Below are 122,434 nucleotides of genomic sequence, written 5' to 3' on the forward strand. Positions count from 1 at the left end.
TGCCAAGCCTGGATATTTCAAAATCCGACAAAAGAACCTTTGTTTAGCTGTGAGAGCCCGATCTTACATCAGCTAAGTTTATGTGATTGTAGTAGAGCTAAAAATGCAGGAAAATGATGACCCGGACTGCAAGATAGTTGTGTGTTGTGTAGTGATGTCCGATTTTTTCAGTTAATCGATTAGTTAACAATCGATTACTTTTTAGGCGGCCAATAATCGACATCGATTAATCGGCGCTGCATAATCGATTAATCGAAATAATCGATTGGTTATAACCTTTATGTCCTGTAACGGGGCGGGATGGGTTTTGGGGCAGGGAGCAGTGACAACCTTCACTTAAGCGCCAGGCAAGGATTAACTTGCCGTAAAGGAGCGTGTTTAGCGATACAATCCCGGTCCGGCTAGAATTCCTCAGGGCAGGTCCATCAAACGCTCAACTATAAACTTACGAACGAAATACCGACTAACCTAACATCGGTTGAATCCGTTCGGCCGACTCAACAGGGGGACATGAGCAACCATCTGCTAGTACAGTGTCCCCTAGGCATCCTACACTAACCTACCGGAGGCTAACTCGCGAACCGATCTGGGGTTGGGGGCACATTCGGGGACTCACACTTTCCGAGGACACATATCGTAGCAAACACCATTTCGAGGGTTAACAGATCTTCATTTACACGTTTCGCTTAATCTAGTGGTTAGTTTTCTTCAGTTTTTCTTATGGCCTGCTGCTTCTTGTCGACGAAGGGTCTCTGATGTTCCGATGAACAGGTGACTGTGCTAGACTAGCGGTTTCGTAGACCGCTTATAGATAGCCCGTACCAAATACGTGGTGGGTGGCAAATGGTGAATCGAATGTTTTAGTTCGACCGGGTCCGACATCCGGTAGCCGGTACGAACGGTGATGAATCCACGGACAGTAACAATTGGTTATGTGGTGGGTATAACATACGGTTGGCTCTTCGGCGATCGGTTCCTACGATCGATGGTGTATAGGGCCACGGATGGTAGCAACTGCCTGCTCGCTCGGTGTGTTGCTCGGAGAATCGGATCACGCACTCATGGTCGACACGTGTTGAGGCCGACTGACGACGGTCGCGCTCTCAAGATCTAAGGGAAGACCTCCGTTTGAAGGAGGGTGCTGGTGGTCTTTTGCCTCGTTCGACTAGGTAATCTAACCTCGCTTTAGCGCCTATATTTTCTACCCGTGTTTTTTCCACTTTACTTCTACTTATTGTATCTTTTCCGAATACTAGTTTACTTCGCTTTTCGTCTTCTCATGTATCACTTTGCGTCTTCTAACTTCTAGCCCTTTCCAATCTTGCGTGTCGTCTCTTAGGTGGTTATCTTTAAAATCGCTCATTCCCCAGACTGATTTGCCTGTCCCGTCAAGCACAGGACTTTACGACGGGACCGACGATTCAGCTTCGGCTAGTTTCGCCAGGTTCCATCCGGTGGGCATTAGCAGAGTTTGTTTACTGTCGCGGTACCCTAACCTTTTTTCGGGGATAACGGCAGGTAACGCGAACAGGCTTTTAGTGATGGTTGTGTGTGGGATTGAACAATAGGGTTTGTTACCTTATTTATTTTGTAACCTTGTTACAATCCCCGACACCAAAAAATAGTTTTGCGTAGTACTGTCCACGAGTGTTTTGGAATGTGCAGTCAGACTTAGGTTAGTTTCATAGAAATCGAGAAGACCGCATTTTTTGGTTTTTGTATAGAAAAAGACGAAGGGTATTACCCAGTTTTCTAAAAATTTCTTACAAAATTCCGTGTCTGACAGACTGACAAATTTTCGAATTATCTTTTTGCACAGTTAGTATCTAGATAAAGTTTAGTTTGGTTTTTAGGCTTCAGCGTGGTATTTATTTAAACCGGCTTACTGCGTGCAAACTGGATGATTAAAAGCAAAGCCTTGGGGTTAAACATCCTTTCTAAGATTCGACCCATCTTTATCGACAGACTTCACAGCCAGATATTAGAGTACAAGACAGTTACGGGGCTATTGCAACAATCCTACTGACTGTATCTAGGAGCACTGCCTGGCTGAGATTTGAACATACGACTACTGGTTTCTTAGATCAGCATCGTATCTCGAAACCAACGAACTGGCTGATTGCGTGTGGTTAATCTAGAAGGTAAGCGCCTGCCACTGTAATAATTAGATTTGTTAGAAATTGTCAAAGAATAAAATTTTAAATAATCTGGCATAATCGATCGGCCAGTTAATCGATCATCTAATAATCGGAACATAAAGCAATCGATTAAAAATTAATCGATTATTTTAGCGGATAATCGATTAGTTCGATTAATCGAGAAGTAATCGGACATCACTAACTTGCTTCAGTGTACCGACTTTCGTCAAGTGAATGATGGGAATCCCTCCACGAAGTGCCTGTAGCTCGTGATTCATACGCCTCCGCCACTCTACACTTTCAGTTTGTACTTCGCCAAATATCGTCCACAGCACCTTCCGCTCGAACACGGCAAGAACGCGAATGTCCTCCTCCTCCATGAGCAGCACCACAGCTTCTAGTCCAGCCAGAAAGAAAAACCAGTCTAATAATGTGGTTTTTGTCAGCTTTGTACGGTGGCGTATGGTTCTCGATCGTAGCGTTTTGCGAAGGGCAAAGTAGGCCCGATAACTCGCTCGAATGCACCGAATTCGACGCATTAATTTTGTTCCCAATCCTCGTAGACTCCGTAAATATTCAGTCAAGCGTAGATTGTTTCTGCCGGCCCTAAGTTCCTTGTTATGATATTAAAGTTATCTCCGAAGCCTAGGAGTTGGTAACTTTTGCTGAAAATCGTGCCTCACGTTTTGATGCCCGCTTGTCGGATCACCCTACAGAGACTGTAGATTACAGAGGTGCCGAGACACTCAAAAACCGCTCAATTTTGAACGAAAGCGGAGAGTTACCTTTATTTATGATGGTTCTCTCCGTTTTGTTTCAAAATTTAGCGGATTTTGAGTGTCTCGGCGCCTCTGTAAACTACAGTCTTTGTAGATCACCCTACAAAGACTATAGATTGAGGCAAGGCACTCAAAATCCGCTAAATTTTGAATCATAATGGAGAGTTACCTTTGTTTATGAATGATGGTACTCTCGGTTTTGATTCAAAATTTAGCGGTTCGTGAGTGCCTTGTCGCCTCTGTAACCTATAGTCTCTGCAGATCACCCCCACAGAAGCGACGCAGGATAAATTATCACCTTGTCTCATTTCCTGCAGCGTCCGAAGAGCCTCGAGTGTTCACGAGATACATATAGGAAACAAGGGACTGACAACCCTATCCCTACTCAATGTGTTTGACAGTAGCCAACATCTACTGCCGGCGTGGGTATTATTTGCAAAAATCTTGCTAAGATTTGAAAATACTACCCATCTGCCAGCATACCGGCTTTGCAGAGTGAAACGAACAGAACGTATAGCGGTGTCATGCTGTTTCATTTACGCAAATGGTTAGAAGTTGACTGCAAAAACATGCCTGCCTAGCAGGGTCGTGGTAGGAAACCACCCCCAGGGGTGAGAAACGAACGTCAAATGCATATGATTGCTGTGTAACCGTTTTTTCTGACGTTTCGGTCCGAGTGACGGCTAACGCTTTATTCAATGGAAATTCTAATTGCCGGCGAACTAGTTGAAGGATGCTCTCTTCACTCCTACATGAGAAAGAGATAGCATGATTACATACCCTGGACAACCCCATCGGCAGGCAACCATGTTTTCGCTGCCAACATCTCGTGTGTGCGAAAATGAGATAGCATGTCAGCACTGCGTTTCACTCAACTGCCAGCAGTCTGATTTGGGCCCGCTGTCAAATTTTGAGCCCATCAGGACATGCTGTCGCTGACGTTCACTGCAGCTCGTTATAGAGATGTCGATGGGGTGAAGGAAACGTAAGAAATACCAAGGGCATGGTGTATTGCTATCTCTTTCTCATGTAGGAGTGAAGAGAGCAACTTTCAAATGGTCCTAGGTAAAGGGGAATTCCACCCCGGTGGCAACTTTGACGTTTGCGAACAAAATGGAACACATGGAAAATGGCTTGCAAGCAGACACTATTTATACTGACTTGAAAGCTGCGTTTGAACGTGTCGATCACTCGATCCTTCTGGCTAAAATTGAACGTCTTGGTGCATCAAAACATTTTACTGACTGGCTGAAATCTTACCTTATTGGCCGCTTGCTCTGTGTCAAACTAGGCAACATAGAATCAAACAGCTACGTCAGCGTGTCTGGTGTTCCTCAAGGCAGTAACCTAGGACCGCTGCTGTTCTCACTATTCTTTAATGACGTCTGTTTCATTATTCCGTCTTGCTTTAAACTAATTTATGCTGATGTAGAAACTATTTCTTGCTGTACAAACTATGACGGACTGTATTGAGCTGCAACGGATGCTGGATTTTTTTTCTAACTGGTGCTGGCACAATTTCCTGACTATTGGTGTGTCGAAATGCTTTGTGATTTCTTTTACACGTAAGAAAAATCCAATATTATGCGACTACACCATATCTGGAGCAACGCTTAAAAAAGTCTCAGTTGTCAAAGACTTAGGAGTATTTTTAGACTCAGAACTCTCCTTTAAGCACCATTATTCGCATATCATAGCACACGCTAATAAAAACCTCGGCTTTATCATGAGAATTTCCAGAAAATTCACTGACCCGTTCTGCTTGCGTTCTTTATACGTTTCTCTTGTTCGCTCCATTTTGGAGACCTCAGCTGTAATATGGAGTCCATATACTGAAATTTGGACTAATCGAATTGAAGCAGTACAAGCTAGATTCATACGTTACGCCCTCAGGTCTCTGCCTTGGCGTAATCCAAACCAGTTGCCAGCCTATATTGACCGTTGTCAATTGCTAGGCATCGACACGCTGGTAAAGAGACGAAGTATTTCTAAAGCTATTTTTGTTGGAAAAGTGTTGACTGGATAGATGCTCCAAATATCCTGTCCAAAATCAATTTAAATGTGCCTTCCAGAAATCTGAGAGAACGGGATTTTTTGCGCCTTGCATTCCACCGCACCGAGTACGGTCAAAACGAACCCGATGTGTGACGTATTTAATACCACGTATGAATTATTTGACCTCAATATTTCAAGTGATACTTTTAAAAATATACTTAAGCAATGTAATATGTTACTATCAAATTAAGATGTTTAAAGTTAATGTTCAGTTTAATTTGCTTCATACTAATACTGTAGTTGTTTGTAGTTTGTAGGCATGAATCATGAAATTGTAAAATTGTTAATTGTAAACAGTGTCAAAAGATGGTGGGCGAGATGGACCAACCATGGTCTTAGCCAACAAAACCCCAAAACAAAAAAAAAGATGGTGGGGTTTTTACGCGCACTTGAGGATCAACCTCGAGTGGGCTTTTCCCCACCCACAAATTTCATTGAGACCTATAAAGGTTAGATGAAAAATTTAAATAAACAAATTAAACAAATGAACAAATTAAACAAATAAACAAATTAAACAAATTAAACAAAATAGGTGAAGCCAACATAGCTGGATCACTGGATCACTTTTATACGTATCGGATCACTAGTGTGCGTGTAAAAGAACGATTCACACGATATTTCTGCAGCGCTACACGTGATTTTCGCTGCATTATCATTTATTTCTTGTCCTAAAGGTGGCGTTTTCTGTTAGCTGAAAGTAAATTATTTTTATCGATGAATTGTTATTGAGATTCATGTAAAATTCTTCACTTCTACGTGATTATATTTTGTTGGCTTGATCGCATCACTTCACTGCCGTGTGAATGCTGCGTATTAAAAGCAAAACGCCTGTAGCGCCACCTCATTTTGTGGCGGTTTCAGGAAACAGTAGATGCCCGGGGGTTGGGGAATTCCCAGCTATTTTTTTGGTTCCTGTCAAAATTAACAGTTTGATACCTATGCGTGGGACATCGAAAATGTATATGAATTTGACAGCCACTTCACCCCGTAGAGAAATACGTCACTCGATCCAATGTCGAAAAATATTGTCAATTTTGTCCTAAAATTTGTGATAAAAAGATGATTTTTTTAGAAGAAACGATAAAGCTTCCCATTATGACTACCAGAGTATAGTTTTTTCTTTTTTAAAAAGATGCAGAGCATTAAAAAATTAAAAAACAAAAATATTGTAATTTATTCTCCGTTGACATTAGAGATCTTCCTTGACATAACGAAAATAACACGTTTCTGTCAACAATGATAACTTTTTCTCACTGGCAACTCTGGTTGCGCAGCTGATCGTTTTGACAGTTACAGCTTCGCAGTTGCCTCTTGTGCTTGTCTACGTTTTGCTGGTCATGAGGAAGTGGAACATCAAACTTGTAGTAGTTATCGGATAAAAGTTTTGATTCGGGCAATGTATTCCAGGGGGCTGATATGACGTCACATTTTCGTTGCTCACATGAAAAAGGCGGCAAACGCAAAGCGATTTCACAAAACGAATTTAACTAACCATTTTCACAGTTTCATGTATTTCGCATCAATTGCCTGCCTGGCATTGGCTATGTGATGCTAAAACCTTGGCTAAAATCAAACTTAAACTAACAAAATTTAACAATTTACACATCCAACTCGGTTGTCAGCTTGAGCCCATCTATGAAGCTGTCAGCTTGGGCCCGCTCTATGTTGGCTACGTTTTTTTGTAGAGGTTGGTATTGGAAGTGTCATTCCCGTGATGTATTCCAATCCATCGATTCACGGTGCTAGACTTTGTCCAAATCTAGTTTGCGCTAAGAATGACTAAACGATGTCAAACTGATGGCCAACAGTACACAGTAATTTTTTTTCGCCGGTTATCAGCAAAATTTTGCTGATTTTTGACAAGCTGAATTTTCAGCTATAAATTCAGTAAAAAATTTATGCTGAAATATTCAGCAATTTGAAACGTCAAAATTTTGCTGGAATTTCAGTTCATATAACCAAATTGCTGATCACTCAGTAAATTTAGTTTGACAGCAGTTTGCTGATAAATTCAGCAAAATGATTAAAATTTTAGGTTTTTCTTCATTTATTTACAAAAAAAATCTATGTACAATTAATACGCTTAATAATCGAATGATTAATTATTTATGTGCATTACCACATGCTGTCGAATTCCATCGGTAAAAACTTTCTACCAAATGACGTCGGGAAAAATATTTTAAATTGCCTGTCGCCGTTTGCTTCTTACTTCTGAAAAATTAAAATATATTGGTTGCGAACAAATAAACATAGCGAATATTACCTCTACGTTGTGATTGTTATCCGTAGAACTTCCGCAAGTCCATGATTCATATTTACGTTAAGTTTGAATTTCATTTTACTTGAAAAGGTGCTTTCAATCGTGAAACTTAAAACATTGCGAAATGCAGCTTAAAGCAAGAATATTTAATATGGCGGTTCTTTTGACTGTTCGGCTACGCTAATTGCTGAACGCTCAGAAATCGCCAACAGATTGCTGATTTTCAGTAAATAGAAATCAAATTGCTGATAGGACAGCAAGAAATTCATTTACTGACTTTATGTCAGCAAACCAAATTGCTGAAAAGCGATTTCAAATTTTGGTGTGTAATCTTCACTCAAAAAAATATAAACGTATATGCTATTGGGATACACTAATAAAACGGTGCAATAGATTATACCCGTTACAATTTATTATGCTACACATCATACAAAGTATTATTTTCTATGCATCAAATAGACATGACGTTTAACCATGATCCTTATGTGTGCCACACATAACGCAAATATGCTTTACTTTTATTTCGAATTACTTAACATCTCATATCACCTATCACATAAATATTTACCTTTTAATGGGTATCAAAATTAATATTACGTTTCCGTGCATATAAATACAAACAGAATTTAATATTATAAATTATGAATTGCAACGTAATACTCAATGATTAAAATGATAAAATGTAAGTTGATAATTCATTTGCTGTATGTAATATTACATTGGATGTGATATTAAATTATATTAAAGAATGAAAATATAATTTAATAAAATATAATTATTAACTATTTTTTTCTGTATTTTTGAGATATCAATTAATATAAAATTTAATAAAATATAATAAAAATAATTAATTAAATTTATTACAAGGCCACTCCAATGGTCCATATTGGTGGGCTGCAATCTTTTAATCAAAGCACTGCGATCAAACTGGCCACTTTAGCTTTGATGTTCTGTTATCGCAGGGACATGCTGAAGATTATGCGTAGCGGGCAACTTTATACGAGATGTGCAGGACGTCTTTGGCGGCAATGATACCATTGCCTTCGATTTTTCCGGAGTATCACCACATAGTTGTGGAGCTGTAGCATACATTCCACCATTAAAGTTGTATTATAAGACTGTGTGAGAAAAAAGAGATAAAAATCATATATTTTCCTTCAGGAGATAAAATTACTTACACAGTCTGCCCTGCGAATGGCTGGACTTGGTGCCCAAGCCGGCTGATGATGAAACTTGTGATAGGATTTGCTGCTAAAGTCATTAAACGACGGTTGATTCTTAATCTGCGATGCTACAGTGTTAGATTGGTATACATTCTCCCATTTTCATCATGTACGTGTACTTTTTGGTCCTCTAGGATGTTTTTCTGTACGTTCGTCAACGTGAAGTGCATTTTTGGTGCGCACACAATCAATTTTGCTGACAAATGTTAAATTTGTTTGGTTGGCACCTGTTAGCACAACGAATTGGTAATTCTATTATCTGCGGTAACGTTCCGGGAGTCCTTCAAATTTCCATGCCTGGATTACATTACTTATCCAGAGCACTAGCACTGAAGAATTGCCTCCAAGAAACATCACTTGAATCCAGAAAATGACAAAAGAATCAACAGCCATTATACTGAAAACAGCAAGAATAACAAACCGGAAAGTCACAGAGCACCACGAACCAAAAATGAATTTTGATTAGTTATTTTTTTTTAAATAATAATTACCTAAATCAACCTACCAGCCCGAATGAGGTTGCTGATTGTTACAAGAGATGTTTTACGGACAATCCGAAACCGAAATATTGACCAGGATGTATTTTATTTACAACGCGGGGAAAAACGGAAAAGCACTGACTGCACTCGCGCTGCGCGGTCTGACTTGACAATGACGTTTTCGGTAACCCTTTAAAAAATGTGGCGACCAGATTCAGTAGAAATGGTACGAAATCAATTGGATTGGATTGGCGATAATACATTCCATAGATGCCACACATAAGATCAATGTGTTTTAAACTATTGCACAGATTTGTAATGATTTGCTAATAATAGCTATAAGTTTAGTCAATTAAACTATATGCCTTCATGTAACATGCTATTTAATACCATAGGCATTTAACTAATATGTTTTATGGCAATTGATTATTACTTCAACAAAAGAAATAACGATAATTTGTTTACCAAATGCATTCTATAAAATGAACTATTAACATGTGTTTTATAGTGAAAGTTATAGCGTTGTACTAATAGGATGCATGTTTGTTTTGTTTACGTTTAATATTCATTATTACATATAATGTAAAAACCCATGTAAATAAGTCGTAATATTTTTCCGGTATGCTTTGAATGTTTCGTGCATTATTGATTTAAAGAAAAATAATAATAATTGATGTGTTATGGGAATCATGATTCAAAAGCATAAGGGGGATGCTTTAAATTTATATGTAGTAGGATTACGGATTAAGTAATTTGTCGGTATAAAACATCCCAAATCTTTCACATGAAACAGATTACACGTTGTAACATGAATAAAACGTTTCGAATTTTTTGAGTGTTGGTACAATCGACCCCGCAGAACAGTATGAAAAAAAAACGCCAACCGAAACTGGCACTACTCCGATGTGAATCAGCAGAGGGCGAACGGCAGACCAAAAATTTCTGTGCCTTTCTAACCAAACACGAACCGGAAAATGAGCTGTAAACTCAGAAAATGTTTTAGGTCGCGATTGCCAAGCCATTTCCTGACTTTGCAACTTTTGATACACGCTTAAATGATTCTACCTGTAAATTGGTCGGATTTAGTTAAAGTTAGGTTGAAACTACTCAAAATGCCCTTAAAGTGTACAAACTCAGATTTTGAGTAGTTTTTCAACCAAAAAATTGGTAGAAGGAACTTAAAATTGCGTTATTTGTCATAGAGAATAATTCAATTATCGGTAGCAAGTAGCCAAAATTGGTTGAAATTTTTACCCAAAGTTTGAGTTTGTACACTTTAAGGGCATTTTGAGTAGTTTCAACCTAGCTTTAACTAAATCCGACCTATTTACAGGTAGAATCATTTAAGAGTGTACACTATCACATGAACGTGAAGGTAAACAAAAAGTTTTCCGTGACATTTCAAGACATACTATGGTTTCTTTTTATAATCCGTGTTGTCTAGACATCGCTTGACACAACCATGCACAACTATAGTTTGTCTATATAAGGTTGCCCAAATGTTTATTTTTTGTTCAAAATTTCACAAAATTAAAAATAAAGGTTTTTAACGGCAATAGCCTAAAAATATAAAATTGAATATCAAAATATGTGTTCCTAACCCTAACCTCATCGATTCAAGCTAAAAACGACATAGGGCTTTAGGACCCAATTCGGACAAACACAAAATCGAAATAAAATGGCAACTCTGAAAAAAATTGTCAGCCAGACATGCCAATATGCAGGGATACCAGATTTGCAGATTTATCTGCAAATTGCAGATTTTTGGAACGGTCTTGCAGATCATTATAAATTTGCAGATATTTGCAGTTTTTATGACTTTTATTGTTTTGTTGCAGATTTTTGTTCGAAGCTCTTTAAACTTTCACAGACTTCCTAAAAAAGTGTGCAGATTTTCGCAGATTATTTGCAAACCAGAAAATTCGAGTAGCCGGAAAACTGCTCGATTTTTCCGGTTTTCGAGCAGTTGCAGACATTTTTTTAGAAAATATGGCATCCCTGCCAATATGACTGATATTACTGATTTCCAGATTTTTTGTTAAGTTTCCTGTTATATTCATTGGCAAATCCCTTTTTTACTCTGATTTTGAGGAAAAAAACTGTTTATTTCTGATTTTTATGCATCTAAATTAAAGAAATTGACTTTGTGCTCTTGACTTGCATGATTGTCGAAATTGAACAACGCAAAACTGGTGGTCTTGCTTGAGGACATAAGAAATAAGTCGTGATTGATTCTGTAAATTTGAAAAGCAGCTTTTTTGTTTGAAACAAAAATATTTATATTTCTGTGTTTAGATTGACAAGACGAATGTAGTGAATGCCTTCTTAAAAGCAAGATTCCTGTTTTGGTCTGAAAAACTGCTTTGGAAATTGGGCTTTCCGAAGAAAAGTCAATAATCGCTTATTTCCTTTTAAGGAGTTTTTGAACCGACTTATAAATATTTCTAGATAGAATTAACGGAATTAACAAAAGAGTGAATGTTGCAAATGTAAACAAAACGGGTGAGAGTTATTTCCCGTTAGACCAGCTTTGGAAAATCAACCCTCATCCGGTTTGTTTACGCTTGCGACATTCACTCTTTTATTTAATAATTCTATTCATTTGTCCTGAATTTTATTCCTGCATCTTGAAATTTAATCAAATACATGGCAACTCTGATGCTAACACGTAACACGCGCATTGCACAAGCACATTCATCAATTTTGCCTTTTTTCCCTCCACATCCACACCACATTACTAAAGTGTCAGTCGGCCGGTCAACACGCGATTCGTCTTTTGTTAGAGCGCTCGTTTCGCTGGTAATCGCTTCCCTCGTCAGCTTTTGGTCAGATAGAAGAGAAAAAGTTGTGCCTTCAATTTTTATTCCGTGACTTTTTGTGCTCGATTCCGAAGTCTACTACTTGCCACAATGGTGTACGTCGTAAAGGATGCTGTAAGTAGCACGAAACTTCCAGAGCTATTGTGTAATTAACGCCTTGTAAAATCATGCATATCCGTGGATGACTAACACACGGCGTGTACTGATTGTCTTCCGATCAATACGGAATTTTTTTAGTGTTGTTTTTTCTACAAGAAGAATTGTAGCGATCAATAAGAGTTCGTGGCTTATAATTTAAAATAAAAAGTTATAAATTGCTTAATATAAACTTAGTAAAAGTCGTTATGCAAATGAGAAACCAAACGATGCATAATGATTTACTGATAGCTATGTTAGGTATAACGTATGTATAATATTGGTAACTTTCAAATCTACTACCTACAAAAGTTATTTAAAAAATTTGTTCAACTATTTTGAACGAATCCGGCGGAAACACTTACGTGTGAATAAGTTGTTTGTTGGATGATGCTCCTACATTCACTTCATGGCTTTCATTTCTTTGTATTGTATATGTTTAACCATGTTAGTGGAGCGCATTGGCAGTAAGACGTTGCGTTAGTCACGTATAAAATAGTGTTTGAGCTTTGAGATTTGTATAGTGTACGGGAATTGGGTGGTAGTATTAGATGGGTAGATGCCTAGTGCAATAGCTATTAAATATGATAATCAAATCATGAGATTGGTTTCTTCTGCCACTTGTTTTCGGAAATGTGATTTACCTACAATCGCATACCATAAAATATTCCTTATTCTCGTGGCTCTATTTTGCTATTGTAGCTGGGTTTGATTCTTCACCGGGTATTTTTCCTTCTAGTGAAGCCACTCACACGCTACACCTAGAGAATAATTGGTAAAATCTTGCAAGCAAAAGGAATTTTAAAAATACGGCTAATCTGAGAAAGGGATTTGTCTTTCAGTTTCGCCGAAGGGAAAATACCCTAAACTGGAAAGTCAAGCCAATTTCGTTCGCTTAGAGCATCTAAAAGCTGATTTACTAAAGCGTCGCTTCGAATATAATTAATAGGTATTTGTAGTTTGTGGCTTTTCATCAAACTTAATATACATTATTTATTAGTCACCAGAATGATAAATTTGCTGATCGCGATTGAATGTAGTGATCTCAGAACCCTTTCCTATCAGTTGCGAACAATTTACCATAACTCTGGAAACTCAAACCCTAACACACAACCGCAGAGAGGAAAATCCAAACAATAAATTGATTATATGAATTCCTTGCATCAACAAGTAGAAATGGCTTCGATGTTGTGTGCAATAACACGTTCTGGTCGCCAATGCGTTTCTACTTGGTAGTAGTGCACACAGAAAACGAGTCTAATATTCGTTCCTGATATCGCACGGCTTGTTACTATCCCAAAGTAATACTATAAATCGTTCATTTTTGGAATGTCACAATGACTAACGATAAATACAAATACAATGAGTTACCAGATTAAAGAGTACACTTTAGTTCCCGCTTGAGACACATTTGTCTGCGTTCGAGAATTGTACTTTGAATGCAGTGTAAAATGTAAACTTTACAGCATGATCTCGTCTGTTAGCAGCATAAACATTGCCCGCTCATAGCAAATTTGCAACAGATTCATTGCCTGATGGAAAACTTCCGATGGCAAACAAGCATAATGCCTATGTGCTTTAAAGTGTATTTATTTTGCAATTTTGCATTGTTTGATATCCAATGCCGTACTGACGCGAGCAAGTTTTTCCATATGGGCAGCAATAATAATGCAGAATGTCACTTGAGTTCTTGTTTATTGACTTTGAAACTTTGATTTTTTCCTGTTTATTCTACATATCTTTTTTTAAGAGCGGAGCTCTGCATGGTTGTGTGCTAGCCACTTGATATCTCATCCTAGCAGGAAAACCTGAAGTTTAAGAGCACTTACAAATACGTTAATCCAACGATGATGTCATCGTTGTTTTCATTCACATGAAAAAATGCTTTGTCATCGCGTGACCTCGGCTAGAAAGCGACAAGCACGTGTGTATATGCGTTAAGGTTAATTGTGCAAGAAAGGATACAAAAGGTAGGACAATTGCGGGTGGGCTGTAGTAAATCAGTCAATAATCAAGGTGTGCCTTCTACTCACACCGAGAAACAGGGTGCAAAATGATTTGGATATTAGTTTTTGACGCTCATTCCTAATTGGAAGTGTGAACAGGAACGAAGATGCTAATGACGAATTTTTAATTTCAGAATCCTGAAAATAGTTTTAACCAAATCAGAAGTTTTATTAGCAAACCGGTTGCAAATTACGTATAAGTTGTTCCCAAAGATACAATAATTTTCAGTTAAAATGACAATATTTCTATGCGTTAATTTTTAGTGATTGCATTGCCTTTAATTGCGATCAAACCGCTTTTAAATGATTTTTTTTAAACTGAGTTGGACAAAAACCATAACGACAAACTAGCTAACAGGTTTCCACAATTTTTCATTGCTTTTTTTGTCATTCTTGTTTGTTAGGCTGACTTCGACAGCCGGCTGGAGGCCGCAGGCGACAAGCTGGTCGTGGTGGACTTTTTCGCAACCTGGTGCGGCCCTTGCAAGGTGATCGCCCCAAAGCTGGAAGAGTTCCAGAACAAGTATGCTGACAAGATCGTCGTCATCAAGGTGGACGTGGACGAGTGTGAAGATTTGGCGGCCAAGTACAGCATCTCTAGCATGCCGACATTCTTGTTCATCAAGGATAAATCCGTGCTCGAATCGTTTTCCGGCGCCAACGCCGAAAAGCTGGAGTCCAACATTAAGAGACTCACTCAATAAACGTTAGATTGTATCCTTATTCTTAAATAGAAAGACAGTGAGTATGAGATAAATGTTGAAGCTTGTCCATCTGATTGGGCCTGTTCGTTGCTGTCTGCATAATCATAAACCATTTTCGTCGATAACCAACATTTTAAAATAATGTGCTATAATTGTTCCGGTGTTTGAAACGCTTGACACAAGATAATTATCAGCTGCTATCAACTTAGTCACAATTGTCATACCCATGCGGGAAGCAGGCTCGAAAAGCAACAGAAACGAAACTCAGCACAACCGGTTGGAAATATGAAGCAGAGAAAGTGAAAGAAGAATACACTCTAATTGTCCACGTTATAAAGTGTAAATGATTAGATATCACAGTCCTTATTTTATTTATTCCCAACCAAATCGATTTGATTAGTCATCGTAACGAAAAAAGGCGAAATAGACATTCTTTAGCGCTTTAGCGATACAGGCACCGTCGACGTTTAGACTACAAAATCGTGTGGGGTAGGGGATAATTGCCGCTTAAAATCTTTCACAAAAGGTAGTGACTGCAAATCACCTTTCATGATTGACGTAACTGTAGAAAAATAAATTTTGTGCCGATTGTGAGGCAGCGCAGTGTTTATAAAAATAACAGCAAGTACATAGCTGTATACTGTATGTTAGAAGAACAGGTTAAGAAGAACATTAAATATATTCAGTGGGTTAAAAATGTCTAAAACTGCAGTTCATTCAATAAACTAACTGTCTTTAAGAGTCGCTACGTAATAAACTATTGAATAAAAAACTGGTTTTAATGTTTCATGGATTCAAAATTTGATTTCTTTTTTCTATTGCGGATGAAACGATTGTGCCTCCCAGTTGGCCTCGTGGTATGATGCTGGCCTAACAAGCCAGTCGTCGTATGTTCTAATCTCGCCTGGGAGAGGCTATTAGAGTCAAAAGGATCGTAGCAACTGACCCTCCAATTGTCCTGTACTCTAACAGCTGGCTGCGAAGTCTGTCGTATAAAAACAGAAGGTCATCAAGTTTCGATAACGGAATGTAGCACCTAGGCTTTGCTTTGGATGAAACGTGAACAGTGAAGGGGTAAATATTTTTAAAAATTTTGGCGGATGGAAGTAGGAAGAGAAGAATGCGGCAAGCGCGAAAATGCTTCATCATCGGACGGGAGGTAACGATGAACGGTACAGTCGGGAGCGGGACAGGTAAAATGCGATCATCCGCAAAAAAAAGCGTCAACACAAAGAATTGTACCACGCAAGCGGAAATTCTATGACAAAAGAGCTCACGCAATAGGTTCTGTAAGAACAGGCGTCATTCGAAGAGTAGGGGAGTGTCGTCGTGGTTGGGCCACGTTTTGGAATTCGTCCTTAATTTTCGTTTCAAAAGGAATTTTGGAAATCTAAATACATCGTTGCAAAGGTCTAAGAATAAGGTATATTTCCGGAAAGTTGAACTGATTGCTTGAAAAATAAAAAAGTTATAGGCATTTACGTGAAGACAAGAAATGTTATCATAGTCGGGCCATATTGTACAGGTTATGCCACCGCAGAAAAACTAAGACATACGTATTGAAATTCTATATAAATACATGAAAAGAATGAATTCCGTGAACAACGGCTCATATAGGCACAAATACGCTATTTTTAATCGCATTTTTGCGAAATTTTGGCGATCTTGTAAAATCAATATTGCTATAATCGCCTTTTCCGAAGTGTACAACTACCATGAAAAAAAAACAACAAAAATTCAGGTTTTTATCGTATTAATTTTGCTTTATTACGATTATTGCGCTTCTGCGCTTAAAATTATGGTGGCCCAACCATGACTACTCAAGTGGCCCGACCTATACAAATGGCACTAGTATTTCACCTTAGCCTTCTCAAACATCTTACTGGGAGGGATTGTTCTATAGTCTTCGTGTGCAGCACAACACACTTCAAACATTTTCAAAATTTATCTCGATAATTGCATTTCATGAATCATTTCTTGAAGAAAAGTTCATTGCGCCTAGAAAACTTTTTTTGTAAGACTTAGTCACTGAATTCAGTACGGGTGTTTTGAATACACGATTGAAACTTACAATATTGTGAAAAGTTAGCTATCACAGTACCTAAGAAGTTTTACAATGGTTGTATCATATATATCATGAGTTATTAAAACTATAAAATCGTGGTGGCCCGACGATAACGACCATACCCTAATCACCTTACGAACGAGTGTGAGGTGGTGTAAGGGTGGAATTAAGACTCAATATTTACAACGAGCATCATAATGGCGATATACCAGCAGAAGGAGACGGTACGATTATTCCAGGAAAACGCGCGCATCTCCAATTAACGTTTTTGTTTAAGAGTAGTTTCTTGAACTACTGTATAGCTAATATCCGTTGAACACTATGTTGTTAGTGGTCTAGTGGTCTTCAGCAAGTTTTGGAGGAAGAGGAAAGCGGTCGGAGTTACTAAAATATGGTGTTTCCAGGAGCTATACAGCGATGCGGACTCAAATCCCTGGAGCGGTTTACCTACCAGGTGGTATTGAAAAAGATAAATGGTGCTCGACTTCGCAGGAAACCTGCCCACAGACGCTTATTCACAGTCGTCATGGAATACAAGAGATATAAGGGCAGCACGATCCAGTGACATGGCCTTCGACCCCATACCGTCAAACAAGTGACAGGCTCACTCCAGGCACGAATGCGGACCTCATTGAGGTTGCCAAGGGTCTAAACCGACCCTGACGAAATACCGAACGCGGCCATACAAGCATATCCTGCCTAATATGGTTAGTGAGAAGCTTCAGAACTGCCTAGAAGTATGCAAATTTCCGGACAAAAACCCGGGAAACTACCAGGAGATCCCTCACCATACAGGCCAATTACTAGGTACTAGAGCGAGTAATCCTATACAAGCTGACACCCGTAATGGAATTGACACCGGTTCCGGACTGGCAAAGACGCAGTTTGAATTCCGCAAATCGAAGTCTACGGTCGCTGCCATCAAGAACAGAAGACCGAGAAATCAATGGAACATAAGAGGCGGGGAACAGATATTGTGCAATAGTCATAATTGATATCTAAAACGCTTCAGCAATATTTGGGGAGCGATCGCCCTAGAGCATGGGAAGTTAAATTTTTACCTGATACAATTTTCGTCAGGTCAATAGGGGTGTTTTAAGAAGTCACACTTCTGTCCCATCTGTACTGAGCCGAGGAAACTCCGGAGCATGTGATGTTTCACATCGAGATGGAGTAGACACCAACGTTGACATCGTGTAGAGAATGTATACAGAGGAACGCGCTTGGAGCGCCGTCGATAAGGCGGTGACGGACTTGATGACTGAGTTTTAATAGCTAGAATGGGTGCAATGATAAGGGTTTGACATAAATTTACCTATGGTCAGCTATAAGGTCATATAGGCAGCTTAGGACTGGGTAACGGGTACCGTAGCCAGCGTAGGTGGCTTGCTTAGACACATACTTCTTCCCGGAGTTATACCAAACGGTGGTTCAGGCAGGGGTAGATGAAAGGTAGATTGTGTTTATACTGGGAAATCTCGATAAAAATTTGAAGACAATTTGTCCCACTGGAAAAATGGACGCATATTTGTCTCACTACATATATCATTTCACTGGGTCCACTGTTTCGGAGTATTAAAAGTGTAATTTTTTAACTAATTAATCAAGTACAAATGTTCTAATATTTAAAGACGTCGTGTCAGTAGTGGCACCGTTACAACGAAAATTACTCATTCACTTGAGCATAGCTGGTAACAAATCGGATAACGAAATCAAGGAATTCTAACCTCTTACGACACATGGGACATTTATTGGACTTCTACAATATCCGTTTAATATTGTTTATTTACACACGGACTTACCTACCTTTGATAAGTAGCAACTAGTCGTATTTTTGTCAGGTGATCTAAGGCTACCATTATCTGTTCAGCATTATCTGTGTTCAATTGGCGTAGCGTCAATTTCAGCGCAGGTGACGTATCATCTTCTCCGTCATCGGCACGTTCCACGAAAGCGAGATAATCAGTTTCCGCGTACCGATAGGCGATGATATCGTTTTCACTGGGAATAGCAATCAAAGGAAAATTCTCTAAAGCATCTACCAGGTTGTTCCAAAATTCAAAACCACTGTAGTTTGCAAGAAATGTTTCCTTCTCCTTGTCAACTTTATCGGTACACGTAGGCGAAATTGAGGCCTGACCATTGGACACGTTTGCACTAATTAGCTCCTGTTTAATTGCGAGTGATTTGCGTGGCTGGCGGTTTTTACCTTTTTTACGGATCACATCCTCCAGTTCGATAATCGGTGTGTCTTCGTATTCTGGCACGCTGGGAGCATCATCGTTACAAATAGCATCGGCTGCTTGCAAAGAAGCTCTCACAATCCGGGGAGTAGTACTTTTATTCAGATTTCTATAAGGTTCTTCAATGCATTCGTCTTCCTTATGCAAATCATCTTCGGTAAAACGAATATGCTTTTTCTCCGCTTCATTGTCTGTAACGATTGACGGCATCTTATTCTTTCCATATGTTTTTACAATTACCTTCGGGGGTGGCGGATCTTCATTTTTCTTAGATTTTCGCTTACGAATTCGCTTTCGTTTTGGTTTTGGTAGCTCTTGTAGAGCTTCATCAGATTTGTTTAATTTTTCAAGGCCTACGAATATTTTGGGCAAGCAATCTACATCCGATTCAGAGCTAGAACTATCCGACTCTTGCTGCACGTAGCTACCGTTTTGCTGACCAACACGTGGTTCAGCGGCGAATGTTTTTACAGGCGGCGAGCGACCATTATGAGTGCCATTGTAACTGTTCGAAATCCTCCGTACTCTAAAAAATACAAATTGAGTTCCTAAAACATTTGCCGGTTCGTGTCATACAAATTCGTCTTACTTTACTTGATCAGATGCCAGGATCACATCCAGGTCTTCTGTTTCCGGAAATAATACGTTATCCTGGTTAGTTAAACACACATCCGCCAGCTGGAAGGTGTTACGAACATACTCCAGCAAGCAGTCTACGCGTTTCCACGCGACACGTCTGCCGACAAAAATTTTTTGCCGGTGGTCAGAGTAAAATTCACTGAGATCTAAAGTATATCGTTGCATTATGAAGATGTAACGGAGGAAGCGAATGCAGTATTTGTGACCGTATATAATTATCACTGCCGCGTTATCACCGCATAGATTATCAATATAGTACCTATTTTATGCTCAGCATCAGCACTGTCCAGCACTACATCTACATTAGCTATAGCTTATTTTTGTTTATGATTTAACTGTTATACGAATAAGCAAAGATGCCAGATTTTTCTAAAAATTTTCAGCAACTACTCGGAAACTGAAAAAAAAATGCTCGAAATCAGAGCGCGAATTTGCACAAATCTGGAGTAATATTGTGATCCTCGTTTCGAGTGATTTTGGTTCGTTTCGACCACGTTAAACGAATGGGCGGATTTGTGAATCCACCTACAGAGACTCACAGAACAGAAGTGGAAGTCCGAACGATTCGGCGATCAAAACTGGTAACAGAATCTTTTTTGTTTTTATTTTTACGTTTTTTCGTGCGACGAAGGAGACAATGTCGACTAATCGTTTTAATTTCCGTCATTCATAAATGAAAATAACACGCAAGGCATTGTCGTTATTCTACAGCCAGGAAAACTTGCCTGACCTGCAGAAATTTTGTAGAATAACATTTGTCATGCAGTCCTACACAAATACATGCGCGTTAGCTTCGTAAACATTGTTGTTATTATTAGTTCGGACGATGAAAAATTTTGTTGGACGGATTTGAAAACGGTACGACGAATTTTAGAAATAAAATCAGTTGCGTAATTTCAATAATATGCTTTAATAGTCGCTTTTCAGTGATTTCAAAGTTCACGGATCGGAAGGTACGTGTGTTTTACTCAAATCAGCACAAGAACTTTTGGAGTATTCATTAAATCCATCCAACAAATGATGAAAACTAGAATGGCTTTACTTATTACGATGGAAGTTAGAAAAAATCTCTACCATCACAAATAAAGGTAACTCTCCGTTTTGATTCAAAGTTTTGCGGTTTTTGAGCGCCTTGTCGCCTCTGTAATCTATCGACCTTTTCGCATGTGTAATGGCGGCTGGTGGGTACAACTTTCGGAGAACGTTAGCATGCTTTTGGCAACTTTATTCGCGCCAAGTTTTTATTTTCAGCCTTAATTGTTGTTTTAGAGCTTTCAAGCATACGTGAGCGTAGTTTCCAAAAGCAAATAAACATTGAAAACTGTACCCACTAGCCGCCATTAAGCGCACGAAAAGGTGGATAGTCTGTAAATCCACCTTTTCGCGTGCGTAATGGCTGCTAGTGGGTACAACTTTTGGGAAACGTTAGCATGCCTTTGGCAACTTTATTCCCGTCAAGTTGATATACATCGCACTTCCCACCAAACTGGACTTTGCAGTTTGAAACTGCGACTGCACCAAACTGCGACAAACTGAAATTACTGTAATAAGAAAGAGAAAGAGCAACAACGACAATGTTCCGTCATATTCATTAGTATTAGGAAAAATAGTCCAGATTTAGCTGCAAGGCACAATATTTCCACCCTTGATTGTTGTTGTAGATCTTTCAAGCGTACGTGAGGCGCGAGCAGAGTTCTCAAAAGCAAATAAACATTGTTGAAAAGTGTACCCACTAGCCGCCATTAAGAACGCGAAAAGGTGGATATCACGATGAAGCAAATAGCCACCTTTTCGCGTGCTTAATGGCGGCTAGTGGGCACAACTTTTGGAAAATATTTAAATGCTTTTGGCAACTTTGCTCACGTACGCTTGACAGGTTTACAACAACAATCAAGGGGGAAAATGTCAACTTGACGTGAGCAGAGTTGCCAAAAGCATGTTATTTTTACCGAAAGTTGCTCTGAAGTGCGGCAAACGGAGAAACACAACTACACACTTAAACAGTTCGGTAAATTTTACCGAAATCTAAACAGCTGAACGTTCGGTAAAAATTTCGATCGTGCATATCGACGTTTACTGATCTTTAGTAACGTTTGGTAACATAAAAAATTTTACCGAACGTTCAGCTGTTTAGATTTCGGTAAAATTTTACCGAATTCGGTGCTTTTTTCTAAGTGTGTAGTAATCGCTATTTTTCGGTTTGTTCCTCCAGCATCAGCTGTTCCCCAAAATGAGGTAAACATCATGTATATACACGCGTATTTCGTGTACGCTAGTGTGTGTGTTCTTGAGCTGTCAGAAAGCTCTATATTAGCTAATCGTTAAGCAAAATTGCATTGAAATGCTTTCATGCAGCCATAATAGACGCAAGAGAGGAGAAATAAAGAGAATCTCTCATTTGCAGCTGTGAGCTATTCAAAAATCCGACGAGAAATAATCTGAAATGGCCAAAAGCTGCATACACTTTCAAAACGTCTGTGAAAACCACCCCATCGACATCTCTATATCGTGCTGCAGTGAACGTCAGCGACACCATGTCCTGGGCTCAAAATTTGACAACGGGCTCAATTCAAGCTGCTGGCGGTCGAGTGAAACGAAAGTGATGAAATGCTATCTCATTTTCGCACACACGAGATGTTGGCGGCGAAAACATTGTTGCCTGCCGATGGGGTTGTGAAAACCGTGAAAACTTGAAAACATCCTGAACAATATCGACAATATCAGCAACGCTGGCATCACGAATTTGATTTTCGGTTTCGTGCAGTTTAGCAGTTTTGGAGTTTAGGAGGATATCTTTAATAATATCTGGCCTCACTAGGAACCGCACATGACATTTTCAAAAATATGTAAACAAATAAACGCGCATTGGATTCGTTCCTGCGATCCTTGATTGACTCATCTCGTCTTATATTGTCGTGTTTTTCCGGTAAGGTGGATTGGACATTGTAAAGCAGGCTTAGTTTTTAAAAACATATTTAGGTTCCTAAAAATATAAATTTACCCAGCTAAAATGGATCACCCACGGCCTTGTGGTTGCAAGGGACGTCGCACCTGTCTCAGCTGTGAAAAAGATTTCGAAATCCATCGTGTCGATTACAACGAGATCTTTCAGGTATTTATTTAAATGTAAAACTAATTTGTTGAAGGCAAACTATTTTTTTTTTGTTTTCTAGAAATGTAAAGCGTACTCGTTTTGTCCGTACTGTAGCAGAATCTACCCAGGGTGGGATACAGATGAGGTGATGGCAGATCACAGCCACAATCACAATGGAGAGACGGGCGAAGAATATTCAGGAATCTACGTAGAACTCGATTTTTTAAGCATCGAAGAAGAAAATCGTTTGATGAAGGGCATCGATGAAATGCATTGGGACATTTCTCAGAGTGGTCGTCGAAAGCAAAATTTTGGCCCAAAAACTAACTTTAAAAAAACTAAGATTAAAGTAGGCAATTTTACGGGTTTTCCGAAATTTTCTGAATTTGTTCAGTTGAAATTCGACGAGGTTCCGCTAATGAAAGGATTTCAGACAATCGAACAGTGTTCGTTAGAATACACGCCGGAACGAGGAGCTTCTATCGACCCTCACATCGATGATTGCTGGATTTGGGGAGAGCGGGTCGTTACTGTTAATTTACTGAGCGATTCGGTGCTAACGTTGTCTCGATTTCATCGGAGCGAAGAGAGTACACGGTACAATTTACATCTCGTTGATAAGTATCGAGACAAACTGATTATGAATCTGGCAAACCAGGAGGAATTGGATCAACTTGACGAACGAATAGTTCGGATTCCCATGCCAAGGTCTGTTTGTAAAAATTATTTTTGATTTCTTTAACGTTAATATTATTTTCAGACGTTCTTTGCTTGTCATGTACGGATCGCCGAGGTACCAGTGGGAGCACGCTGTTCTGCGGGAAGACATAAGGGAAAGACGCGTATGCCTGGCCTACCGGGAGTTTACTCCTATGTATCTTAGTGGTGGAAGTGAATACAGCAAAAGTCAGCAAGTGTTTCAAATTGCTCAAAACTTTTGGGACCATTTGGAGCCTCAGTCTCAAAATGTAAATTAGCTACGGATTTTCAAAATTTCTAGCGAGCAGTTTTGTTTATAGCGTTTATTTATTAATATTCCACACAATCAATGATTTCAAATGCTTTATCTTCGAGCACAGGTCCATGGGAAACAGTTTATTCAAATTTAACGTAACATAAATCATACAAACTATAATGTTGACTTCCGAAAAAACATTACATTGCAATACGGCGTAGTTGCGTTTTTATTTAGATGTTGAGGAACAACGTAATTGGACAATGGTCACTGCCATAAACACCCGAGCGAATGACGTTATCGACAACCTTTCTCTGAAGCCGTTCCGATGCGATGAAGTAATCCAGCCGCCATCCTACGTTCTTTGCGCGAGAATTTCCCATGTACGTCCAAAAAGTGTAGGCGCGTTTCTGTTCCGGATAAAGTTGCCGAAAAGTATCGACAAATCCTAGCGATAGAAGTTTGCTCATTCCGTCTCGTTCTTCCTGGGTAAAACCGGCATTCTTCTTGTTAGTTTTGGGATTTGCCAAATCAATTTCTTCATGAGCGACGTTCATGTCTCCGCATAGAATAACTGGTTTTTTAGAATCCAATTCATGCAAATACTTATGGAATTTTTCGTCCCATCGCATGCGTTTCGGAAGTGTAACCAACTTCCGTCCTGCGTTAGGAACGTATACGCAGACCAAATAGAACTTTTCGTACTCCGCCGTCAATAACCGACCATCAGCATCTTGTTCATCGTCGCCCAAGCCGTAAGCGACATTGATTGGCATTTTCTTCGAGTAAATGGCGACTCCTGCATAGCCCCCCGGTTTGCACAGCCAGTAGGGATGGTAACCTTTGATGTGACGAGCTTCCTCCGGTAATTGATCCTCTGAGCACTTGGTTTCCTGAATACACAGAATATCAGGCTTCTCATGCTCGAAATATTCCAGGCCGCCCTTGCCGATCCATCCTCGCAGACCGGCCACGTTCCAGCTGGAGATTTTAAAATTGTACTCCTTTTCTTCTTCCAATTCGAAATTAAGTTTCGAATAATCGGTATTTGATTTGTTGATTTTAGGCGCCCCTGAAGCTGGTTTCTTCACGGATTTAGTTTTCTTCGTCTTCGGTTCAGCCGAACCGTCGTCGGATTCCTCAGCATTTTCCAGTGGCACGTCTTTTTTCTTCTTGCGTTGGGTAACTGTAAAACAACCAAATGAACACGCTTTAGTTTCCGGTTCCGATGAGTGGCTGTAAAGTTTCTTACACTCACGCAGCTTCTGCAACAAGGTTCTTGTTCGTTTAGACATATTTAAATACTATTCACTGATGTGTTTTTGTACTGGGATTATTTTTAACTGGTTCAAATTACGGTCTAGTTGTATTATTTATATGGAATGGTGCAGGTAGTTACAGTTCATTACCTGTAGTTACCTACAGCGTTTGTTGAATCTGTGTGAAGAAAACTACCGTTGTGGTTTACGTTTGAGAGTTTACCTATGTAGGCCATCAATTTTAGGCCCTCATGATGGAATACCTAGTTTATGGAGAGTCATGCATGAGAGCTTCAAATGCGCCTACTACGCCAGAAAATAAGTCCAATTTCAATTAGAATAACATTTCTGGCTTTAGTTTTCAGATCGCAGATTATGCGACCAAAAAAAACCAAAGCCAGAAATTTGAAAGCCAAAAAATTCTAGGTAAATTCTCACAACTTGGAAGATATAGGTATCATGCCTGGGCAATCTCCCCAGTTAATTTCCATTTGCGAAAGATTGTGAGTTAGAAAAAAGGTAATAGAGCAATAGAAGACATGCAAACGAAAAATAAAATAAACTACAATAGAAAAGAAAGGGTGAAAATAAAGAAGCAAGCAAAAATTTGCTTGAGTGAGAAGCGTCACAAAATGTCGTTTGTGACATCTTGGCGTTGGGAATCGTATCCCAGGCCACCAGCACAGTTGGCGGAAATATTACCAACAATGCTAGGCCAACGCCTGTTGCAGAAGGAAAGAGCTAGTAGAATAAGTGCGATATAGAAATAAATTGGAAGTTAATAATAAGAAAAATATGATAACAGCAGCAAAAAATAAAATAAAATAAAAATAAAACGAGAAAGTAGAGAGTAAAAAAGTGAAATGATATGTGGGAGAAAGTATAGTAAAGAGAAGCGGCAAAATAAAAAGAAGAAACAACTAATAAGAGAAACTATAGGTGAAAGCAGGAAAAAAGTATATGTTGATAGGATCCTAATTTTTTTGAATAACTGAATTCATGGATAACTAAACTCTTTCCCTCAACCATGAAGTCTCATAACTCCCAGTAACCATCTTACTTCTTGTAGTTTTGGGTTGGGTCCAGTTTTTGTCAAAACATATGCAGCGTTCAACGTGGTGTTGCACGATGGCTTTCCACTCAACTTGTTTCTTAACGAAATGATAACGCAACTCTTTCCGCTTCGTTCATGCAGAGTAACCAACGTCCTTTTCCGCTAGGCAAATAAAAAAAAGTTTCGAAACCTCAATCCTATCCCTCCTTGTCTTCTCAGCTTTGGAATATAAGTAATTTAACCATACTAACCGTTGTAAATCGAGTGTAACGATCATACCCTTGAACATATTATATTGCAGATTGCAAGAAAAATCCTCACATTGCGATTATCTTGACAGATGAACCAATCCACCAAAAGATAACCGCATGATTTATTATAGTAATTAAGTATTTGAAAATTTACCAAATCAATTATTTTCCACTACAAACACGTTACAAAACTGATATTTTGTCGAACCACAAACCAGAAAACCTAAATTTTAATTTTGCGGTTGTCTCGCGGTTATCTCCTGAGCGCGTTCATCGCCGCAGCAGGAGGATTTATTATAAACACCGCAATATAAGCAGGTCGGGCTTTGTCTCTCTCCAGCGATCCGTCTGCCTTCGTTTTGATCTTGTAGTGTGGATCCACTTTGATTTGAGCGCTTTTCCTCCCGAGGTGCGTACCGCGGCTCTGTGAGCTGGGAGTTGTCATCCAAGAATTTAATTTTCGACAGCATGGCCTCTCGTCGCTATAAAGGGCCAATCAGAATACTGCGTCAATGCATCGGCTTTAAGTTGGTATCCTGGTTGTGAAGGGAACGCAAATGATTCTGGTTCACATAAGTTGTACCTTGTCCGCTTTGCTGCTCACTCAGGAACACTAAATCTCAGCTTACGAAAACTTTCTTCGTTTGTGGGTTGTAGACACGGTATCCCTGCTGCATATGCAAAAAAAACTCCAGCCTCGAACTTGGAATCTCATTTCTTCCTTCGCACTTTTGGGACATGGGGAATAACTTTTATCCCGCACACACGCAACTGTGATAGATCTGGTCTCTTCACTTTTCAGTACTTCTGTTTTCGTGCACAGAAAGAACACAAAGCATTTTCTACTGCAATCATCAATGAACGTAAGAAAAAACTTGCTTCCGGAAGTCATTTCCATCTAATGGATCAGGTCCAGTACTAAAGCCGTTCAAAACCCCTTGTATCGGAGAGGTTGACTTTGATGCTTCCCACGCAAGCACGGAACACATGGCGAAAGTGCGCCTCGCTGAATTGCACTCCCAACATCATGCCACAAATTTGCTGTAGACTCTGCACGTTCAGGTGTAGGGGTGACAGGGGCATAATGAGCACAGGGGGCAAAAAGGGCCACCGTGCGTTTGGGCATATTGGACAATCAATTTTGCTAATTTGTTTAATGAACTTGTTAATAATGTTCTTAATAAGCATCTCAACAAAAACCGCATCCAAACTCGTTGACATGTCCGAGATATTGAGATAAAACTCGGGCCGACTCAGGATTGTAAAAATACTACCTATAAGAATTGCAACCAACAAAATAAGCTCTATAGGCCATTTGTTGCGTGCTATGGACTTATCCACTCCATATATGGTTACTATTACCATATATGAACAATCACTTTGTATAATTGAGGTAATCTTTTGTTTTATCGCATTACTATAATTATTTTTGATTAGCATAGCTGCAAGGGGCATAATGTATTTGTATTTGTAAATAACCAATAAAGGCTTGAAAGTAATATAAACATTAAAATGACACAGTCGAGAATATTTCGTAATTGTAAACAACAATCAACCCGAAAATAGCGGTTGTAGAGCAAAAGTTGTGTTTTTCATCTACCTGGCCCTTGAACCGCCATGTTGCCTATGTTGTTCAACTGAAAAAATATCAGTAAATAGAAAAAATCATAAAATAATCGCTAAATGAAATAAAAATAGTCACCATTTCTCTTTTCTTCTATATTATATAATCTTTTATGTTATTTTATAGTAAAAACTGGCCGAAATGGTAACTTTAACTGTGCCTATTGTACCCCGTATGGTTTTTGATCGAAGCAAAAAGTATCATTTTTTAAACATTTCAAATTGATGGCTGTTCATAGTCAATCCATATTCTAACATTGTTAATTTATCAAAGACATGAAAAATCGTAATTATGGCAATTTTTAGAATTTTGATTACGCGCTACTTGTTTTACGACGCGTTTTGCTTGGGCGGCCCAAATTCCCCCATCCACCCCTCATTTGCTTTTGTCGCAGCTCCGGATCATCCGATCGCTCCGTCATCGACCATTTTCACCTTTCTGACGCGACTTGTACCGACAACCTAGTTACTCTCCAATCGCAACACGTCGCCAACCGAATTGATCACTTAGTCCTTCATGAAGATAACTCGATGACCAAAACCGCAAGTCAGATTCATAGAAAGCTCCGAAATACAAAGCACATCCGCAAGCATGATCATAATAGATATCACCTCCTACATCAGCTTTTATTTCCAGGTAACGTTTAGCCACCATGGACATCCTTATGTTGTTGAAAACCATCACACTTTCAGTCACGTTCCGAGCAATCTCCAGCTCTTGAAGATTACGACACATAATGGCCGAAGATCCACAGTCGAAAATCTTATTTGAAACTTCTGATTCATTCTAGCAATACGTAGTGTACGACCTGCATGTACCGGTAACATTTTACATTGGCAGGGCTAGCCTACTCTTAGTGCCCCGGTTTTACTTATTTGGCCATACCACCTCAGTTAAACCAAATTGGAAAAATTTTTGTTTGGGGCATTTTAGTTCTTATATGTAATTATATACAAAATTATTACATTAAGTAGTGCTCTATCTTTTGTATTTACAATGCACTCCAGGTTTATACTGAGTGCTACGCAAAGAGCGCTCTTTGTGCACCAAGCGGTGTGAACCAAGAGTGCGCCGTGGATACTTACCCTTGGGCAATACTTAGTTTAGCAATTTTATGGATATTTATTAGCTCTATAAATGCTCCATACATAACATTTTGGAATTCTGGTTGACTAATGTTGTACAGCTAAATCAGCAAAATCGGTGTCTAAGACCAGGGCGCCCTGCACCTGGAGCTCGTCCGGTTTCACGTCCAAGGCCTTCTTTTTGTTCTGGCCATATAGAACGCCCTTTCAGCATCGCATTCTGCCGGCTCATCTGGCCACTTATCCTGGAGAATCTTTGCTTTGACAGTATCCGCTGTCAGCTTGATCATGGACGCTTCAATGCCTATGATCATGGGATTGTACGTCTTCGATAGTACCATCAACAGGATACTGAACATACTTACTTACTTAGGTGGCTTGCCGTCCTAAGACAAAGCCTGTTGAACAAAGTTTCTCCATGTAACTCGGTTGAGGGCTACCGCTCTCCAATTCCTCGGACACCGAGTACTCTCCGCCAGATCTCGCTCCACCTGGTCTAACCATCTTGCTCGCTGCGCTCCTGGTGGTCTTGTTCCTACCGGATTTGAGGTGAACACCATCTTTGCAGGATAGTTGTCCGGCATTCTTGCAACATGCCCTGCCCATCGTATCCGTCCAGCTTTAGCTACCTTCTGGATACTGGGTTCACCATAGAGCTGTGCGAGTTCATGGTTCATCCTCCGCCTCCATACTCCGTTCTCCTGTACGCCACCGAAGATCGTTCTTAGCACTCGTCGTTCGAAAACTCCGAGCACTCGCAGGTCCTCCTCGAGCATTGTCCATGTTTCATGCCTGTAGAGAACAACCGGTCTAATAAGCGTCCTGAACAGGGTGCACTTTGTACGGGGACTTAATCTGCTCGACCGCAATTGCTTGTGAAGCCCATAGTAAGCACGACTTCCGCTGATAATACGCCTCCGAATCTCACGGCTGGTATCATTGTCTGCCGTTACCAGTGAGCCAAGGTAGACAAATTCATCGACTACCTCAAACTCATCGCCGTCGATTAATATACTACTGCCCAAGCGGTGTTATTCGGCCTCGGTTCCGCTGGCCAGCATGTACTTTGTTTTAGACGTATTTACGTTTAACCCAATCTTTTCTGCTTCGCGCTTTAGCCTGGTGTACTGTTCAGCCACCGCCACAGATGTTCTGCCGATAATATCCATGTCATCGGCAAAGCAGACGAATTGACTAGATTTGTTGAATATTGTGCCCCGCGTGTTAATATCCGCTCGGTTCATAACACCTTGTAGCGCTATGTTGAACAGCAGGCATGAAAGACCATCACGTTGACGAAGCCCTCTGTGTGATTCGAATGAACTTGACAATCCACCCGAAATCCGAACACAGCACTGTGTACCATCCATCGTAGATTTAATCAGTTTGATGAGCTTCCTGGAGAAGCTGTTCTCGTCCATGATTTTCCATAGGTCTTTCCGGTCAATGGTATCATATGCGGCTTTGAAGTCAACGAATAAATGATGCGTGGGAACTCTGTATTCACGGCTCTTTTGGAGGATTTGCCGCAGTGTAAATATTTGATCCGCTGTAGACCGAACTTCGACGAAGCCGGCTTGATAAGTTCCCACGAATCTATTCGCAATTGGTGATAGACATACAAGGGTCATCAACTTAGAATCCGAATTCACCACAATTCACTTGTGCCGAGTGGTTATCAAAAGATTAGCGTAAGTTTCGACCGATTTACACTCTACAAGCTTGCCTCGGTCAACTGCTGAAGCAGCCCGCTATTCCATGGCCCCTTCGCGATCATCGCATCTTGCACCAGGCTATTTCATCATACTCAACCATATCATCGCAAGAACCCGTTCCGATAGTTCCTCCAATGAATTGTCTGCGGTGATGCCTTTCTAGCTCCCTTCACGAATAAGCACCATCTTGATACCGTAATTGCGTAACCACCTCCACTTGTTGGTGACACATTCGGGAACATTACTCTCGACGTTTGACCTGATTCTATTTGATTTGATATGCCTTTTGATCGTTTTCTACGATGCTAGATGCTTCCACCTCAACTTTAGGATTTAAATTCGATCTAATTCCGTTTATAGGAGAATGCTGTAACTGCCCAATAGGCTTCGAAGTACGATGCTGATTCCACTATAAGCCAGTCGCCGTCCTATGTTCGAATCTCGGCTGACCAGTGCTGCAAGAGTCAGTAGGATCGTGGCACTAGCCCTATAATTGTCCTGTAGTCTAATAACCGGCTGGAAAGTCTGTCGATAAAAAGGGTCAAATCTTAAAGACGTTTATAACCCAAGACTTTGCAGGAGAATGCTTTAACATTCGAAAAAAAAAACTCTTTAAGCTCATTACAATGGGATCTACTGATTGCCCATAATTTCATATTATCTAGACCTTCGAACCAATCAAGGTGCTGCTAAAATAACAAAAAATCGGAATTTTGCCAAAAATAGGAATACCTTCCTTTTGGTGATGGAAATACTAGAAGCTTGAACTTAACATTGGTAGACGCTACAGCAAACAATTCAAAAAGAAAGAAATGTTGCGGCAAGGAACCTCACCGATTAAACCCTAACCACTGGAACAATCTGTGTTCTTGCTAACTTACCTCCATTGGTTGGCGCAAGGGGATCCGCTTCTGCTTGATTGGCTTCCTGGGATCTTTTCTTGGCAGTTTTTTTCACGGGTGCATCTGTACCTTAAAACGAAATATAGTATTAATGATCGTCTTTTTTAATGACAAACAGTACACCAAAAATTAGTAAAGCATGCATCAAACACGGAAAGGATAGAAAACAAAGGAAAAAAGTAGGTTGTTAAATAAGAGCAGTGGGAAAGAAGCAGATTAGTGAAATTGCAAACACCCCCGAATGAGCACCGGTTTTCATCACAGCTGCTCTACGAGTACACATTTTTTGAGAGTGTTCGAAACACGAAAAGTGGGACATGAATTCAACAAATCACACACGTTCTATTTTAGTGCTATTGAAACAAACAAATTTCACTAACCTGATGATCTTTCACGTGCGTTATGTTACAGGAAATGGTCGTTCTCGAGCTAGATTTGAACAGTCCGACTTACGATTTCTACTAGATTTGGTTAGGGTTCGGCAGTAGTATTAAGAATTAAACTATTCCGAGCTTGTGACTCTTCACAGAATTATGTTTACCTTTATTGATTAAAATTTGCAACGTAACGTTAGTTCAAATAATAGCCTTAAAACATTTAAAAGTGCGGGTATGTTGGGTCACATCTGGTTAGTAAATTTTCTCGTCTCGCTACTGTGTTGTGCTAAAAGGGCATTATTTTAAGGAGTTTCACTTAAAATTATGTATCGTTTGTATGTTTTGGTAAAAGTGACAAGAAAAACCTAAGCTATACTCAATCTTTTAAAGAAAGGGTAACTGGAACTGTTTGCATTTGGGTAGCTCAGCAGCATTTCGCTGTTTTTTGGCACTTGGGGAAAGACAAATATTGTTTCGACACGAGAAAAATACTGTTTACCGCGGAACTTATCATATCGTTTTTTATCGTTAGAACCGACCATTCCTTCGGTTGTTTTCAAACTAAATGTCAGAATCGATGGGAAAGAGCAAAACGTAGCAAAAGTAGTTAGATATATCATTCCCCACACGTGTAACGTGACACAGTGGAAAAAGTCCAGATGTCGTCTAGAATCTAGTTACCGTCGGCTTCGGCTGTCGCTTTTTTACCACGTCCTCGTTTTGCTGGCGCCGATGGTGACTTGACAGGCGATGCAGGTTCTATAAGCGATTTACAATTAGTCAACAATCATAACAACGTATTCCATAAACCTACTTTCTTCATTTGTAGCTGCCCGCTTGCGTCCTCGACCAGGTGGTTTAGCAGCTGTAGATTCTTTCAATTCGTTGCTCTCAATTTCTGCTGTCTTTTTTGGGCTGGATTTCTTCGACGGTAATTTTTTTTCTTCTAGCTTGGATTTTTTCGATGGGGATTGTACCGATTCTTCTTCTTGGTCTATAAAAATTATGAACAAATAACCTTTTTCGTCAATAAAAATCCAAGGCTATATTACCTTTGGTTTCCGCTTTTCCTTTACCACGTCCACGTTTAGCTGGCACCACTACTTCCGGCTCAGCTACAGTTTCTTTGACGGCCTTACCTCTGCCCTTAACCTTAACCGGTGATGTATTTCCATTCTCTACAAGTGCTTTTCCTTTCTTCGCTGGGGATGACGATTCATTAGCCTTTTCCAGATTCTTTTCTCCAGCTTTTTTACCGCGTCCTTTCTTGGCTGCTGGCTCACTTTCAATAAGCGGTTCTTCCTTAGTGGCTGCTGGTTTACGTCCTTTTCGTCCCTTAGCAGGTTCTTCCGGTGCTTCTGTGGATTCCACTTCATCTTGAACTGCCTTGGGTTTGCGCCCTGGTTTCTTTTTTTCTTCAACAGGTTGTTCCGTTACTTCCACTGATTCCGCAACTTCCTTCGTGGCTTTGGTACTTTTAGTCGCTACCTTCTTTTTACCATTTTTCACGGATTCCGCCACATTGTTTACTTCCTCCGTAACTGCCTCAGCGTCAGCAGCTTTTTTTGGCTGGCGTCCACGTTTGGCTTTTGCTTCCATTGTAGAATTAAATCAAACGAATACTGAAAGTTTTGTTTTTTCCAAATTTAACAACTATTAACATTAAATACGGGCAAAAGTAAATCATGTTTAGTTTAAAAAAAATGGGACTCCGCCGCGGGGTACAGAGTATCCATCTTTGCATACCTTTTTTACTCGAAACAAGCACGCTAAAATTATGTTTGAAACAAATGCCAAATCACTAGTGTTTCACTATTTAATAAGCTATTTCGACGCTACAAACTTTTTTTTTCAGTAAAAAGTTTATAATGAAAATAGCACTTCGCACCAAAACCACAAAATAGGCGGTAACTTTGAGAACTTGCTTCGCAGGCTACTGGTCAAGATTTTTTTTTTGATTTTGCTTGTTCTTTCTTCCAGATGCCGGGTGGAAAGAAAAGGCGCGTTCAAAAAAGCAAAAACTGACAAGCAGGGTTGCCAATAGGGTTTTGAGAAAATCAAGCTTACAAAAAATCTTGCAAAAAATAAAAAAAGTATGGCAAAAATCTTGGTTAACATTTGAGAAGGGCCAATAGAGCATTTTACGAAGAAAGGAGACTCACGGTAATTTGCTGATTGCTGAATTTGTTGCGTTTTTCTGCGTTTCCATACAAATGCCATGCGTTATCATCAGCGACGTTTCTTTTCGCGAAGATGGTAAAATTTTGCATGTTAGTAAGCTCTCTAAAAATTAGTAAACAAGCACAACTACACACTTAAAAAATAGCACCGAGTTCGGCAAATGATAGCCGAACGTTCGGTAAAAATGTCGATGATGTATTTAAACCATTTAAACGAAAAGATTTCCCGCCCAGTATTTTTGACGTTTCAGATTTAGTCACAGAAAAATGGCGACGTGCCGGGGTGTCGTGCGACAACTGGAGAAGATGTGTTAGCCCCAAATTATTTCTTAGTTGCATGGAGGTTGATGAGAGAAAAGTATTGCCAAACTATTTCACATTTTAAAAATCTAATGAACAGCATTACGCAAATCAGTTATTTAAAAGCGCTGAAAACATAACAAATCTTTTTTTTTTGTTTAACAGCTTATTAAGCGCTTGTTATCAGGTAATTGGTTGGATAATGCGTAAAACAGACCCCAAAGTGGTCCTTAGCCTCTTATCCAGCAACTCCTATCCCTACCTCCACGTGGTGCCAGCTGGAATAACCAACCCCGGTGGCAACTAAGGTCGTATACCAACAGGGAAGGAAGCACAGTGTGTCTCGACACTGTAAGATGGCAGCCCCATCACGAGACTCAGTAGCGTAGGTCTTGGTACGGCTACCTACCTAAACCCTAAAAGCTAAAAAGAGTCAAGAAAATCTTACTCGGAACATTCGGCATGGACAAAGGCGATGAAATAAGGATATGGAATGGAAACTTGGTACCTGGAAATGCAGATCGCAAAATTTCGTTGGTGGCGACAGGGTGCTGCTCGATTAGTTAGAACCCCGAAAGTTTGGCACTGCAGGAGATTTGTCGCAAAGGCGAGAAGGTGTGGACGATACGTGGCCGCAAAACCCAATTTTCCCAGAACGGTGGAGCGACCACCGAGTTGGGAACGGGCTTCGTAGTGTTAAGCAAAATGCAGGATCGCGTTATGGACTGGAAAACGATCAATGAAAGGATGTGCGTGTTGAGGATAAAATGCCGTTTCTTCAACTACACCATCATAAACGTGCATTGTCCACATGAAGGTAGACCCGACGACGAGAAGGAAGCGTTCTATGCGCAGCTGGAGGCAACGTACGACAGCTGCTCACAACGGGACATCAAGATCGTCATCGGCGATTTGAACGCCCAGGTCGGCAGGGAAGCAATAGGCCGTATGAATAAAACAGTTTGCTTTGCTTTTCCCCACAGAGAACAGATTACCAGGTAATTGACAAAAAGTGTGTAAAAGGTTTTCATGTAATCTACGAGTAATCCTTCAATAGAGCACCCCTCGAGCAGTAAGTGGCAAACTAAATCTTGATGTCGCTGCCGTCGCTGCTATGTAACTCCAGCACAAAGAAATATTGATAAAGGTACATGAATATTTTTTGATGCGTTTGGCAAACTATTTCTGGAGGGCGCTACCGACAGATTTTACACACAAAAAATCGATTACTTCCTTCGAGCCTGTTAATCTGTTCTCTGTGTTTTCCCGTTTAAATCATATGGGAGCATTTGCTCTAACACTTTTATTCATACGGTTTAATGTATCGACTGGTGATCGGGACCCAAAGCCTGCGCACCGACACAGCTTCCCGAGGCATGGTGGTCAGAAACAATTTCTTTCCCCACAAAGATATCCACTAAGCCACCTGGAGATGACCTGACCAACGATCTTCGAACCAAATCTACCATATTCTCATCGGTTTTTCTCGAACAACACCAACGTACGCTCCCTACGGGGTGTGGATATCAGCTCGGACCATTACCTAGTAGCAGTACACGCGCGCTAAAAACTATCGACGGTTCTTATCTCGCAATAAAGCCACCCTCCTCGGTTAAACATTCGGCAGCTAAACAATCCGCCAGTTGCCGAAAACTACGCGCGCGTAGTGGAAGATGCTCGGCCTTCCTCTGTGGAGCTAGATGCTTCGGGCCTCGAAAATGGATGGAGTATGATACACTCGGCTGTCAACCAGAACGCAACCGCGGTGCTAGGAGTGGAAACCTCGAGTGCTCGAAAAGATTGGTTTGACGAGGAATGCCAACAAGCGATAGAGAGGAAAAAATGAGCTTTAAAAAACTATCTAAGCATATCCACGAGTGAGAATTTGGCCAAGTATCGACGAGCGCGGAATGAGTTGGTCACGATCCTTAGGAGGAAAAGGCGCAAGAAGGAGGACGGAAATCGTGAGGAGCTGGAACAACTATTTCGGGCTAATGACACGCGCAAGTTCTACGAGAAAGTGAACCAAACTCGTAAGGGCTACACAATTAAACCTGGCATGTGTAGGGACCAGGGAGGGGATATAATCATAAAGGAGCACAAGGTAGTCGACAGGTGGAAGCAGTATTCCGATGAGCATCTCAACGGCGATATAGCAGCAGGAGACGCAATGGAAGTTAACCTCGGAGTGTCTACAAACGACGACAGCGTGCCGCCGGAAAGGACCGGCTTCCGGCAGAGATCTACAAAAATGATCAAGAACCGCTACCAACGGCACTTCATTAAATAATTTCTAGGATTTGGGAGGAGGAGAAACTACCGGAGGAGTGGATGGAAGGTGTAGTCTGTCCCATCTATAAAAAGTGCGACCGGCTAGACTGCTGTAATTACCGCGGCATCACGTTGATCAACGCCGCCTACAAGGTGCTCTTCCAGATTTTGTTGCGTCGTCTATCCCCAATAGCAAGAGAAAGGACAGTATCAGGCGGGCTTTATGGGGGCCCGTGCTACTACGGATCAAATTTTTACTCTCTGACAAATTCTCCAGAAATGTCGAGAGTATAACGTGCCTACGCATTATATTTTCGAGGATTTCAGAGAGTTGCAGCAAGGGGATGGACTGTCCTGTATGTTATTCAATATCGCTACTAAAGATGTGATCCGGCGAGCAAGAAACAAGAGGAACGATCTTCAGCAAGAGTAGCCAACTCCTAGCCTTCACAGACGACCTCGACATCATTACTAAAAACCTTGGGACGGCGGAGGCAATCTACGCCAGACTAAAAACGGAGGCTAGGAGGATAGGGTTACAAATCAATACGTCGAAAACCAAATATGTGATAGGAAGAGACGTTTGCCACCCACGGACATCGGACAGTGACTATTGATGGTGATGAACTGGAAGTGGTTGATGAGTTCGTATATCTGGGATCTCTGGTCACCGCCGACAATAATACGTGTAAGGAGTTCCAACGACGTATTCAAGCTGGAAATCGAGCCTAGTTTTTTCTCCACAAGATGCTTCGATCTGGGAACATACGCCGCCGCACAAAGCTGTCGATGTACAAAACTCCAATCAGACCGGCAGTCCTCTACGGACTTGAGACAGTAACTTGCTTACGGAGGACATAGGTGCACTAGCCGTATTTGAACTAAAGGTGTTGTGGATTATTTTTGGCGGAGTACAAACGGAAAGCGGAGAGTGACGGAGGCGTATGAATCACGAGCTAGAGGCACTGCTTGAAGAGATTCCCATCGTACACCTGGCGAAAGTCGAGAGAAGTGTTGAAAAGTTCATAGTAGCAAAAAACCAATGAGATTTCAAGCACATGAAATTTCAACCTTTATCACAAGCGAGAAACTCACATATGATTTTCTCTTGCTGTTATACGCGATGTTTCTGTTGCTATGCGATGTGAACCAAATTCAACTGTGAGCATTATGTTTAATTCTTCCACAGCTGGCATTTCATGCAACGAACCAATAGAGAATCTACCGTCAGAAAAAAACATAAGCAACGAGAACTGCAGCACACATTCATGAATTAAGATGGCAAACATATTGGAGGAATTTACGTTTTTCCTTCGCGGGAAACGACGTTTTCTTAACTAGAAAGTAACAAGCCTAATAAGAATTAGATAAACATGTAATTTAAATGTGCGTTTTAGTTTAAGTTTGCGATTTATTTAGAGATTCATTCCCTCATGCTCATTCACAGCTACGTATCGCACAAGAGAATGCCTATGCTGTTCAACAAGGAATTTGTATGTACATGTGCATAGCTCCAGGTAGCAGTTGAAGCAAAGCAGAATTTGATCAAGCAGGAAGAAATACGTGTGAGTTTTGTGCTTCTTGCTATGAAAACAGAAAAACTCACGCGTGATTTTTTTATGCACAGGATCAAGCTGACATGATTCACAGTTGATTTTGATCTTGATGAGTATGAGAGTTTGAGTTTTTAACATCACTTGTTGGAAGATTACGGTGGGCCAGCCACGTCGCAAGGATGTCGGACTGTGCAGCGAAATCCGTTCTCTTCAAGAACCCCATCGGCACCAGGAATAGAGGGGCCCAACGAGCTAGATGGCTCGATCAGGTTAAAGCCGACTTGCGTGTGTCGAGACGCGCAACGATTTGACGACGAGTAGCCCAGGACCGAGTAAAATGGAAAGGGCCCAGCAAACACCAATTCGTAGGGTATGTTGCTACATCGTCGTAATTGCCTATTCCCGTCCTATCCAACACAAATTATTAAAAATATCAGCATTTTTATGACACACAATGCAAAACTAGTTATTCCCTAATATTTTACTTAGTTGTCTATCATACGCGATGAATCAAAGTGAGCTGAGATCTATTTAAATGCTTTTGATCATTAAAGAAGTCCTACCAGCCAAATTTCCTACGTTTTTTCGTGCGACGAAGAAGACAAGGTCGACTAATCGTTTTAATTTCCGTCATTCATAAATGAAAATAACTCACGCAAAGCATTGTCGTTATTCTACAGCCAGGAAAACTTGCCTGACCTGCAGAAATTTTGTAGAATAACATTTGTCATGCCGTCCTACACAAATACACGCGCGTTAGCTTCGTAAACATTGTTGTAATTTGTTAGTTCGGACGATGAAAAATTTTGATGGACGGATTTTAAAACGGTACGACGAATTTTAGAATAAAGTCAGTTGCGTAATTTCAATAATATGCATTAATCGTCGCTTTTCAGTGATTTCAAAGTTCACGGATCGGAAGGTAAATGTGTTTTAGTCAAATCAGCACAAGAACTTTTGGAGTATTCATTAAATCTATCCAACAAATGATGAAAATTAGAATGGCTTTACTTATTACGACGGGAATTAGAAAAAAAAATCCTATATCAATGTACGAAAATTATCGTTATTGACTTTTAATAAATTCAGGATCGTAAATATAGCCTAATAAAATGCACACAAGTTTATATTCTGTCGTATTTGACGATAGCAAGTGATTGACCTGCGATTTCCAGTACAGAATTGTATAGCATAAGAAAACTAATCGCCTTGAGTCGGATCTTATCGCATACAAAGACTTATAAAGTTGAATATCGTATATTTTGTAGTACGTTTGTAGTAGTTTTGTAGTATATGGCCTCCAAATTAGTACGCATATGCTAGTTTTGTGCATCAGATACGATTTTTCAGGGTATTTTTTTTTTGTTGTTATTTAATGTGGTTTTAACCAAGGTTTGTCAAGAGAGGTTTTCTGATGTTCAAATTTGTTTTTCACCCCCGCTGGTTACCCTTGACGATCACCGAAATTTTCAATGCGAAAACTGTTGAATGTATAAACAACGTCGATGGTTGCTAACCAATCGTTCCGCGCACTTCTGCTCTACAAACTGTGAAAACTAGATCACCTATTTTAACTCACCTTGGTTTTAACCAGTTGGTCATTCACCACGCTCTTTTTTCAGGGAATATATAAGTACATATAACTCATTTGTTACTCTGATATGCATATGAAAATGTTTGCTGGGGAATTCTTGATATGGCAAGAGCCACCCCGGCTTTCGGCTGCTGAATTAAGTAGTATCCGGTAACTGGTTAAAGCGGTTGATAAGCCTGAAATTGTTACTTGGGCAAAATTTCCCTCGAGCTCGCGTTAGTACGAAGCGAGGTTAATTAAATAACGAATGGTGATATTTGCACTGGCGCCATGAAAGGAAAATTCCATACAAAATGTTTAGTTTTTCACCAGCGTTTCGCTACGCTTTTAGGTATACGTAAGGTACTATCGATACGAATCGATACGATTTGTGCTTACTAAACAGTTTAAAAATGAACCTCAATATAGAAAAAAAATCCATTTTCTTTCCACAAATATTTGCTTCTTTGTGGTTAAAAATCGCACACCATGCGTCTCCATTGAGTCAACACTTCATTTCTTAAAATACTTATATCTCAAGAAAACTATAGTTCTGAGTTTTTGATAAGCCATGTAAAAAATCTCAGCTAAAAACGAAAAAAACTATGGCCCCGCTGGACCATGAAAACACGAAGAAAATGAATAGTTTATTATTGCAACTGTAAAAAAAATTGTGCCACTGAAATAGAGAAATATGATCAAACGAGTGGCATTTTTTATCTCATAGAATCTCATAATGGTTCGAACCCATATAAGGTTCGAAGTAGAAATTCACTGTCAACTTTTCTCAAATTTTGCTATTGATTTTAGAACCATCGGTTTAGTGCTAAAATTTTATTCCGTTATCCTAAGATATTTGTGGTTGGAAATTAATTTCATACTTATGTTTAGAGTAAGATGGAACAAAAAATCTAATATTTCTAATAGTGTGTGGCGCAATGGTAGAATGTGGATCTACATATTTTTTATAATAACAATTAGACGGAAAAAAGGCATCCAAGTTTAATATCACGAAATACAGTTCAACTGCAAACTAACAAAAGCGCATGCGATGTCATCAATCAATATTTGCCTGCAAACCTAAATAAATAGTCATACCCTTTCGAATGGGCACTATCATAGGGATTGAATATGCTGTTGGAAAACGCATGTTTAGTAGTAATAAAATATCACTTCAATATTTTTGTGCTAACGATTCGAAAATGGAAGATAAATTGCTTTGATGTCTTCTCTCAAATAAAAAAATTGCTGCGTTTTGAACGTCCACCGTAGCACCGAGGAAAATTTAACGTCCTTCAAAAGCACAGTGAAAACTGCAATTAGTGTTCACTCGTACAGGAAAAGGGCTCTGCTGTTTGCAAACCGCATTCACTACACTTTTTGGCTCAAAGGCGTTGGTGTCGACTACCGGAATACGATAGAATCCTTTTGATGTTCTTCCAAATGGTTTCTACAAACTTTGTTGAGATGCAACAAACCACGCTCAATATCTTAACAATTGTACTTATTGTAATGGTTTGCTAAACAGTCGTTGATGAACTTGCAAACGCTGTAGATGTATTCTTGTGGATGTCTGATATAATGCTTGACATGTTCCGATCGATCGAAACATACCATCCGGACATCGGCTCCGCATTTCTGGCGGTAGGCAGCAAATTTTTCGATATCCTGAAAGTAGAGCTTTATGAATATATCGAATTGGCTAATAAAAATCATTACAGCTTACTGTGTATGGTATAAGTCGATCTGCTTTAGAGTACAAAAACAGCTGTGGCCATTCGTTACTTTCGTATTTCAAATTGTGCGAAGGATTCGTTTGTACTTCGTATCCATCTGAACGAATAAAACTTTTTAGGTAGTTGAAGGAATCCTGAAAAATAAAACAATAAGCAAATTGAACTTGTTGTTTATTCTAATTATCTCAAAGCGTGGCATACCTCAAAGGCCCATAAAAAGATAATAGAGACTGCCATAAAAGCGGATATAAACGCATTGCATCGTTTTTCTTTACCCAATATGGCTGATATGGCACGAAACAGTCCCAAAATCCGTCGATCCCCAGGAGCAGAATCAAAGATCATTCCACAGATTCGAACGGGTCTTTTTGACCGTCGATTCGCCAAAGCAATATGCTGATACAGAAAAGCTCCCCCATTGGAGAACACATGAAATATCAGCGGATGGCTGTCAAAGTTCATGTCGTAAATTAACTTCAAAATTTTCTCTCCTATTTGTACCATAGCCGTACGCTTCCAGAATAGATTATTCACCGGAGCTGTGTACCGGATGGTTATCAAACTGGAAAAAAGATTTGTAAGTATTGTGTGATTCGAAACGTATTGCTAGCATTTGCCAAACCCTCGATCTTCGTATATTTTCGAATACTTCATAAGATATTTGTCCTGGCAACCGGCCCAACCAAGCAGTAGCACAATCGGCACATTAGTTTCATTGCAAACAAACACATAGTCTGATTCGGCTCCTGGAGCTTCCGTTTTGAAATTTGGCGATGGAAACTTAATGAAGTACTCCAGTGTATCATCCAATGGAAACTCATCAACCCGGCTGTAGGTCGCTGACATCCTTTGCTTAAGAGATTTCTTCTTCAAAAATTTGAGCACTAAATTCACTGGAATCTTTGTATAGATACAAACTATTTAAATAACCCTTATTGGCAACAAATTTGAAAACTTTTTCTTCAGGAAAGGTAGGGTTTATTGCTGGAAAATTTTTGCCACGACTTTTCTTTGGAAAAATTTTCTCCAGCAGAGAAAAAACTGTGTGTGTCAGTCAAAATTTGACATTCCGCTCACTCAATACCATACCAATACATGGTGCTGGTAGCTGACTGATACCAGCTGTTCCAGCGGTAGTTTTCCCGGAAAAACAAATGCAGAACAGTGGAAAACGGGAAGCCGGTGGTGTTCATATGCTCTAGGCATGCGCACTTCCTATACCGGTTTTTAGCGCGAGACTCATAGACAAGTACCTATGTACATGATACTGTTACAGAATGAATCATGGCAACTGGAAATTGGTTGAACGCATTCGTATACATATTATTTCATATTTCATATTTGATTTTTAATGTTGTATTCTTTTAGTTTCTGGTCCAAAATTTTCAATCAATACTATGTACGTTTTCTCAATTAGTTATATTGATGGTATACAAAGCGCTATTTCTAATTTTCATGATTCATAATCAAAATTAAAGATGACATTTAAAATATGTTTAAAAGAATATTTGAAACTTTGGTTGTTAGTTTGCTTGCAAAATAAATCTAACAGATTCTATTCCTATGCAGCACACTGAAATGTTTTTAAATTAATATAATAATAATCTTTTTGACTTCTATAAACCTAAAATAAAAGCATCACAAATTGATTGTTTTCACCATATAGTGATTTTTACGACTTTACCTGTTTTATAGTCAAAACAATGTAATTTTTTTAGATGAAAAATTGAAGACATTAACTTTTTATTTCAGAACTCGATTTCATACACTATTCCATTTATTTTATTACTAACTTTATATTGCTGACTGCATTTAAAATTGAATTCTTCAAAAGTGGGGAACGCTCATAAAAGTGCTAAAGCAGGATTCAAGTAGATTCTCCACATACCCTGCTTTAAAGTCGGATGATTAATTAAAATGATAAATTTGCCCAGGCTTGCAAGTTTTCAGAACTCCAGCAACTGCACTTTCCAACCTCCCAATTTTAAAGTTTCAAATTCTTTCCACGGCTGATTTTTTCAATCAATTCAATAAAAACAATAATTAACTTTGCCTCCTGATGATGATGATTTAGCAGCCAAGAGCCGAGATCTTTGCCTCCTGCCCTTTCTATTTACAATCATTCCAAGAAGACAAAGTGATTTGTTGTCAAAAATTATATGTTTCAGCAATCATTTTTCCCTGAAAATGAATATTATTTTATTTAATTGAGAATTTTCATCCTAAGACCCTGATAACCTGATGTACAAAATTGCTCCATTTAACTCAGATAGAGTAAGGAGGGGTAAAAGTACGATGCGGGTAAAAGTCGATTCAATGATTTATCGGTCCAGATTCCGAGTAAATTTTCTACATTGGCATGGATGGGTGACTACTTTGACAGCTTGAATCTAACGTGGACTTTGGTTGCTTACGAAGCATAGTTGCTGAGTTATGTGCGAATGTTATTTTAGGGCGGTTTTGGCGGTAATTTTTCGTTATACGGCAAATACGATTTCAACAGGAGGATATTAGGATCTGTTTTGAAAATACGGTGAAAATAATTTACAAAATATATTTCGCTTTTCCGTAATTTAATCTAACCCAGTCAAGCCCCTAGCGGGGTAAAAGTTCGATTCACGGACGGGGCAAAAGTGCGATTCATGGACGAGACAAAAATGTATAGCTAATTATATACAGCTTTAGGCACTTTATTACAGATACTAGAAGTGAAAGATCTGCAGAAAACTGTGTGCTTGACAGATGTTGGCCGAAGAAAAACAATGTGTTTCCGCTGATGAAACAAAAAAACAAACGTTTGGAAAAGTTCCGATCTAACGGAGGCTGCAATACATCAGCGCAAAATAGAAAAGGTGCAAATTGAGGATATTTCTTGCCGAAGCATAACTCAGATTGAAGATAATATGGTTTTGTTAGCTACTGCTGGGCTGATTTCATGGATTCTAGCTTCGAACTTTTGCCCCGCGGTATTCGCACTTTTGCCCTGCTAGTGGGGTAAAATTGCGAATCTGTACTTGATCAGAAGAAAGAAGAATTTATTTTGCAAAACATTATTACCGCAGATGATTTATAGTTGAATGTGAAGACATTGAGTTACTGCATCACTATAAAATATATTGTGTTGTTGTCCTTCTTTATATCTCACGAAAATTGATGACAACTTCAAACATCGCACTTATGCCCCGTCCTACTCTATAGGCTGCCGCAATGCAATTCCTTGGACACCATGTAGTCGGCGCCAGATCTCGTTCCGTCTGATCTATAATCATCTTGCTTGAAGCGCTGCGGTGGTCTTCTTCTTACCGGATGTGAAGCAAACACCATCTTCGCAGTCTGTTCGGCCACAGCTGCTTGTGAAGGACGACTTCCGCTGATAATAAGTCTCTGAATCTCCCGGTGCTCTGCCTGTTGATATACGCCCGGCCCATCTCACTTTGTGAGCGCTATGTTGTACAGCAGACCCGAGAGATTTAATCAGTCCGATCAGCTTACGGGGGAGGCCGTTTTTGTTCATGATTTACCGCCGCTTTTTTCGGTCGATGGTATCATATACAGCTTTGAAGTTAGCGAACTAATGGTGCGTGTGAACTCTGTATTCATGGCCTTTTTTTGGAGAATTTCCCGCAGCGTGTATATTTGGTCTATGCTTGAACGTTCGGGTATGAAATGAAGAGAGTTACCTGGAAGGAGCGTCAAACATAGCTCTGGCTCGCTCAAGCTCCCACCTAACACCTCCACGCAGTTCTAAGTCAAATGATGACGGTCGATGGCTTTATTCGGAAATGCTTCATGTACTTACTGAAGCAGCTAAACTAGGAGGTGCGAACTAGAGAGCCTGTTCTCCAGGTGAGGGGCGGCTCACACAGCGTCTGTCTCGAAACAGGCAGCTGAATATGAAATGCTGTATCCCGCAAGCTATTCCTAAGATAGCAGACCCATTAGCAAAATGTAGGTATCGCGACGAGGTGAGGTGAGGTAGTATACCGAAAACTCAATTACCACAAATAACGAGAAAGAAATTCAGGACGGAACAATCGGTATAGGACACGGCAAGGGACAAGAAAACGATTAAGGGATAATGATTGGAAACTTGGTACCTGGAATGTCCGTGCTGTATCAACTCGGAGTGGAGATCGCTGATATTCAGGAAGTTCGGTGGTCAAATTCCGGAGAAAGGGAGTTCCGTGCAGTAGACCCTATTGCAGGTACTTCTTTCAAGTACCACATCTACTACAGTGACGGTAAAAAAGCAGAACATGGAGTCGGTTTCATAGTCATTGGAAGACATAGCCTTCATCTGTCGACCAATGATAACGGTCTGAGGCTCATAAATTTTGCCGCGGCTAGAGGAATGTCCATCTTTAGCACCTACTTTCCACGTTTGAATATTCGGAAACACACCTGGAGGCATCCAAATGGAGACTCTAGCTGTCAAATCCATCCAGGATCACGTGTTCGCCGGCGCAGAGGAGCGATACGCCAGCAACGACACACGGAGGTTCTATAAAACGGTGAGATGCAGGAACTATGCCATGCCTGTGATGTGCAATGATAGTGCTGGCAACCTGCCTACCGACAAACCGGCGGTGGCAGCCAGGTGGATGGAGCACTTCCAGACACTGTTGAATGGAGAGGTAAATGCGGAGATCAGCAGGGAAAGGCTAGGAATTGTAAGCGATAGTCAAGCTGTGGAGCCACTAACACAGGAGGAGGTTAAAAAGGTAATCAGTGAGCTGAAAAACGGTAAGGCTGCTGGGAAGGACGGTATCCCGGCTGAACTTCTAAGAGCGGGGAGCGAGCGGCTGTACGAAGCAATCCACCGGATCATTGTCAGGATCTGGGAGGAAGAACAAATGCCAAAGGAGCTGCTGGATGGCCTCATTTACCCAATTTTCAAAAAGGGACATCGACTAGAGTGTAAAAACTATCGAGGAATTACATTGCTCAATTCTGCCTAAAAGGTGTTTTCCCGTATCCTGTTCTGCAGACAGAGACCGTTAGCGGAGTCCTCCGTCGGCGAGTACCAAGCTGGTTTTCGTGAGGGTCACTCCAAGACGGATCAGATGTTTACCCTGCGTCAGTTACTAGACAAGTTCCGGGAGTACAACTTGCAGAAACACCATCTGTTTGTGGACTTTAAAGCGGCGTACGATTCAGTTAAACAAAATGAGCTGTGGCAGATAATGCTAGATCATGGTTTTCCGACGAAACTAGTTACGCTGATTCGTACGACGCTGGACGGATTCAAATCAGGCGTTAAAATAACGGGTGAGACCTCAGCTGCTTTCGTGCCGTCAGATGGACTGAAGCAAGGGGATGCACTCTCTAACCTGCTATTCAACATTGCCTTGGAAGGTGCATTACAAAGGGCAAACGTGGAAAGGAATGGAACTATCATCACGAAATCTCACATGCTTCTTGGTTTTGCGGATGACGTTGATATCATCGAAATCAACCGTAGAGCAGAGGAAGAGGCCTCCAGGCCTTTTAAAAGGGAAGCGGCGAGATTGCGACTTACCATTAACACCGCCAAAACGAAGTACATGGTTGCTGGTACACTGAAACAAGAATCATGGTAATTGTTACCATATTAGAGGGTAAAATTAAGAGGAAACACCAGTGAATTTTTGCAGAAAAGATTTCTGTTTAGCTTAAGCAGTGTTCTGATCAAAACTACTATGCGTTACTTTCGGCGTTACCCTGATACATAACAAAAATAACAGAATCGTAGTCAAAATTACTAGATATGACCATGAAAGATGGTAAAATTATCTGAGAACATATTACTTGTACAAGAATCATGGTACAAGGTCATGGTACTGACAAAAAGCATGCGTTTTCTGCAAAATTGCGCGAGATACCATGGTTTTTGTTTCAGAGTAGGGAACGTGGGAGCTTAAGTGGTGTTGGTGCCGAGGTGAAGTTGGATGGGGAACGATATGAAGTAGTGGAGGAATTTATAAATCTTGGTACACTCGTGACATGTGACAACGATGTAAGCCGCGAAGTGAAACTTTGAAACGGGCTTTTTACGGATTACGTAGCCAGCTGAAGTTCCATAGTTTGCAAATTCGCACAAAACTGGCGCTCTACAGAACACTAATCCTACCGGTGGCCCTTTACGGACACGAATCATGGACGCTAAAGGAAGCTGATCGGCGATTGCTTGGGGTTTATGAGCGTAAAATTCTGTAATCTTTACTTGGTGGCAAAATGGAAAATGGAGTGCGGCGCAGGCGCATGAATCACGATCTGTACCAAGTATACAAATATGCTGATATAGTGAAGGTAGCGCAATGTGGCAGGCTGCGGATGGCTGGACACGTGGCCAGAATGCCCGATGAAAGAGTAGCCAAAACTATTTTCAGTAGAGAACCAGGAAGAGGCCGTAGACTCCGAGGCAGACCCCGTACCCGGTGGGTGTGTGCCGTTGAAGACGATGCACATTCAGCTGGTGTTCGTGGGGATTGAAGAACGGAAGCCCACGACCAACGGTACTGGAGGACCATAATTTGTTCGGCGTAGGATCGGTAACGGACCGTTGTCACTAAAGTAAAGTAAAGGAAGTAAGCTTGGCCGTTCTTTAACGAAATGGGCTTGATAAATTCCAATTCTCAACTTCTCGACGGTCGACCGCCGTCTAAGTGTGTTAGAACCACCTTGAAGTTTCACAGAAGCAAGATTCAGACTCTGACGAAACGTCAGAAGCGTACTAGTGAACAATATTTATATCACTGAACATAAAGAGCTAGAAGTGCTCGTGTCAATAACGTGCGAAAGTTATACAAGAAGGCGCTGCCTCCGAGCTCTACGATAGAGATAAGTGGGCGAGGACGCACTGCCAGGCATGCTCTAGAAGCACTGTAGAGAGACACTTACTAGAGTACAGTATTAGGATATTTCAAAATATGCAAAATGTTCTAAGTGCGACATTGTTTGGAAAATGATGGAGAACAACGTGTCCACACATCTTATTTTTAACGACTTCAAAGCAGCGCACGATACAGTCGATCGAGAACAGGTATGGTAAATCACGCACAAGAACGAGGGTATCTTTTCGTGTAAGCTAACTCGACTGATATAGTAACTTATCAAGGTACCCTGCGTCGTGTGATGTGTTACTTTCGTGCGTGCAATAATGGGGAACCGAAACGAAACGAAAGGTAGATGCGTTGACCTGCGGATTAATGCGTCAAAAACAAAATATTTGAGGAAAAAAGACTGAAAGGAGACCAATATTAGCCTCCCACAACAAGTCCTCGTAACAGGTGATGAGTTTGACTTGGTCGACGAGTTCGACGTGGTGAGGGTTGAGACAGGATGCCTATCCTGCATGCTATTCAACATCGATCTTGAGGGATCCGATGAGTTGGCATCGAAACAAGAGGCACAGTTTTCGCGAGCCTATGGAACCAACGCCTAGATGACTTTGATATCATAGCACAACCAGGAATTTCTTGATGGTAGAAGTATTCTACGCTAGATGGAAAGCGGAGTTTAGGAGGATTGAGCTAAAAATAAATGCGTTAAAGGTCAAATACATGAACGGAAGAGGGTCAAAGAAGACAAATGCTCACCTCCCACGGACGGCGACAAACTAGAAGTGGTAGATGAGCTCGTGTATTTGGGACCGCTGATGACTGCGGACAACAACACTAGTAAGGAGATCCAGCAGCATTTTCAAGGTGGGAATCGGGCTTACTTTGCTCTTCGCAAAACGCTGTGATCAAGAAGCCGCCGAAGCTGACAAAATGTACAAAGCCCTCATTAGACCAGTAATTCTTCATGGACTTGAAGGTGTGCCGCTTCCCACGGAGCTGCCGTCAGGCACACTTTTGCCGTGTTCGAGCGGAAGATGCAGCAAATGGAGTACACACGGAAAGCAGTAGGTGGCGGAAGCGAATGAGTCACATGCGACAGGCACTGCTTGGATCTTCATTCCCTTCGTACAGTTGGCGAAACCGGTAGGTAACGGTGCACTGGGCGACATTGCGATAAAAACGGTTCTCTTCAACAACTCCACCGGCAATAAAAACAGAGGAACCCAACCTGCAAAATGGCTCGCCCAGGTCGAAGGCGACTTGCGAGTTCTGAAGGGCAAGGAAAATTGCTTAAAACAGCACAAACACAAACAGCTGACGATGACGACGACGGCGAGCCTCTCCGGCTTCAGTTTGCTAGGAAAAGTAAGTATATTGGCATTTCATAAAATCTTAAAAATCGGAAAAAAATAAACACCAAACTGATAGCAGTAATCATAATTTTATTGATTGTTTGTTGATCATTGTATAAATATGTTGTACTAGTACTATTTCTGTAACAAAGATAATATTTATTTGAACGTAATGATTGTACCCTAATATTAAAATATATGACAAAGTTTTAAGGTTTATGAAAATATTTTTTAACGATTTTGTTTTTTTTTTGAGGAGTTCGAACATACATTTCTCAGATATTTTCCAATATGGAAAATTGATCAGCGTTCAAGTTAAATGTGATTTCATATGGGTCTTTTTTAAGTAATTTGTCTTTAAGTATAGCAGGAATAAGCATTTTTTGACTTTTTAAATCTTAAACTATCTACATGCTATAAACAAAAAAAAAATCAATTGGCTTTAGCTTCTAATAAATGATATTGGGCCTTTGGATATCGACCAACTATTCAGTCTTGATAATCTTGTATCTCCAACCTAAATGATTAATTCGCTTTATTTTGCGTCCTGCTTTGTGAGAGATTGACTAGCTCTTCGGTTTCTGTATTATCATAATCAACTGAGTCTATCGTCGATAGAACCTTCGGCTTTCAGAAACCGCTGGAGGGCAGGCTTTGTAAATTTCTTCAAGAGTTTGGATCAACTCATCGAAGCCATACAGCAGACCTTCTTCGCAATTGCCCAAACCCCAGCGGCTTCTGTGATCAACTCTTACGCCCTCGGGCAGTGGCAGTGCTTTGGCGAAATCAATCAACCATGCGCCCACTTTGTGGTTGTCGTACACTATGAAGATGCTGCTACCGACGACCTGATGCTGTCGGAAGAATTCTGACTTTTCGATAAGTGTACGCATTTGCTTCAGTCTCTTCAACAGATCTTTGAGAACCACTTTTCGACCGTCAATGAAATGCGTAATGGTATCTTTAATTGCGTGACTGGATTTAACTGTTTTGAGGTCAGTAATAGGCGAACAACCGCGCATTTTCAGAGCCTCTATCCGAAATCCTTTTTCCTGGGAGGAGGACATATTTTCTCGAAACAGCATGTAGCGTAGTTTTGTAATCGCCTTTCGCTGGTGTTCTTCCGCCGTAGGTGCATTCGGATCGACGGCAATCATCTTTTTGTACAGGTCCTCCCGAAGTTTGGTGTTGGACACTTCATTCTCGGAGAACGTCCGGAAGCCCATCTTGATGTCCATCACGTTCGGATCCTGGAAGCCGTGCAGCAGATCTTGCAGCTCGATAAAATGCTCTCCCTGCAGGTGTCGTACGCCGAGAAACTTCGGTGCCACTTTGGCACCGTACGAGTCGGCCGACAGGTACCGGTAGGCTAGCACCTCCGCGTCGTCGGCACCGGATACGCGCTTGCGAACGATGCCATTGGCCATGGAGGCGATGCTGCAAGTAAAAAGTAGAAATTTGAAAGAAATGATTAGAATTTGCCAATAAAAAATAAAATAATTTGTCCGAAGAATGGATCACAGAGAAAGAACAGTATTTAATTACATATCCGTCCGTTCGTCTGAGTAGAATGCATTTCATTCTTAAAATTTGGCCAAATAATGGGGCAGTTAATAATCATTCAACGATTCAATTTTTCGTCCATTTGCCAAACCGATCGGCAGGAATTGGCTAGCTGGCATATGTTATATGCAAATTCTAGGCACTATAAAAGCAACCAAACTGGTTAACACACGTCATTCCGTCAGTCTCCAGCAATAATTGGAATTCAGAAGGTGTCGCCTTTCTTGCCTCCCAAGCCAAGGAAAGGTTCTAATTTCGCAGAAAAAATAGTTTCTTAATTAGAATTTACAGATTAACATGACGTATGATTATCAACTATTGTCCATGTTAATTACTATTAATTTTTATAAATAGATGACAAGTTCGTAAGTTGGGTAAGGGGACGATTAGATTTTATCACATGAAATTTTAAATAGAGCGTACGGTAAAGCTTTTATAAAATAATTTTTAGGTACAGTTGTTGCTATACTCTAAGACACATCCGGATTCAACACGATGTCGTGTGTTGTGAGAAAGGTATTCCGTCACCATTGGGATGGTTTTCCTGTTTGATTGATTTGGTATTTTAAACATCCCAAAAATGTTAAATTCTTAGATTTTTCTAATTTAAATATCGTAAATTGGCATCGAAAGCATATAGCGCTACGCCATGGTTTCGCTTAAAGGTCCGTCAAAACTGGTTCAATCGCGAGCGATCGTATATTTTACGTAAATTCTGCCTCGGGATCCTTTCGATATCGTCTTCGCCGAGTGCCGAGAACAAGTTTTGAAATAGTTGAGGCATTTAGTTATGTTGTGTGGTTCCGGGGGTTTTCAATTGTATTTTATTTACGTCACTCGTCGAAATTGGTTCATTGAAAAGCTTTTGATCTATCTGATGATTATTAAGACGATGGTAAATTTTTTTGCCACCAAGCAATAAACTTCATAGGCGTGGGAATAAGTACCACGGTATCAGGTATATTGCGATGGAGCGCCATATTACGTAAACATATTAAATATAAAACATCATTTTCGTTAGCATCGGAAACAATAAGGGTTATCACTTAAATAGAAAAGGCGAATGCCTCTGATTAAAGAATTGTGAAGAGCATAAATTTGCTTTCAGCTGTTACAATCTGCTTTTTGTTATTTTTCTACTAAGACTGAGAATAAATTTTTTCGTTAATCTAGAAAAGGTAAAAAATCATCTCTTTATGGAAGAACCAGCAGACCATCGAAGTTCGCTAACAATATGGCTTGAAAAGCGTCATTCTCTTTGCAACCGAGTCTGTCAGCATACGTCAGTATACGTGATCGACAGTCTGGTAAAACGTTTGCTGTCTTTTCTGAAATTACATGATTGTTCCGTGCTGTTTTAGCCGAATTTGACATACTGCCCTTGAGCCCAAGGCCTTGCAAGAACCAGAATCGTCCAGTCACACTAAAACTCGGGCCAATCGAGAAATATTAGCCCATTATCAGGCAGAACCTGAAGAAGACCGAAAAGAATTCCAAAGAGCTTTTTTAAGTCGGGCGATCCCGAATAATGAAAAGTCTTATTTTTCGCACAAAGTACCATCCTAGTGACATTGAAAAATAATAAAAACTGCCCGGTATTCTGCGTTCAGCAGTTGTCTATTTCAAATAGACTTTGCCGATTTACAGTGAAGGGAACGATTGCTAAATTAATGTTATGTTACTTTACCCAATAAAGTTTAAAGCAACGGAAGAGGATTTATATTAATTTTTTCCTCAATTTTGTAAATTAAAAGGGACGTAACTTGGGCGTAAGTCAGGCCAAAGCACAAAATAAATCTTCAATCTAAACTTCTTAAACAAAGGCAAGCTTTGAAGGGTTGACTTCAAACCTTTTCGTATAATTTTGTATGCGTCAGATAAATTCAACGGATTCGATTGTTTTGTTCTGCTCAGAGCTGGCTATGAATGGCTTACATTCTAGACAGATGAATCATCTCGGCTTACCTCTTGGGATGTCCGGACAGCTGCAGCCAACCGGATGGAATTGCCGGAGCATTCTGTTGAAGCAAAACGGGACTGGCGGGAGCGCTTAGTTCGAGGGCGTTCTGAAAGCAAACAAAAAACACAAACCAGTTAGTGTCAATGATTTTTAAAATTGACGTGTGCGATGGAATGTGAAGGTACCCTTCTTCGAAACATTGCTGACTTGTGACCTGTGAACGGATGAAAGGTTGACTTCTTACTGATACCGAGGCTGGCTTACGGTGAGTCTGTTTTGGTTGCTCTTTTTGAAATTCTGGCATATCTTGAAGGTGTAATTCGTTTGTTTGGCGTTGATTAGATAATTTTTCTACCTGCGCGCTAAGATGAAGTTATGACGTTTTATGACGGAGATATGGCTCGTAGTTTTATTGTTATACGGTGTTTAGGTAAGGCAAATGTCCGCAATGTTTTACTTCGAGCCAAACTAAGCGCAAATTTGCGTTTATCACCTTGCGAGTAGGTGAAATTCCGGTTCAAGCATGAATAATTTGGCTTCATCACGTCTTCACGTGAAACAGTGACAGGTTAATATATGTACGAAAACTTGCCCATAAATCAAATTTTTCACGGAATGTACCACTTTTACTAAGTTTTCTTCAAAAACATCTTAAAGAACCTTTTCAATTAAGTCGCTGTGTATTCAGCCACGAGGAAAATTATATAACTTCTGATAACGATATTCAAATACCAATGAAAATATATTGTTATTGCTCCCATAACAGTATGATAAACATATTTTGGGTACATAGAAGATTTTACAATCTCTCTAATTTTAGGTTACGTATAAAAAGCACACCAGCAATTTAAAATTTCAATAATATTCTAGTATTATTTTTTAATTTTTAAGCAGAAATGGTCGTGCAATTGCACGCTAAAGTTTTTTTTTTGTGTGCAACCAGCACAAAAAGCAGTTTATTAGCTCTAGCGGGCAAGTGCTAATGCTTTTTTCCTCCAAGAAACTTGCGTTGCACGTTGATCTTGTCTTGAAACGAGGGCATCTTTGACGTACATTGACGTGCTTACCAAATACCCCCCATCAGCATCATCATCATCATCAGCCGTTGTCGGGCTTGCATATGTAGAGCCAAAGTCATTCGCCGCGCGAAAGCGTAGTTTCCCTGTGTATGAGCGAATCGATCGAATTTCATGGACTGTGTAACTACTGATAACGGACCTGTTGAAGTAAACGAAGAACTCGACAGTAAGTCAGTCTGGCTGCTATAAATAGTCGCACGACCTCTGGAAGTTGGTCTCCAATCGCACAGTAACGGCCTTACACAACCGGAGGTTGGAAAACGGAAAAAAGCCAGAGGGCGTGACTGTCCAGCGGTAGCCATTTGGTTCTCAGCCAATCAGTGAAGGTTCGCTGCGAGTCGCTGGATTGACGTCAATCGGCGCAGTGTGTACTTTATTGTCAGCAGCAGCGTTGCAGTAGAAACATTTAGTTTTGTTTCATATTCCAGTTTTAATTAATTTGTAGGTATCTTTTTTACTTGATCAACCGAGTAGGTTTTTTTTCGCCACTACCAGTCATTAAGTAAAGGTACACAGGAAATTACATAAAAGGTTGATAGGTAGTCAGCACGAGCGCCTCCTAGCGTATGGGACTACTATTTCACGCAGTGTCAGATGCATCCAGAGCACATAGTCTTTTCTCTCGGTGTAGATTGCATTCGGTTCACACCCTGTCAATTATGATCGTATCGGATCGCACAGCCTGCCCGTGACGACTAGCTGCCTGTGTGTCCACATAGCGACATGTTAATTAAACGTTTACTCGGTTAGATAAGAACCGACTTTATTAAATCAGCACAGCGCGGTTGGCGTGACCCTTCGAGCTATAGCTGCGCTAGGGCAGCGCATGAAAATCTCCTATTTAACTATTTATCGCATGTTATTAGAGAAATGTTATCAGTTAGAGGCTTTGAAGCCAAAGAATGGTTAGGATAGGTTGTTTATCCCTGTAATCCTTTATCCTGTATCCCTTTAATTCAATATTTTTTCCTACAAATTACGTTTGTGAGATAGTGGATTTCATTTAGGAGTTTAATTCCACATACCCATGAAAATATAGTTAAAGTCTTATACTCCAGCAAAGTTCACTACCTCTAATAGTCAATAACCCGTACTCTAATTGTTCTGCTAAGTGCATTAAGTACTACATGCTAATGGTAATAATCACCTCCAACAACAACTGTTCACCTTAGTGTTATCATTTCTACGCTCTGCTATTGCTGCACGCTTCGTCCTCCTCCGCCGAGAATGGACTAAGGCGCCGTTCCTTGATTATCTGACACGTGTTGTAGTGTGGCACTGCACTAGCGTAGCGGTCGGTGATCAGCGCTAGTAGTAGTAGTAGTCACAACAAAAATGTTACGTCTAATTAACTGCTAATTAAAAACTAATAGTTTAGTAGAACCGTATATAGTGAGTGTAGAGATCACGTTAATTGTCGACCTTGTCGACCCGATCATCGATAATTATCAAAACATAAATTGCTTATTTTTCGGTTGTTTCATGAGTTTATGTTTTGTGAAATTATGATTTGTATTACTGGCCCGTGCTCCGGTCTATTGTTGATACATGAAAATTAACTGATAACGTTGAATCATTGGTGTGCCACACTAATCAAATGTAGCGTCCAATTTAGTTTAGCTGGACAAACTCTGGCTTGTTTCGAGGGGGAATGCCGTACTAATTTGAATGTGCTCTGCTCTAATATAAATAAATTGACCTCTCAGCAACGGTCAGCAACTAACCGACTACCTCTGCCTTTAGGCAGTTGGTAATTATTTGACTAGTGTACGGAAAGGAAACGGTAAAACAGTTGTTAAAAATTTATGAACATTAACCTCTACTGGGACTGAACGTGTGTGCAATATATTTTGGACGGAATGGTGGAATACACCGGGGTTACTTGGAACCAGGCTTCATTCTCGGTTTTTTGCTCAGTAGATGCTCATTTGACTACCGCGCCCCAACTAAACGGAATTCAAAAAGTAGTGTAAAGAGCAATTGTAGAGCTAATTATTATCTACATTATTGTTGAAGAAAGTATAGTTCTATCTTTCGTATTTACGGCACTATAAGGCAGCTACACTGTTGGTAGCAAAAAGAGCGCTCTTGTTGCTACCAACGGCATTGCAACCCTATAGCATCGTAAATACAAAAGATAAAACATTGCTTTCTCCAGCAATATTGTAGACAATTACTTATTATACAAATCCTCCATACACTACTTTTTCATATTTTCCTTGGCTGAGGCGCAGTAATCAAAAGAGCAAAATAGAAGCGAAAAGTGCATGCCAAGCCTGCTAGCACTATAAGAAAGTTGGAAGTAAAGTAGCCGTATATTTTGCCAAACTAGTTTTCAAGTGGCATTTAAGATAACTTAAATGCTTTTTGGCTTGCATTTAAATTGCACTGGTAATGGTTATTGGTTACCTGTGAAAGCTGACCACAGTTTTAATAAGAAAAAATAAATTTTGATTATAGCTGTCAATACTGTTAAGAAAAACTTTATTAAATATTGTATAATAGCCTTCATGTTAGAGCAAAGTATCTTAACAATCAAGAAAAAGTAATTTTGCTCTTGGTTTCACATGAGAAATTGTTGGTTGTTTGCTGTATCTCGGGATCGGAATGGAATACCTCGTGATAATAAGTTATTCTTATGTAAAAAAAATCTGGAAAACATGATGGAGTTGAAATTTTTTAGATTAAATTGTACTCATTAATAGAAAAATGCAAATTTAATTTTCATATCGAAGTATTTGGCGGCACTGCTGCTACAAAATGATGTTTTTGTTTGGATTCCTTGGGCAATTTTCTTTGAAAAAGTGAAAATAGTTTCTTTCTAAACCTAATATTTTCGGAGATGTACACAAAAGAAAATTATAGGGTTTGATAAAAAGTTCTTTTCTTTAAAAAAAGGAGGTCCTACCATTAATCAAGGGGAGGATCAATCGGCACTAAATTTGGGATTTGTATATTCTTACCTGAAATGAACAATGTGACAAAATTTGTTTCAAATCCGTGAAGATCGATTGCATGAGTCTTCTCGAATACTCTCGCGTAGAACCAGTACTTAGAAATCTACTATTCAATTAATGTAATACGCCTGAATTGAGGAAATATACTGCTCATGTTTTACTATTTTTAGTACACATGAAATAAACTCAGCATTGCCAACCTGAAGCCAACGATTCAAGCGAATCACTGGCGTTCATGGTCGTGTTGTTATTCACAATAATTCATTCTCGAAAATAGTGAATAAAATCAAATGTGAATCATTTGTTCATTTTGAACTGCCGACTACGGCAAACGAAATTACAATAAACGTAAACATAATTTTAATAAGTTTTAATTAATTTCTTTCGGCCAGGTTGTGGTTGATTTTAAAAAGCAGTCAGTTTAAAAAAACAGAACTTTGACATCTAAAATATCACTCAAGAGCAAGAAAATTGACTGACAGATTAGTCGAGCAATTGTTCGGCCTTGCAGTTCATGAATGAATTGAATTGTTTTAAAGGATAGAAAACTGGGAAAGATTAACGCTGTCAGCAGTTTAGTAGGCAAGTCCATGGGCTGACAGATAAAAGAATACTACCAGGGGTTAAACTGTAGGCGCTGAAGATGTTTCATATTTCCCTTCAAGCAGGGCTATCAATTTTTTCGGACACTGCGTAGAGTAATTTAGAATGATACTTAATTACTAGATCTTAAATTTGCAATAACTTGAAAACGGCTAGGAATAAGAAAAAAACTTATTTGAGAATTTTTTTTAATATGGTCGTAGAGTTCGATTTTGTTTCAGTTTTCCAAAAAAATGTAACATTTGAAAAATTAATATTTTTTGAAAAAAGCTGTCAAACTTCAGTATAAAAGAGTGTCCATAAATAGCTCTCCACCAGCTTTTAGGGCATTTAAGCTATGTTAAAAAAATTGAAGCAAATTGGGCCGGTTAGTTTTGAAAAATTTTACACTTTACATAATTTTTATCATGATTTTGCAAAGTTTTTTCTTTCGGTGTATTTTTTTTTCTAAAAATACACTGAATTTCTTACAACTTTTCCTTTGACGTCTTTTTGATCAAACAAGTAGTTTTTAAGATATGATTTTCTGGAAAATACTCTTTTATATACTCCTTTTTGGACAATTAGTCTGATAATGATGTTTAGTGGGAAATGAATCCTTACATGCAATCGAACACATTAGCAAAACTTAATGGGAAATTGGCAGTCAGTAACTTTTCGTCAGAAAGCTCGATATCGGAAGCAGTTTCTGGGCCCAAAACAAGGGCTTCTTACCAATTTGAACACAGCGAATATATTTTCATGAACAGAATATTTATTTCCAACAAAACAACTGCTTTTGAAACAAAAACAACTTTTAACAAAAATAGCTTTTTAAGCGGTTGGAACTGGATATGCTCCTTTTAAAAAATGACTGTTTTTTCGGAAAAATCAGATAAATTAGAGGAATAAACATTTTCTTTGTTTGCTGAGTACGTCGAAAGCGCCACTTGTTTTTTACCAAAACATGCGTGGACTACGCATTTAAATTGATTGAATTTTCATGGCTGTGGCGGGATCATCGTTCTCACTGAAACGCAGTTACTTAGCGACTCGTTCACGGTGTTCTTTTACGCTCGGAGTTTGCATAATCATTGTAATAAATCACATGGGGCGGGCACATATGCTTATTTGCGGTCACCTGAACGAATATGGACAAGCTCGAAATTGTCTAATCAAACAGAAACTGTTGATGTTATAAGCTGGAGTCACGCTGACCGTCAACATTCATCGACGGAAGCGTACCGGAACGGAACGTCAGTAATGGTCGCGTGCATTTTCAATGTCCGTATTGATACGAGTACGTGTGACATTCTGTTCCATGATGTGATGTGACATTATAAACGTATATGACCATTACCGACATTCCGTTCCGTTACGTTGCCTGTTGACGATTCTGACCGTAAATGTGATTTCGGCTTACTGATAAAGGAACAAAGTTACGGTAAAAAGCGGCTTAAAGTTTGAGGCATTTAATATCTGGGCGCATTGTTTAATTTACTGCAGCGCTTCTACTGATCATATGTGGAATATTTTGAGAGCATTTTGTTTTGAAATATTTCCCTTTTCAGTGTTAAAAAGTTCGTCACGTTTAACTTTGTTTCAAATAAATATTATTGATGAAATTTTGGGCAGCCACTTCGAAATCCGAGCCGGTTCGGGATGCCCATAATCCCCGGACAAACGTTTTATAAAGCTACTGGTCGAGGCGATGTCCACAGTAAGTTCAAATTTATTTCTACCGGTAAATTCGCAAGAAAGCTTATGTTCTGGCAATGTATCTGCAGCTGCGGATAACTAAGGTTTTCATGACAAATAAGTTTTGGCTTGATTTGGCAAGCTGCCACTATAGCGGAGAAGTACTACAGTGCAATGGTATCGAGACTACGGGGTGGATTTCTTTGAAAAGGACATCAGTCTACCCAATTGCCCTTAATTCCGTTGAATTGAGAAAAGCAAATTCTTGGCTATAATATCCCTGCACATTAGGTGCACCGAAAAGGGTGCAACATACAGCAGTTCCCCGAATAATGCGGTGTGTGGTGGTGTATGCCTACGGCAATTTCTTAGTTGTCCATTAATCAATAAAGTTGATTTTTGGTAAATTGTTAGTATCTGGTATAACCTTATTAACTATCAAAAATCAACTTTATTGATCTATGGAGAGCTGAGCTATCGCGTTGGGCGTACAGCACCACCCATCGCCTTATTCGGGGAATTCCTGTACATTCAAAGTGGAAATTCGGAAAGTGTAAGCGCATTAAATATTGGATGGTTTGGTAATGGGTGTTCCCTGAAGGATTTACGAAGAAGTAGACTAAAGCTTGGTGTTCACAATCCCGAATTCGATCAGCAAAATAATTATCGTTTGCAGTTGATTATTCAATAAGTGTTCCGCATCGGAGCAAAACATAGAGCCACGTTTTTACCAGTTCATACAGGTAGCGTTCCATGTGAGCTTCGAAAGCCTCGAAATTGGAGGGCAGAGCCAATTTCAATGGACAACCTGTGCACAACTAGGCGCAATATATGCACGCGGTGCTGCACAGCCACTAAGGCATTCATCGGAGCAGCAGCGGTTGACGTCATTGCAGACCGTGAAACCCGATTGCATACCGTGAGGCCTTGCCAAAACAATGGTTCACAAAATGGCAAATATATGAAAACGACGTGGCGGATCGAATCTGCGCAAAATAGACCGCATTATTGTTAGAAATAGCGGAGTTTTGTGGTGTGAACGTAAACAAAAAATAAGCTAAATTTAGCCATCACAATTATAATAACATGGATTCAAATAGAATTGATGATTCATGATTTATAATGTGTTTGTCATGTTTGAATTGAAAAGAAATAACTCATAACAAAAATACATTTTTTTGCAAAAAATTAGAGGCAACAATTCGGAAAACGATCTAGTTTTTGAAATTGGTTATCATTGATTTCAACGAAAGGAAAATGGTAAAAACTATAGTCTATAAATACCCTCCATCGATTTTTATTAATATGGAGACTCATGGTTATTTATTATTTACAGATATTGAATTTTGAAAAACTCTTTTAGAAAAGCTCTACCATTCACAGACTACAAGTCTGTAGAAACCAAAAAAGTTATAAGAAATTCTACATTGAACCAAATTCGGTTCCCAGGGGCAAAACTGTTGTTCATCAGTGTAATCAGTTACGTACCACGCCGTCCGTGACGGAATGCTCTCCATAAATTAAGCCTACTTTCTAACTTTAATCGCTTCCTTTCGCTTCCCCTCAGCTTTGCCAGCTTAGTTTCTACTATTGCGTACGGCGCACCACACGGCCGGCAATGACGTCAATCTGAGGTCGTTTTCATTGTACATTTTTACTTGTGTTTCCTTTGCGCAACTGTTAACTGCTCAGCACGCAATGTTCATTTTAGGCTTACTTATGCCGGTAGTTTTGCGTGCTAGAAAGTACCGCGCATGGATGGTGCAACTAAATTTCCATCCGTTAAATCATTCAACCAATTCGTTTCCACGAAAAGCTCTCATCGTTGTGGCTAGGTTAAATAATTGAAAACTTTTAGTTGAACCCTTGGCTGATGATAGAAAAACGTCAATTACTAGGGTATCGGTTAAAAAGGTGGAGGCCACACCCGTTCAAGGTTCTTCGAGCATTTTTTTTCTTTTCAAATAGACTAGCAGCACCTTGATGTCCACCAGCCGACCGTTGCAGGTGAACCGACTTGCTTGACTGGTTCACTGTCCGTCCAGCTAAAACCAAGTTCTCAACGGTTCTCCAGGCGTGTTTATAATAAAAATTGAGTTCTATTGACGTCAAACCCGTGCGAAACTGTCGAGTCGTTAATGCGATTCGTCGTTTCGAGGTCTGCACGACGAGCAGCTGCGGACACCGGGCTTGGCTTGGTATGTTCAAAATAATAGTATTTTCCAATCACAGGTGTTTGACGAAGTTTTTTTTATTGATCCAATTTTGTTCTGTTTCTTTTTTTCAATTTGCTCAAAGTTAATTAGCGTTCGGAATCAAACATCAAATTACTGCGAAGTTGCACCTGCTAATAGAATAAAAATGTGTGCACTCATTACAAATCAAGGGGTTCGTTCGAATACAGCTTTAGCGATAATGTTTAATTAACACATATTTTATTTCTATTAGTAAAGTACCTACTCGTTACAGTAGTGAACGAACTTTAAAACTGTTTTCATTAGAATAACCGCCATCACCAGGCAGACAGGCAGGCAGGCAGGCAGGCGAGGCCTGGTAGGTTGGAAACTCATGGAAGTAGGCTGGTGAATGAACCATAAATTGGATCACTGACGTCAATGCGTTTCCTCTGCTGTGCTGAGATCGCGTCGTCCCAAATGGGAGGAGTTTGCACCGCATCGGTAGGCTGTATGCCACCAATCAGGAGCCACACAAGATCCGATTGCTTTACTGATACAGGAAGCTTACTGAAAGGTTGGGAATAGCGCGTTGCTTTGCTGCTCAACTTGTAATACCGATTCATCTGTCAGATATACATACGTTAAGTGCATTGAAATTGTTGTGCTTTGTTGCGAATCGAGAGCCTAGTCTCGCGATAGGTTGAAAGGGTTTAATTTGCATAGCTTTTTATTTGAATATGGATCATGACGCAGGACCGCAGGGGGAACTAAAAATAGATTTGCAAGTGCGATTACTCCTGCCATTAACATCGTGGCTATCATCTAGGAATGTTCTGGACGCAGGGTGAACTCGTCGTGACTTGTTGTTTGCAGCGGCGCGCCGCAGTATTGATTTCAAATTGAAAGCTTGTTGTCACCTAATATTAGAAGTGTAATATAATTTATTGAAAAACCACAAACCGACGCTAATTTCGTTCACTATGACGTATGTTAATATTATTTGACGTGATTTGAAACTAAGAATAGAGCAATAATTTCTTAGTTTGATACTGAGAAGTCAGAGCACGAGTACCACATCACTCGAGTATTTTGAAATGATTGTCATAACAGCTGTAATCTCAAAACCTAAATAATTCACGAGTAGAAAACGTAGGTAAGATGACTTTGAATTTGCCAGCCTATGGGCGCCGTTGTTTTAAAACACTACCATAAAGTGTTTGAATTTAAAGGTTTTCTCGGCATCTTTTGATGTTATTTAAACGAAAAAATAGTTAATGCCCTTTAAAGTGATTTTTTTAAACAAATTTAACTGTGGAATTTGATTCGTCACACGCCCTGGGTGTGCTTATATTTACCTGCCCGATGTTCGGGAATTTGACAAAAAAACGCAACCACATGCCTTTTACCTAAGCAGAAATCATCGAAAGTGCGGGCTGGAATGTGACGCAAACTTTCACTGAAAATTACGTCAAACAACAGTTTTGTCCGGTATGCAAATGGCGTAGTCAACCGGCAGAGGACGTCGAACATTCATACTATTGACCTCAAAAGAAGCTTTCGTGTTTCGATGCCGCTGCTGTACAGCATCACACCGACGAGCATGACGTCTTGTGGCGAAGCTCTGATCAGATCATTGAATATAAGTATCTTCCACACGGAGTGAGGTTAACGTCACTGCCGCAAACAAACCAGCGGAATTTGGATTATGAATACGAAATTTAACTTTTCGGTTTTGTGTGTTGTGCTTGTTAGCCAGTAGGATCGCGCAGGTAAGGAAGGTTGTTCAACCTGTTTTGTGAAGCTAACCGCTCGTCCATATTGGTGAAGGTGTTTTGAAGCTGAATACGATTTCACTTGCGCTAAAGTTTTCTGCTATTTCAGCAAGCAATGCAGCAATGTCAGGTAGCAAACCAAAGATCCGTATCGCCGGTTTTGTCATTGTTGCTGAAGTCGCAGTTTAATGTTGCCGCCAACTGAGATGGCTTTGTAACCACGGTGAGCACAATGAAATGAACACATCATTATACGACGACAATCGACAATATCTAATGGGATCTCGTTGGCCATACTTGCTGTACAATCACTGGCCATTAAGCTCTACATAATGGGCGTCTCATGTGCGTCACTGTTATTTTCTGAACGAGGGTTGGCGTGCCTTCAGCGGTAATGCTGATGAAAAGGACGTATACTTACTGTGACAAACGCGGGAGATTGAAAACGCTTCCGAAATGGTCGGTTGATTATAGTTTTTAGTACGAGCACAATTATTGAATGGTACGAGTTGGATCTATCTCGTCCCATTTAGCAGTATACAACGCAAATGTTATACATTTTGCAGGTATGGTACTTACGTAAAAATATGTTTTGAGTCCGAAAAAATTCCTCGACAAGATCGGAAATTAAATCAGATGTCATTACTGTGAGAGCTAGTCGGCCGACGTCGCTTACCACAGACCACGGGTACCTCTGCTCTAATACAAATTTGTTGATAATTGGAAAAAATTAAAATTAAAATGATCTTCATTCGAATCAACTCTCATACATATGTTTTTATTGTTTTCACAGACCCATTAAAGTGGAAGAAAACTAAAAATTTCAAACAAATCAAGCGAGTAATAAAAGTACGATTTTTCTTTTGGCACATCAATGTTATCGATATGTAACCATTATCGATATTACGACAAATATCATTAACCTTCATTTATGTAATACCAAACAGTTTTGTTTACAAAGAAATCATGTGGACGTTTTTCAAAAGAAAACTTTGGAAACGAAAATTGTTAGCAAAACAATGTGACTAGCTAGGTATTTCTAATTAGTTTTAACGAATGGTTTCAAACTTCTAGAGATGCGCTCCCTCCTCAAAGCTCTCATGCTTTTTAAGGGACACAAGTTAGACGTCCTAGCGCTACAGGAGACGTGCTCAATCTCAATCAATTGCTCAATTACAGACAAACAGACGTAATACTTACTCTCCCATTCGTTGCATGCTGTAACAATCAGTTCAAATTTATTTTTGGTTGGGAATGTCTCCGTATTCGTCAAAGTGGCGCTTTTTAGCGAAAGGAGGGAAATGCCTTGTAAAAATATTTGCTTGATCGAAGGATACTCCTGTTGTAAGTTAATATTCGGGAATGTTGATCATAGATGGTGCTAGTGTTTAGGCAAAATGTGCGTGACGATAATTTTTGTGTATTTTTCTTCCAAGAATTATGTCTGTTTGTCTGTAGCTCAATGGTACATACGTTTAGAGATATACAAACCATCTACCAGAGCTGCAACAACACACACGAGCTGGGTACAGTTTTCATAGCGATGGGCAGGATGCGGAAACGGGTGTTTGGGTGGTGGCCAATCAAGCCTTGAATGTGCAGATGGAGAATTAAGCTCTAGTTTCTTAACATATTTAAGCAACATTAACGCGCGCAGCCCTCGCCTCACAAGTACCGAGGTGTCGTCGTCCTCGTCATCCTCGCCGTCGAGAATACACCGCTGTGCAAAATATGACGTCAAGATCGTTATCGGAGATTTCATTGCTCAGGTATCGAGGAGGAATACAAACCGGTGATTGAAGGTTTCAGCATACACCCGCTGACCAACGAAATGGACCTAAGATTTATCGACTTTGCTACCTCCAAGAGCATGGTCGTACGTAGTATTGACGTCAGATGCTATCGAATCACTAACGTTGACTCGGACCACAACTTAGCAATGGTTAGGATGCGCCGAAAACTCTCCGTTGTGTACAACATTCGGTACCGACGCCAGCCTCGGTTAAATCTCGCACAATTGGAACAGCCAGACGTCATCGTAGACTACGCGTATAACCTCGAAGCTGCGCTGCCGGAAGAAGATGAGCAGAAAGAAACTGCCCTCGTAGAATGGTGGAACACCATCAAAACATCCATCAGTAGGGTAGCGGAGAGCACCATCGAGTACGTGGTACGGATTTAGCGGAATAACTGGTTTGAAGACGAATGTAGGAGGGTGATGGATGAGCAGAATACTGCGCGGGCAGCCGAGATGTGCAGTGCCACTCCTCAGAACGTGGAAAAAACACAAACAGAAGAAGATACAGCGCATCCAAATCTTCTGGGAGAATAACCACTGCATGCAAGAGCAGAAGTTCCTCGGAGCCGGTGCAACTACATCGTTCTTAGGAAACGTGAAAGTTCTACCAGAAACTGAAAGCATCTTGCAAAAACTTTGTAACACGAGGCAAAATATGTTGGGAATAAGAATAGCAGTATTTTGACGGACCATCGTGAGGTGACCGCTGCTTGCACTTCGATGAACATCGGAATGGCGCCCAGGCAAAGAACCATGGTGGCGGGAACTGTAATTTGGGACGGAAATGTGGTGTCAGTCCCAATGATTGACGAAGTTATCTTGTAGCTAAAGATGACATCGAGGCGAAGCTCATTAAAATGGGACCACTTGTCTGCAAAAGCTAATTGTTAAAATTTGGGATATAGAACAGTCGAATCGAGTGGTAAGATGAGGTTATCTACCCGATCTCAAGAAGGATGACAAGTTGGATTGCGAGAACTATCGAGCGATCATCGATCACCTTTCTCAATGGCGCCTTCAAAATGCTGTCTCAAATCATTTTCCGCTGACTCACTGACTGCGAAGAGATTCAACAACAACGGTCAACAACAGATCAAATATTTACACCGCGACAGATTCTCCACAAAAACCGTGAATACAGAATTTCCATGCACCATTTGTTCATTGGTTTCAAAGCTGCATATGATACCATCGCACAGTGGGGCGACTCCATACAAATGCTGGCCAAGCAAAAAAATCTCTTTAAATCAAGGATAATATGTGGTTCTTAAGTAATTTTGGGGTGCTGAGCCCGAATTTCAGGTTTATTTTGCATTAGAACGTATATTTTTTGTGTTGGGGAGAATTTTCAACTATTTTTCAAGTATTTTTTCAATATAATGACGTATAAGAAATGAGGGTCATTTGGAAAACTACTCCAGATGGATTTTTACAGGATAAAACATTATATAAAACAATACAAAGCAAGTATGAGCTTTAATAATCAACACAAAAATCCATATAAGTTAATATTAAAATTAAATCAAAAATCAAAACTTTTCCCCTTATTCGTTTTCTTAATCTTCTTAATCTTCTTTATCTCCATCTTCTTTTTCTTCTTCTTCTTCTTCTTCTTCTTCTGCAGAATAACTCGTTTCACGTTTCGTCTTCAATAGCAATATAGCGTACTCAGAAAGATTTTTCTAATTACATTTTTCCGTTTCGAAGAAGCTATAAGCTTTATCCAGAGAAATAACAAGACGAATACTTCTATCACGATTTGTATTTTCACACTCATTTTTGCATGTAAAATATTGTCTTGCATTTTTATCACTATTTTTAGCATAAGGTAACCTTATTTTCGTGAGGGTCAATACCGGTGTAGTGGCTAGCATTCACGCCTCTCCCACCGAGGACCGTGGTTCAATTCCCAACCCCGCAGAAGTCACGAATGACCCGAGTTGTTAAAGTGACTGTAATTAAACAAAAAAAAACTTATTTTTGTGCTTCTTCTGTCATTCGTCCTATCAGCAATATAGTTGTCTAGATTCATTTATGACCGCGTATTCAAATTCTTTGCATTGCAGTGGACGTATTATATGACGACTATACCCTGACATAAAGGTTTTTGGTATACAAACAATAAGTTTCGATTTTTTCTGAAATAATGTGTTCAAGAACTTGCTATAAGAAAATTTCTCAACCTTTTAGTTAATTTCATATCTATACCCGTGATTTCAGAACTAATACCAGGATTGGCATAAGATCTTCGAGCTGTATTTCCGTCATTACTAACGCTGTATCCTCCAGATTTCCTCCAACCTCTAAAATCTAGTCAATATGCAATATGGATCATACATTCGAAGCAGCTTATCCAACCAGGTATAGGAGATATCCCATAATTAAGATATCCTACGTTTACTTTGGGTGTTTGCATTTTGTCTATATTGTTGAATTCTGATATAGTAGCCTTACAAGCGTAATATCTGTGCTCTGCGCTACTCTGCGCTAAATGAGACTATATCCATTTGAAAGCTCATATTTTACGCTAACTTTTACCGGTAGTGTCAATAGTGGCGAACCTTGGCTTCAAAACTTTTATGCGTGTTTTACGCGAAAATATGGCACTTTTTTAATGAAAATTAAAATTGTGGCATACTATAATAAAAATAATGCATACTCAATTAATGGGCTTTATTCAGCACTATTTTTTAAAGAACTTTTCCTTAGACGCCGTTGAAATCCGAGCTACCATTAGACCTCTAGCATGTTTTGAAGGATTGGGCTATTTTTCAAAAAAACGCTAAAACATGCTGAGATAGCATACTTTCAAGTTTCATAGAAAATTCAAATTTTGTCATATTGATCTAAAATTTTGGATTTGAACACTTCAATAGTATAGAATCACAGGAAAAATACAACGGAGAGTCGAAATGAACTTTCATTTTTTGGCTCCTGGCCAGCGATTCCCCACTGTGCATCGACCGAAACGAGATATGAAAAATCATGGACGAGAACGGCTTCTCTAGAAAGCTGATCAAATTGATTCAATCTACGATGAATGGTTACAATGCTGTGCTCGGATTACGGGTGGATTGTCAAGTTCATTGGAATCACACAGGAAGCTTTGCCAAGGTGATGGTCTCTCATGCCTGCTGTGCTTCATAGCACTACAAAGTGTTATGAACCGAGTGGATATCAACACGCGGGCACGATCTGCAAAAAATCTAGTCAATTCGTCTACTTTGCGGATGACATAGATATTATTATCAGAATATCTGTTACGGTGATTGAACAGTACGCCAGACTAAAGCGAGAAGCAGAATTTGTAGACGAATTTGTCTATCTTAGTTAACAATGGGGGTAACGGTGAAAAATGACACCAGCCGTGAGACTAAGCCCCTCTACAAAGTGTGCCTTGTATAAGATGCTTATTAGACCGGTTGTTCGCTAGCTATGAGCATGAAATATGAACAATGCTCGAGGAGGTCCTGCGAGTACTCGGAGTTTTCGCAAGACAAGTGCCAAGAACGATCTTCGGTGACGTACAGGAGAACGCTATGGAGCCGAAAGTTAAGTATAGAAAAGAGGGCTAAAGCTGGACGGATGGGCAGGGCATGTTGTTAGAATGAAGAAATGGTCTAGAATGGTTCAAATTCGGTTTGCTTTAAGTTCGGTGGGAACAAGACGACCAGGGGCGCAGCAAGCAAGATGGTTTGACCAGGTGGAGCGAGATCTGGCGGAGAGTACACGGTGTCCAAGGGGTTGGAGTCCGGTAGCCCACAGCCGAGTGAATTGGAAAAGTTTTGTTCATTAGTCTATGTCTTAGGACGGCAAGCCAGTTAAGTATGTATTTTCGTAAAGTTTCCTTGAGCGTTTCTCTACTTCGCGGTGCGACCAGTGCATAGAAACTTCTCAAAACATGCCGCCTTTTTTGGTTTCTGGACATAAGAATCCAAAACCCCTGTTACTTTTTCTGTGTCTCTTGATTACAGCATTGGGTTGGCACAGCCACTACTTTAGAATGAGTTTTGGGATTAACTGCCTTTGCAACTTCCGAGTTCCTTGTAGATGGTCAGACGTACTCCAAATTGTTTCAGGATATCACACAAAACAATAGTTGAGCAATAGTTCAGCCAACTTTTTCCGGAGATCCCAGCTATGATGTAAACAAATAAACTTATCTTGACGACTAATGTCTGCTGTGATTCTATACTCTTTACGCAATTCAGTGGCCATATTTCTAATCAAAGATGTTACATAACATATTAATTATTAATTAACTATGTGTAAAAGAATTTAATTGATAAACTTTAAGCGTTGCTTAAGAAAATAGAACAAATACAACTCTTCCTTCAAGTAAAACAAAAATTGTAGATAACTGAAGTTAAAAACGTGAGAATTAAGTAAAATTTGTCTTATTCTTATTCTTATTCTTATTAATACTATCACAGCCACTATAAAGGATTCCTGGAAATAGTTAAAATATTTCTTATCTTAGAAATATTTCAAACTATTTTCTTGTCAGTTTTGACATTTGTAAAATAGCCTAGATATATCACAAAAGTCAAATCGGCCAGGCCAACTGTGAAGCATTGCCGCAAAGACGATTCTGTGAAATGAATTTTGTGTGAATAATTTATTCATACATAAATACATTTCTGAATCAACAGGGGAGGAAGAAACGGGGACGTCTCGTACCAACCGTTTCTGTTCAATTGTTAATGATTAGTTTTCATGTTCGTTGGGAGTATTCTGCTAGTAAAGGTTAAATAATACTCCGGACCCTCGGGGATGAACTTATGGCACTTCGACCATAAGCCAGGCTGCAATAGGCCAAGGTTATAGCGCCTTATTTCGCTCTCTGAAAATAGATAAGACGCACCAGCTACCGAAGTGTAGAGAGAAGAGAATAAGAAATAAAAATAGCAAAATAATTTTTCAACTAACCAGCGTAAACGAAGAAATGAAAAGAGAGCATTCATAGTCAAGCTTAATCAATAAATTATACATATAACTGATTATTAATACGCCTACGTTATAATTTAATAATTATTCCAAATAGGTTCAAAACCAAATTAGCGAAAGAAAAAAAAATAAAATAAATAAATTTAACACCATTGAAAATTGGTAAGTCAGATTAAAAAATTGTAAAGTTCGCTATTCTGCATTCAGCATAGAGAAAATCATAGTAATGATAAATAATTAAAATACGAAACGACCTCACCGGCATGTATTTGCAAAATGTCCTCTTGCCCGTTCCATCAGCACAGTGAGGTACGTGAATGTGCTGCCATCCCGCTGTCAGGTTGGAAGGAACACGAGGTATATAACAGGGAAAAATCTTCGACTTCGTGGTTGTCGGCGTTCGTCGTTGCCAGGAGCTCGGGTTCGGCAGAGTTTGATTTTCCTTCAAGGTCAACCCCAAAACTAACTGAACAGCAAGCACCGAATCAGCACGACCATTACAAAGATCTTCTCTTCATTCACTAAACTTAGAACCAAACACAACTTAGAACAGCACATAATTTTGTACGCGAAAAATGCACAAATTATCACTTGCATATTAGTTTGAATAAAAAAACGAAATTCTAAGACTTCAACTCGTGAGAATTAGGTAAAATTTGTCCGAAAAAAAACTAGAAGTGATGCATATAGAAAAATTTTAGGTAGGGTATGCTGCTGCTTCGTCGTGATTGCCTATTCCCGTCCTATCCAATACAAATTATTAAAAATATCAGCATTTTTATGACACACAATGTAAAACTAGTTATTCCCTAATATTTTAGTTTGTTGTCTATCATACGCAATCAATCAAAGTGAGCTGAGATCTATTTAAATGCTTTTTATCATTGAAAAAGTCCTGCCAGCCAAATTTCTTACGTTTTCGTGCGACGAAGAAGAAAATGTCGACTAATCGTTTTAATTTCATTATCGTTATTCTACAGCCAGGAAAACTTGTCTGACCTGCAGAAATTTTGCAGAATAACATTTGTCATGCCGTCCTACACAAATACATGCATGTTAGCTTCGTAAACATTGTTGTGATTTTTAGTTCGGACGATGAAAAATTTTGATGGACGGATTTTAAAACGGTACGACGAATTCAAGAAATAAAGTCAGTTGCGTAATTTCAATAATATGCTTTAATAATCGCTTTTCAGTGATTTCAAAGTTCACGGATCGGAAGGTAAGTGTATTTTAGTCAAATCAGCACAAGAACTTTTGGAGTATTCATTAAATCCATCCAACAAATGATGAAAATTAGAATGGCTTTACTTACTACGACGGGAATTAGAAATAAACCCTAATAGGTAACAAAGAAACCTAATTGATGAAAGACTAAACGCTTTTAAACGCTTAACGCTTTAAAACGTTGGCAACATAATAATTCATCAACCACTTTTTGACATATACTGAACAATAAATTTTTTAAAACGAAAAATACAATAGTCAACTAAATTAATTTAATTACCGGTGTTGTATGAGCGCAAATTCATTTTAATATCCCGTAGAACGTATTCCTTTTCCGCTATGGCAAAATTTTAGATTTCTATCCACGTTCTATGCAGATTAAAGTGCAGTAAATCGGCGAAAAAAAAGTTTATGACCGGACTGAAATTGATTGATTCGTTCGTGATCGACAAGTATGGCTTAGCTAAAATAGCGATTGGAACCATGCTGCCATTGCACAGAAACTTATACATAAGCCAATGTCCGCGGATGCTTTATGATTCCTATCTAATGCTATATATTTCATCGGGTAAGAAACCCGTAAGATATATTCAAGTGTGATTGAGCACTTTCAGTGATTGATAAATTGAGTTGCGGTTTTTCCTAGATACGAAGTTTTCGTCATCACTCGAGAGTATACATATGACATAGTTCATTGTACCGATACCATCGTGGTAGTCCCTATGCATGCACGCGAGCAACCAGCAATGGTAATCGATCTTGCTCGTTGCGAATAATTCTCGGAAGTTCCGGCAAGCGTCGTGTGCGGCATTGGACTGCCGTCGCTGTTGCTGCCGTCGCCGCCACCGCACGCCCACCATCCGCAGGGGGGTGTTACATTATTATAACCGATCTGGCACACAAAAATGTAGGCAACGCATTGGTGTTGAGTGAGTGGCGTTTGTAGAGTACGTATTGTACCCCGATAAATACGGACAGAGACACCGATAAATAAGCCGCCGTATAGCATTCGCACTGCCGACTCTTGCTCGACTGTTGCGCATTTTATTGCAACGGGTAAACCTGAGGCGGCTTCTGCAAAACAATAAATTGCAAAATGTCAGCACATGAATTTTAATTCCTCAGCCTTGATTTGTCGGCATGCCTGTGGGTTGCTCGTATAGATCAGCGGTTAACAAGGCAAAGCATTTTTTACGTTGTTCTGTAGTACCTTCCATCATTCCGCAGTAGTACCGGATAATCGATAACTCAATTGTATCTGTTAGGGTGACTGCTTGGTCAAATTTTGATTTCAGTTGAGTTCCAAAATTTTATTTTTGTTTCTCGTGACCTTTTTGATATCTCGTGAAGACCAATTTAAAATAGATGCAACAAACTTAGTCACATAATTATCCTGCACAAGTTATACAAACTCGTCCAAAATTTTACTGACTCACCCACAACGTGAGCAGTCTCCAAATTTAAAAAGTATGCACTAATTCCGTTGATAGAAAATAACTTCCAGGATCGATCCAAATTAAACTCTCCGTGATCTCTCATATAAGATTAATAATCGTGATGAAAAGTTGATTTCCTGCGTTTGATCTAAATGGCATAATGATTCCCCCGCCGCTCGTACTATACCACCTCCTTAAATTGGATTTGGTGGTTTGGCGAAATAAAAAAAAACCTTTCGACAGCCGCTGAATAATTAATCATGTTTCGATCGGTATCTGATTGCCGGTTTCAAAGGACCACGGGCGGACCAATTAGCGTACAATACAATATACAACTGTTCATACACGTATATTTAATACTTACGATTGCGAAAAAACTAAGCAACGATTTGCTGTTGCTGTTCGCCACTTTCTGGTCCACGGATAGATACTCGGCAGCCGCTCTGTCCGCACCGTCGATGTTCTGAAATACAGCGGAAAACAAGAAATGAATTAAAAAAAACTACCTTTAAAGACAGCCACTCATGAATTAAGCACGTTGCTATAGTTCTTCCTGTGCCAGGCCAGCTGGCGGCATAATGAAGAGTAGCGCACAAATAAGGAAATATGTTCTGATACAGGCTCTGCTCTGGCTGTCAGATCGGCGGTACTTGACCGCCACCGCCGCGCCGGTCTCAAACAGGCTTTTCGTTATGTGCGTACAAAGGCAGCAAGCAGCAAAACCATCCTCGGCAATAGACGTAGACGCTAACCTCGTTTGGGTTTTGTTTCCCTGTACAGAACAGTGAACTCACCGTCTTCAAGCAGGATGACAAGCCCATAATTTTGACCAGAACACGCGACGCCACGTTTCGGCTTTTATTTGACCGATTAGATAAGAACACTTTGTTATTTCTCAATTATGTTACAAAGGTTGTGTATGCACGCTTTTCGATTTCTAGCCCAGACGGTCTGACGTTACTCGAAAGAATGTTCGTGTTTGCACATACTAATGTCCCAAGCAGTAGGAGGTGACAGAACTCGAGTCGTTTTAATAATCACAACCTATCACAACTAGCACGGAAGGTTCCTCTAGGACACTGTGAACCAATGTTCGGTAGGCAGCTTATAGCTGAGAGCACAATCTTACGGTGCTGTTTTTGCTCAAACCGGGAATTCTAGTTTACTGGATGGCCTATCACTTTTCCCTCGGGTTATAAACGTAAAATACATACATCTGCCACAGTGCAAGCGTTCGGAAGTGTATCGAAGAAAGATGTCCCACAAGGCTTTACGTTTCGATTCGATAGGATCACGCATGTGTAGGTATTAGCGCGACCATGCCCGTAGCTGCAGACTGTAGGACGTGGTTACTTCGGTCATGCTTTAAAATAAATTCAACTATAGTCCTATAATTTTAAATTCACCGATCGTTGTTTTTTATACTGTGGCATACATAATTTGCATCTTTTAATTAAAAATTTTCGTGATAACATTTTTTGTTGTTCCTAAGTTATGGCTAAAACCCTCGGTTTTCCTAAATATTTATCTAATTATAAAATTCATATCTAATGAACCGTACAACGTAGGATCAAACAGCTATAGAAGCAGTCCGTCTCCTACTCCCCTCCAGAAAAAGAAGTAAATAAAAGAAAAGTGAGACAGAAGCAGCAAAAACAAAAAAGAGCGCCAAGGAAAACGTGTCAAAAACTGAACAAACGAGTTCGAAAAAGAGCCAAAACCCGTGAGAGAGAGAGAAAGGAATTAAAAACTGACATGAAAAGAAAAAACAAAAGAAAACCCGATACAGGAATGGAGTAAAACAGAAGAATAAGAAGTGGAAAAGAAGAAAATAAGAGAAAAAAAGAGATGAAAAACGAAGAAATTTTACAGAAAAAGATAAAGGTCGGAAGATAAAAGAAGAAAAATTAGAAAAAGATGAAAAGACCATTAAGAAAATGAAAATGAACGGAAAAAATGGACGTAAAAAATGGAGCAACACAGAGAAAAATGGAATAGAAAGGGAGGAAAAGACAGGAAAAAATACGTGAGCCAAAAACGGAGAAACGAAAACAGAAAAAGAGGAAAAAGGGACAGAAAAAATATGAAAACGGAAAACATAAGAGATATAACGGGACAGAAAAACTGAACGTTACTGAAAGGGATGAAATGCAAGACATATTAACAGGAAGAACGGAACGGATGAAAACTAAAAACGGAATAGAACAGGAGTTAAAAAGCGAAAAATAAAACAAAAAAGACAAATAACGAGACAGAAAAAGAGGTAAAATTGAAATAAAACACGAAAACGGATGAGAAGAATTAGGACTCAGAAAAAAGGGTGAAATGAGACAGGAAAAGAAGAGAAAAGGGACGGAGAAAGAGAACGCATCGTGTAGAATAAAAGAAAAGCTCGAGAGATAAAAGGAAAAATGAGGCAAACACAGGAATAAAGAACAGAAAAGAAAAGAAACCAAAAGGAAAAAGAACTCCGATAGAGAAAACGTGGAAAACGGAATGGATAAAGATGGTACAATAAACGGGAAAATGGGATAGAAAAATAGAAGGAAAACAGGAAAAACAGACTAAAAAAAGAAAAAAGTCAAAGCACGAGAAGGAAAGGAGATAAAAAGGATGAATATGGGAAACAGAAAGAGGGAAAAAAGAAGAGAAAAGACCGAAAACGGAAAAGAAAATAGCAAAAAACAAGACTAAAAATAAGAAAAAATGAGACAGGACACGAAGAAAAACACAACGATCAAACAAGAAACACGAAACAGAAAAAGGAAAACGAGCGAAAAACAGGAAAACTGGCAGAAAACGGAGCAAAAACCTGGAAATTGGTACAGAAAAAGAAAAAAAAATGGAATGAAAAGTGAAAAAACAAGTAAAAATAAGAGAGAAAAAAGGAACGGAGAGGTAAAACGTGTGGGAGAATAAGACAAAATGTCAATTCTAATTTCAAGTAAAACTACGTGTCTAATTTTGTATCCATGAAGGTCCAAATTCAATTTCAATTTAATGTCCAATTTCAAGTACAATTTGAATTCCAATTTCAAATCTAATTCTGAATGTATTTCCAAGGCTAATCTCGAGTCAATTTAAAATCAATTTAGGGTAGATGCACCAGTTATAGTGGGTGTACCAGTAGTAGTGGAAATTCGAAACATTTCAAAATTTTGATGGATTTTAGAATAATTTCGAGATACAAATAAATACAAATTTTTTCTATTGTAAAATATATATTTGTTACAGTTTTATCTAAGGTGCACAGTTAAAATTTAGGATTTTGGTGCAGAAATTACAAATCCAATAAGAAATTAAGCTTAAGAAATTCGTTACAAACCATAGCGTTTTAATAAGCCTACGCTGTTATTACCTGCTGCTATGGTCACTGTGAGTATTTTAAAGCACGACGGTAAACAAGATACCACTATTGTAGGAAACTATTCCACTATTCGAGGAACATTACCACTACTGAAGGAGCATAGATTATTGTCAGGATATTTTAAATATGTTAATCAACAGAATTATAATTATAATTTTGGTATGAGTTTAAAGTAAACATTATGGCGCACCATTTTATCACATAGCTCATTTGGAAACTGAACTTGAGCATCTAAATTGTCTTTAAATACAATCCTCCGACGTAATCCCACGATTACTGAAGCGTCTACCCTATGTCCAATTTCAGGTCTAATTGTAATTCCAATTTTAAGCTCGATATCAACCTTAATTTCAGATCCTATTTCATCTGTTTCAGCAACCTAGAAAAACTATCGGTTGGAAGCAATGTTGCGAATCGAGCGAGAAGTTAACCAAGCCTACTCACACGCGAAAGAGTAGGAGAAACATAGCATTCAACGCTTAAGACCCAAACAGAATGCTGCGTCAGCGTCAATTTGACTGTAAACCCGTGGGAAAACTGTCAGAATAACGCTGACGGATACGTTGACGCAGAATTCTGTTTGGACCTTTACGCCGCCCACGCAGACGTAAAAGAAATAGCCACCGGTGCTGTGTGCAGAAATTTTGTTACCCACTCACTCGCGCACGCACATCCTCACATCGTCTTCCTGCATAGCTTATTCCCGAGGCAAAAAACTCGTGGGGAATCAACTGCCCGTGAGGCTGGTGGCGCACTGTGATACAGATTATGCATAACGTTTTCTTCGTCTTTATCTTCGCCCTCGATTCCACTCACGGACGGGAGCGCGAGCCCTTGCGTGTAATCGGCATCAGCAGATTGGGCTGCAACGACGAACGTCGAGCGACAACTGTAGCTGTTAGCTAAACACATACTCGCAAAAACTCGTTGCAGTGCATGAAGAAATAAGAGTGGGAATTTTAAAGTAATGCTTATGCCGGCGTGTTCGTTAGAATGAGTACGCGTGTGTGAAAAAATTAGACCACACGAGTGTGGGCTTCGCAACACTGGTTGGAAGATTCTTTTTCACATTTTTTTACGCTGGCAGAAAACTCTAAAGAAGAATAATGAAATAGAGTAAAGAAAGTCATGTTCTAAAACCTAAAAAATATTTGAATTTCCTTTTTTCGCTAATTTATTATCTTTTAGGGATAAAAAATTCACGACCAGAAAACTTTTTCTAGACATTTATTTACTTCAAATATTCGTAACTCAGGTACCAAGCATCGGAGAGTAAATTATCTTAGCTATTCAGCAAGTAAAAAGTTTTTCTCAAAATTTCATGAAATTCTGTGACCTTTCGAATTATTGTGTATGATAATTTTAAGCAATGCTCTATTCTTAATAGAAACAGTAAGTAAATTGTCAAACTTCGATTATAGTGAATGAGCATCAACTTAATTTTTTTTTATAGTTGGTTCAAACAGATATTGATATGCCTAAGTCCACTTCAAAAATTTAACTTGCAATACTTAAAATAATACAAATTGAATCGAATAAATAAAACATCATCCATCATTCAAAACATCATCAAAATTATTCAAACCTCACGATTTGAAAGTCCCCGAAATCATGACCAAAAGCACCCCAATCTACGGCTTGACATTAAGAGTTTCAAATATAGACTCAAATTGTGCTCAAATGTTACTGCGGGCCACTCGAATGTGTCACCATCGGAGAGCGCGCTGATTAAGTTTTTGTCGTGACGTCGCGTCGCGCTGCCGATCATGCAGATGTGTGGTGGTGCTCCTCGCTTGCGTTTCAATAATGCGCGATATCAATGCATTCTGATTCTGTGTGACTTTACCCGCCGGAGTGGAAACTCCAACGGTTTCGATCATTCATGCGATGGGAAACACTATGCCCCAAGCTGAATGGATTTTGGAATTTACGATAGACGGACTTCGGAGGTATTTCGTTTGAGAGTTTGGGTTTTCTGCCAGCTGGTAGTTTTAGGCAGTTCTGGTTTTTTGGTTGATACCGTCTGGTGATATATTTTTGTGATTCACCTTGGAAGATATGTTTCTTTTCGAAATTCGATCGTTTAATCAACAGATTCTTAAGACTTAAGTTCTCGTTTCTTATATTAGAAGAAGATCTTGAAAGCGACGCGGAAATTTATCAAGGCGCTCTTTTGTTTATAGGATGAACTATGAGACGTGTGGGTTTTGTTCGAGTTAATAAGCAAAATTGCAATGTACAAACATAATAAAAACTATAGTTCGAATAAAGTCGATTTCATTCACAGTCATCACAAAAAAACACACACATGAGGGCAAGTCCATTACGATATGTTTTATTATAAGCTGATAATTACGGCCAAAGTGATTTTGTCAATATGCGTATTGAATAAAATTCCTCTCTAATTGTCTATGTAAATAATTTCGATAGACACAAACAATTTTTGTGCAAGTGAAGGAATGCGGTTAGCTAACTTCGTAAATACCATCTTGTCTCGAGTAGGTCTATCAAAATTATTTGAACGATACATCGGTTGACGATCGTTTGCAAGCAGATGGATATTTGCTTCTAGCAAAGGCTCAATTCAATTCCTCACGCAGCTCGCAGGCGACCGGTTTGTGCGCGACCAAAACGCGTCGTATATTCATAAAATTATCGGCCACCGTGTTCGTGCACCGCGGCGAGCTGCGAGTGAATGTCCACCATTAGCTTCGCAATCTACAGTCTCGTCGGCCGTGTTGACGTCATTGCCTTTGTAACAGCAAACTACGGCCGGCGATGATTCCCGTTGTTTTACTGTGGCACAGTAGCGCACACCGGCGATGCGATGGAGCAATACATGGAATACCAGCCAGCCAGTAAATGCCCCGATGAAGATCTTTTCTTGATTAATCTCTCGGTCGAACGAACCAGTTTCACCGCACGCGTCAGTGTATTGATTCCATAACGGCTTCAAAACCCAAACAACGGACGTCGGCGACGCCCGTCCTTGTCTATGGAGTAGCCTCTTTACCAATCAATAAGGTACACATCTTATGGCGTCACAAAACATCAACAAAGCTCGCCGTCCGTGCCATACCTTTAAACGGTCGGTGGGAATCGGTGTGCGTTGCTCGTGCTGGCGCCCATAAAACGCATGCAATGAAAGCAATTTATCCATCCTTCAGCACGTTGACACGCGAAATGATCGAACCGATCGAACCGTGAGAAACCATTTGAGGTATTATTCAAACAGAATGTATTTTTTTCTGGAGACCTCCACGCGTTGGCAGAAAAACATTGGTTGGTCATCGCATCATTAGAAGTTATTCCACACCGCAAATTAAGTATGACTCACGCTTGGCTGGCAATCGTCAGCAGCATGGACGTAAAACTTGCCGAAAACAAAAAAAAACTACGATACACGGAAAATGCTGACCTGTTTGGAGTAAATTGGTTTGACGGTGGTTACCTGGCTGTTGAGGGTTAGAAGAGACGCATGCAGTTTCGTTTTTGTCCGCGTACACGGGTCCACTCAGGGTCGGCCGCTATTCACAAGGTGAGAGAGCGTATGGAACCGCAAATGTTATTGAAGTAGACCAAGTCCCGTGTTTTGAGCGATAGATCCTTAGGCGGTAGGTAGTGTACAGCTTCGTGGTTGCAGCAGAAAACGTCATATGTACCCTAATGTATTCGAAACTGATCTGATTACTTTTAAGCAATAATTTACTATTTTTCCTCATCATTATGACGTATTACAGGGTGATTAGTGTTGCATGTCATCATCGCAAATCTTGGAAAGTGTCAATATTTATTGTTAAAAGTGTAGTTTGATGTTTGTGATTCGTTTTGAAAGATTGTTTGTTTTTGTTTCGTTGCAATCATGTACTCAAAAAGATAACTGATAATTGAAGAAAATCAAACCTTATCAGATTTTAAGCTCAAACACAATGGCGCCAACTTAAAAAGGTACAAAGAAATTGGTACGTACAAAATCCGCCAACGATATGAATCTCTGCCCACGGTTTGGACCAAAATAATGGTAAACTAATTATGGTAAGGGAGTGAACTCGCCGGAATTCATCCTAATCCGGGTGATCAATGGCAAGGATCGTCGATCAGAAATATCATCAAATATAATTTGATACTTAAAGCTGAATTCAACAGAAAGCAGCGGTTTCTCGGATTAACGGAGAAGCAGAAACAGGCTAGAGTGACTGTGAAATAACACTTTCTCTCTGTGCCAGTTGCATCCTACCAAATAATGCAACAAAGCAAAGCCTTGGCCTTAAACGTCTTTCTAAGACTTGGTCCTTCGTTATCGACAGACTTCACAGCCGGCTATTAGATTACAGGACAGCTACAGGGCTATTGCAATAATCCTACTGACTCTATCTAGCAGCACCGCCTAGCCGAGATTCGAACATACGACGACTAGCTTGTTAGACCAGTATCGTACCTTAAAGCTTACTGGACGGTCACCAAATAAAGCGTAAACAACACACATTGCACATTCCCGGTAAATCCTCTAATATGGTATAAATACCAGGATGATATATCCCCCCTCTGCGTAAAATGAACATATTGCATACGATATTATTCCAGGTCAATATTATAGATTATTTACATTGTTGCTGCAATCGCACAAATTATTCTTGTTTGTTATATTGAGATTTGAAACTCTCATACATCGCCTGTAAAGAAATCGCTCTCAAAACGGATGTGATGACTGAAAATAGAAAATACTACTTGTTCTAAAATCTTTGTAAGGACCCGCATAATCGTAACAGTATCTACAATATCTTGTTATTGATATTGTACGTCATTGAGCCTTACCTGCCTGAAGTCAATGGTCATGCCCAAGTAACATTTTTGTTGTATAACAGCTTATTAAATTATTGTACAGCTGAGTTCCACGGAACAAGAGCCTGATAAGCTATTATATAACAAAAATGTTACTTGGGTGGTACTCTAACTATCCAACGTCTTACCGTTTTCAAAACATTGGCCTTAGATACATCTTGTTTCAATCTTCATACGTGTTGGCCTTGGGTTTTTCTCGACCCAACACTAACAAATGTTTGCTATGGGCTTTTCTCAACTCAACTCAACTCAATGTGCTTTGGCTTTGGCTTTTCAACCTCAACCTTAATGTGGTTTGGCCATGGACTTTCCCTCTCTCAATCCTAATTTGCGTTGGTCATAACCTTTTCCCGACTCATCTTTAATACTCGTTGAGTATGATCTGTTGCCGGTACAAGTTTAATATACTTTGGCCATGGGCTTTTTCCGGCTCAATCCTAATTCGCGTTGGCCATGGTGCTCTCACCGGCTCAACTTTAATACGAATTGGCCTTGGACTTTTCCCGGCTCAATTTTAATATACTGTAAGTTTCTAATTATAAATTAATTACCATTACCGTGAAGCCCCGGTAACATGAATCACATCTCGCTCAGATTAAGCGAGTTTATGTTAAATCTGAATATTTGGTAGCTCTATTCATTGTGACATACGCGCAAGTTGCGCACCTTATGAATATGTTTTGATATGACGAACTGAAAATGTGTTAAATATGCTCGATTTCTAAACGTTCCAATAGTAGAAAATAGGAAGATCGCTTGGTAGTTCCGCCTAAAATGCTCTATCTTTGGTGCAGAAGAAAGATATGTTGCATATGAACTATGTATTTTGCTTATATTGCTTTAGCTGTTGGGCTTCCACTTGCTTGCATTCATATTACCGGGGCTCAGATTAAAGAAGGACTTACCAGCAAGAGCTTCTGTCGATAAAAAATGGTCAAGTCTTAGAAAGACGTTTAAGCCCAAGAAAAAAAAACAGGGAGAGCTTATGGTACTGTGTATAACTTTAATCACGAATGGAGCTGAAGCCTCGTTTGCAACGCAATTACCTACCCTTTATACAACTACACTATTCCGCAGTATTCAGCAACAATACTGCCACCAAATGTTTAAACAAGTCCTACCTAATGCGAACAACTTCGCAAAACAAATAGCCGAAACAAATTCGCACTTTCATTCGGAATATCACCCGAATGACCAATATACACTGAAGTCTTTTTTTATGGTTTGTTTTTAAACAACTATTGTTCTGTGAATTTACACGGGTTTTACACGAGTTTTACGATTTACGAGGTGTTTTTACGCGAATTTCAGAGTTTACGCGGTTTTGATATACGGGGAATGTGACCTTCGCGTAAAAAGTGTAAAAATTTCAGTGTACTGCGCTGCGAAATATATTTCTTTTTCATCTCATGTTGCACCTCTAAAGTTTCCCCGAAAGTTCGATTTGCCAATGGATCGCCAATGTGATGTCCTGTGTTTCACTATCTGCCAAGCGACTCAACACTTTCTCTCTGCGCCAGTTACACGCTTCCGGCAACTACCCAAATAATTCAAATAACGTGTAAACAACACGCATTACTCATTCCAGGCAAATCCTCTAATCTGGTTTAAATACCGGGATGCTACACCAAGGTGCTCACAATCAGCAAAACGATCATATATATACAACGAAGCTTATTAATATTTTCAAAGATAAGTTGGTTGTCCAGTGGTTTCAAAATGTTTCCAGCGTGATGGTTTGGAGAGGAATTTCAAGTAATGTCAAACTTTCGCTACTCTTCATCGTAGCGGGAGTAGAAATGAACATTAGTTACTACAATGAACAAGTTTTGAAGAATCATTTGCTAGTATATTCATGTTATGAAATTACACCCAGATTGAAACTATTGCCACAGACTAACAGACGTAACACTTCGAACAAATTTTCTAACAAAACATCGTTTCAATGAAACCCCAAAAACTTGGAAAAAACACTAGCATCACCTGGTGCAGTCTTCGCGCTATGCAAAGCAGCTTGCCATAAAATTAGCAATGCTATAAATTTACTACGCGTATGACACGATCGATCGAGGTCAGCTATGACAGATTATGCACTACTACAGATTTCCGAATAAACTAACGCGCTTGTTCAAGGCGACGATGGATCGAGTAATGTGCGTTGTTCGAGTATCAGGGGCAGTCTCGAGTCCCTTTGAATCTCGAAGAGGGTTACGGCAAGGTGATGGGCTTTCAAGTTTGCTGTTCAACATCGCTTTGGAGGGTGTGATAAGAAGAGCGGGGGGATAGACACGAGAGGCACGATATTCACGAAGTCCGTCCAGCTTCTTGGTTTCGTTGACGACGTTGACATCATTACACGTACCTTTTAGAGGATGGCGGAAACGTACATCGGAATGAAAGCTGAAGCCAAATGGATTGGACTTGTCATTAATGTATCGAAAACAGAACACACTCCCGGATTCATTTAGACGGTGATGAAATCGAGGTGGTAGAAGAGTTCGTGTATCTGGGCTCACTGGTTACCGCAGACAACGATACCAGCAGAGAAATAAAAATACGCATTATGGCAGGAAATCGTGCCTACTTTGGACTCCGTAGGACGTTGCGACCGAACAAAATTCGCCACAGCACGAAGTAAACAATATACAAGACGCTGATTAGACCGGTAGTCCTTTACAGTCATGAGGCATGGACTATGCTCGTGCAGGACCAACGCGCCCTTAGTGTTTTCGAACGGAGGGTGTTGCGCACCATCTACGGCGGAGTGCAGATGGAAGACAGAACGTGGAGGAGGCGAACGAACCATGAATTGCATCAACTGCTTAGGGAACCACCCATCGCTCACACCGCAAAAATCGGTTGTCTGCGATGGGCTGGGCACGTCGTGAGGATGTCGGACAACAGTCTGGTTGAAAAAGTTCTCAATAACGATCCGACTGGAACGAGACGGCGGGGCGCGTTGCGAGCAAGATGAATCGATCAAGTGGAAGGCGACCTGCGGACCCTACGCAGACTACGTGGCTGGTGAATTGCGGCCATAGACCGAGTGGAATGGAGACGACTTCTTCGTACAGCAGAGGAAACCACGGCCTGGAGCTGATTAGGATAAGATAGATTTACTTGTGTGCAGACATCGTCATATAGCACAGAGACGTGTAAAAAACAAACGTGTATCTAAGCAGTTTGTCTATGTCTCCTTTGCTTATGCCTGAGCAAGTGTATATTGTGAGATGGTGAATACAACTGAGAGACATGCTTTTGAATAGCGCCCGCACATAGTGAGCACTGTGTTCGGAAAGCTCATAGTAAGCACGGTGCAATGCACTGTGCTTCTTATAGCTTTTTGTTTTGCAAACTTCAACTGGAAATTAAGAATCTCTAGTTCTACTATTTATAAAAGTTATTCAAAATCTAAAACCATATTTTCTTCACTAGAAACTTCGAAGAATATTAAAAGTTAAGGTTTTTATTAGGGGTTAGGTCGTCTGTGTTCATGCCTTACACGTCATCCTGAGCTACAAACGATTGTCGACGAACTTGTAGAATAAAAATATTATTCCGTTTTCAGCTAAGATTGAACTTGTTAAAGTAACCTTCAATTAATGATTGAAGATATCATTAACCCTTTTAAAATCTCTCAAATCTTTCTATTGTTGCGAAGGTTACGTCTCCTGGGATTATATTACTAAATCGTGGGCAGGTTTATTCAAAACCTGATCCAAGACTAGTAAACACTCACATATTGTATGGTATATCTAATCAAGCTATTGGCGAAAATCCATTACCAGACGAGCAGCAGGGCTGGTAGATCCGCTTCCTTTAAGGCATGCTATGTGATGCTTCCTTCCTCCCGGCACCTATTTCTTACATTCCTATATTGTTAATATGCATTTCAAGCAGCCGATGACAGCCATCAATAGCTTGGTCGATAGATTGTAAACCTTATAATAGGTGAGTGTTGATTAATTTTGGAACTAGGCCTATGTTCCAAGCATGGACACTAACAACTTCGTTAGTAAAAATGTGATTTTTCCAATTATTTAAAAACGTGTCACAATATATGTGTTTATTTCTTTTCTGGTACAAGTCCACAACATATGTGGTATCCAAGGAAATAACAGTTATTGTGGTAGATCCAAGCACTGTGCTTCAAGGCAGAGCTACTCAGAGACATTTCTGTGCGAGAGCATGTGCTGTATACTTGGATGTGCCTACGCTGTTTTCAGTTATTCCTTGGCTCGAAAAGCACAGCACACGATAGTCTCTTGCTGATAAAAATAGGCGCCTACTAGTCACTTTAAAATATATTGTGCAGTCCCGGTAGATTTTGTGCTACACAGTAAGAGAATAGTGCTACTCCCAATGTCTGCTTGTGTGTTATCTGACAACAGCGCCAGCGCAAGCGAGTGGCGTTCACGCGCAGCGACTGTTGTTTGAGTCTTCGCTTAAGTGAACATTTGAAATGATCGTTTTTATTGGCGATGGAATGAGGCTGCAGTGTTACGTCTGTTAGTCTGTGCTATTGCGTTTAGCAGAACTCCATTCTGCCTCATCAATCAAAAGCACACAAGAGTGGTGTCATCAGAATGTATCATCCCAGTAATGACATATTTCATCACTGGATCTCAATTCCTTGTTTTGCATGGGGATACATGATCAGAAGCACAAATGGTCAGACTTTGGAATCATTCAAGCCAGTTTTAATACTGTTAGGACGATTTCATAAACCCCTTCGTATTGTGTTTCAGACATTCCCGAAACCCCGAAAGTGATTGAAACTTCAACTTGAATTAAACCAAGTTTACTATCTGTTAGTCGATTGCTCGCAAGTACAATTCAACTAAATTCGAGTGAAATGAATATGAAACGTATTATCCACCGGAATTCCCATTTCAAACTATAGCAAACTGTATTTGTTGTATTCTCGTGCCGGTCTTTATCAATATTTACATTGATCGTTTGAATTCATATTTTAAGTCCCTGTAAACAAACCACCGCCGGAGTTGTAAAAAAGTGAGTTTTGGTTAAATCAATTCGGTATGAAAAGAAAATAGGTACCGTTCAAGCGAATTGTTTTGACAAGTGTTGTCTAGACTTTGTTTCATTGAAACTATCGATGCGCAATTGTTTTTAAAATCACACAAATAGCTTATGGTTAGATTTGCTGAAATGATTACTAAGAATTTATTGACCGATTTAAAGTTCAAATCATGTTTAAAAAAGTACTTCGAATAAGCTCCCGATTGCCAGCCATTTGTTGAGTAGTAAAATGAAACGTTTAGGAAAACCTAATTGGTAGCACATGTTAACTGTTTATCCAATGCTTTAATTATCCGTCTATCAAACTAATCCTCACCAGTCGTCCACGGACAAACGAGCGGGCGTCTATTCGCAACAAGAACAGGCAAACACACTTCACGACACAAATGTGACATTATTTCCTTAACCCATAGGAGTTAGGTATGTGTCACATGAATATACATCCCGCAAAGTGGAAATGATATACAGCGTGCGGTGGACGGAGGACGACGTTCGTTGCTGCCGGCTGAAGTCAGAGAATCTTGCGATCCGAGAAAGTGATAGCCGCGGACCGGCTCGTACCGGATTGCGCGTGCGTCATCATCCGTTGCGAATATTTCGCCACTTAGCGCGAGCTGCTGCAGCAGCAGCGGAGTGGTAAATGAATGAACCATCGATGATGATCTCGCTAGGATCCGATCAAATTGATTCGATCAATACGATCGGTCTAGCTAGCCAGCCAGCCAGCCAGCCAGCGAGCGTAGCGAAGCAATCGAAGTTACAGATTGTAGACGGTCATGATACGGATTCATTGCATGCTTAATCGTAGACCGACTTTAGGTTTACAACCAGGTGTTAATTTGTTAGTGCAATCCCTGGGAATCTATTATTGTCGCCGGAAGCCACTACCTACGCTGCTACTACGTTGTGGGCGAGCAATTATTATTAAATGGAGAAGTGCTATTTTCGCACGGAAACGTTGAAATTATGACACTTGGTGATGCATTTTTCGTGTTTCGCTGAGCAGACACTAACTCGTGACACTGAGGAAGCTGTTTACGTTCTGCAACACTGATATTCGTAGTATCGAAATAATATCGCTGTTGTTGTTTTGTATTGTCAATTCAATATTGTTCACATACCCCGTTAATTTTGTGAAACGAGATTGCAATAAAGATTCAAACTGTTAACATACGTTTCTAAAAACTGATTTGAAAGACTGTGTGCGGCAGGTGGGTTAGATTCAAGAGTTATAAGCTGTTATAAGTACACTTCCTGTCAATGATCGCAAGATGAAATTTGACAGCTGAAATACGAACACTCACTTTCACAAATTGAAAATCAACTATCTATTCTCACATGAACTTCTGCTGAATTCTCAAACCACACTATAGAGTGGCGACAGAAAACAAATAATTAGCATTAGAAGTTGTTGATCATTTTGTGAAGCCAAATTCCTAATCAGCCACAGAAAAACAAAACAATAATAGGTATCGCAATTCCCACCTGGCAAACAGCGCACATTTACTTTTCAAATTGACCTATTCCAGTGGACGACGACGGCGTCGGAGTTAATACTGACTTTTTATGGCTTTACAACAAGTAAAGTCGATAGCTGAAATTTCCTGCTTGCGAATGCCAAAGTCATACTACATACAGTTCGTCTACCATTTTTGCCGTTGTTGGTGCGATAAAAATTCGGCACGTAGTCACACCGCCTGGAGTGTGTTTAAGTTAGCGAAAAAATAAAAAAAAAATGAACAAAAAAACCTTCATTTGCCCACACAGAAAAGCTTATCTTGCCACCAACAACCAATTGTGTGTGAACTTACCTCGCTTTTACTGCCGTTATCCAGTATGAGCATTTTCAGCAGTGTACGCTTCAAACCTTGGTTATCCAGGCAGTTCAACCTAAACTTGTCACTGGTCCAGCCTGCCATTGTGAGAAATATGGAAGAAGTCATACCTTCCTCACCGTGTGCTGCACGAAAGCAGAGTCCCAGAGGAGTAGCAGTAGCACCGTGCCGCGGAGAATAACTTTATTTTTTCGAGTCGACAAGCTGCTCGCTTTTGGTTGGTTGACTTCTCGAGTGGTGCTCAAGGCGTACCGGGTGGTGGCAGACCGATTGACGTAGGCTTATGTAAATTTTCTCCTTCAAGGCTCAAGCTTCATCAACATTTGAACCATCCGATAGTAGCGGCTTAGCAATGTCAAACAAAAGGTTGTTTTGTGTCTTTTTGATATTTCAGATATTTTACGATTAAATTCTCTGGACCGCTTGTGGGGGTTACAGAGGTGATTGGAATGCAATCGAAACAGGCGTACTGTTTTATTATTTTAACAAGTTATTTGCTTCTCAACTTGCCAACAGCACATATTTACACAGAAATACACAGCGCAGAAAGGCCAGCCAGCCAACAGGTTACCGAGGGGCCTAGGCTATTATCGCGCTTCTCTCGCTACTAGTTTCCTTTTCAGGTTGTCCACAATCCACGGAAGCAGCTACTAGTATCTTCCATTAAACACCCATTTAACCAGACAATAATTTATAATTTTGTTTTCTTTACCTTTTACAGATTATGCAAATATTGTTTTCGCTCCGATTTACTCGCTAAACATTTACACTGTGTTTTTTATTGCCCTTGTTCACTGAATTTCTCACTTCCAATGTTCTATCGCAGTGTTTTCAGCATGGGGAAGTTCACACAACAACAGCGCATTAGACTTTCAAATATCACAATTTAGTCATCAACGCTTCGTACTCCCTAATAATTACAACCTAGCGAAAAGCGCACTCAGAAACACTATAGTCATACGAATAAAATAAAAAAAAAACACTTTCTACTACTTGTAATCACTTCAGTTACTACAATGATCTGTTGACTTTCAATCTCATCCGGATACTAGAAACGATTAGATAACTAATAATCAATTGCTGTTCGTCCGGAGTAACCCGTAGGCATCTATCGATTCTCATTGATCACACTAAATTTCGGGGGCTCGTCGGTTTTCTAGCGTTGAAACTTATTTGCTTATTTGCTTATAGCCCCCAGTTTGAGAGACACCGTACGTTCGATTCAGCCGCTGGTTGCTGGTAAACTGAAACATACCGAGCAGTGCGCGCTTACTTTTACCTCTGTTACTACTGCTGAGCTGATGCTGACTCTGCTGACTAAGCTATCACAGTACGGGCACTTTGGTTTTGTTTGTGTTGTGTTGTGCTACAAATGCCGTTTTCATTCCAGCATATACGATTATCAACACGATGCGAACCACCAAAAGCGAAACGCCATGTGCTCTGACCGAACGGCTATGGTTGAATGAAGAGGAGCTTAAAAGCACGGGACGTCACTGAAGCTGGGCGGCTGGGCGTGGGAGTTTGCGTGCTGTGAAGAGAGCTTTCGCTTTGTCTGCTGGAGGAGAATAAGGTAAAACAGGTCCCATCAGATGAAAGTAGAAATCCCGAAACTAGCAGATAGATAAAGTCAGTTGATTCCAAAAGTCCTTCGAAATTAATTCATGTGGTCTCTTTTCAAACCGACTATGGACTTGTCTCAAAAAGACTGTGCCCAGAATGCAAAGATAAGGCTGGTTCAAGAAGTCCCCAGGAATAAGTTGAACCGGAACGCAACAGCGAGCAAAGAAACACTCAAAGAAGTTCTACAAGGATTTACTGACGACATACGTTTTCATTATTACAAGCAGCAAATTCTAGCCAATATCCAGGAGCTAAGGTCGATTAAAGAACGCCTGTCGATTGTAAAGAGAAAACTTGAGAAGAAGGATGGTATTGCAAGCGACGAGAAAGAGTTTAATCTTTAAATCTGCATTGTTATATATCCCGCAGGCAAGAAAGAATTACTTTTATGAATAGATACGAGAACCTGTCATCCTGTGATCCTTGTAATGCTTTTTAACTTTGACTTGGTATAACTTTCGCAGTGTACGTTTAGGTGTAAGTGTTAGCCCTGGCGTGCCCAGGCTCGCAGTTTTTAATTTAACAGGCCACTAATTTTGTGATAAGTTAATTAATTGTGTAAAAATTGAATTAAATTGCGTTCCAGTTTCAAATCCAATTTTAAGTCCAGCTGTAAATTAAATTTGAACTTTAGTTTCAAGTCTGATTAAAGCTGAATTTCAAGTTCAAATTTAATTCTAATGTCATGCTCAATTTCGACACAGATTTTATGTCTGATTTTATGTCCAACTTCAAGTATAATTTCAAATACAATTTCAACTCTAGTTTCAAGTCCAATTTAAAACCAATTTAATACCATTTTTAAGTTAAGTGTCCACGCATTATATTTTCGTGGATTTCAGGACAGCATACGATACAGTCGAGCGCAAACAGCTAGGTATGGTAGATAGTGCACGAGAACGGTTTTCCGCACAAACTAGACGCGGTTGATTAAAGTTACCCTGGAGTGAGTGATATGTTACGTGCATGATTCGGGGGTACTTTTGAGTCCTTTCGAATCGCACACAGAGTAGTGGCAAGGGGATGGACTGTTCTGAATGTTATTTAACATCGCTATTGAAGGTGCGCTTGGGACCATGGAGGCAATCTACGCCAGAATAAAAACGGAGGCTAGGAGGATTGAGTTTTAAATCAACGCGTCGAAAACCAAACATATGGTAGAAAATGTCTCCAGAGAAAACAACGTTTGCCTCCCACGGACAGTGACTGTTGACAGCAATGTAGGTACATGAAGTTGTTGATGAGTTCGTATATTTGGTATCTCTGGACACCGCCGACAATAATACGAGTAAGAAGATTTAATGACGCAATCCAGCGGGAAGTCGAGCCTACTTTTCTCCCCGCAAGACGCTTCGATCAAGGAGCATGTGCCGCCGCACAAAGTTGCCGTTGACGATGTACAAAACGCTAATCAGACTGGTAGTTCTTTACGGACTTGAGACAGTAATTTTGCTTACCGAAGAAATACGTGCACTGACCGTATTTGAACGAAAGGCGTTACGGACTTGTTTATGCGGAGTACAACCGGATAGCAGACGGAGGCGTACGAACTACGAGTTACAGGCACTACTTGGAGAAATTCCAATCGTATATCAAGCGAAAGTTGGGTGATTACGGTAAGTCGGTCACGTCGCAAGGATGCCGGACGACTGTGCAGTGAAATCCGTTCTCTTCAAGAATTCCACCGGTACTAGAGCCGGAACCGGAATAGAGGGACCCAATGTGCTAAAAAGCTGACTTGCGTGAGTCGAGACACTCAACGAATTGGTGACGAGTAGCCCAAGACCGAGTACAGTTGGGTAGGAATACTTAATACGGCAAGAACCAACCCGGCTGTGAGCTGGTAGAAGGAGTAAGTTTAAGTTAAATGACGGTGGAAAACTTCAAAGAAACGCCGGAAAATTGCATGCAATGTTGCATGTAGGGGTTTTTGGGGCTAGGGAAGGTTCTCTCGATGGCAAAAGACCCCTCCTCCCCCCAAAAAGAGGGGGGGCTCCCATACAAATCTATGCCTATAAAAATGAATTTCTGTCTGCTCTATGTTCCTTATAGAATCGAAAACTACTGAACCGATCGGCGTGCAAATTTGCATGTAGGGGTTTTTGGTGCTAGTGAAGGTTCTTATGATGGTTAGAGATCCCTCCCCCCACTAAGAGGGGGGCTCCTATACTGATGAAATACAAATTTCCTCATAACTCGAAAACTAATCAAGCAAATGGAATCATATTTAACATGTGGGTGTTTTTGCAGGCAATTTTTTTTTCACTGGTGAATTGAAAACTCCCCTCTTTAGGAGGGGAATAATGACCCCTCTCCCTTTTAAGAGGGGGGCCTTCATACAAATGAAATACAAATTTCCTCATAACTCGGGAACTAATCAAGTAAATGGAACCAAATTTGACATGTGGGTGTTTTTGGAGACAAGGATGTTTTCTATGGTGAATTGAAACCTCTCCCCGCTTCAGGAGGGGGGCTTCTATACAAATGAAATACAAATTTCCTCATAACTCGAGAACTAATTAATCAAATGGAACCATATTTGGCATGTGGGTGTTTTTGGAGGCATAGGAGGCAATTGTGTCTATGATTAATTAGAACCCCTCTCCCTTCTTGGGAGGGGGAGAGAAAAAAAGGAAAACCCGTAAAGAAAACTAGGAAAACGAGAAAGAAAATGAGGACAAACTGAACAAAATAGACGAAAAATGGGGAAAAAGGATGAAAACGGCACAGAAAAGGAGGGAAAGCAAAGAAGAAAATACGGGACCAGCAAAATAGAGAACAGAGAACAGAAAAAGAAAAAAAACTAGTCCCGTAACTGCCCTGTACTCTAATAGCTGGCTGTGAAGTCTGTTGAGAAATAACGGTCAAGTCTTCACGGAGAATAAAATTGTAGTTTCAACCATATTTATGGTGTGGTTATCGTTATGTTTGTGAGTAAAACAGAAATTTCATTTTGTTTCGAACTGAAAAGCATGATTGAAATAAAAACATTTATTATTATATCAATGTTAAATTCAAAACTGTGTAGAAAGGACGTTTAAACCCAAGGCTTTGCTTTGGAAAAGAGGCATTAAGAAGACGAAAAATGAGAAGTAAACGAGATCAAAAGTGTTTTAACCGAAAATTGACGACGAAAACTGGAAACTGAAACTGAAACGGAAACTGGAAAAAGGGAAATGAAAAGTGAAAAAACAGGAAACGAGGACAATAACAAAAAAAACGAGTGAAAACATCAGGAAAACATAAGGAAAATAGGACAGGAAACGAAGGAAACGGAAAAATGAAACCGGAAATACGGGACAGAAAAATGAAAAAGAGGAATAATGGAAGAAAAGCGAGTGCAAAAACCAAGAAAAAGGTACTGAAAAGGAGAAAAAACGGAATGAAAAGTGAAAAATGGTACCGGAAAAGAGAAAAAAAAAACAGCAGAAAAGAGGTAAAATGTTTGAGAGAATAAGATGAAAAATATAAATTCTAATAAGTATACTTCGTGTCTAATTTCGTATTTATGTGCGGTTTAAAATAAAACTTCAAATTCAAATTTGTGCTGATGCAAGTCTAATTTAATATCTAATGTCAAGTTCAAGTATAATTTAATTCCCATTTAAAGTTCAATTTTAAGTTTAATTTCAAGTCAAATTTTAACTTTACCAAGTTCAATTTAATACCAATTTGAAATACAATTTCAAGTCCAATTGCCAATTGCAAATAAAAACTTAAAATTCTGTTTTGAGCCCAATTTCAAGTCCAATTCCAAGTAAAACTTTCAAAACTAATTTTAAGTCCAGTTTCGAATTCAATTTTAAATCTTAATTTAATATGAAGTAGAGGTCGCAACTTAATACTTTTTTATATACGATTAAGATATAACTAAATGTTACAATCATCTATACTGCTTTATAATTCACAGCCATAAGTTGTATATGACGACATGACCGACTGCAAAACAACTTATTGTAAACTTCGCTTTGCCATACTCTAATCATTATGTAATCCAATGTAAAATTGACATTCATACGACTTAATGTGGACTTTCTATTACGAATTTGTATTACTTGGGAAGTATTCCCGAATAACGGTAAATGAATATCAAAACAAAGCAAAGCCTAGGTGGTACATTCCGTTATCGAAACTTGACCTTCTGTTTTTACAGACTTCGCAGCATAGCCAGTGCAGGACAATTGCAGGGCCAGTTGCTACGATCCTATTGACTCTGACAGCCTCTCCCAGTCAAGAAATGAATAGCAAAAGAGTTTAAATATCGTTTACCATGCTGCATCAATATCCGGACACTTAAGCAGGTCATATGTTTAATATGCTCCGTAAACAATAATTTCGCAACATTCTAGTAATTGATTTGAACTGAATCAAATATAAACCCTAAATTTGCAATAACACGTCAATTATACAATGAAAACTCAATAAATACATTAAAATAAGAGAAACAAACAGGCTTGTCTTGTTCATAAACCCGGAAGTAAACAACCTATTACTTGTAAAATGTAGTATTAAATAATAATCTTTTTTTACTTCTAATGCCATTTTGTCGTCATTAACGGTACGATTTTAGTTAAGTGCTACACTGATCCACTTACCTAACCAGAGAACGAAAGTGGTTAAATACTTCTACATTAAATTCCTTAAAGTATTTTGGATTTCCAAATATTTTGACGGTTCCATGGATCGAAACTTCTTCTCTTACCACACATTCTGCCTGGTTCAACATGTCTTTTCGCATTTTCTAAGAAATACAGTAGGCAGTTACCATCAGTAGTTAAACATGTCCGGGTTTAAAAACATGGTTTTAAATCTGGTCAATTTATAGAAATACACTTTATTTCAACACATTAATGAATGACACCGTTTCAATTAATTAAAACTAACCTTCTTTGTTGATACTAAGCCCAAAAAGTTGGTTACTTTATAATAATAAGTTCCAAAAACCTTAAATCGCGAAAGCACTACTTATTAGTAATCTGAAAAAACTCGCAGAAAAAAGACACTGTTTGACACGAACATTACGTTTAGATTGATTTAAGTTATTTCGCGCAGCCTACTTAACCACCGATTATGTTTAAATGATCTTAGATATATTTGTAAAGTAATCCACATACCTACACCTCATAACTTGCATTTATTATTACATAATAAGGATAAGTTAGTGAAGGTGTCCGGATATTGGTACCGTCCGGATTTTGATGCAACATGGTATCATGTTTATTTTATTTTTGGAATTGTACAAAAAGCCTTGTTTTATGTAGATAGCACCTCAATAGTAACCTCAATACTGCACCCCTACTGGCACGGTTGTTGCAAAGTTGTTGTGGTAACCGAAATAAGACTAATTTCAGTCGTAATCCGGTTGCTTCAACTAAATGGACCGAAAGTGTGCTACTTGAGGCTGTGTTCGATAAATTTTTGTCAAAATTAACTGTCAGATAACTTTCTCAAAACTTTTGCTTAGTATGGATTTTTTTGCTCTATATCAATATTCTATATCAATACTCATCAATAGTGTTCACCGATTTTATCTTGATTTAAATTAAGCAAGCTAGCAGTATTGACGGGATGATATATTGAATTACCTTTGTAGTAAAATTTTGGGCTCAGGAATAAAATATTATCCCATCATTAGTTACCGGATCTTTAACCCTCTAACGGGCAACACCGTAAAAACGATACGATTAAGATAATGATTACTTTATCATGACAGTACACACAAAAAAACCTTAAGTTCTGATTTTCATGCAAAAATAGTAATCTGGAGGAGCGCCAGGTAAGAACAAGTCCAATTTCTCTTTTTGTTTTTTTATGTCTAATGCTCTGCCTAGATATTTTTTCAATTCAGATATATTACAAAATTACAATAATGCATGAAATTTACTCATAGAACATTTTTTTAGGTTAATCATTTTGTTCTAGATGTCCTTTTCCTTCAAAAGTAAAAAATGGAATATTCGCGCATTAATTATTTTCGGAATTTTTGTTTTTGAAAGATGATAACTTTTGAATGCATGGACAGAATGTTATGATATTAGTATCAAAATGACAAGAAATCTGTTCTGAACACATTTTGCATATTGCCAATTAAAAACAAATTTCGTACGCGGCTCTGGAGCTTCAAAAGCGAAGGCCGTCTGCAGACGGTCTTACCCGTTAGAGGGTTAATGAATAATATGTCTTTCCGGTGATCAATTCCAATTTATTTCTGCACAGAAATGTTATAGCAGTGTAAAATGTTATCTTGTAAATTTACGAATTTTTAAATCCAATAGTATATAAACGAATTACATCATACACCGTAATTTACTTGTCAATGTTTAGTTCACTGGCTACTTTTAGTTGGGTTGGGTTGGGTTGGGTTAGTAGGGATGACAATTTCGTTGCTTTTTAGCCGGCTGAAGGGCATTTGATTGTATCCTAATAAACCAACATTGTCCCGACTATTCATTTGTTTACCAGCGTTCTGAATAATACTAATGAATTCTTCACGGCAGAAAAATTTAGTTTAGTTTATTTTTATTGAAAAACATATGACGTGAGACATTTGCAGTTTATCACGAACTATTTTGTGAGCAGGTTGAGTATGATACGTGTCGTATATCAAATATTTCAATATTTTCGGTGAATTGTCGTCTATCAATTGCATAATGATAATGTAACGATAGTTAACGGCGACATTCCTGTTGTAGTTTTTGCTTTTCAGAAAGACCTTGAAACGCTTGATACGTAATTGTGTGATTGAAAGGGATAATCACACATCATCGATCATCATTATACTTCGATGCTTATTGAAACGGTGGCACGAAAAGTGATTTAAAATTAACCAAATGATGTTCGCTAACAAAGTGTGTGATTTCATCGATTGAGAAGTTACGTAGCAATGATGAATGAACGAAGCGTGTTCAATTGGATAAAAAAGATTGAAACAATCATACGCTATTTGTCTCGAAAATAGTACCAATGGCACACAACTCTTACTTGCATGAGCATTATAATTATTGTTGATTCAACACCTCTTTCGATAGAAGGCCACGAGCAATGAAATTTAAGTCATTTGGTGATGCACATTGACGTCAGTGCAAGAAATTACCGACTGTAGCCACATCAAAAATTATATCCAGCTTCGCATGAAAACTTTTTTGAATTGGCTTCACCTTTCCGCAAATCTGGGTCTTTTCTAATGAGCCATGATTCATCGCGTGAAGGGTGTTCGCGCGTCATTATCCTTACTGCGCGCGCGGCACATCGTTGATGGTTTCCGCAGTAGTAGCAAACTACCACCGTCTAATGGAAATAATTTAATGAGACCGATTGTAATGTGAAATGCATCGCAATGTCTCGAGTGGTAGCAAAGTGTCTCACTCACGTAATGCGTCAATGAGCGTTAACTTTCTTCGCAGAAGTACCTACCTCTATTGTAGATATGCTTCAATGAACCTCCAACGAATGATTTGGTTCTGTGTGACGCAAACCAATCCGTTGAGTTGTGCTGTAACTGTCTGCATTTTTAATTGTTCCGTAGAAACCTACATCGATGAAATAGATCTTAGACCTTTCATAGCACAATTAGCTTAGATCAAATTACAATTTTAAAACTTTCACGTTCTAGTGCAGTGGCTATAAAACCCATCGTTATACTAAGTATTGAAACGCAATTTTTTCCGCTTAAATCGAAGATAATCGAAGAATCATAAAAAAGTTTTTGCAATCCAAAAACTGTTTGTTGAGTTACGCATTTCATCAGCGTCTGTTTCAAACTATGTTGAAGCCTGGAAGTCGTAGGCAACAAGCGTATTTATCACAATTATAAAATTACTAGTAGAATGTAACAGCATGTTTTTCTTTGAATTCAAATTCTTCTAGCTACTTTGTAAGTAAACTCTGCTACTGTTAATCTAGAACCTCGAAAGAAGAAAGAAGTCCTTGTACAATCACACACAACATTTTGAATTAAAAACCAAAAACGGACTGCGATTTTCGTAAATAATGATTAAAATCTAATCTGCGCACATATGTAGCAATTTATGATCGCCACCTAGAGCGACTAATCCATTCGCTATCAGAAATACCCATATTACTTAACCCCGACATAGACAGGATTAACCACTGCTACAAACGTTGCAAGTGAGGGGATTACCAATCTAAATGCCAACTATTGTAAGCGTTTTCCCAGCTCAACTTTATCAGCTACATCGACTGATCTTCGGAGTATGTTTTATTTTTATTACAGAAATAGTAGCAAAACAAAATACCAACGGACTTACGGTTTTAATCTCTCGGTGACTTTTTTCTGTTACTTAGACTTCTCGACAATTGCATCAGAAACACGCGATCACTCGGACCGCTTTTCGCCGGCTCGGCTCGCGGCCTGGTGAATGGGATTGACGTCAATTGGAATAAGAAATAAAATAAAGGAAGGCAAAAAAGTCGCAAGTGGGCCCGACTTTTGCGTTTTCCGTTTTTGGAGTAACATAAGTATTTTTCTTAGAGGAAAGCACAGCAAATTACGCACAATTTGTTCCTATCGCTAGCGGTTGATAACGAAATGGTTGGCAGTTTTATGTGCTTGTAATAATTATACCGTTTTTTTGTATGTCAGAAGGGCAACGGCATAAAACAACCGCCAACCAACATAGTAGTTACTATAAATCAGAATCCTATTCTTAGTTGACTCGCCGATAAATTATGCAGACGATTAATTGGTCAACTCAATAACCAGCCGCTTATAAATTTATGATGTGCAATCGTTTACTGTAAGCAATGCTTATTGAGAGTCAATAAATAATGCGAGTTATGATCATTTAGACCTAGTCTTTTATACCCTTTGGAAGCTCAAAAATCAAACCCTGTTCTGATTTAGTGTTTTAGTTCAGTTTAGGTTACTAACGTGGGTTACATTACGTAGCAAAAAATATTCAAACTTAACGATGAACAAGCAAAAATCGAAGAAAACTAAACTATCCGATTGTCATCTACTTAAGTGGTTTCAAAACCAACTGAAGCAACTGTTCAGGGAAACGGCTCTGCACGGTTATAATCACATCATGCGTAAGGATTATACGACGTCTGAACGAGCCCTTTGGGTGGTGGCCGTCAGTTCGGCTTTCGTAATCTCCGTTGTTCTACTGAGATACTCCTGGAGGTCCGATGCCGGAGTACACACCGTAACTGTTATGGAAACTACCAACTATCCGATCAGCAATATACCCTTTCCAGCGGTGACTGTGTGCAATTTGAATAAAATCTCCTTCAAAAGTGCTTTGAGAAAAGCTGAGAAAATGTGAGTTTATTCTTTTCCCGAACATTAGTTGGGCCACGTCATTGAATTTAAATCTATTTTCCAAAAGGATCCGCCCGGGAAACATGACAGCTGAAGAATTGGCCTGGAAATTCCGTCTGTTACTACACGTGTACGGTTTGGCAGACTCGAATGAAACTGAATACATTCGACTGCATAGTATCCTTCGAGCGAACAACTTGGACGTGGCACAGTTGATGGGAGAAATTGCCCAGCCCTGTTCGTCCTTGCTGGTGCGCTGCATGTGGAAAGGTACACTGTGGAGATGTGAAAACCTATTTCAGACCGTCAATAGCACAGAAGGGATGTGCTGTTCGTTCAATTATTACGGGCGACGCACCAGTTACTATCAAAAGTAAGGAATGATGCAATTTAGAACAATGCGGTGCTGTGGGTGCGATTAGAAATATTTATATTCGAAGCTAAAAATGAATTTTTTTCAACTCGTGATAGTACTCCAATCTTATGTTCGATGATTTGTGTTCTGCAGGTTCAACGTAGATTATTTAAAATAGACGTTTCATTGTTTTAATGTTATATGAGTAATAATCTTTACGTCAAACGACGCATTTCTTTGCTACACTTACGTTAGCATTTGTATAAAAAAAAAAACAAACAATACACGATCCTTGCCAATTAACAGATAACCGCTGACCGCTGTAGAACGGTTCAGTGAATTGTTTCATCATTTTTTTTTCGTCCAGGCAAACTTTTGGTAATATTCCTAGCGAACCAAGGCGCGTGACGGCCAGTGGTCTTCTGACGGGTTTACGGGTGCTAATGAATCCCGAAATAGACGATTACCACACTACGGATGTGGGTACCGCTGGAGTTAGGATTATGATTCACCATCCGTATGACTATCCAAATGGAAATGCCGAAGCGAAGATTGTGCTTCCAAAAATGGTTGCCCTAATCCCCGTTCAGCCTAGTAATGCTTGTCCCAGTAAAGATATTTTCAGTAATAAATTCGTTTAATTTTTTGTTTCAGAGGAAACATATACAAAAGATGACGTGTTAAGGTTGGATCCCTGGGATCGGTATTGCTTTGCGCATAATGAAGTACGGTTGAGTGTTATGCGGCGTTATTCCTTCGAAAACTGTATGGTCGAATGTCGCACGATGCGTGTTTTCGAAAGGTGTGGCTGTATACCGTATAACTTGCCCAATAACGGAACTGTTCCATGCTGCGAGATGAAAGATATGAAATGTATCCTGGAAAATGCTGACCTCTATCAAAGTGCTATACCAATGTTTAATTGGTCTATCATGGAAATGAAGGACAAAGTATTTCCTGTTTGTCGCTGTTTGCCAAACTGCGCATCCGTTCAATATCCAGCGGAAATGAGCAGTAGATTGTTGAATAGAACGTATTCGGATAAAGCTCAAGATTTCTAGTGGGTTGCGAACAAATTGTTTTACATATTCATAAATGTTTGTTTTTTTCAGCACCGATATTAAAATCAAGGACCTCAGTGCTCTTCACGTTTACTATAGCGATTTGGTTTCTACACGATTTCTTAAAAAAGTCAATCAAAATTGGTTGGATGTTTTAGGTAAACCATATTTTAACTTTTCTGGATTGTTCCGAAATACTTAAATAATTTTTATATTATAGCATCGTTCGGTGGCATACTCAGCTTGTTTCTTGGTTTTAGCATAATCACCGGTTTCGAAGTGATTTACTTCTTTAGCATCCGTGTGCTGTTCGATGTTTTTTCTCGCCCTAATAATCGCAATAACGTAATCGAGCATGCTAAGCTACCAAACTTGCATAACTGAAGGCGCATTAGTGATGCGAAGCTTTCGATTTTGTCGCAACGATAGTTTCTACCGGTTTGATTCAAATTGATTCAACAGCCTGAAACTAATAGGATAATCTTATCTTACGCTTATTGTACGTCATCGTTTGCGCTGGAATGTCTTTTATCCTGTGAGGCACAATATTGAATTACTAAGCTATTTGTAGGAAATTAGCAGGCACTAGAAAAATAGAAACTAAGGTTCCTTCAATTCATAGTGATACTGCGGAAAAGACCGGCAGCCCTAGAGTTGCATTAGAAAATTTTGATTGATTAATTGTGTTTTCAAACACTGAACATGTTTGTACCATTATTTCAAATATTTTGGAATAGATTGTGCATCATGAAACGTAAAATGTGATAATAATAAGCAAACTCACCAAGAGTGCTACCGATGCCCAGTCGGATGTATGTATGTAATTTTTCGCGAGTGAATTTTAAGCTCAACGAAGAAGTTTCAACCTAAGTTTTATTATTTTAAAAATAAGAATATTTAGTTATTTGTGTTGTTTGCTTTCAGTGAGATTCAGTGAGTAGAAATAAATCAATTAAAATATATGAAAATCTCTTCCTTAAAAATTGAGAGAGGCCGGCTCAGTGACAGATTGATTGTTTCCGTTTTCTTCTTCTGCATATTTTTGATGTAGAAAATTTAAATTCTCTACAGGTACCATTTACGGTGAAGGTCGTCAGAGTCCAGTTGCATTTTGTAGTGATTTCAGTACTTTCACGACGAGAACAGAGTTGCTAGTAGTAGGTAATATGAAACAGTGGCCAGCCCACCCATAGGAAATGAATACTTTTGTTATTGTACTTTTCTAAACACAGCTTTTTATTTATTTATTAGTTTAGTATTACATGCTATCATAATAAAGAAAAAGTAGAAGGTGCAACAGTGTTTCTTCCATGGATACAATAAACCTGTCATTCCTTTCATCTTACTTCAAGACAAAACTTGTTTGTAAACAATGTTTTTAGTGTCACCACCAGGAGCAAGTTAATTTAATAGCGAAAATTATTGGTCAATTTCATGCGCAACGTAAATATGGCATCACTCCACATATACACCCGTTTTCTTGGTAACGTACAACAAAAACGGTCGCGGATTCGGCATTGCAATCGAAACGAAATAAAGTTTTTCATATCAATTCAAGTGAACAGTTTGGGCAAAATCATTATAATATCTTACCAAATATCTGTTCAGGTGGTAAATTAAAGTTTTCTGTGTCTCAAGCAGAGATGGCACAATCACTTTGACTCAATTCACATTCATTTGACAGTACCGTCTCAGCCAAGCAAAATTTGACAAAGTTTTATATGGGACATTTGTAGAATTAGTTATTATCTACAATTTTACTGAACAAAGTTTTGCTGTATCTTTTGTAGTTACGGTGCTACAATGCTAGTAACTCGTTAATGACTAAATGAACGTTCACTTAGTCACTAAAGAGGTATTAGCATTGTAGCACCGTAAATACAAAAGATACAATAATACTTTATTCAGAAAAGTTGTAGATAATAACTAGTTCTTCAATCGTCCCATACATAACTTTTTTCAAATTCTGCATGACTTACGAGTAGGCGAACCAATCTCGTAAGGACTACACATCGAAACCTGAAATGTGTAGAGACGATGGAAGGAATCTAATCACAAACGAGCGCGAGGTGGTCGACAGGTGGAAGCAGCTCTTTGATGAACACCTCAATGGCGAATTTGCAGAAGGAAGCAAAACGGAAGTTAACCCAAGAGTGCCCATGGAAGATCTCTAAGAAGTCACACGAATAATCGGGTTGCTAAAGCCGTTGGTAAGGACCGCCTACCGGTAGAGCTTTACAAACATGGCCGAGAAACGTTGCCAAAGGCTCTACCAAAGAAAGAGAAGCTATCGGAGGAGTGGATGGAGGAAGTTGTTTGCCCCATCTACAAAAAGGGTGATCGGTTCGACTGCTGGAAGTAGGTACTCTCCCAGATCCTGTTATACTGACTGCCACCGATAGCACAAGGTTTCGTAGGGAATTGTTAGGCGGGTTTCATGGGTGCCCTCGTCACTGCGGACCAAATTTTCACTATCCGACAGATGCAGAAATATCGGGAGTACACGCTCCACATCTTTATTGATTTCAAAGCAGCAAACTATACAACCGATCGGGACCAGCTAAAGAAGATACTGCATATACTCGGTTTTCGGGATGAACTGACGCGACTGATCAGAGCTACATTGGATAGAGTAGTGTGTTTCGTGCGGATCTCGGGGACATTCTCGAGTCCCTTTAAGACGCGGCGAGGGTTTCGACAAGGTGACGCCCAACAAATATTTTGTTTGAACAGCAAATTATTCAACCGTTATATAGCCAATGTTCAGGAATCAAGCGCTTAATAAGCAATTATACACCAGAAATGTTTGCTGGGCGGCTTATTCTGCATGCTGTTCAACATCGCTTTTGAATCGGTGATTCGACGAGCGAGCATCGAAACGAGAGGCACGATTTTTATCAGGCGTAACCAACTCCTAGGCTTTACAGGTGACTTTGATATCATATCCAGGAGCTTTGCAACGGCCGGCGGAGGCAATCTACGCTAGATTGAAAGCGGAGTCTAGGAGCATTGGGCTAAAAATAATTGCTTCGAAGACTAAAAACATGAAAGGAAGAGGCGCACCTCCCATGGACGGTTACCGTTTACGGCGGTGAACTAGAAGTGGTAGATAAATTCGTATATTTAGGATCGCTGATGACCGCGGACAACAATACTAGTAAGGAGATCCAGCGGGAAATAGGGCCTACTTTGCTCTTCGCAAAACGCTACGATCAAGATGCATACGCCGCCGTACGAAGCTGACATTGTACAAAATCCTTATCAGAGGGGTAGTTCTTTCAGGCTGTGACGCTGCTCACGGAGAACATGCGCACCGTCGTGCTGCGGACGAGATTTGGCGGAGTACAAATTGAAAGCGGAGAGTGGCGGAGGTGTATGAATCACGAGTTACAGGCACTGCTTGGATAGATTCCCGGCGTCTTCTTCTTCTTCTTCAGCAGCATAGAGCCGGGGTGGCTTGTGCTGTTTCAAGCACTCGTCTCCATTCAACTCGGTCTTGGGCCACTCGTCGCCAATTTCCTAGTCATCGCAGAAGTCGCAAATCGCTTTCGACCTGGTCGAGCCATCGTGCACGTTGGGCCCCCTGTTCCTGGTGCCGGCGGGGTTGTTGAAGAGGACTATTTTCGTCGCACTGTCGTCCGGCATCCTTACGACGTGTCCGGCCCACTGTAGCCTGCTAACTTTCGCTAGATGTACGATGGGAGTCTCCCCAAGCAGTGCCTGTAGCTCGTGATTCATTCGTCTCCTCCACTCCACTCTCCACTTTCAGTTTGTACTCCGCCAAATATTGTCCGCAGCACTTTCCGCACAAACACGGCAAGGGCGCGTATGTCCTCCGTAAGCAGCGTCACGGTTTCAAGTCCATAAAGAACTACTGGTCTAATAATGGTTTTGTACATCGTTAGCTTCGTGCGGCGGCGTATGCTTCCTGATTGTAGCGTTGTACGAAGGGCAAAGTAGGCTTGATTTTCCGCTTGAATGCGCCGCTGGGTATCCTTACTAGTGTTGTCCGCGGTCACCAGCGATCCCAAATACACGAACTCCTCTACCACTTCTAGTTCGTCGCCGTCAACGGTTACCGTCCGTGGGAGGCGCGCATTTCTTTCCTGTGAGCCTCTTCCTTTCATGTATTTGGTCTTCGGCGCATTTATTTTTAGCCCAATTCTCCTAGACTCCGCTTTCAGTCTGGCGTAGATTGCCTCCGCCGTCGCAAAGTTCCTGGCAATGATATCGAAGTCATCTACAAAGCCTAGAAGTTGGCTACTCTTGGTAAAAATCGTGCCTCTCGTTTCGATGCCCGCTCGTCGGATCACCCCCTCAAGAGCGATGTTGAACAGCATACAGGATAGACCGTCAACTTGTCTCAACCGGCGCACATAGGAGTATTTGCCCCAAAAAGCTGGCCAAAATTCTAAATTGCTTCTTTCCAGTCGATATTGATAAAACATGATCAGAAATTAAATATTTCCCAACTCTGCATATGAAGTTAAAGAAATTGCCAACTAATCCCCTGTAAAGTTCAATTCGTATCTTTCTCTTATATTTATAAAAAACCGATTAAGAACATAACCATTTATTAGGTGATGGGATGTGTGTATGTATGTGTGTCAGTATGTATGTGAGCTAGTACAGGTGTATGTGTGATGTAAAAGTGTATATATGTATGTAAATGTGTAGGTGTGTACGTATACGTATAGAAGCATCACATTCTAGTCTTCTGTTTCATAGTCGCTGCATTTCTCATATTCTTCAGTTTGAAATTGATTAGTCTCCAACATCTTCAACGTTTCGGTCGAAAAAGGTTTGCTTTTTTTCTTGGTATCGGCCTTGAGCTGCTAAGCAATGGATCCGAATTAAGCAGAAGTCTATTCAAAACATCTCTGTTGCATTGTATTCTTGAAAATTTCCTACCAAAGTTTTATTTAGTACAGTATATTGTTTTTTATTATGAATAATTTAAACATACATACTATGAGAATAAATGGAATTTAAAATTAACTAAGCCCATCATGTACTTTCTCGAATCACTCTAGAAGTCGATGGCAAACCCAATAGAAGTCAAATCATATACCTTAACGACCAGAACCGAATAACTTCCGTTAACCTCCGCGAAAGTGGTCAGTTCACTGACCATCGGACGATAGTCATTAATACGGTACATGTACGGTAACCATAATGAGGGTTCTCCGTAACATTGAATAACATCTTTTTCTCTATAAATGACTTTGAACGAGTGTGTGAAATGATTCAGGGCGAGACAAACGCAGACTGTGACTGTTGCCGGCGACCTGCAAATATGCCTTTCTTACCCCGTTCGAAAGGTGCCGGTCTTACTCCCAAGGCACGTTTTTTAAGAAGACGATTTTTATACATTTATTAATCATATTTCTACTTAAATCTCACTTATGAAAAACAATGCTAGCTATAATATATAAAATCTTAAAATTTAGTTTGAAACTTCTTCTGAGAAATAAAGCTTAAAACCTACTCGCGAAAAGTTATAACGGGCTGCGCATCAGCGACACTCGCGTTTATTTTGTTTATTATTTTGATATTTTATGATTTATAGTAAGCTCGATCTGTTTTAAAACATCTGAAATAATAAATACAAATATGTTGAGTCTTTAATAACACAATTGATTAATGCATTCTAGTAAAACTCTATGCGTGCTTGTCTTATCCCCTGTGCCGGTATTACCCGCACGACTCCTACCTTAAAATGATTAAATGTCTAAAAAACGATAAAGCGGAACCATGCGGAAGATTTTTCGATTCCACTATATTCTGTGATGTTTGACCTATCTGATGGTGATTGAAATTTTGCCGGGACATGCTCGGAAGGTTACCAAAACATTGATTAAAGTATTAAGATCTTACCACTATTTTTGGGGTAATTTTCGTAATCACTATTCGTATCGAAGACATTCATTAATTTTATGCAATTATACATGAAAACTATTGAATAACATCCTTCTTTGCTGATAAATACTTACCCATGGTGAATAGACACTATTTCACTCGGATTTTTAGGTTTTTGCACCAACGAGCGGAAGAACGCATTTTAAAAGCGAAAAAATTTACTGCCGAATGGCGTTCTAAATAGGCAGCTTGCTGAGCGAAGAAAAGCATAAATTCAGTTCAAAATCATACTAACGTGACTAGTAGACTATGCTGAGATTACAGATACTACATATAAATAAAAATCATGCATTTCATATTTCGGACTTATGGCCAACTTTTTGGGCCAAATACTCCTATGTGCGGCGTCGCGTCTCGAAGGGACTCGAGAGTGTCCCAGAGATGCGTACGAAACACATCACTCGATCCAATGTAGCTCTGATCAGTCGCGTCAGTTTGTCCGGAAAACCGTATTCGTGCATTATCTGCCATAGCTTGTCTCGATCGACTGTATCGTATGCTGCTTTGAAATCAATAAAGATGTGATGCGTGGGCACATTGTACTCTCGACATTTCTGCAAGATCTGTCGGATAGTAAAAACTTGGTCCGTAGTCCCCCATGAAACCTGCCCGATAATTCCCTACAAGCTCTGCCGGTAGGCGGTCCTTCCCAGCGGCTTTATTGGTCTTCAGCAGCCCGATTTCTCGTTTCCCATTCCCATCGTACCTCTGGCAAAAGTCGGTAAGCTACGGTGGGTCGGACGATAGTGTGACGAAAACAGTTCTCGTCAACAACCCCACCCCGGTTGTTGATTTGTGTTATCTAGGCCCTAAATATTTGTTAGAGGAATTTTCCGTTTTGAGAGTGTCTTGTCGCTTCTGTGTTCTATCCAGTGTTTTTCGATCCGTAATGGCGGACAGCCTAAACCGTGTTCGTAATATTTGAACAGTATTTTTAACATTTTTATGTACATCGCAAATTAAATGTGTGATTAAATATAAATTTTACTTTTCCCACGTTCTCAGAAATTGCAATGTAATGTCAAAAAGGCTGTTAAGGCTTGTTCGCGACAAAATTTGGACACCCCTAAACACACACAGCTTCGGGAATACAATAACAATGAGTGAAATAGTTTGCAGGGTGGTAGATGTATGTCTGTTCCTTCTGAAAATATAACACTTGTTTATATTACAAGCGCTCAGTGTAAAATGGCGTCGAAAGAAGAGCAGGTGCGAAAAGCAATTGTGTGCGGTCGCAATGAAAATCCAGATCTCTCGTTAAGAAAACTTGCCAAAAAGCTTGGATTTCCTCCAAGACCATATCTTTCTGTACGTACCATTGCTCGTAAAATAAAAATGTCGCCAACCTTCGTGACAACTTCTAAGCAACGACAAGGCATGAAGTCTTTCAAGGTTAGGACTGTGCCAAACCGTAATGATAAGCAAAATACGACGGCCAAAACACGCGCTCGTAAGCTTTATCGCGAATACTTAATGAAGTTTCCATGCGTTATAATGGATGATGAAACGTATGTCATAGAAGACTTTAAACAGCTTCCTGGTATGTCTTTTTACACTGCCATGAAACGGAATGGCATTGCAGAGCATTTTAGGACAAAGAAGAAAGCCAAGTTCTCCAAAAAATATTTAGTATGGCAGGCCATATGCAGCTGTGGTCGAGTAAGCAAAAGTTATATCACTACGGGATCGGTTAACAAGGAAATATTCCGTGAAGAATGCCTGCAGAAACGATTGTTACCGTTCCTACACAGCCATGATGTACTCTCGCTGTTTTGGCCTGATTTCGCATCCTGTCACTACGCCAAAGATGTTTTGGAACGGTATGATGCTAATGGAGTCCATATTGTACCGAAGGAGGCAAATCCACCTAATTGTCCAGAATTACGCCCCATCCATCGGTATTTAGCTTTGGTGAAGAGAGAGCTGTCCCAGCACAAGCAACAAGCAACAACTATAGATAAATTTCGAAAATCTTGAACAAACGCAGTTAAATTGGTTGCCAACAAGTCTGCACTGACCCTCATGGCAAGGGGATAAACTCCAAAGTTCGCCAAGTTTTCATGCAGTCCAAATAAGTAATGTTAATTTGTTTGATAATTATAAACGATACACACATCAATGATATAAAATTGTTTCATGGATTAAACTTCTAGCAAATTTGTTTTATTGCAAAATTGAGGTGTCCAGATTTTGTCGCGAACAAGCCTTAATATAATACGAACACGGATTATGCCAACAGAGACTATAGATTACAGAGGCGACAAGGTACTCAAAATCCATTAAATTTTGAATCAAAGCGGAGAGTTACCTTTATTTATAATGGTACTCTCGGCTTTGATTCAAAATTTAGCAAAATTTGAATGCCTTGTCGCCTCTGTAATCTATAGTCTCTGCACCCTGAGTAATCCATAAAATTTGTGCTGATATAGGTTCCGTTTGGTAAAGTTTATAGACCAACAACTCTGCCGTTTTCTTTTCTTGTAAATACTGGATAGTCAGTAGTTACTTGTATACAACTTTTTTGTTTCTAATGATTTTGCAGTAAATAAATGTTCAATTTTCTTATGAAAGGAGTAAAAAGCCTTCGTAAAGAAATGAAAAATTTATTGAAGTGAAAAAATAAAATAATATGTAAAATAATAAAGTCTGTGAAAAATTGGACTGTTAAGCAGTTTTTTCAAGAAGCTGTGATCTTGTCATTGTACTGAACTCCACAATACATTTTTGGCCATGATATTACTTCTACGTACTGCTAAGTAATGCAATAAAAACAACAAAAACGTATTTTTCCACATGGATATTACATATTTTTTTCAAAAGTTAGCAATATTTATGTAATTAAATCATGCAAAGTTTATTCACATTTTAGTACCATTCACATGCGCTAAGCTTTCATTGTTAATAGGTGTAGTATGATTTGAACATTTCACGATTTAAATTATTTACGCCGTTTTTTTTAACATTTTAAAATTTTAAAAAGTGTGAGAGCTTTGGCAAATATTTATTCGTATTCATTCATAAACATTCTCATCAACTACATTAAATTGATTGAGTTCACACCGATGGAAGCACTGTCAGTTGATAAAGTTCGCTCCAGTTTAGCTGCAATAATGGTATATTTATAGGCCATTTAATGAAGGCCTAGCTCATTTCCGCACAGCTGGTTGCATTGCAAGACGTTGCTTATGCAAATCGGAATTTAAAAAAAGTAATATAAACACGGTGGTGTTCAACATCGACATCGGGAATCTCCCGTTGTTTCCAGAAGTACGTCCACGTTATATCCGGTTAAGCAGCTTCAAGTATCGTATTTATGGGGATACATTCCTGGGTAAGCACTGAACCACTTGATGCGATTGTAGATCGATTTGCGGTGTCCTCTTAAAAACGCGACAGATAAGGTAGTAAGCCTGCTTCTGAATTGATAGGGACTTGTGTTATATATTGCAGCTTACTGATTAGCAGCTAGTTAGTTGAGGGAAAACGTCACTCGAGGATGGATCTCCAGAAGACAACCTGCATCCTGGTGGTGTTGCTTTGCGCAAGTGCAGTGCTTTGCGGTGAAGTTGCACGGTACGATAATTATCGCGTTTATGAAGTCGTTGCCGGTTCTGCTGACCAGCTCGGAGTGCTGAAAGAGCTGCGTGATTCTAGTGACAGTTACATTTTTCTTCACGGCGGTAACAAAGTGGGTGATAAGTTCAATATTGTGGTGGCTCCCCACAAATTTGCAGATTTTACGGAAACACTTGAAAATGAATACATCACTTTTCGAATGCTTGAAGCGAATCTGCAGCAATCGATCGACGAAGAACGCATTAGAATACAAACAAAACGAGCCAGAGGTGTTTTCGATTGGACTGATTATCACGAGTTGGATGAGATTCATAGCTGGTTAGAGATGCTTGGTTCCAAGTACGAACAAGTAGAAGTCATCGAGGGCGGGCATTCCTATGAGAATCGTTCGCTGAAAGGCGTAAAAGTTTCTTACAAAGCTGGAAATCCTGGCATTTTCCTTGAAGCTGGTATTCATGCTCGTGAATGGATTTCTCCAGCCACTGTGACTTACATTTTGAATGAGTTGCTTACTAGCACAGATCCTGCGGTAAGACATATTGCTGAAAACTACGATTGGTATGTCTTTCCAAGCGTAAATCCGGATGGATACGTGTACACACATAAAAGAGATCGTCTTTGGCGCAAAACTCGCACTCGTTATCCAGCAGGTTGTTTCGGAGCAGATCCGAATCGTAACTAGGATTTCCATTGGGCTGAACAAGGAACAAGCAATCGGTGCCAATCGGAAACCTACGGAGGACCGTACGCTTTTTCAGAAGTAGAAACTAAAACGCTCTCCAAATACATAGAATCGCTGAAGGGAAAAATCCAAGCCTACATCGCGTTCCATTCCTATTCACAACTGCTACTGTTTCCCTATGGACATACGATCGAACACACGTCCAACCATGATGACTTGAATGATATTGCTAACGCTACTGTTACATCGTTGGCAAAGCGATATGGAACCAAATATCAGTACGGGAATATCTACGAAGCCATCTATCCGGCCAGTGGTGCCAGTGCTGATTGGGCGTACGGTACACTGGGAGTAAAGATAGCCTACACCTACGAGCTGCGACCGAGTAGCAGCTCCTGGAACGGATTTGTGCTTCCACCGAGGCAAATCATTCCAACTGGCGAAGAGACCTTGGACTCTCTGGTAACACTGGTTGAGGAATCGGCCAAGAAGGGCTACTATGAAAATTAGCGCGGAGTGTTTTACAAATTGACTATAATGGAATGTAAACTGAACAATGAAAAGCAATAACGCTGATTGTGCCTCTTGAAACAGTGCAAATAACGATCTGGTTTAATTGGCGTTTTGAAGTGTGCTTGCCGGTAGATAACGTTTCTAATATGATTTGTGCAGCTGATTGGGATCAGAATATGAATTCCATTTGTTGAATACTAATACGTGAACTGAACGTAAACTTTATTTAAAAATGAACATTTAGCTCCGTATGGAAGTTTTTGAAATAGTGATTGTGATAAATTGATACATTTGAATTATGCTAATTAATTAAGTCATTATATTACAGGAATAAAGTTTTATTCAGGACAATTAACATTTTTATGTAGTAAACGCTTTTAAAACAATTGAGATTTTTTGATCCCCGAACAAAAGAATGAGTGAACAAATTCTTGTGGACAAAAAGGAATTTTTGTTTGGCATGCTTGACATTATTTTCGACTAACATGTCGACTAACCTAGTTTTAGTAAATTCATAGGTGTTAACGGAATTACTAAAACCAAGCATAGTTTGATAAAAGTTAATGTCTGTTTATGAAGTTCAAAAATTTATTTATAATAAAGGCATGAGCCAATCAACTTTGTTCATTCAAGTCTTAGTATTTTTTTAACCCATTTTTTAACCAAAAGATTTTGCCATAGTGTACGGAAGGCAATAGTAATCAAAAGGAAAAGTAATTATAAAATATCTAAATTATACTTTTATGAAAACAAAATTTAAATATATTTAAACCCTCCTTAATGAAAATGAAACAAATACAATGAGTACCCAGTGGATACTCCTTTGAAGGGTCTCAACAAAGAGAAATTGGCAATCAATATTAGATTTATAAAACTAACGTATAAATTTATGGTTTTGAAATAAGTGATAGTTCGACGAGATGAAATTATTTATAGAAGTTAGAAGTTGAAACGGTTATGAAAATAAGTGAGTAAATCTTTCTTTGAAGAGAGTCTTCAATCTGAACTTGAAAGTGTTGCTATTTTGAATAAATTTTAGCTCGCTGGGAATAGAATTTTAGGGTAGACTGCTGCAGGTTGAGACCAGCTGCAGGTTGAGAAAATTCGATTATTTTTAAATGAATATAAACAGTGCCCCAAATCTTACTCTAAACATCAAACCTAAGCCTTTTCTTATATTCAAGTTGATTTAGAAGAAACTAGGGCACGAGAGGGTATTTTCAACCCATTAAGCAATGGCATCTATTTTTTCGTCCTATGGCCTAGTTCTAGTGGAAGAACAGGTGGTTTTGCCGTTCTTTGAATAAAAAATAGTAGATTATTTACAGTCTTGAGAAAATTGTTATAACATATTAAAATTGTGTGTCGGCAAAGTATTCTTATTGGCGAAAGAAAAGGCAAATAGGCTGAATTTGGAAACCTGCTGAAAATACTCTCCCGTACCCTAGATGCATATTTTCGTTGTAAGCCGAGTGGGTCATAAAAAATGGTAAAAGAATTTATTGGAAACTTTTCCGAGCCAATATTTTTTTGTTTTCCTCCAACAATTAGTTAAGGATTTTTTATGTATTTGATAAGTTTTTGAGTACTCTTCTACGGCAAAGACTATTTAAATATAGAGTAGGGCGATTTTTGAAGTTGTCTTCAATTTTCGTGAGATATACAGAAGGACAACAACATAATAAATTTTATAGTGATGCAGTAACTCAATGTCTTCACATTCAACGATAAATCATCTGCGGTAATAGAGTTTTGCAAAATAAATTCTTCTTTCTTCTGATCAAGTACAGATTCGCACTTTTACCCCACTAGCGGGGCAAAAGTGCGAATACCGCGGGGCAAAAGTTCGAAGCTAGAATCCATGAAATTAGCCCAGCAGTAGCTAACAAAATCATATTATCTTCAATCTGCGTTATGTTTCGGTAAGGAATATTCTCAACTTGCACCTTTTCTATTTTGCGCTGGTATATTGCAGCCTCCGTTAGATCGAAACTTTTCCAAACGTTTGTTTTTTGTTTCAACAGCGGAAACACATCGTTTTTCTTCGGCCAACATCTGTAGAGCACACAGTTTTCTACAGTTCTTTCATTTCTAGTATCTGTAATATAGTGCCTAAGGCTGTATATAATTAGCTATACATTTTTGCCTCGTCCATGAATCGCACTTTTGCCCCGTCCGTGAATCGAACTTTTACCCCACTAGGCGCTTGATGGGGTTAGATTAAATTACGGAAAAGCGAAATATATTTTGTAAATTATTTTCGCCGTATTTTCAAAACAGATATGTGAGTGAAGTAAAACGCTATCACAAATTTTCAACAAGTAATATCCTCCTGTTGATATCGTATTTGCCGTATAACGAAAAATTACATCAAAACCGCCCTAAAATAACATTTGCACATAACTCAGCAACTATGCTTCGTAAGCAACCAAAGTTTACGTTAGATTCAAGCTGTCAAAGTAGTCACTCATCCATGCCAATGTAGAAAATTTACTCGGAATCTACACCGATAGATCATTGAATCGCACTTTTACCCGCATCGCACTTTTACCCCTCCTTACTCTATATGTATTGTGATAATATAAAAAATGGTTATGTTAATATGGCTTGGTTGTGCTTTTCAAAAATTTGGATTTCTCAACCTGCAGCACAAATTTGCAAAATTTTTTTCAATATTTTATCAATTTTTTATGATTGTAAACTACTATATAAGCAAGTTAAACTTCTTTGCAATAAGTTTTGTGTATAAACTGCTTTATACTGGGTTGAGAGGGTCAAATAAACATTGGCGTCCCTACCGGTTGCTATTGTCTTATCTTGCCCATATACCAAATCATCTTACCGTCAATTGACAGATACTGGCGCCCTTGTTTACGTTTTGGACAATTTTCTTTTTCGTTTATATCGAATGTAACGTGTGTGTTTAACACTTTACAGGCATAATGACTTTTTTAATTTAGTCATATTGCTATTTAAGCAACAAACTTGCCGTTAAACAACTGAATCTTTGTTGGATTCTGCCGTCTGTTATGTAAACAAGGGCGCCAGTAGCTGCCAAATGACGTCACCTCGATTTGGTCTATTATTTTCGTAGAAAATTGGTCTAATTTTAATGCTTGATGTTCGAAAAATACCATATGAAGAAATAAAATGGATTTTGTTTTCACTTTTGTAAAAACCAAAAAATTTCTCAACCTGCACAACAATTTTTTTTCGCAAATTTAGGACATTCACGGAAATGAACATAATTTCTTTATTTTGCTAAAATCAAATATTTTGCAATTTTTTTTTAATAGACAATAGAAATACCTTTCCAATGATGTAGAACACTCATAATTAAAACATTTTGATTGTATTATAATATTTTATATAATGATATTTTGATTAAGTTTTATGGACCGAAAACAAATTTGGTCTCAATTTGCAGTTGTCTCCCCTACATTTACGATCCTTTAAACGTTGCTCGCCTTTGACCTAGAGTAGTCAGAGCTCTAGTAGGTACGTAACAAATGATTAGCTTGCCTAGTGTTTAGTGAATGACTTGTCATTCATTGAGATTGGAAGATTGTGATGTCTATTATTATCGCACAGAATGTTGTGAATAAAGGTGTATGTTTGTAAATCGCATAATGCTCGAATTGAAAGAATGCTGTGAGACCTATCTGAGTAAATAATCTGTGTTGGGTGCAAATATGCTAGACCACTGATAAATTTCATGCACCTAGTGTGTATGCAAGCATTACAGTAAGTTTGTAGTGTTTTACGATTTACAAATGAACTAACTAAAGTTTTTGGAGCGTCTTAGTAGAATACGAAGCCTGAAATTAAATAAAAAGAAAGCTATTCCAATTAAATTCTACTATCTATATTTATTCGCGACAAATACGTATTTCGCCTACGACTTGCAGGCTTTCTCAGTGTCTGTTTTCGAACTAGTTTTCGAGCCTGCAAGTCGTAGGCGAAATACGTATCTATCGCGAATAAATATAGATTAGTAGAGTTTAATTGAAATGGACTAAGCCGACGAAGGGTAACTTTCTTTCCCAAAAACTTGATGATTACTCCACGATAAAGTAGCAAGCACCATGCCTAAATATTTAAATTCCGTAGTTTCTTCTATGCTGAAAGATCCGAGTGTGGCACAGCTTATCTGTTGGGAATTTCTTACTTTTTTCTTAGGTGAGCGAAAAATCATATACGTTAGTTTTTTGAAAGATTAAGTGAAATAAAATTGATTGAAAAGCGATCATTGAGAATTTTCAGATCGTATTCCATTTCAGACACTGCAGTGATAGGATTTTTACTCGGGTAAAATAATGTTGTGTCATCAGCAAACAATTTCGGTACTCTTTTTATTCGAGGGTCCGCGAAATCGTTAACGTATACCAGAAAAAGGAATGGCCCTATATTTCTGCCCTCAGGGAAGCCATTTTCAAACGATAGATTTAAAAATAAAAATGAATTAAAAAATCATGAGGGCATCTACGGGCACGCTACGGCTATGAAAGGTCGCCTCCGAGCTGACCATGAAACACAACACCCTAACAAATACGGCCTAACAAATAAGTCGTCGTATTTACGAATCTTGACTGGGAGGGGCTGTTAGCGTCAGTAGGACAGCAGGAGTTGCATTCGCTAATAGTTGGATGGGACGTCTGTCGAATAACAAAATAAGTAGGTCAAACCCCGAAAGCGGAAGCGCAGAACTTTGCTTTGCCAAATGAATTTTCTTTTCCAGGTTATTGAACGCGTTGGAAGACAAAATGATTATCAAAAAAAAAAATGAAAAAATGAACTAGAACGCATTCGGATAAATTATTCTACAATTTGAGAAATAGTATGGCTTTATTTTCGACTCTTCAACGGAAGTTTTCAGTCAAAATAGTTCTTAAGTACAGATGCACTTCTTCTCCACTGCATTAAAAGTCTCTATTCCCACTTTAAAATATCCACGTTCCTTGGCCTCATGCACGAGCGTTACCAACGAGTCTAGTGTTTCCTCGCCAGTGGGAATGATTTGCTCTGGAGGCAGAACAAATCCGACCCATCCATGAGCTGGCCGCAATTCATACGTGTACACCAGTTTGATACCCTGCACTCCATAGGCCCATTCACCACTGCCACCGCTTGCCGGATATATGGCATCGTAGATATTACCGTAGCGGTATTTTGTCCCGTATCGCTGTGCTAGTGACGTAACAGCTGCCTTTGCGATGTCATTCAGATCCTGATGGTTTTCCGTATGTTGGCTAGTGTGGCCATAAGGAAACAATAACAGTTGAGAGTACGAATGGAATGAGATGTATAATTGGATTTTGCCTCTCAGAGAATTAATGTATTCCGAGAAGGTTTTCATTTCGACTTCTGAGAAAGGAAATGGCCCTGCGAATGATTCAGCAGTGCAACGATGACTGGAGCCTTTTTCTGCCCAATAAAAATCCCAGTTTCTGTTTGGATCGGCCCCAAAACATCCTCCGGGAAATGGGGTTCGTGTCTTGCGCCACAATCGATCTTTTTGGTGACTGTAAACGTAACCATCTGGATTGACGCTAGGAAAAATATACCAATCGTAATTTTCCGCCAGGTTTCTTACTTGTTTATCCTCACTAGTTAACAGTTCATTCAATATGTATGTAACCGTGGCCGGTGATATCCATTCACGAGCATGGATTCCTCCTTCAATGAAAATTCCTGGATTACCGGACTTGTACGACACTTTTACCCCTGTCAAGGTACGATTCTCATAGGACCGGCCGCCATTGATAATCTCCACTTGACTGTACTCTGTGGCCAATTTATCCAACCAGGTATTAATCTCATCCAGGTCGTGGTACTCCGTCCAATCAAAAATACCCTTAGTTCTTTTCGAAAGCATTCGATTTCGTTCATCATCGATACTTTGTTGCAAATTCCTGTCCATCAGTCGCGGATACATTCCTTCATTCTCCAAAGATGCAACAAAGTCGGCAAATTTATGCGGAGCCACTACAATACTAAAACTATCACCTATTTTATTGCCACTTTCTAGGAAAATGAAACTATCACTTGAGGTTTTCAGGAACTCCAGCGTCTCCAAATGTTTCGCACTATTGGCGACTACTTCATACACTCTGTAGTTATCGTATCTAGCAAACTCCGTACCGCAACCATTTTTAACCACAATCAACACTAGCATAAACTTTTTTATATCTAGAACACTCATCCCGCCGAATCTCCAATCCAGGACTGATGTGAGTCATACGCCGAACGTTTAATTTATAGGGAAATCTGCCCCGTCGGAACGTCACAGGGCTTTAGTTGAAAACGCCACACCTCTTCTTTAATACGAGCGTTTGATATGCGCGGACCATTCAGAGGATGGAACGTGATTTGAGTATTTTTTCTTCCGATTTTTCGCACGAGAGTAAGAGTGCGTGTTGTTATGCCTCAAGAACGAGCGTGTTCCTTATCGAGAATCCATTAGACAATGTCGATGGCACTTAACGGTAATTTGAATAACGAATTGGTCGTAAAAAGTCACTATATATGGAATTGTTATGCAATGCCGCGATTGGGATGGAACAACTCCTACATGGCCATTGACCTGTCCTCATTTACGTCAGATGTTTTCTGTTGTGGAACCAAACGAGCTAAGAGTTTTGTTTTGTGAGATGATGATGCGGTACAAAATCAAACTAGTTGTATCAAAGAAATACTTTATTACTTCCTCATTTCAAAGTAACATAAAGTGCGATTCCTAATGACTGAATGTAATACTATACTCTATTCAAAGTAACAACATTTTTTACAATCGTTTTTTCGGGAAGTTGGACCCCTAAAACTCAGTCTCGTAAACTCAGTGTGTAAACTAGTAGATACATCCGAACTAATCGAATTTGACGCCAAAACCTATTATGGATGTTACATGGAATAAAACACCTATATCCATTTATTTTATTACACGTATTAAAAAGATGCCATCAACAACGTAGAGCAGAAGTTGTTCATTTCAAAACAATGTAACATCACTAACAACCGCTCAATAGGAATGTCCGTTGACCAGGAATAGGTCTGTCTAGGCATTTTTTTTCTTTTCAAGGCTATTTACTATTAGAACTAATGATGAAGCCTGTAAGTCGGAGATATTTATCTATCAGAATAATAAATAAATAAATACACTAAGACACTATAGAAGTATAGGATTTCCTCATTTTCTTGGTTATAATGTGGTAACAAATTCATAGCACTTACTCCTACAAGAAAAATAATTAATTGCAAAAATAATTAATGTTACAAATAAAAAGTAATAAAGTGCAGCTAAGAGTTATCACAATTATCATTTTGGGGGCACAGCAATTTAAGTGATGCTTTCTGCATCAGACTTTACTACAATATAGTTGTAGTGCTCAGATTGAACCCTGCTTCGCTATTGCAAGCGTAAATGCAAATAAAAACTCGCGGATGGTTATACACGGGACTATCGAGCTGCTGAAACACGAGCAATAATGGATTAGTTATTTTATTAGCTCGATCAGAATGGTCTGCCAAAAAATGTTAGAATGTGATAACTACAGTTTGTATTCGCTTCAAAATACATATGTACAAAAAAAAATTTAAAAGCACATATTATTTTTCTTCGCTTTCCCTTCAAACGGTACCAAGTTAGTATCAATGCTGTAAAAGTATTCTGTTACAATACTTGTTATGCAAAATATAGCGCGTGTTGTAATTCTAATGATTAATGCAAAACAAAAACGCTATCGTTTCGTACTTTTGTGATATTCTTTCGCAGGATTTTTTTTGCTGACGCCGCCATGCGCGATCAATTGTCTGTTTAAATGGAATGAGTATAAAGAAATTTTACCTGCACTAATTCAAGACTAATAAAAAATTTACATTTATCCAATTCATTCTACTCTCACAGTTGTTTTTGTATATGGCGTTAGTGCCACGGAGTATGCTGAAGTATGGCAGAACTGAAGGCTACGGGCAAAGAAGAAATAATTTTCGATGTAATTCTGTTATTATAAAAGGCATATTTTGTGTCGAGAAATATATATGTGGCGAATTGGGTATGAAAAGGAGAAGGCAATGAAGAAGCGTCCAACATAGCTCTAGTCATTCCAAGTTCCTACCTAGCGCCTCTACGCGGTCATACCCGGTAATGCTCTATCCTTAAGACCATTGGCGGAACCAGGAGGAGAAATTTAGCCTCGCTTTGAAAAACTGATTGGTTTTTCAAATTTAGGAAAAAACTATAGTTAGACAAATTTAGATAATAACAACTTGAGAGTAATTTTTATATGCTTCATAGTTTATAACTCCCATGCATTAATGTGCTATTAATTTAAATATGCCGACGAAATAAAATCGAAAAAAATTCTAGGGGTTATAACCCCCACCCCATAGAAATGAGCGCTAGTTCCGCCAATGCTTAAAATTAAGAAGTTGAGCTAGAAGTACAGAGACTATAGACAACAGTGGCGTCAAGGCACTCAAAAAGCGATAAATTTTGAATCAAAACAGAAGTCCCGTTAAAAACAAAGGTTACTATCCGCTTTGATTCAAAAAGTCTGTAGTCTTTGTAGCTAGGAGGTACGATGTTGCATGGTTCCCGGCTGCTTAATCTCATAATTGTGCTTTCGGGCAGACGGTTGATCCGCTTGGCCTTGTTGGCAAATAAGCTCTAGTGTATATTATTTTAATTATTAGTTTCGTTCCAGCTCTTGCGCACAAGTGATTCTGCTTGTGGGTCTAATTGGTCTACTGTCAATACCTTAAACTAGTATCTCAACCATAGTGATGAGAAATAGCTGCGGTGATAATATGTAGCCCTGTCTCACACCATCACTAACCCTTATAGGTCGGACAAGACATCATTGTGCCAAATTGTGCACGAGAACTCGACTGGATGCGACCTCCTCCTGGGACTCCTTTACACCTAAGTGCACCCCAGATTTTTCGAAGTCAACGAGCACCAGCAGAAGAGTGGCCGGGATTTCGTTAATTTGCGGGGGGTGAGGAGGGCCGAATTTTTTAAATTTTGAAAAAACTTTAGTTAGTTAACTTTTGGTAATTTAAACTTAAAAGTAATATAAGTAAGTTGCATCACTGTTGTAAGATCCCATGCATTAATAGGCATTTAATTTTATTATACCGATGGAATAAAACGGTCGAAAAGTTGCCGGGGGCTATAGCCTCCCCTAGATAGTTCCGCTAGTTCCACCAATTCGCGTTGACGAACGTAAGCTGCTCCAAAGGTTTACTGTAGGGGTGAAGCGGAATAGGAATTTCGTAAAGAGCGCAAGAGATCGAAACATTTTGGGAGATTTTCACCATTTTAGCAGATTTTTGAGCATTTTAGCTGAAATATAGTATATCTGGCGATCTGTTGAAATTAATAGTTTTGATTTCTGCTTCAAATTTATCCAGTGATGGCGCCTCTGATTTGACGCGATTAATGCGACGAAATGTTGGTGTCATGCGTTACTGGATTTATGTTCTGTAACTTAGGGTTCAACCACTGACGAACTGACATGACACTTAGAAGAAACTCCTTTAAAAACCATCGTCCTGCACATTTTGCACCCTCTGTTATGCATGTTGCGGAGTACCTTGCATTTGCAGGGTTTTATGCTGCAGGGTTTTGTACATTTTAATGGTTTTATATTGAAAACTCAAAGCAACACTCGCGCGCCGCGGTGTGGCCATGTTGCGAAACATGCTTTTTTGAAAAATGAGTGGTTTTTGATTGGACGATGGAATTATCGCGAGTGTCTCGTCTGTTTGTCTGTGGTTCAACCTTCAACTTATCTTTCGAAAGAGCATGCAGGGGCGGCCTAGGCCTACACTACCGATCACACGAAAATCCATTCCCAAATTGCATTTAATTTATCCTCTGCGTGCCACACAGAATATCACACACCTCGAATCACACGATCTATTTGTCCGGGCAGGCCAGAATAAAGCAAAGTCGTGGGCTTAAACCGTCATTAGACATTACCCTTCTTTATCGACAGACTTCGCAGCCGGCTGTTTAGAGTACAGGAAAATTACGGGGCCAGTGTAACGATCCTACTGACTCTATCAAGCAAGCACCGTCTAGCCGAGATTCGAACATGCGACGACTGGCTTGTTAGACCAGCATCGTACCTCGAAGCTAAGTAGGCGGTCGCAGCCCAGAATAATACATCGGTTCAACACCGTTCGTTGTCACTTGGTCGACCTTTTAAAGATTTCCGTAACGACTTCACGAACACGTAGTTCAAAATTTGAATCATTTGAACTTCAAATGGAGTACACTTTTGTAATTTGGCACCATGTATCGCTCGATAACGTGATTTAACGGCCCTTCGACGAAATTATCGTTCGATATACCACTTGCGACTATTGACACAGAGAACAGACTACCAGGTAATTGACAAAAAGTGTGTAAAAGGTTTTTATGTAATCTACGAGTAATCCTTCAATAGAGCACCCCTCGAGCAGTAAGTGGCAAACTAAATCTTGATGTCGCTGCCATCGCTGCTATGTAACTCCAGCACAAAGAAATATTGATAAAGGTACATGGATATTTTTTGATGCGTTTGGCACGACCCCCCGGCTCGTCGCCATTTTTCTGTGACTGAAACTGAAACGTCAAAAACACTGGGCGGGAAATCACTTCATAGAAAATCAATGCGACGGCCATTGTTGTTTGGGGTACAATAGTGAGGGGTCCAACTTAATGGGGGTACTGTCAAACTCTGTAGACCAAGATAGCGATGTCGTGGAGGTGGTTTGGCAAACTATTTCTGGAGGGCGCTACCGACAGATTTTACACACAAAAAATCGATTACTTCCTTCGAGCCTGTTAATCTGTTCTCTGTGCTATTGATATTGCGACACGAATAAGGCCGCGGTCAGTTACAACTTACAACTCCGGGAATTTCACTTTTCCCTTGCTCGTTTAGCCCTTAAAGAGTCAGCCTAGGGAAGCTCAAACGTCTGACTTCATTGATGGTTGAAGCCGAAGAGAGCGACAGACTGAAGTTGTATCACAGAGAACAGATTAACAGGCTCGAGGGAAGTAATCGATTTTTTGTGTGTAAAATCTGTCGGTAGCGCCCTCCAGAAATAGTTTGCCAAACGCATCAAAAAATATCCATGTACCTTTATCAATATTTCTTTGTGCTGGAGTTACATAGCAGCGATGGCAGCGACATCAAGATTTAGTTTGCCACTTACTGCTCGAGGGGTGCTCTATTGAAGGATTACTCGTAGATTACATAAAAACCTTTTACACACTTTTTGTCAATTACCTGGTAGTCTGTTCTCTGTGGTTGTAATATCTTAAGCTGCAGCATCGAGGATTTTGTACATTTTTCGGGAGTTCCGCTGCTAGCAAGTAAAGATTGCGATCCCAGGCTTGGTAGCGACGGCATTTGGAGGTGGGGATTTGTAAAGAACTTAACAATACTGGGCTTAACTCCATACAAACAAATATGAAGTATTCCACCACGCACACATATAAA

General features: G+C 39.5%; 9 protein-coding genes and 1 long non-coding RNA gene across 11 annotated transcripts; 4 read left to right on the plus strand and 6 right to left on the minus strand.

The window, feature by feature from the left end:
* Positions 1-8,119: 8,119 nt before the first annotated feature.
* On the minus strand, positions 8,120-9,066 carry LOC128743877 (uncharacterized). Its single transcript, XR_008412328.1, has 3 exons — positions 8,961-9,066; positions 8,411-8,852; positions 8,120-8,350 (listed from the first exon to the last, which is right to left on the minus strand). It is a non-coding gene; the product is annotated as an uncharacterized LOC128743877 (long non-coding RNA).
* A 2,619-nt stretch (positions 9,067-11,685) lies between these two features.
* Positions 11,686-14,931, plus strand: LOC128741645 (thioredoxin-2-like). The gene is made up of 2 exons (XM_053837599.1): positions 11,686-11,867; positions 14,299-14,931. The coding sequence occupies exons 1-2, from the start codon at positions 11,844-11,846 to the stop codon at positions 14,596-14,598; spliced, it is 324 nt and encodes a 107-aa protein (XP_053693574.1). The 5' UTR covers positions 11,686-11,843; the 3' UTR covers positions 14,599-14,931.
* A 3,471-nt stretch (positions 14,932-18,402) lies between these two features.
* On the minus strand, positions 18,403-19,819 carry LOC128743467 (uncharacterized). The gene is made up of 2 exons (XM_053840058.1): positions 19,496-19,819; positions 18,403-19,432 (listed from the first exon to the last, which is right to left on the minus strand). Exons 1-2 carry the CDS (start codon positions 19,708-19,710, stop codon positions 18,466-18,468), a joined length of 1,182 nt encoding a protein of 393 aa, XP_053696033.1. The 5' UTR covers positions 19,711-19,819; the 3' UTR covers positions 18,403-18,465.
* Positions 19,820-22,448: 2,629 nt separating this feature from the next.
* LOC128742400 (alpha-ketoglutarate-dependent dioxygenase alkB homolog 4) lies at positions 22,449-26,325 on the plus strand. The gene is made up of 4 exons (XM_053838749.1): positions 22,449-22,471; positions 22,525-22,657; positions 22,719-23,347; positions 23,400-26,325. Exons 2-4 carry the CDS (start codon positions 22,556-22,558, stop codon positions 23,614-23,616), a joined length of 948 nt encoding a protein of 315 aa, XP_053694724.1. The 5' UTR covers positions 22,449-22,471; positions 22,525-22,555; the 3' UTR covers positions 23,617-26,325.
* Positions 23,657-33,786, minus strand: LOC128742399 (recombination repair protein 1). The gene is made up of 6 exons (XM_053838747.1): positions 33,608-33,786; positions 32,914-33,483; positions 32,676-32,855; positions 32,543-32,620; positions 31,464-31,553; positions 23,657-24,780 (listed from the first exon to the last, which is right to left on the minus strand). Exons 2-6 carry the CDS (start codon positions 33,458-33,460, stop codon positions 23,828-23,830), a joined length of 1,848 nt encoding a protein of 615 aa, XP_053694722.1. The 5' UTR covers positions 33,461-33,483; positions 33,608-33,786; the 3' UTR covers positions 23,657-23,827.
* A 7,446-nt stretch (positions 33,787-41,232) lies between these two features.
* LOC128740517 (transmembrane protein 53-B) lies at positions 41,233-42,323 on the minus strand. The gene is made up of 4 exons (XM_053836061.1): positions 42,100-42,323; positions 41,679-42,039; positions 41,468-41,611; positions 41,233-41,409 (listed from the first exon to the last, which is right to left on the minus strand). Exons 1-4 carry the CDS (start codon positions 42,321-42,323, stop codon positions 41,233-41,235), a joined length of 906 nt encoding a protein of 301 aa, XP_053692036.1.
* A 7,461-nt stretch (positions 42,324-49,784) lies between these two features.
* LOC128741964 (inositol-trisphosphate 3-kinase A) lies at positions 49,785-89,157 on the minus strand. 2 transcript variants are annotated; one of them, XM_053838108.1, is made up of 4 exons: positions 87,907-89,157; positions 73,211-73,309; positions 53,179-53,279; positions 49,785-51,087 (listed from the first exon to the last, which is right to left on the minus strand). In XM_053838108.1, exons 1-4 carry the CDS (start codon positions 88,036-88,038, stop codon positions 50,256-50,258), a joined length of 1,164 nt encoding a protein of 387 aa, XP_053694083.1. In that variant the 5' UTR covers positions 88,039-89,157; the 3' UTR covers positions 49,785-50,255. The 2 variants fall into 2 exon arrangements, with proteins under 2 accessions (XP_053694083.1, XP_053694084.1); XM_053838109.1 differs by lacking the exon at positions 87,907-89,157 and adding an exon at positions 73,641-73,989.
* Positions 89,158-98,483: 9,326 nt separating this feature from the next.
* LOC128740518 (sodium channel protein Nach-like) lies at positions 98,484-100,636 on the plus strand. The gene is made up of 6 exons (XM_053836062.1): positions 98,484-98,836; positions 98,904-99,209; positions 99,559-99,785; positions 99,846-100,251; positions 100,304-100,410; positions 100,473-100,636. The coding sequence occupies exons 1-6, from the start codon at positions 98,484-98,486 to the stop codon at positions 100,634-100,636; spliced, it is 1,563 nt and encodes a 520-aa protein (XP_053692037.1).
* Positions 100,637-109,478: 8,842 nt separating this feature from the next.
* On the plus strand, positions 109,479-111,282 carry LOC128742107 (zinc carboxypeptidase A 1-like). The gene is given in 1 exon segment (XM_053838324.1): positions 109,479-111,282. A coding segment is annotated over 1 exon segment (1,272 nt). The 5' UTR covers positions 109,479-109,667; the 3' UTR covers positions 110,940-111,282.
* A 4,548-nt stretch (positions 111,283-115,830) lies between these two features.
* Positions 115,831-117,144, minus strand: LOC128740519 (zinc carboxypeptidase-like). The gene has a single exon (XM_053836063.1). The coding sequence runs from the start codon at positions 117,142-117,144 to the stop codon at positions 115,831-115,833; it is 1,314 nt and encodes a 437-aa protein (XP_053692038.1).
* Positions 117,145-122,434: the final 5,290 nt, after the last annotated feature.

The sequence above is a fragment of the Sabethes cyaneus genome, chromosome 3 (genome assembly GCF_943734655.1).
Source record: "Sabethes cyaneus chromosome 3, idSabCyanKW18_F2, whole genome shotgun sequence".
In the NCBI taxonomy this organism is placed as follows: Eukaryota; Metazoa; Arthropoda; class Insecta; order Diptera; family Culicidae; genus Sabethes; species Sabethes cyaneus.

Bases quoted from the DNA above. Each gene is read 5' to 3' on its own strand.
- LOC128741964 (XM_053838108.1), bottom strand. From the start codon at position 88,038: ATGACTTCTTCCATATTTCTCACAATGGCAGGCTGGACCAGTGACAAG. The intron at 73,310-87,906 runs GTAAGTTCACAC...GCTGTATTTCAG, and splicing joins ATAACGGCAGTAAAAGCGAG to AACATCGACGGTGCGGACAG. The intron at 51,088-53,178 runs GTAAGCCGAGAT...TTTTACTTGCAG, and splicing joins CTGTCCGGACATCCCAAGAG to CATCGCCTCCATGGCCAATG.
- LOC128743467 (XM_053840058.1), bottom strand. From the start codon at position 19,710: ATGCAACGATATACTTTAGATCTCAGTGAATTTTACTCTGACCACCGG. The intron at 19,433-19,495 runs GTAAGACGAATT...TGTATTTTTTAG, and splicing joins CTGGCATCTGATCAAGTAAA to AGTACGGAGGATTTCGAACA.
- LOC128741645 (XM_053837599.1), top strand. From the start codon at position 11,844: ATGGTGTACGTCGTAAAGGATGCT. The intron at 11,868-14,298 runs GTAAGTAGCACG...CTTGTTTGTTAG, and splicing joins TGTACGTCGTAAAGGATGCT to GCTGACTTCGACAGCCGGCT.
- LOC128740519 (XM_053836063.1), bottom strand. From the start codon at position 117,144: ATGAGTGTTCTAGATATAAAAAAGTTTATGCTAGTGTTGATTGTGGTT.
- LOC128742400 (XM_053838749.1), top strand. From the start codon at position 22,556: ATGGATCACCCACGGCCTTGTGGTTGCAAGGGACGTCGCACCTGTCTC. The intron at 22,658-22,718 runs GTATTTATTTAA...TTTGTTTTCTAG, and splicing joins ATTACAACGAGATCTTTCAG to AAATGTAAAGCGTACTCGTT. The intron at 23,348-23,399 runs GTCTGTTTGTAA...TATTATTTTCAG, and splicing joins GTTCGGATTCCCATGCCAAG to ACGTTCTTTGCTTGTCATGT.
- LOC128742399 (XM_053838747.1), bottom strand. From the start codon at position 33,460: ATGGAAGCAAAAGCCAAACGTGGACGCCAGCCAAAAAAAGCTGCTGAC. The intron at 32,856-32,913 runs GTAATATAGCCT...TAATTTTTATAG, and splicing joins AGGAAAAGCGGAAACCAAAG to ACCAAGAAGAAGAATCGGTA. The intron at 24,781-31,463 runs GTAAGTTAGCAA...GTTGTTTTACAG, and splicing joins CCTTGCGCCAACCAATGGAG to TTACCCAACGCAAGAAGAAA.
- LOC128740518 (XM_053836062.1), top strand. From the start codon at position 98,484: ATGAACAAGCAAAAATCGAAGAAAACTAAACTATCCGATTGTCATCTA. The intron at 98,837-98,903 runs GTGAGTTTATTC...ATTTTCCAAAAG, and splicing joins TTGAGAAAAGCTGAGAAAAT to GATCCGCCCGGGAAACATGA. The intron at 100,252-100,303 runs GTGGGTTGCGAA...TGTTTTTTTCAG, and splicing joins GATAAAGCTCAAGATTTCTA to CACCGATATTAAAATCAAGG.
- LOC128740517 (XM_053836061.1), bottom strand. From the start codon at position 42,323: ATGTCAGCGACCTACAGCCGGGTTGATGAGTTTCCATTGGATGATACA. The intron at 42,040-42,099 runs GTTTGGCAAATG...TCTTTTTTCCAG, and splicing joins AAAATATACGAAGATCGAGG to TTTGATAACCATCCGGTACA. The intron at 41,410-41,467 runs GTAAGCTGTAAT...CTCTACTTTCAG, and splicing joins ATCGACTTATACCATACACA to GATATCGAAAAATTTGCTGC.